This window comes from Erythranthe guttata, chromosome 8, assembly GCF_056151865.1.
Source record: "Erythranthe guttata isolate IM_541 chromosome 8, IM_541, whole genome shotgun sequence".
NCBI classification, from domain to species: domain Eukaryota; kingdom Viridiplantae; phylum Streptophyta; class Magnoliopsida; order Lamiales; family Phrymaceae; genus Erythranthe; species Erythranthe guttata.
Window position 1 is genome coordinate 19,005,429 of NC_142540.1, and position 139,988 is coordinate 19,145,416.

General features: G+C 35.6%; 19 protein-coding genes, 2 long non-coding RNA genes and 4 other non-coding genes across 29 annotated transcripts; 12 read left to right on the plus strand and 13 right to left on the minus strand.

Moving 5' to 3' along the window:
- The first annotated feature begins 1,124 nt into the window (after positions 1-1,124).
- Positions 1,125-4,033, plus strand: LOC105961943 (Acid phosphatase/vanadium-dependent haloperoxidase-related protein). The gene is made up of 5 exons (XM_012986203.2): positions 1,125-1,513; positions 2,542-2,698; positions 3,165-3,215; positions 3,472-3,564; positions 3,748-4,033. Exons 1-5 carry the CDS (start codon positions 1,395-1,397, stop codon positions 3,805-3,807), a joined length of 480 nt encoding a protein of 159 aa, XP_012841657.2. The 5' UTR covers positions 1,125-1,394; the 3' UTR covers positions 3,808-4,033.
- Positions 4,034-8,196: 4,163 nt separating this feature from the next.
- LOC105961865 (uncharacterized) lies at positions 8,197-9,105 on the plus strand. Its single transcript, XM_012986128.2, has one exon. The coding sequence runs from the start codon at positions 8,289-8,291 to the stop codon at positions 8,835-8,837; it is 549 nt and encodes a 182-aa protein (XP_012841582.1). The 5' UTR covers positions 8,197-8,288; the 3' UTR covers positions 8,838-9,105.
- Positions 9,106-12,102: 2,997 nt separating this feature from the next.
- LOC105962043 (uncharacterized) lies at positions 12,103-16,952 on the minus strand. The gene is made up of 9 exons (XM_012986313.2): positions 16,306-16,952; positions 15,373-15,444; positions 14,605-14,694; positions 13,641-13,683; positions 13,418-13,524; positions 13,225-13,320; positions 12,839-13,029; positions 12,679-12,748; positions 12,103-12,427 (listed from the first exon to the last, which is right to left on the minus strand). The coding sequence occupies exons 1-9, from the start codon at positions 16,474-16,476 to the stop codon at positions 12,326-12,328; spliced, it is 942 nt and encodes a 313-aa protein (XP_012841767.1). The 5' UTR covers positions 16,477-16,952; the 3' UTR covers positions 12,103-12,325.
- A 655-nt stretch (positions 16,953-17,607) lies between these two features.
- On the plus strand, positions 17,608-17,679 carry TRNAT-UGU (transfer RNA threonine (anticodon UGU)). Its single transcript has one exon. It is a non-coding gene; the product is annotated as a tRNA-Thr (tRNA).
- A 319-nt stretch (positions 17,680-17,998) lies between these two features.
- Positions 17,999-26,276, minus strand: EMB2729 (Alpha amylase family protein). Its single transcript, XM_012986312.2, has 22 exons — positions 25,809-26,276; positions 25,559-25,630; positions 25,140-25,204; positions 24,065-24,745; positions 23,210-23,382; positions 22,988-23,077; positions 22,360-22,435; positions 21,992-22,099; positions 21,488-21,578; positions 21,237-21,338; positions 20,729-20,831; positions 20,169-20,306; positions 19,985-20,056; positions 19,797-19,886; positions 19,497-19,574; positions 19,306-19,413; positions 19,122-19,211; positions 18,927-19,031; positions 18,741-18,826; positions 18,612-18,666; positions 18,370-18,415; positions 17,999-18,268 (listed from the first exon to the last, which is right to left on the minus strand). Exons 1-21 carry the CDS (start codon positions 26,123-26,125, stop codon positions 18,383-18,385), a joined length of 2,733 nt encoding a protein of 910 aa, XP_012841766.2. The 5' UTR covers positions 26,126-26,276; the 3' UTR covers positions 17,999-18,268; positions 18,370-18,382.
- Positions 26,277-27,483: 1,207 nt separating this feature from the next.
- LOC105961941 (cytochrome b561 and DOMON domain-containing protein At4g12980) lies at positions 27,484-30,005 on the minus strand. Its single transcript, XM_012986201.2, has 3 exons — positions 29,270-30,005; positions 27,937-28,191; positions 27,484-27,839 (listed from the first exon to the last, which is right to left on the minus strand). Exons 1-3 carry the CDS (start codon positions 29,981-29,983, stop codon positions 27,585-27,587), a joined length of 1,224 nt encoding a protein of 407 aa, XP_012841655.2. The 5' UTR covers positions 29,984-30,005; the 3' UTR covers positions 27,484-27,584.
- Positions 30,006-36,785: 6,780 nt separating this feature from the next.
- LOC105962041 (SWAP (Suppressor-of-White-APricot)/surp domain-containing protein) lies at positions 36,786-41,850 on the plus strand. 2 transcript variants are annotated; one of them, XM_012986309.2, is made up of 4 exons: positions 36,786-37,208; positions 37,953-38,128; positions 38,707-39,495; positions 40,159-41,850. In XM_012986309.2, the coding sequence occupies exons 1-4, from the start codon at positions 36,947-36,949 to the stop codon at positions 41,632-41,634; spliced, it is 2,703 nt and encodes a 900-aa protein (XP_012841763.2). In that variant the 5' UTR covers positions 36,786-36,946; the 3' UTR covers positions 41,635-41,850. The 2 variants fall into 2 exon arrangements, with proteins under 2 accessions (XP_012841763.2, XP_012841764.2); XM_012986310.2 differs by lacking the exon at positions 36,786-37,208 and adding an exon at positions 37,675-37,817.
- Positions 41,851-43,582: 1,732 nt separating this feature from the next.
- On the minus strand, positions 43,583-49,530 carry LOC105962040 (uncharacterized). Its single transcript, XR_001173155.2, has 3 exons — positions 45,858-49,530; positions 45,118-45,677; positions 43,583-44,355 (listed from the first exon to the last, which is right to left on the minus strand). It is a non-coding gene; the product is annotated as an uncharacterized LOC105962040 (long non-coding RNA).
- Positions 49,531-50,443: 913 nt separating this feature from the next.
- On the minus strand, positions 50,444-52,124 carry LOC148768722 (uncharacterized). Its single transcript, XR_016033239.1, has 3 exons — positions 51,986-52,124; positions 50,992-51,903; positions 50,444-50,840 (listed from the first exon to the last, which is right to left on the minus strand). It is a non-coding gene; the product is annotated as an uncharacterized LOC148768722 (long non-coding RNA).
- A 9,521-nt stretch (positions 52,125-61,645) lies between these two features.
- On the plus strand, positions 61,646-62,977 carry LOC105961864 (mitogen-activated protein kinase kinase kinase 18). The gene has a single exon (XM_012986127.2). It carries the CDS (start codon positions 61,715-61,717, stop codon positions 62,975-62,977), a length of 1,263 nt encoding a protein of 420 aa, XP_012841581.2. The 5' UTR covers positions 61,646-61,714.
- A 3,887-nt stretch (positions 62,978-66,864) lies between these two features.
- On the minus strand, positions 66,865-72,435 carry LOC105962039 (Rab3 GTPase-activating protein catalytic subunit). Of its 2 annotated transcripts, none has more exons than XM_012986307.2 (14): positions 72,085-72,435; positions 71,843-71,907; positions 71,164-71,361; positions 70,950-71,047; positions 70,627-70,820; positions 70,266-70,444; positions 69,339-69,683; positions 69,192-69,256; positions 68,618-68,666; positions 68,282-68,438; positions 67,954-68,038; positions 67,801-67,870; positions 67,548-67,688; positions 66,865-67,432 (listed from the first exon to the last, which is right to left on the minus strand). In XM_012986307.2, the coding sequence occupies exons 1-14, from the start codon at positions 72,191-72,193 to the stop codon at positions 67,136-67,138; spliced, it is 2,052 nt and encodes a 683-aa protein (XP_012841761.2). In that variant the 5' UTR covers positions 72,194-72,435; the 3' UTR covers positions 66,865-67,135. The 2 variants fall into 2 exon arrangements, with proteins under 2 accessions (XP_012841761.2, XP_088678343.1); XM_088822217.1 differs by having other exon boundaries at positions 72,061-72,342.
- Positions 72,436-73,223: 788 nt separating this feature from the next.
- Positions 73,224-73,296, plus strand: TRNAF-GAA (transfer RNA phenylalanine (anticodon GAA)). Its single transcript has one exon. It is a non-coding gene; the product is annotated as a tRNA-Phe (tRNA).
- Positions 73,297-73,371: 75 nt separating this feature from the next.
- TRNAF-GAA (transfer RNA phenylalanine (anticodon GAA)) lies at positions 73,372-73,444 on the plus strand. The gene has a single exon. It is a non-coding gene; the product is annotated as a tRNA-Phe (tRNA).
- Positions 73,445-74,639: 1,195 nt separating this feature from the next.
- Positions 74,640-77,219, minus strand: LPXK (tetraacyldisaccharide 4'-kinase family protein). Its single transcript, XM_012986199.2, has 8 exons — positions 77,000-77,219; positions 76,773-76,896; positions 76,186-76,413; positions 75,766-75,915; positions 75,479-75,688; positions 75,335-75,394; positions 75,101-75,181; positions 74,640-74,920 (listed from the first exon to the last, which is right to left on the minus strand). The coding sequence occupies exons 1-8, from the start codon at positions 77,179-77,181 to the stop codon at positions 74,771-74,773; spliced, it is 1,185 nt and encodes a 394-aa protein (XP_012841653.2). The 5' UTR covers positions 77,182-77,219; the 3' UTR covers positions 74,640-74,770.
- A 6,615-nt stretch (positions 77,220-83,834) lies between these two features.
- On the plus strand, positions 83,835-88,482 carry LOC105962038 (DNA-binding bromodomain-containing protein). Its single transcript, XM_012986306.2, has 9 exons — positions 83,835-84,411; positions 85,015-85,060; positions 85,230-85,311; positions 85,417-85,462; positions 85,551-85,649; positions 85,773-85,841; positions 85,928-86,264; positions 86,382-86,530; positions 86,629-88,482. The coding sequence occupies exons 1-9, from the start codon at positions 83,986-83,988 to the stop codon at positions 88,099-88,101; spliced, it is 2,727 nt and encodes a 908-aa protein (XP_012841760.2). The 5' UTR covers positions 83,835-83,985; the 3' UTR covers positions 88,102-88,482.
- A 566-nt stretch (positions 88,483-89,048) lies between these two features.
- On the plus strand, positions 89,049-91,882 carry LOC105962037 (uncharacterized). The gene is made up of 3 exons (XM_012986305.2): positions 89,049-89,737; positions 89,941-91,477; positions 91,587-91,882. Exons 1-3 carry the CDS (start codon positions 89,387-89,389, stop codon positions 91,739-91,741), a joined length of 2,043 nt encoding a protein of 680 aa, XP_012841759.2. The 5' UTR covers positions 89,049-89,386; the 3' UTR covers positions 91,742-91,882.
- An 854-nt stretch (positions 91,883-92,736) lies between these two features.
- Positions 92,737-94,631, minus strand: LOC105962034 (autophagy-related protein 8C-like). 2 transcript variants are annotated; one of them, XM_012986304.2, is made up of 6 exons: positions 94,467-94,631; positions 94,269-94,337; positions 93,666-93,721; positions 93,502-93,554; positions 93,119-93,237; positions 92,737-93,026 (listed from the first exon to the last, which is right to left on the minus strand). In XM_012986304.2, the coding sequence occupies exons 2-6, from the start codon at positions 94,303-94,305 to the stop codon at positions 92,932-92,934; spliced, it is 360 nt and encodes a 119-aa protein (XP_012841758.1). In that variant the 5' UTR covers positions 94,306-94,337; positions 94,467-94,631; the 3' UTR covers positions 92,737-92,931. The 2 variants fall into 2 exon arrangements, with proteins under 2 accessions (XP_012841758.1, XP_088678346.1); XM_088822220.1 differs by lacking the exon at positions 94,467-94,631 and having other exon boundaries at positions 94,269-94,433.
- A 2,864-nt stretch (positions 94,632-97,495) lies between these two features.
- LOC148768725 (F-box/LRR-repeat protein At3g26922-like) lies at positions 97,496-100,422 on the minus strand. Its single transcript, XM_088821330.1, has 3 exons — positions 100,336-100,422; positions 99,055-99,945; positions 97,496-97,803 (listed from the first exon to the last, which is right to left on the minus strand). Exons 1-3 carry the CDS (start codon positions 100,381-100,383, stop codon positions 97,510-97,512), a joined length of 1,233 nt encoding a protein of 410 aa, XP_088677456.1. The 5' UTR covers positions 100,384-100,422; the 3' UTR covers positions 97,496-97,509.
- Positions 100,423-101,144: 722 nt separating this feature from the next.
- Positions 101,145-101,225, plus strand: LOC148768726 (small nucleolar RNA snoR118). The gene has a single exon (XR_016033358.1). It is a non-coding gene; the product is annotated as a small nucleolar RNA snoR118 (small nucleolar RNA).
- Positions 101,226-103,491: 2,266 nt separating this feature from the next.
- On the minus strand, positions 103,492-104,719 carry LOC105961939 (CASP-like protein 2D1). Its single transcript, XM_012986198.2, has 3 exons — positions 104,385-104,719; positions 104,191-104,302; positions 103,492-103,846 (listed from the first exon to the last, which is right to left on the minus strand). Exons 1-3 carry the CDS (start codon positions 104,555-104,557, stop codon positions 103,583-103,585), a joined length of 549 nt encoding a protein of 182 aa, XP_012841652.2. The 5' UTR covers positions 104,558-104,719; the 3' UTR covers positions 103,492-103,582.
- Positions 104,720-106,538: 1,819 nt separating this feature from the next.
- Positions 106,539-107,039, minus strand: LOC105961938 (protein S40-6). Its single transcript, XM_012986197.2, has one exon. The coding sequence runs from the start codon at positions 107,037-107,039 to the stop codon at positions 106,539-106,541; it is 501 nt and encodes a 166-aa protein (XP_012841651.2).
- A 3,774-nt stretch (positions 107,040-110,813) lies between these two features.
- LOC105962033 (ATP synthase gamma chain, chloroplastic) lies at positions 110,814-112,365 on the minus strand. Its single transcript, XM_012986303.2, has one exon. The coding sequence runs from the start codon at positions 112,060-112,062 to the stop codon at positions 110,941-110,943; it is 1,122 nt and encodes a 373-aa protein (XP_012841757.2). The 5' UTR covers positions 112,063-112,365; the 3' UTR covers positions 110,814-110,940.
- A 13,139-nt stretch (positions 112,366-125,504) lies between these two features.
- On the plus strand, positions 125,505-128,575 carry LOC105961935 (NADH:ubiquinone oxidoreductase, 17.2kDa subunit). Of its 2 annotated transcripts, XM_088822218.1 has the most exons (10): positions 125,505-125,812; positions 125,911-126,057; positions 126,505-126,561; positions 126,801-126,853; positions 127,446-127,497; positions 127,680-127,736; positions 127,842-127,901; positions 128,002-128,044; positions 128,138-128,176; positions 128,292-128,575. In XM_088822218.1, the coding sequence occupies exons 2-10, from the start codon at positions 125,946-125,948 to the stop codon at positions 128,353-128,355; spliced, it is 537 nt and encodes a 178-aa protein (XP_088678344.1). In that variant the 5' UTR covers positions 125,505-125,812; positions 125,911-125,945; the 3' UTR covers positions 128,356-128,575. The 2 variants fall into 2 exon arrangements, with proteins under 2 accessions (XP_088678344.1, XP_012841650.2); XM_012986196.2 differs by lacking the exon at positions 125,505-125,812 and having other exon boundaries at positions 125,848-126,057.
- A 2,794-nt stretch (positions 128,576-131,369) lies between these two features.
- On the plus strand, positions 131,370-132,784 carry LOC105962032 (protein translation factor SUI1 homolog 1). The gene is made up of 2 exons (XM_012986302.2): positions 131,370-131,467; positions 132,207-132,784. The coding sequence occupies exon 2, from the start codon at positions 132,242-132,244 to the stop codon at positions 132,578-132,580; it is 339 nt and encodes a 112-aa protein (XP_012841756.1). The 5' UTR covers positions 131,370-131,467; positions 132,207-132,241; the 3' UTR covers positions 132,581-132,784.
- A 2,107-nt stretch (positions 132,785-134,891) lies between these two features.
- Positions 134,892-137,075, minus strand: LOC105961934 (NEP1-interacting protein 1). Its single transcript, XM_012986195.2, has 5 exons — positions 136,788-137,075; positions 136,468-136,619; positions 135,555-135,602; positions 135,294-135,458; positions 134,892-135,207 (listed from the first exon to the last, which is right to left on the minus strand). Exons 1-5 carry the CDS (start codon positions 136,903-136,905, stop codon positions 135,085-135,087), a joined length of 606 nt encoding a protein of 201 aa, XP_012841649.2. The 5' UTR covers positions 136,906-137,075; the 3' UTR covers positions 134,892-135,084.
- Positions 137,076-139,988: the final 2,913 nt, after the last annotated feature.

A 139,988-nucleotide genomic window follows, 5' to 3' on the forward strand; every position in this document is an offset into this window, starting at 1 on the left:
CGATATATTGGGACACGGATTATGTGGCAGCGCGAGTTGAAGCTTCTGCTATCATGCGTTGAAGCGCATCCTCGGTTATTTGAACCATTCGAGGAGCAGGGAGTGGTGGATCGGCGAGTGGTGGGTCCTGAAGGGGGATCACCTGAACCTCGCGAAGTGAATCTGCAGCACGTGGAGGAGCTGGCTCCGCGGCACGTGGAGGAAGTGGCTCCACGGCACGTGGAGGAGGTGGCTCTGCGGCACGTGGAGGAGGTGGCATGCCAGATCCTCCACGGACTGGGAGGTTATTAGCTGTGTCATTTTCTCTCCGAGCTGACGCCTCAGGAGGATTTTGATTAGCTGTGTCATTTTCTCTCCGAGCTGACGCCTCGAGAGGATCTTGATTAGCTGTGTTATTTTTTCTCCGAGCTGACGTCTCAGGAGGATCTTGATTAGCTGTGTCATTTTCTCTCCGAGCTGACGCCTCAGGAGGATCTTAATTAGCTGTGTTATTTTTTATCCGAGCTGACGCCTCAGGAGGATCTTGTTGGCTACGTGATCTAGTTTGCATCGTTCCCACAGACGGCGCCAAAATGATGATGCTAATTATTTAGATCACCTGGGGTAGTGTAGAAAATGAACTGGGAGAGCAAAGCGGATCAGTAGCTTGACAACTTGATGATCCCGAGGTACCTGCGATCATAGAACACACGAACTAAGCCGGGGGTTGATCCGGCGGAAACCCCTCCGACGCTCAAGTCAGACGTGCAGATCATAGGAATAGTCCAGAGAATACAGTTGATAGTATTGCTCAGTTAATCGGACGTACCTTATGGAATGAGTTCAAATGTGTATTTATAGCTTAGTTGAGATTGTCGGGCCCAAACCTTGCTTGAAGGTGATTGGGCCTCGGTGATAGTGGTCTTCGATATTGGGCTCGTGGCCCAGTAGGTAAATAATTTATAGGCCCATTGGGTTGGGCCAATTAGCCATATCATATATGTTTACAGATTACAAGATGTTAGACCTTAATTTAATAATATTTGGATAAATAAATAAACTCGTGCAACTTTTAAAAAACGTTTTTAGCAAAATTAAATAAAAGAAATTGTTTTATTTATTTTTAAAACATACTAAAAGTAACCGTTGACTGGTCAATTTGCTCAACCGCCGATAGATAATGTAGTAATTATTACTCCACGTCAAGCAAGTAGCACTAATCCAACTGGCTGCCCGCGTCCGCGTGTGACTCACCTTCCCCCAAATTCTCCCCCCAATCAAAAAATTTACCGATTCCCGATCGACCGCCGCCGCCGCCGCTGCCGTTGCCGTCTGTGAAAAAATCACGCCGTGCATAATCGTTTCCGTTTTCCTCAATTTGCGGATACGTAGAATTCCAATCCAGGAGCGTGGTGATGACGGACGCTGATGCTGCGGCGAGTCTCCGTTCTTCAATTGCGCCGGCGAACCTGCCTCTCATCTCCGCCTTGCTCGCTTGCGCTATCGCGCAGTTCCTCAAGCCTTTCACCACTTGGTACTTTCTTTCTCTCTCGCTTGTTTTGTTGCTGTTTTAAATTATGTGTGTATTAGTATTCTCGATTAGGTTAAATAATTCTACCCGCTCTCACATTGATTCAATTATCTGTGTGTTCACTTAATCATAGCCTCTTATTCCTTTTTTTGTTGAAATTGCAATGATTTTGGGGGCGGACAATTTTTAATTAAATTGCTACAAAAGTTTAGATTTTGTTGAAAACATTATGAATGTCGGTGTTACAATACAATAATGTTATAACTCAGAAATGATTTTATATCAATATTACATTAGCATTTAAACTATGAAATTGCTTACAGACAAATTATAACTCAGAAATGATTTTATATCAATCTTACATTAGCATTTAAACTATGAAATTGCTTACAGACACGGGGCAATGTTTTTCCGATTTTTATTTTTCTCACTGATAAATTCTCTGAATCTTAAATTTGAACTTGTTTATCGTTTTGCCGGGAACAATTGCTTGTCATAAATTAGCATCCTTGGTAATGGTCAGTATACATTGTTAAGCATAATGGAGTTATTTGTGACATAATGTACAATTGTACATCCATGTGACTTTCAAGAAGAATGTCTTGGAAAATCCACCCGTTCTTCTTTGTTTTTCGTTGTCATATAGTGAAGGTTCTTTTTACCTATTAGGGAAAAATCCAGTTATATTGTCACACTTCAATATTTTTCGCAACTCACTCATATACTTTCTTATGTCTAATGCAAATTGCTTGAAAATCTACGCCAATATTGTATTTTTTTACCTTCTTAAGTCTGGTGGTTCTTGAAAAGCTACTCCAATATTGACCATTCTGGCACATACTTTTTCTTGTAATTTATGATTTTTATGATGGGTTTCGTTGCTCGGTCACGATTTTTATGATGGGTTTCGTTGCTCGGTCACTTTGTAATGTCAATCAGTTAATCGTTCCGACCTGTGTTGTGGACAATTTATTGTCTTGTGTCAAGCTATTTCTTGCTTGATTTTTCAATATGTCCCTTTAGACATGCAGGTTGAAGGATAAAAAATGGGATTCTAGAAGAATGCTCAGTTCAGGTGGAATGCCGTCATCACATTCAGCAACTGTAACGGCTCTCGCAACTGCAATTGGCTTGCAAGAGGGAGTGGGTGCAGCATCATTTGCTATCGCAGTTGTCTTGGCTTGCGTTGTACGTACTTTCTAAACCAGGTTTTCTCCATCCTCTTAGGATTGGTTGCATGCCTATGCAGTATTTCATGCTTCATATCGAGAAAAAGGGGAAACAACATAAAGAAGAATATCGTATCTCGTTAATTTTTAACTATGTTATTCTAGTTTTTCAATGCTATTATGACTTGGATAATCGAACAATCATAGTCTGGTTTGTAACTGCAGTTGCTTTCTTGGACTTGTGATTGCCACTTTCTTATAAAACTATTTTCAATTGCTGGAAGTTTGTTTCTCTGATGTCTAAGTAGAAGATTTTAATGCATTACATGTGCTCAACTGTATTATGATCTCGACTCCTATTACGGCCCCTATTAGTCATTTAATATTACTTCAAGCAGGCAATATTATTACATCTTGGGTAAAAAAAAAAATGTTTAATATTCTTACTAATTTGTGTCATTGCTAATAAATTTAATTTATCACAGGTAATGTACGATGCTACTGGCATCAGACTTCATGCTGGTCGACAAGCTGAGGTGAGAACTTTTTATTCTGGTAACGAACATTTTTTCTAATTGATTCATTTTAGGTATTGTTCATTTAGATCAATTAGTTTTAGTACTTTGATTCGTGACGTCAGGGAGATGAGATATATCATATACGAGAAATACCACTTTATGATGTTGCCTTACGGCTGCATATACCACTTCATGTTAATATATTCACTTTTTCAGTGCTGAAACTTATTTACTTTTTCCTGCAACGTTATACATCATTTCAATTTTATTGCAGTTGTTAAATCAAATTGTGTGCGAATTGCCTCCCGAGCATCCCGTTGCCAATGTCAGACCTCTTCGAGATTCACTTGGTCACACCCCACTTCAGGTACGATCATTCTTGTGAATTAATTAGATAATGTGGTTTAATATTAGATTTTATCTTGAATTCTCAACTTTAAACCTCAAATACGGCAAGATAATTGAAAAGAAGAAAAAAAAGTATATGTACAGTATTATAGTCGCCTTTTGTGCCGAAAAGTGATGGTTTGCTCCACTGTTTTAACTCCAGGTTACTGCTGGAGCTTTGTTCGGATGTGTGGTGGCGTTTCTCTTGAGAAGTTCCACTTGAAGAATTTCTCACTTTCCGATGGATGCAGCGGAATAGCCTACACTCTTCCGAGAAAAAGGAATTAGGAAAAAAAAAGAAAAAAATTAAAGCATGAAGAATCACCAATGAAGGTTTGATTTTGTTTATAGCTGCTTTCGATTACAACTGATATTGTTGGGATTTTAAGTTAATTCATTTGAAATCGATTGTACTCGGTCGGAAAAAACATTTTTGTTTTTTTCTCCAATATTCTGCGCCTTAATTAATTTTGTTTTGGGCAATCAACATTCTAATATATCGAACCGTACAGCTAACTCGTCACAGTTGGACCGATAAAAGACCAACTTGCGCCGTGCACCCCAAGATACGACTAATACAATATATTCCCAATTTCATAGTTTCCCCCTCTGTAATATCTAATTGCCAAAAAAGCCCTTGTGTTAAAAAATGAACAAGAATCCGTACGAAAGTAAGTCAAAGTCAATAAGTCAGCGCGTGAGCCTAAGGTGTCCTAAATTATTATATGAACAATATTTATATATATATTTATTACACTATCAATTAATTGCTTAGCAATGAAATATAAAGTAACCAATCTTTTGAATTAATCCTAACTTTTCTTCTTTTTGATAGTTTTATTAATCCTAATTAGTTAACTAAAATAGCCATTGACTAATTTGTCTCTCCATTTTCTTTTAAGAAGACATACTATATAGTCTATATTATAGATGCTATATAGTACACTAGAGTAGTCAATCTCCAATAAAAGATTCAACCAAACATTATGGATAAACTAAGCTATCACACATTCAACATGGCATAGATAGATTATCACCTTTATTACAAGTTTAAACTTTTTAAAATTGCATAATTTATAGGCTTTCATTTTTGTTCTTAATTTTTTTTAGTTATTCCAAATTTTTTTTACTAATTCAGGATCATATATCTGACATGTACCTTCCAAGACAGATCTACAATTCAAATTTTCAATTTTTGTCTTAACTAATTTTACAGCTTTCAATCTGCTTATCACAGAAGAAACTGCACAGAACTGTACGCAAAGAACTGAAATAAATTGGAGCTTTAGACCTATGATTAGAACTAACACAACACCTATGTTTTAACTTTTTTGAACTAATCTTTTTGTAGGATTAAATAATTGTAATTTACTAATAATAATCCAAATTTGCCTACCATGTCGGGCTATTTGTGGGAAAAAAGTTAAGCCCATATATTATCGGGCCCATTAATAGGGCCCTATCTAATAAGCCCGAAAGGATTAGTACGAACATAAAAGCATAATTCCGTAAAATCGGTAAAGACGAATAATGCGCTTTTTGTTGACCGACCTTATCTTTTCATCCGCCAATTGAAATTCAAATATATTTCTCAAAAAAAAAAAAAAAAAAAAAAAAAAAAGAAATTCAAATATATCTTTCCCTCTTTTAGCATGTTTACTGGTTATGTGGGTCAACTCTTAAATATCTACAAGATTTATTTTTGATTTAGGGTTTGGTATTTGGGATCGGGATTCGGGGATGTGTCCGATTCTGATTGGTTTTTTTTTTTGTAATTTGGAACGAGAAATTGTAAATTATTTAAACACGATTGAACGATAATATAACCTAAGACGCGGTTCGAATTTGTTTCATGTCATGACGAATGACGGTTTTATCAGAAGTATACAATTGAAAAAAATGAAAAATGATCGATTTTGAAAAAAAAAGAAAAAAATCCCAGAAACAATGACTTAGTAATTGTGTCCAATCCATAGAAGAAACTCATATACACTAGAATCTTGATAAATTAATAATTTTGTTAAAATAATAGGTTTTTCTTGGTCCGGATTCAGTGACAACGTGCTAAACTATTAATTCGGTAATCTAATATTCAGCTAAATTAATAAATTTTTGGTAGTATCAATTGTATTAGTTTATGGAGGCTTAACCGTATATTAATTATAATTATAATTATATTATCAACCAATACTAAGTTATGGAATAAATATTTACGCATTTAACCACCAACTTAGCACACATACACGTAGTTGTGTGTGTGATTACGTGCTGATCAATGGTCAATAATCACCCGATCTGTTACACTGGGTTCAGCATCAAATAAACCCGACATCTATATCAAAATTCAAGTCATTAAACTCTAAAAAATTGTACAATATTAAATAAAATATATTTTATTTTTAATTTAAAATTCTAAAAATGATTAAATATGTGGATGATGATAATTCCCCAACACTCTCATTTGTGAGAGTAGTTTAGTTAGGGTGGAAATCTGGCAAGAACTAAATTATATTTGTGCCACAAATTTTAATTGGTAGAAACTGAAATCTGAATTTTGAAGCTTTTATATTTTATTTTAATTATTATAAATTAATAATAATAACTATCATGTGGTGATGGTATAACCTTAAAAAAACAAAAGTCCTTTAATTTTCAGATTAAAATACACCTATCTAATTATTCTTGCCGTATTGGTATCTTACATAGATTGAACTGAATCGCAACAGCATTTTCTTTTTTCTAAAAAATAAGGGTAAATTACAACCACCCCTGAGGTATGATCAAATTACAAAAAACCCCTCCTGTTTGGGTAATTACAATTATTCTTCAACTATAAATCTTCTTAGACGTCGTCCACCCTTGTAGTTTCAAATTTAGCGGAATATTCGAGATTATATGAAATATTATCACTTTTGTACCCATTTTAGCTCATTCGAACTCCATATTTTGAAGCAGGATGATCATAACATGTATTTTTTAGCTTGTATATATATCAGATTGTGGTGCATCAGAAACTGTATTTCTACACAAAATGAGTACATACTAGAGCATATTCCACGAAACTAGATGATTACGTTGAATTTGACACCATAAGGGTGAATGTGTAAAAAAAAATCATAGTTGAGGGGGTAGATGTAATTATACAAACAAGAGAAGTTTTTTTCGCAAATTGACCATATCTCAGAGGTTGTTGTAAGTTATCCCAAAAATAAAATTTTTAAAAATAAATAAATCAAATTATGTTACATTAAGTTAATAGAAGGTTGAAATAAATGAAACTGTAATTCTTATTCTAGTAAATAAATACCATAACCATATGGAAAATATTTTATTTTTAATGCTAAATGTATTCACAAATGCATGCCGAGAGGTATAGGCTTTTAGTCGCGCTTTGCACCTTTAAATATAGTGTTTTGGCATTTCACGCCCTTGAAAAAATTAGTAGCATTTTGCACCCTATCGAAACACAATAAGTCATTGACAATGTGTACTCTAAATTGAATTTTTAAAACTTAAGAAGGGTAGTTTCAATTTTTATTGATTTTTTATTTTATTTTATTCGAGTGTACATAACTCAAATTGCAAAAAACAAAATATTTAAAAAATATCAGGGTCCTAAAAATACCACTAAAAATATTAAATTACCTTCATAAACTTTAAAAATTCATCCGTGGTGCATTATACATGATTTACTATTTTTTTAGAATGCTAAGTGCAATTAATTTTTTTTAAAGATGTAAAATGTCAAAAACCTATATTTCAAGGGTGCAAATTGAGATTAAACCAAAAGGTATATAATATTTTTGTTAACCTTCAAATCATATATATATGTAGTGACTGTGTAATAACTGAAAAGCTTATTGTTCAAAAAAGTAAAATAATGGAAAGGGCTTAGCTATAAAAGGATAACACTTGATATTTAATCTAATTTGCTAATTTGCACCTTTAAAAGTAATTAAGGAAGTTTTTATAATTTAAAAAAATTACTTTTTAAAGTAATTATACATTTATACTTAACTCCCCCATGCCCCATTACCACCCCACACCCACCCCCAAAAAAAGGGGAAAAAGAAAAACTCCAACCGGATTTTTTTGTATCTGCATCTTTTGATCTTGAAATTAATGGTTTTCGAATAATATTTTGAGTGTTTTTTTTTTTAATTTATTTTTTATTTAGTAATTATTGGAATCGGAATATTATGAAACTATGTTCTAGTTTTTAGAAATAATACTGAAAAACCAAAACAAAATCCATGAAATACATTTAAATTATTATTATTATTATTATTATTATTATTATTATTATTATTATTATTATTATTATTACTAAACGTGAATAAAAAATAGAATTTCCAAATTCTGTTAAAAAATTTCTAATTTCAAATATGGAAACAAGTTTTAATCACCATTCGAATTCCAAAATTCCGACCTCCAATTCTTATTTCTAAAGAAAATATCCATAACTAAACCAACAACTCATTTTATTACCCGGAAAAAAAAAAAAAAAAGAAAAAAACTTTTATTTTCCGAGAGTGCTAATTACGATCTGATCCTCGAACACCCCCATAACCACAACTCACTCCCATTCATTATATAAGTGCATATATATATCCCCTCTCCCCTCAAACAAATCTCTCTCTAGAAAAAAAAAACCCATCCTCCACAATTAGCTTATAGCTTATAGCTTAACAACAACACCAACTTATGGAAAAGCTGCAAAAATCAGAGCATATGAAGCTTTTGAAGCTTATCACAATAGCTTCTCTACTAATAGTAGCGCCACTCTTATCAACATCAATAAGGTTTAAATATCTCTACTTCATCTTCAATTTTCTCGTTATCCTCGTCGGAGCTGAATCCGGCCTTCTCTCCTTCTTCCTCCATTCCCACACCAAAAACCAAGATTCCGTCACCCATAAGGAATATTCCGTTAGCAGCAACGTTAACGCCGCCAGTTATCACAGTTCTGCTGAATATTATAACAAACCGGCTCTGAAGTGTTCGCCGGAGAAGATTGTCGCCGGAGCAGCGGCGGTGGAGATGAAGAAATCTCCGTCAACTCCGAGCATATTCTTCATCGGAGAAGATATTCCGGCGGAAGAAGAAGTTGACGGGGGGGAATTGATGAGCGGGCAGGAATTGTTTCAGAAAGCAGAGAATTTTATAGGGGATTTTTATAAGCAGTTGAAGATGCAGAGAGAGGAGTCCTGGAAGAAACTCCATGGTCGTCTCTCTCATCAAGCTTTTAATTAACCATGCAGATCGATGCAGACGCAGTGCAGATATTATTATATTATATTAATTAATTAATTAATCAGCCTTAATTTTATTATTAAATATTATCTTTTTTTTTTTTAATTTTTATTTTATTTTATGGTAAATAATTAATTATGAGCCTAGTTTATGAGGCACTAGATATATATAGGATTAATTATAGGGTAGCTGTAATAAGTTTTATATATTATAAGGTTGTCTCGTGTAATTAAATTAAATTAATTTAAGTTTCATATTGTGCTTATAAGATATGAGCTAATTGCACATAACCCCCTGTGTAATTTCAAATTGTCAAAAAAGTCCTCGTGTTAAAAATATTAGCAAGGACCCCCTTATGTTGTGTTTTACGAAGCACACCGCACCTTGCTTCAAAATTGATGGTTGACTTGTATGCAATGACTAAAGTACCCCTAATAAGTTTTTAGTAATTTTCGGTTTAAACAAAACAAAATGAACAAAAAGAATATCACAAAAAACAGAGCAAATCAACTTCTCTCCCCTTCATTGCACGGCTAGGAAAAGGAGAATGGTTGATGACAATGGTGGGTGGGGATTATTTTTTTGTTTTTTTTTTTAAGATCGAAAGAAAAAAATGCTGCAACGGCAATTTTATGTGGACGGAAATTGTTGATTCAAAAGCTATAGTAGCGGTGGTGGCATTCAAAGGCAGGGGCTGGCGTGGTGGAATCGGAGAGTCGGCTTTGAGTTTCGCGGAGTAACTGTGAAAATGATTCTTCGAGTTTGACATTCTTCTTCTTCCTCGGGATAGAATTGGGTTTCACAAATTGAAAGAAAATTGGAAGAAAGTGCTATGAAGGGTTTTCGTATTTTTTTTTTTGTTTGGGCAGGGATGTGCTGAAATATTTGAGGCGTTTTCTTCCCTTTTGTTTTCTTGGATTTGGAATAGAAATGAACTTCATGCTCAAATTTGGGTTTGGTTGATGATGGAAAAAACCATGGTGAAAACTGGAGGGATGCTCTTAAAGTTTAAGAAGATAGCTTAATTGTAAATATAAAGGACTTAATTGAAAATTTTAAAAACTTCATTTTGGTACTTATGAAATTTCTGGTTTCATTTTGGTATTTTTGTGTCAAAAAACGAGCTCCCACTCGCATTCATAGCGAGTGAAGTGCACGGTCAGCTCTCAAGGGCCTTATTGCCTTTGACTAATTTTTATAGGGGGGTATTTGTTAATTGTTTTAACACGAAGTCTTTTTTAGCAATTCGAGATTACACAGGAGTGATTTTTGCAAAAAACCCTATAAGATATATATATGTCAATTAACCAATACAAAGAGAATTGATACATAGTCGTTATCATTATGGAGTTAAATGATACATTGGGTTATTTATATTATGTATATTTTGATCGTAAATTTGATTAAGTAACTATGTACCCATTAAACACACATATATATGGGTGTGTGATTATGTGTATATCTACAATTCAAATACAGCCAATGTAAATAACCAAGTGTAGCATCTAATTTTCCGCAATGTAATCGAGTCCCCATACTTTCCCTATTTGTAATTGAATTTAAAATTTTAAGGAAAAAGAATAGAAGAAAAAACTAAAAAGAGATATATTGTTCTATGTGTATTACTATGTGTAAATCTACGATTTCGTAATCCCACAGCACATGCATTCATGTCGTGTGTTTATAGATTTGGGAATTACTCCATTCGATTATATATCACTTTAGAATTTCAATTCTAAATTATGAAATTAATTATTCCTTTTTTAGTTATGCCCTTATAACTCTAATATTTTTTCATGAATTCTCCCAAACATTTTAGTAATTATTTTTGTTTTATATTTTCACTACTATTATTATATATATATATATATATATATATATATATTAACTTTCTTACTACGTGTATCGAAAGTTTAAACGGCACTTAAAATTTAGAAACGGAGGAAGTAAATTTGTAACCTGTCACAATATCATTCTTAAAAATAATTAATATGGATTAGGATAATAGTTGGTAGCTAAAATAAATATCCAGCAGTGGGACAAAAACAATAATCAAAATTAATTAGCAGTTAAAAAGGAACTTAGTCTGTGGGGTTACTAGTGACAACAAAAGACAGAAAAATAAAACAAAAAGAATGATGAATAAATATAAATAGGGTAAATTACAAACACCCCCTGAGGTATGGTCAAATTACAAAAAACCCCTCTTGTTTGGATAATTACATATACCCCCCTCAACTATGATTTTTTTCTTACACCTCCACCCTTATTGTGCCAAATTCAATATAATCATCTAGATTCCGTGTAATGTGCTCTAGTTTGTATTCGTTTTGTGTAAAAATGCAGTTTCCGATGCACTACAAACTGATATACACAAGCTAAAAATCACATATTATGATCATCTTACTTCATAATGTAGAGTTTGAATGGTATAAAATGGGTACAAAAGTGATAATATTTCATATAATCTCGAAGATTCCACTAAATTTGAAAAGCTTAGGGGGTGGTTGTAATTATCCAAACAAGAGGGGTGTTTTTGTAATTTGACCATACCTCAGGGGGTGTTTGTAATTTACCCATATAAATAAGATCTTTTTATTTATTTATTTATTTTGTTCACCTTCATCCTAAAGTTGATACATGCCCAATCAAATAGAACTATATTCCCTCTAAAAAGTGCAATTTGATACCAATATTTATAGTTATATACAGCTCATTTTCGAATTTTTATTTGACCCACCACTATATATAAAGTTCATCCTTTAAAACATTAAAAAAAAAAACCAGTTGGAAAATATATATTCTATGATAATGACGTGGATTTTCGATATACATGTCTCACTCTCTTTGATCGACTCAATCTTCATATAGACTTTAAGTAGAAGCGATTGTCTTTTATTTTTTATATACGTTTTCAATATTTCGTATAAAGATCAATACATTCACTAAGGTGGCATTTGCAAAAGTTTTTACAAATAGATTATAAGTTTTTCGAATCAATACTTACAGGTAAAGAAGTGATCTTTCACAGGAATACGTAGCTCAAAAGGGGTTTATTGCATTCAACACCCCTGTTTTTTCTCTAATTGCTAAACACCCCTTGTTATTTTATTAGCGAATTCTCCCCACCCTATGATTCAATTTTTTTTTAGCAAACGACCCCCTAAAAACCAACTCTTTAGGGGTTGTGCGCTAAAAAAATGCGTTACATAAAGGGGTTTTCGCTAATATTTATAACACGACGAAGTTTTACTAGCAATTCGGATAAATGCAGGAAGACAAATTGCAATTAATTTTTTGTTTTTCTAGTACAAACTTAGGTTTTTGAAGCTACTAAAAAGTCATCTACAATAGTACAACAGCAGCAGCAAAACAGGACTCAGTTGCCAAAATAAAACTTTAGGTGTGATGCTATAAATACATCTACAATAGTACAACACAAGAGAGATGGAACAAGCAAAAAGCCTATTATGCCCTTGACAGTTTAATCAGAGCATCATATGATCGAATCCAACTCCTTGCATTGCGACACGAGCCCCTTGCACGTTGTGAAGCAACTGCTGCAACCACCTCCTCGCCGTCGGATCTTCCTGAAAGGAACAAAAAATAGCAATCCGTAAAAAAATGTGCCGAGTCAACTCAGGATGTAGACATTACTTTTCGGGTGAATTACGAGTTACAAACATCCCGTAGGTATGCATGACTTGCGATTTCACCTATTGTTGTTTAATTTATTATTATGAAATTAGACGGAGATACAAATATAGACTACTACCACTCGAGGTGGTAGTCGTAATTTACCCTTATTTTTTATTATGATAGTATATTGATTAGAACTTACACGAAGGCAGCTAATAAAAGTTGCATCACGGAATGTATCAGGCAGAGCATTTCTCAGGGCATCGGCAGCTCTGTAACGGGGAAGAAAAAAAAAACGAAGTGATTTGGTTAATTGTCTAATATAACTGCATAAATCGGAATTTTGGACAAAGCTCACGAACCTAGGATTATCAGACAATCGAAGGTAGCATCTGATAATGTGCTTTAACAGCCGTGAAGAAGGCTGTTCAGCAAGTGCAGCAACCATAGTTCCTAGAACTCTGCCCACAGCAAAGAATCGCTCCGCTGTGTTGCACACGTATTCTAAGCCCACGTCATCCAGCAAAATCTTCTGAACAATGAATGTTGCCACCTGTCAATAGAAGACATTATCGACTCCACTAGTAAATAAAACCCGCAATAATTTAGCCAATATAAATAAACATTCCTTAATCATAAAGGGCTGTCACAACCGAAAAAAGAACCAACTACCAACGAGATAGATATTCATTTATGCTAATATAATTAAAATGATTTTTTTTTTAAAAGGCTTAGAAGAAAACTCAACTGTTTTGGACAATTCGCTTCCCATCTCCATTGTGCGCAAGCACAGCGGAATGATCTCAGTAGACAGAAGGAAATTGATAACTTCAGTATCATCAACCTGCAAATCGAATGAATGCACAAGTCTGCGTAATTTTTTGTGTAATCTAAGGATGTAATGAAGACAAATGAAATAAAATTGGGCAGACAAGGAATACCTTGACCAAAGCACCTATGACGCCTAAACTCGTAAGCCTCAAATACTCAAAGGGTCTTGATTTGCTGGTTGTGTTAAGGAAAGGATACAGGTACAGCGGAATGTGGGCTGTAATAAGGAAACATCATATGTAAAAGTCGTATTTAGGTTACCAGCAGCAATTTTAAAGAAGGGGACGGATTTTATTGACGTTTGATACTACACATGATAAGATAATTAATTACCTTTGAGGAACAACCCTCTCGTTTCCGAATGTGAGGCCACACACTGCAAGAAAATGAAAACCATGTTAGTACAAGACAGAGAGAAACATAATTTAATAATTTAGATAAGGTCGTATGAAAAAGGAATCACTTATTACTGTCACCGAATCGTTGCAGAGTATCATTATAGAATGTACTCAACCAGTCTTTGGTATACAATGACAAATGTACATTTGGCTCGATAAGGTAACAATATACAAATCCCAGGAAGGGATTTCTTTCCCAATCGTCAAGAACGTGCATTCATATGATTTCGTGAAGAAAAAAAAATCTGTAAAACAGAAAACAAATCTCCACATAACACCATCGAGTTCTTAGTTTCTTAATACTCGAGTGATTCTTCTTTCCATATAAAACATCACAGAATAATATTAAGTCCAGGCCGACAACTCCATACTAACTAGTAACTCCTCTATGGTTCATAAAGCACAGAGGTTTGGTTTGTCACTCACCAATTTGACTTAACCTCTTGGCAAAATCGATCTGGCTCTATTAGTAAAGTAATACACTGATAAGATATTTATTACACTTACTTTTTGTGTAGTTCTGGAAGTTGCTAATTTTTCCAAATAAGATTTCTAGGAAATGCAGACAATGATGTAGATTGAGTGAAGGGTTGGATACACGAGAAGACATACACCTTAGAGACTGTAGACACACTAGAGTCGAGGACAACGAGGATATGACGAACATTCGTGTTGTGGGAAAATATTCTTCTTAATGACAAAAATATTATACATATGTCAGGACATGTTAACAAATCATGTCAAGAAAAAAAATGATCTTCAAATATTCTTGCGTTTTGGGCAACAACTTCCTAACGCAGTAACTAAAATACCTATACTAAACCCAAGAATTACCAAACCACCACCAGATACATGACAAAGAAATTCTGAGGAAATTTAAAAAAACATAATGATAGTACCTGAAGTAGAGCAAGTGCATTGCAAACTCGGTTTGACTGTGGAGAGGTGAGGTTTGGTGGTGATAAAACTGGGTAAACAGAGACTATTTCCTGCAGGAGTTCAGAAGAAAACAAATGCAGTATCAGTCAAAAACACAAACTCCTGACAGGAAGAAGAAGCCAAAGATCAAGAAATAGTAAACCTGAGGAGAAAAACAGCTTATTTACCAACCCACCCTGTCCTATATAATTTAATTCGCGGAAAAGAAAATCACAGAAAATATTATTTCCTGCAATCTACCTATCCGTAAACTGAGAAATGTTAGCTGTGGATTTCTGCATGAATTTTTCATCTCAGATATCAAATTAAGTTGCAATGTATCCCCCAGTCGCAATATAGAAATATGTATATACGTTAGTGATTGTTAGAGATATTGGACATCATAAACTACAAATCCACAACGAAGTCTCACACCAAGTACTTTCAGCAACGCCCACGATAATTTTCCAGGTTCACTAATGCATAAGAAAACATGAACCATATATATGGCAAAGTAGAGGTGATGCAATTAGCATTGTTATCAAAACCTTTTCTCGATTCTGGGATGAAACTACCAAATATTTAAAGCATCATCTAGAAAATAAGATAAAAAACATAGTTCGGGCCCAGAATTTTCAAAATTGACAAGCGATCAAGAACATTATAAACTGAAGTCATCATGAATTCAACGCATAGGCCACAAAGAGAAGTTGGAAGATCGTTTACAGGCTAAATGTTATAAGACAAACCTGGAGAAGAGCAGCAACTATACCAAAGGAATTCCACATCCATGGAGCCAAATCTTGAAACATTTCTCTCTTCTATTAGAATGTAAAACAAGAAAGTCGATAAGATATACAAGAATTAACAGTTGAATAAAAAGATTATCTAAGCAAGAATCAGCTTCGCCAAACAAACGGAAAAAGAACAAGACTTAAAAGCCAATTGGACGACACAACTTTGTTACTAAAGAACCATATTAGAGGAAAGACAGGGAATTTGAAAGCAAAACATGAAAGTTGCACACGCAGTTCAGATAATATATAAGCCTTTTTTTGGTTGGTTGTTGTGTGAGCGCTCACACGGACTTATCTATGCTACAATCGGTGTAGTATATCTTCATCGTAGATCTGCACACAATCACACACACATACATGTGGATGTGCGTAAAACGTGTAGTTACATTAATACATGTGTATGACAATATATATACCCGGTGAACTTGTCCATATATAGCATAGAACAAACAGCGCTCACACACGCTCGGGAAATGCTCAAGTGATTTTCGCACTAAGTTTCAGTTCAGTGAAAGATGATCAAGCAAAATCCATTGGAATCACCAAAAACTACAACCACATATAAACCTGAGGCCATAAAAATCAATTACATGAAGAGAATAATTAATTGATGAGTTAATAATTTAGTTACTTATAGAGTGCAATTTTAATTAAAATAATATCATATCTATTATAAACTCAAATACATAAAAAAATCCACTGTTCTTACCAATCGAATCGGTTGAAAATCAATTAATTCGAGTATATTAATAGAACTCAATAAACATATAAAATTTACTGAAAAATCATTCCCCAAAGGTAAGGTTTCTGCACGAAAAATCCTATTAAAAAAAAAAATCAACCAAAATAAATAAAAATTAATTTAACGGAAAAATAACACAAAACCTTTGAGAGCTCCAGCAGTGCGCTTTCGCGCAGATCTGGATTGTAGAGATCGAGAAGAAGCTGCTCAGCCGGTTGCATTCTCCAGTCCTTGTTGGCCGCGGCAGCGGCGGAGCTGCTGCTCGCCTCAAAGGGGGCGGCTTTCAAGTTCAGCGGCGGAGGTAGGTTTGCCATTTTTTTTTTTTTTTGTTTCTCTCACTAAATAATTCAATCGGTGGTTTTGCTTTGCTTTCCTTTTTTTTTTCTCTGAAATTTAAGTCTCAAGTTTGAGGTCTGCTGACGGTAGAATTGAGGAGGTGTTGGAAGGTTGGGCAACACGTGCCGCCCATGCGCGTTTGGCCGTGCGACACTTGTAGAGAGATTCTCGTTGGCTCGGTGATCCTCACGCGCTGCCGCTGCGAATACGGGGCCGATCGAGGTATTAGATGAAAAATGAGAGCTTCGTTGAGAAAATGAAAGCTTTGCAAGCCCTTTTTTTTTTTTTTTTTTTTTTTTGTTGGTTTTATTTATTGCGACTCTATCCTAATAAGCTGACTGGATCAAAAACTCACCCCTTCTAAAAGCCCTAGAGTTTTTCTTTTTTTTTCGTTTTCTTTTAGTAACCCTACATAATCTTATGCATATATAAAAAAAAAAAAAAAAAAAAAAAAAAACCCTAATGGGATATTTGTAAAAATGAATTAATTTATATGTATATATAATTTTTTATCTCCTAATTTGCAGCCTTTTTTTTTTCTAATTAGTAATTACTTTAACATCAAAATCTCAACCAGCACAATCATGATCCACCACATTATTATTATTATTATTATTATTATTATTATTATTATTATTATTATTATTATTATTATTATTATTATTATTATTATATCTCTTATTTTCCATCATATTTTCTCTAAAAGAAATTTACTTCATTTATTTAATGATCAATTTCATATTATAGAAATTAATTTTTTATGGTTTTTTAACGAGTTTATATTATTAAAATTGTATAAATGTTGATGTTGTTACCGATATCACTACTAAATTTTACTATAAATGTTATTATCATGTGTTAAACTAATCATCATTGTCATTTAAAATGCTATCTCGTGCATCGCACGGGGAAAAATGTTGATTAATTGATTATAATAATAAACCTTTTTTCGTGATATTTCATGGTAAAATATATTTTATATCATATTCATTTTGTATTTTATTTTTATTTAAGAAACTTATATTGTGCTATCTTTATCTTTACAACCTCGATATCAATTGATCCAATAATTTAATATATAATTAAGGATATAACCATCGACGTGAATTGCCCTTATAGCTCAGTGGTAGAGCGTCAGTCTTGTAAACTGAAGGTCCGCAGTTCGATCCTGCGTGAGGGCATTTGTAAACAATTTTTATTTTTTCCTATCAAAAAATAATATCACCAATTTCAATATTGATTTTTTGTTATGTAAATGATATTTTTATTAATTTATTTTGAAATTTCAGGCCCATAATTAAATTAATCATTTTTATAACATAATATCTTTCTAACATTTTCAAGAGATTATTAATCTCCATTTTTTTTTCTCGAACTTGGACTGGCTTACGCATCGGAGGGTTACACAAAAAACACCTCTTTTCTCCCAATTGAATGATTGTTTTGATTCTCGAATATTCATTGCAGATTCGAGAATTATCTTGAGGTGATTCGAGTCAATTTATTGTTGACGGCATCAGCTAACCATGTATACATTCAAGATCCATCATTAAAATACAACAAGACCCAAATGCAAAACTTGGATTTGGATACTAGTTAGATGGAACTCTTCTATATTATGACTATACTTACTACTCATCATAATTCCATGTGTATATAAATAAACACAGGCCCTACGCATTTTTAGCTCAACTCTGGAAATAGTAAAACTCCATATTTACAGTAGAGTTCTTGATGTAGTGGCTAGTGTGAATGACCGCAGATTTTATACTGTCAAAGAAAACAGACAGAATGTACGGATAAACGGGATAATTAAGAAGCTGTATTTAATCTGATGATAATCGGATGAGTTTGCAGGGACTATTTATTACCTTCTTGTTTGAGTTATGCTCTACGAATCCGAGTTAACTTGTAGACCTGTACAAGAAAGAAAAAAAATGTTCGGAAAAGGGGTATTTTGGTGAAGAATTTGAAAAGTAATGTGTTCGTTTGTATTTCAATGTGATTTTTTTTTATCGTAACAGTCGAATCATACAGAAAAAACAAACAAATATTCCGACCCTTTACAATGCTAAGAAGTTGAAACGAGTAATAATATTTCATAAGAACTAACCTGAGCCGTTCTACTTGGGAGTGGTACTTCCAGGCAAACTCTCATACCATCGGTTCTTCAAAAAAGAAAAAAAATTAATTAAATTAAATTAAGTATACGTTTTAAGCTATAGAACACTACGAAACTCACCTTCTGCTAATGGTTCTCTGAGTATATTGGTCCTGAGAAATTAATCCTTGACCACCGTAAATTTCTTCATCGGTATTCAGCACAATCTATTGCAATTATGTCCGAATTATTTTTAATGCTTATTTCCAAAAGGTATATATATAAAACGATGAGTAAATACACAACTAGCAGTCTAACATCACTTACTTGGTACTCTCCAGCTTCTTCAACACCTAGACTGTATCTTTCATACGAATTGGTGGGATGGAAGTTGAAGACAAATACAAAAGGACCTCGTAAATAAGATATCACCTGGTCCATAAGAAGTTACAGATAATAATACAATATAAAAAATAATTAAAATTGATATAATGGATAATGGATAAATATAATTTATTATACCATTTCTTTATCTTTAACATGGTGAACATTGGGAATGCCTCCTGAACCTCTTTGCATTATTTTTCCATCTATATCCAGTTTCATCATATCCTGAAAATTAAATATTTTGGAATTAAAATTTGATTGAAGGCAAATTAGAATCATGAATTAATCGATACTATAAATTACTAAGTTTTCAACTCACATTGTCGAAAGTGAACAATTTCTTGTGAAAACTGTCCTCCAAAAGATCCCATTTGCGATTAGCAAGTGAATAGGAAAATTTGTTGCTTGACATTGGGAACTCCACTTTCTGGGACAAAGAAGAAAAACCATTAAAATATTCTGAAATGCGAATTAATTAATTAAATTCCCCAGTTTAAAACGGAGTTTCACCTTTGGGTGCCCAAATTCATTCCCCATGAAATTGAGGTATGCTGGACCACCAATTGTAAATGTGATTAATCTGATCATCTGTAAAATGGGCAAATTAGGCTTGAAAATTTGTCCATGTGGCACAAAATGGATTTGTTGCAAAGCATAGACCAAAACTTATAGCTCATGCCAAAAAAAAGTACGAAAGTACACGTGCAGTATTAAAAACTCTTTGAAATTATTAATTGTTGTTTTTAACCTTATGTAACAATTTGAAGGTAGAGATTATATGATAAATGGCTAGAAATCAGATCAATTTACCTTATGCAATGAACAACCTCTAAGCAAAGCCTCGTCGGTTTTAGCCGAACCAAAGAGTATTTCCGCAAATGACCGCCCCCCTGAAATGGACTAGTGAACAAGAAATATACTTTACAGTTTAAACCATCAATTATAAACAAATAAAGGTTTTTTTTTTTAAATTATAAAGAGAGATGGTATTAAATCACCTGGTTGTGATTTTCAGCATACAGAAGCATCTTAGCAGCACTGTATTTGTTTCCAACCAATGTGCTCACAAGCTAAAAATTAATCAAGAATTAATTAAAAAATATTTCATGCGAGCTAACATACGGATGGATATGTTCAAATGTGGACAAAGGAAATAAAAAAATTATGATGTATTAAACAGACCTTACTCATGCTCCACTCATGTTCCGGAACATTCTCAAGGAACGACAACCACAACTCTGATGCAGAGATATTAGCATAGTAATCAAATCCCAATCCACCTTGAGAAGTTGGTTCGCAAAGTCCTGGATAAAGTGTGGCCTAAAAGAGATTATAGGATATAAATACTTGAATCCATCTAATGAAGACAAAATATATAATACATATACATATATACACACATACGAAAACATATATAGAGGTTTTTCAAAAGATTGTGAGAGCAAGTGCAATTGCATGTTTTCAATAATGATACTTTTATAGACATACTATATTTCAATTTATGCTATTTCAATTAAAGTTTATAAATAATTACATTAATTGTTTTGTTTTCTGTGAGTTCCTCCAAATTAAATTTCGTAAAATTTCAGTTCTAGTCACTGGCTGCGTTCTAGTCAAGAGAAAAAAACATGTCTCCGTACTAAAAAACATGTAATCAAATGCATGCCCAGCCTACCTAAAATAAATATTATAATTTATATATCCAGAGTTAAATAGGAAAGGAACTGGAAATAATTTCTTACATCTTCAGCGATTGTGATTATATTAGGATGAAGAAAATGCAACATCTCATTTGCGAATATGAGATACAGCATAGCATCCCTGTCGACATATTGATTACAGTACCTGAAATGGACAAAGTTTTAATGACATGAAAAAAGTTCCTAAGAGACAGTAAAATGCACTTCAAGACAATCACCATCAGCTGGGGGTGGAATTGGAATGGAATTTTTAAATTCCGATGATTCTGTTTCGAATATTTCCAATTTTGGAATAATATTTTTCATTCTGAATTCCGAAAGTTCCGGTTTCCGATTTTTTTTTTTAACGGGGTTGGAATATACATATTAGTTTCCGTAATTCCAATTTTGGTTGGGAACAGAATAGGAATTAGTTTTTTCATTTCAGAAAAAAAAATGGATTTTTTCTGAAAGTGTTAATTTCGATCAAATCCGTCCGATTTCCACCCCTACCATCAGCAAATGAAAAATACACTCCAAAAGGCATTTTGTAAATACTCAGAAGTCTTACTCCTCTACATCACCGGTAAAAGTAGCAAATCCGTTGTGTGTATACATCATTGATGGAAGAGAATGAAAATAGAAGCCATCAACCTGGTACTCCGTTATCCACCTGGAAAATGTGAAATTAGGAAGAAAAAAAAAATGATGATTACGAGATTTAGCGTTGAACATTAGATAACATAACATAAATTTAAGGAATATGAAACCCGTAAGAAGCAACTAAACGTTAAAAGAAGGATAAAGTTGCTAGACAAATACCAATTCAAATTTGAAAGAAGGAAATGCAACACTTCATGATCCTCATATTTGAACATTCGCGTGCCCCAAAATTTGTGTTGGCCTCTTTTACCTGAAAATCATGCATAATTGGAAAATATTACAAACGGAATCAGTTAACAGGCATTATAGTAAATTGATAAAGCCTACTGAATCATTTTATTCTGGTTTCTTTACTTGCAACTAACTACTGTTGATATCAGGAAAAAGAACATAGCAAAAGATGTTCTATTTTCTTTGTTATAACTTTTTGGGACAGACACAAAATCAATCCACCTTCTCTGCGGATGCAGTTACATCAAATAAATTCTGAAGTCAATCTCTACGTTAATTATATTAGAATCAATAACAATCATATAATCGATTAGAACTTCTCACGCCATAATACCTTCTAGGCAGTTGCATTTTTTTCTTGTTATAAAGAAAAAAAATTAATGAATTAATGCCTGAACTAACCAAAAAGGAACAATGTACTCAAAAAGTTACCAGAATGGAAGTAGCAATCATTCAATCCATCAAAAGATGATAAGCCAACCATTTCGTCAGGTGCAGCATAAGAATGTACAATATCTAAGAAGACAAGCAACCCAAGTCCTGCACATGATACATAGAATTTTAAGAAAAAATACCTTAATATAATCCGTCTCAAAAGTTGTGAGAGAACCTTATAGCCATCCTTAACTAGTTTCAAAAATAGCAATTATTTTACAAAATCAGTTTAAGCTCCAAAATAATCTTAGTTAAAGCTCATCAACTTCATATCATAGTTCATAGATGTTAGTTTTTAGATAATATATTAGCTCCATAAGTATAAATGGTTGAAATTGCTACTATTTGATGAAATTAAAAATAACCATGTGCTTCATCCACCAATCGCTTGAAGTCTTCAGGTGTACCGAAACGGCTGCTAACAGCAAAGAAATTCGTCACCTGCAGAAGATGCTTGTTTAGTGAAGGCACAATTCAAAAAAAACATATATAAAGGAAAAAAATTAACATAGTGCGGAAACATAATTCAAATCGTAAAAGATGATAGTAAAGGTAAACAATGTTATTTGGGAGAGGTGACGAATTTCAAACACAAAGTGGTTGTCAATATATGTAAATAAACCTTAATAAAGAAGCAACTGAAATGATCTCAAATCTTTGATTACTGCACTAATTTAGCATACTTGCAGGGAAAAAGAAGATGCTCCACTGATTTTTAATATAATTGAAGAATTTAACCAATAGTGTAGCAGCATTCTTTGGTGTAGTGCATTTCAAATATTTAACATAGTTCTCAGTTTATTCTCTGCTAACTCCAGTTTGCCCTCTCTTCAATTTTGTTTATCAGAGAAGTCGAGTAGCAAAAGAAATAATAGCATAAAGAAATCTGAATTAAAGATCCCATAGTAGAAATTACATCAATCATCAGGTAAATAAACCTATTGGATTTAGCAATGTTTGTAGACTTCAGAAACCCTTTAAAATTTCACTTACTCTATAACCAGCAGTGAAATAGTCCCTGTGCTCAACAACTCCAAACAATTGGATTGCATTGTATCCTGCTTTCTTTACATGTGCTAGGACCTAAATCGGCAGGGAAAGATAAGGAAAATCACATACTAATCAATGATAGATGATATAATACACACACACACACACACACACACACACACACACACACACACACACGCACACACACATAAACCAGTAGATTACATTGTCAGTGAACTCGTTGAAAGTAGCAATTCTAGGATCCATTCCACTTATCCCAACATGACATTCGTATATTCGCAGAGATTTCGGCTTTGGTGGATGCTTATGTCTCCATTTGTGGGCAATTTCAGGAGTTGGTTCCCAGTGAACAGCAAATGATTGATTGCCATCGGCTTCTGAATAACGGAGACCAAAGTTCAGCCAGTGAAATAGTACAGAATCATAGCAGAAATCAAATCTGTACATAGGAGTCGAAATTGGAACAGAACGCATGCCGCCGATTCCGATTCAAATATTTCCAATTTTGGAACAAAAATATTCATTCTGAATTTTGAAAGTTCTAATTTCCTATTTTTCCTTTTTTTCTGAACGAAATTCGCATATATTTTAGATTACAATTTTAATTTTCAAAAATATTTCTGAATATTCCAATTTTTTTCCGAAAATTACACTTATAATATATTAATATCAATATTATTATGTATTTTATATTATGTCACAGAAAAAAAAATGAAAAATTCCGAATTCCGCCGATTCCGCCGATTCCGATCCGAAAATTTCTGATTTTGGAATAATTTTTTTTCATTCCAATTTCCAAAATTTCGATTTCCGATTTTTTTTGGAATGGAAGCCCGAAAATAAAATAGGTTTTTTTAAAAAAAACGGCTAATTCCAATATGATCCGTCCGATTTCCACCCATATCCGTACATAAACTTGAGAAAAGAAAGTTGATCAACGAATTTTTACAGCTGCTACCATTGGTGGGGATAAAGAGTATTATTATAGCATTCTCCAAGAGAACATCTATTATCCTGAGCTTGCATATAAAAATGGTTAATAATACAACTTTTTCTGACCTGGAATTACGTAAGTAGCCCAAGCAGGAACTCGCTCTAAAGGCCCCATCGGAGTATTGAAGTAAACCCTGTACTTACTTCCATGCGGGATTCCAGGTAAATACTTTTCCAGCCACGCTTTCCTTCCTTTACGAGTCTCCAACCAATAAGCAATAGGCGCCTGCTTCGCCTTGAATTTAGCCTTCCAAGCAGGATCAGTCACAACATCGAATTCCTCATCTTCCGTTCCATCATCAATAATCACATCACAAGGCGGTAAATTGCTCGGCGGATCATCTTTGTGCTTCTCTCTCCACTCATTGTATCTCGTCTGTGGATCTAATATCTCTTCCATTTCCTCTTCCGTCTGGGGCCCGTTTGGCCCGAATATCTGCTCGTACAATTTGGATGCCAGCTCGTAGGGCGATTTGGTAAATCGGTCTTCGCCTGGCTCCCAGTACTCGTCGTTCGCTTTCTTGAAAATTTCCTCGACTGTGACACCGCTGTCGCCTTTGTCGTATTCGTCTACGTAATTGTACTGTTGGAAGTACACTTGATCTGGCTCTTCTCCTTCCCTTAGTTTATCTTCCAGAATTATAAACCAGTATCCGTAATCATCGTGCCCTAAATTACCCTCCCTTGCAGAATTTTCGGTAGGTGACCAGCGATTAAAATCCCCCACCAGAGCACAATATCGAGCACCTGCCTCCAGAAGTAATTTCTTCGGTTAATCATTTACTATTCTAATAAACCATTAAATGAGTTCATTCTCAAACATCATGTTATCTGTCATGCATGCAGAGAGAATAAATCGAGCATTATTTTTGATATAGTTTAAGCTTTCTTCGCTTGTAAAAAGCAAGCAATAGATCTGACATGCATATGCAGAAGCAATCGAGCAATATTATTAAATTCTTTTAAGCTGTCTTCGCTTGTAAAGAGCAAGCAATAAATTTTAACAGTCAACAGGATACTAGCTAATAGGTGTGACGAGCAAAAGTTTAAGATTTCTTCCATTGCAAAAGCAAGAAATAAATTCTAATAGTCAATATTATTATACTAGCTAATATTCTCTGACAAGCAAAAGTTCACTAACCTGGAGCCCAGTCCATGAAATCCACACGGTGCTGCACATTCCGATGCATACCCAGTATTTCGTACCTAAAAGGCAATAAGAACATCAGAATAAAAACGCATACCAAATATGACTCATAACCGGTAGTGTATGTTCATATCTCAAACATTCATTTTCTTGTTATTTTTTAAATAAACCTTCGAAAAATAAACCTCGATCGTACCACCATACATGCCAGATGCCTTGAGGCTATTTGAATTCTGAGCCATTTATGGATGCAACTTTTTTTATCATAATGAGAAATTTCGAAAACTTAAACATGATTTTGTTATCTTAATAGCAATTCAATTAAGTGAAAGCATGCAACATCTAATATATTAAACCAAACCAAGGAAACTGACAACAGAGTGTTGAAGTTAAAACAAACACAGACTACTAACCCAGAAGCCAGGTCCTGAACTTCATAGTGGCGATTCGAAAGTTCTTCCTTCAAATCCTTCAATGCTTTATACCTGCCAACAAAAATTGCATCCAACACAATTAAAATAATAAAATAATAAAATTATAAAATTATAAATTACCAACCAGCTTGCATCAAAATTCAGTACATTCACATACTCCAATCACTCAGTCTACAAAACTAACTTACTGTATCAAAAATCAGTACACTCACAAAATTCAATGGATTACCTCTCACGAAGAAAATGGTTGAAGGCTTTATTGTTGATTTCGTGTTTGGTGAGGAACCCCACGGGGTCGACGGCAATTTTTTTTTTATCAATTTCCGGTGTCTTCTTACGCGGCCGCCTGGATTTCTGTTGGGAAACTTCCGGCTGCGATTGCGGCTGCTCGGCGGCGAAGCATTTGCCTTTGTATCTACACTTGTTGCCGTTGGTGCGGCGGAGGAAAACTCGGCCGCCGCTGCGGTGGGCGGCGCAATTTGTATTTGAAATTGGGGATTTTATCGGGAAACTGGAAATTTGAAGCGAGTGCGTGAGAGAAATCATGCTACGACGTCGTTTTTAACTGCGAGCTCCGAGTTTTGGGGATAAGAGGGAAACCAGAGAAGAAGGTGAAATCAAGCTTGGGGTTTAGTTAAACCCTCTTTCAAACATTTATCTGTATTAAACGAAATATATATATAAAGTTTATTTATTTATTGAGGGGTAGAGTTTCTATTTATTGATATAAGGATAAATTATACTTTCATCCCCTGAAATTGGGTATAATTACAGTTAGACCTCCGTAATTGTAAAAATTATGAATATAGAGAAATAGAAAATTACGAAAACCCCCCTAAACTTAGGTTAAATAATGAAAAACACCCCTATCTATCCGTAATTACCAAAAAAACCTGAGGTTTGTTTATGTCTTACACCAACCCATTTCAGTGCAACTTTTCACGGATTTTTTTTTATTTCAAGGAATAAAATTTACACAATTTCAGATATTTTATTTTATTTATCACCTATTTAACATAAGGCATAATAAATTGTACACATTTTCTGTTAAAAAATTCGATCAACAATTAATCAGAGGAGGATTTTGATTATTACGGATAGGTGGGGATATTATTCGTTATTTAACCTAAGTTCAGGGGGGGTTTTGTAATTAACGTAACATTTTATTAAATACATTTTTATAATTTTATTTTTATGATTGACCAAATATTGAGTAAATAGTACTCCATCTGTTCCACAATAACTGTCTCTTTTTAAAAATATTTTTGTTTCATATTATCTGTCACTTTATATTTCCAATACTGCATTAAATACATTTTTCCTGTTTTAACCTTATTAATGAAACTCTATTCATTAATTTTCTCTTATAAATCATTAAATATTAAAGGTTGTTTTAGTTATTTTTATATGATTTACTAAAATCAAGATATATTTATTGAGTTTCTTAATCTTTGTGAAAAGTGAAAAGTGACACTTATTTAGGAACGGAGGGAGTACTTCTCTTTTTAAGTTAAACTAAAACAACAAATTTAAACTTGTTCAATAAATATTCATTTTAAAAAAAAAATTATAAAAACCACATTTAGAATACTAATAGTGGATAATTTATAAACTAGCACTCCTATATATATATATATTTATTTTCCTAAATTCAGATATTTAACGTATGATTAAAGTCATCTATCGTGAACGGAAAAACGGGATTGTTCTTACACGAATCACGTGAATGTAGTAGGGGTGAGGGCTCAATTCAGTTTGTTTGTTGTCCAAAATCGAACTATGAACCAATTGCATCAACTTTTATAGGCAATTTGCTACTCGTCGCAAATCGAAAAAACTCAGATTTTCAAATTTACTAATTTTCACACAACAATGAATACTTCTACTGAACACACTCACAACAAACTGTTAACACTCTCTTACTCAACTCACACATTTTATTTCAAAATAAATAAAACAACAAAATTCCAAAAAAAAAAAAAAAGGACAAAGATTCTATCCATAATTATAAGCCTGGATTTCTCAACAGAACAAATTTAATCCAGGTAAGAACTTCAAAAGCAAGAGCAACAGCCCCCAAACATCCAAGAATACCAATATAAGCCCATTTCCAAGCATGGCCCGCCCCGATAATACTAATCCCGACAAATATATTAACCGATATCAAAGCCAACAATGCATATCCCAGGAAATGATGATACATATTCCAGTAACTCCGATACTCGTCCCCCGATTTCGGCTTCAATCTCAACGCCACCATCTGATCAAGTAATTACAGTAAATTTTTTTTTTATTTTTTTTACAATTTACAAAAATAAAAAAAATAAAAAATAAAAAATAAAAAATTAAAAGATTACCTGTATAGTGGTGAAAGTGAAAATAATAATGCCAAGGCTTCTATGGCAGGTAAAAGAATAATACTTGGAAGTATTGCCAAGCCAGATTCCAAGGGCCCACCCCGATAAACCAAGTATGTAACCAATAGTTTGGCAGCTGACGTGGAATGTAAACCACCATTTCCATTCTTTAGGGAATCTTCTAAAGTATCTCGCGATTATTACACCCACTGGTAGTAGGGTTCCCCACCCCACAATATTTAATATTCCATGAATCTATTTCCATTAAAACAATTATTATTATTATTATTATTATTATTATTATTAGAGTAAATTACAATCGCCACCCTGAGGTATGATCTATTTACGAAAATACCCCTCATTTTTACATAATTACATCCACCCCTCTGTAATTTGTGGATTTCTTACATTAACACCATTTTGTAGGGGTTGATGTAAGAAATGTACAAACTACAGGGGTTGGATGTAGTTTATCCGAAATGAGAGGTGTTTTCGTAAATAGACTTTACCTTATGAAGGTGGTTGTAATTTACCATATTATTATTGTTAGGGTAAATTACAACCACCCCCATGAGGTGATGTTAAATTACGAAAAATCCCTTCATGTTTGGGTAATTACAACTGCCCTCAACTGTGAATCTTATTACACGTCCACACCTATGACGTCAAATTCAACATACAATCTTTTAGATTCCGTGGAATGTTCTTTAGTTTTGTACTCATCTATACAAGCCAAAAAAATACATCTTTATGATCATCTTGCTTCAAAATGCGGAGCTCGAACGAGATATAACGGGTACAAACTTGAGAATATTGCATATAATTTAGAAGATTCTCCTAAATTTGACACCGCAATGGTGCATGCATGTGTAATAAGATTTATAGTTCAGGGGTGGTTGTAATTACCCAAACATGAGGGGGTTTTTCGTAATTTGACCATATTTATGAGTGGTTGTAATTTACCCAATTATTAATACGTCAAATTGCACGTCACCCCCTATAAAATTCATTTTTTGCACTTTACCCACTCAAAATTTTCAAAAGTAATTTTTTCCCTTCAAAATGTTATTTTTATTGCACGTTGCCTCTTAAAAACATTATTTTATGCACGTTGCCCTATTAAAATGTTATTTTTATTGCACGATGCCCACCGAAAATTGATTGTTGGGGCAAAGTGCAACCAAAACAATATTTCAAAGGGCGATTATCCCCTTTTTGAATTTTGAGGAGGTGAAGTGCGAAAATGGAAAATTTAAAGGGGTGAAGTATATTTTGTCCTTATTATTATTATTAAAAAATTTAAAATTTCGTTAATGGCGGGAAAAAAACTTACTATTCTGAGTTGTCGGTGGAAATGCGCGGTGTAACTGACAATCCTATCGGAAACCAAATCCACAGTCTCCGCACAGTCGAAATTCGCCAGCGTCTTCGGGTGCATCAGCGGCTGTTTTCCGGCGGCCGCCGCCCCGATCTGCCAGACAACGTTGATCCTCGAGGTGTTATACACGTGCGGCAGAAACCCCACGCTCGCCACAATCACGTGGTACCCAATCTCCTCCCAGTACACAAATCTACACTCGCTCACATTGAAGAAAAACCCTAATTCATCACCCCCGCCGCCGCCGCCGCCCTCCTCCTCCTCCGCCGACCACGGCAGGAGCGGGCACCCGATCCTAGCCCCGACGCCGACGTCGTAGTTGTGGCACTCGACGGAGCCGTTCGCCTGCTTGATCCCGATCATCGCTCGAGTCCCGACCATGTGGGGACCGTCCGGGTTCAAACCCCAGGCTATCCACCCCGCCGAGTCGCCGTCGCCGAGCCTCGCGCCGAAAGCGATCTCGAGTTTTCTCGATTTGTTGTCGAAATTCCATGCGAATTCGGCGCCTAAGTCGACCTTCTTACGGCAGTGCTGCGTGATTTTGATTTTGCTGGTCTCCGATTTGAATCCGTCGCTGCAGCTGTGCGCGTTTGTCGTCGGTGGAGGAGATAGAAATCCGAGAGCGAAGAACAATGAGCAGTAGAGTAGTTTAATATTAGGGGAAGACATGTTTTATTTAATTCCCTATGTGTTATTTAATTCGATGATATATATATATATATATATATATATATATATATATATATATATATATATATATATATATATATATATATATATATATATATATATATATATATATATATATATATATAGTACAGATAAGAACTTTATTCTGCAAAGGGATTATAGTTTAAGAAGTTGAGCACAAGTTATGTATATGTTCTTGTTTCTTTAATGTGGCTTTTTCAGCACATGATCAGGTACGATTATGTGCAGATCAGCGGTTAATAATCATTCAGTGTAATTCATCGGGTGTAGCATAAAAAAAAACACTATCTTAACTAATTTTTCGATCGAACAACATCGTATAATTTGAATTAGTTGTGATGATATTAATTAAAAAGAATACAATATAATATAATCTACTTTATATTGGTTCAATTGTATGATTGTCTTTAGTATGACAAAGGAACAAATCTACAAATCAAGCAATGAATATATCTCCTTTTTGCAGCAGGAAGATTGGAAGTTATATTTCAATATTTTTATTGCATGGCATGAAACACGAGTGTACTATTTAATTATTTGAATACAGTAAACGTGTGTATACAGCGAACGTGTAACTTTATATTTTATGTAATGACACTTTGGTCCTTTCTTTTAGAGGTTATTAAGTTACAGTTTTATTTAATGGGTACATTACAACCACCTCTGAGGTATGGTCAATTTACGAAAATCCCTCTTCTGTTTGGATAATTACATCAACACTCTCAACTATGAATCTTCTTACACATCCACCATTATTGTGTCAAATTCAACATAATCATCTAGATTACGTGGAATGTGCTCTAATTTGTATTCGTTTTGTGTAAAAATACAATTTATGATACACCACAATCTGATATATAAAAGCCAAAAAAACACGTTTTATGATCACATTGCTTCAAAATGTAGAGCTCGAATGTGATAAAACGGTTACAAAAGTGATAATATTCCATATAACCAAGAAGATTCCACTAAATTTGAAACCGCAAGGGTGGAAATTTAAGAAGATTTATAATTGAAGGGTGATTGTAATTACCCAAACATGAGGGGATTTTTGTAATTTGACCATACCTCAGGGGTGGTTGTAACTTAACCTTATTTAATTAATATTTTTTTTGGTTGGGTACAATATAACAATTCATTAGCTACCTATGTAGCACGGACAGTTGGACACGGAAAACAACAATAAGGGAAAGCGGGGAAACAGCATATCCCTGAAATGAGGATACGGAAGTTTGGAGGAAATATGTAAGTATTCAAAATATATGGGCATATTCATAAATATGCTATATAAATATATATATAAGTTTTATTTATATATAAATTCTTTTTTATATACTTTCATACAAATATATTTAAAATAAATTTTTCTATCAGCTATCAGTTTGCAATTAATCATTAAACCATGTAAATAATTTGAAAAATAACACAAATATTTGAAAATTTGGTATTCAAACACGTTCCTAAACTTCTTAGAAATTGCAAAATTATTCATAAAGTGTCCGACAAGTGTCCTCGACTGTCGGACACAAAACGTGTCCGAAACGCAGAAACGATATAAAGTTTAACGTTATTGTAAAATAAGAGAAAGATGAAAATATTCGGCTTACCGAGTTGTATTTCATTCATATGGTTTTATACAGAAGAGTTACAATTTGAATAGAGTTTGACACACGTGAAACTCTCACATTTACACAGAGAAATAGGAGGAACGTTATAACTGAATAAGCTAAACTCCTAAAGACGGGGACAAGATTTAGATACGCTTAACACCCCCCCCCCCCCCCCCCCCCCCCCCCGCAAATTGATGGGGGAAGCGTAACCAGCAATTTGGAACGCAAATAATTAAAACGCACGCTAGTCTGTCCTTTGGTGAAAACGTCAGCCACTTGGTCGTGAGTAGAAATATACTTGACTTGTATGTCTTTGTTCACCACTTTTTCTCTGATAAAATGATAGTCGATCTCCACATGTTTAGTGCGAGCATGGAACACAGGATTTGAAGCAAGAGCAATGGCACCAATGTTATCACACCAGATGATCGGCGGAGAAGAAAGTGAAACATCCAACTCGCGCAATAACATTCGAATCCAATATAATTCAGCAGTAGCCAATGCCATATACCTATACTCGGCTTTTGTGCTTGATCTAGAGACAACACGTTGTTTCTTGGCGCTCCACGATATAAGGTTTTGTCCAAGAAACACACCAAAACCGCTGGTCGATCTTCTATCGTCTGGACATCCTGCCCAATCAGAATCACAAAAGGAAGACAAAGAAATAGATGAAGAAGTATAGGACAATCCATAATCAATGCTTCCTTTTAAATATCTAAGTACTCTCTTCACTGCACACCAATGGGGCTCCCGAGGTTTATGCATAAACTGACACAATTGATTTACAGCATAACTTATATCAGGACGTGAGATGGTGCAATATTGAAGAGCGCCCACAACTTGTCGATATTCAGTAGCATCTTCCAAGAGTTCGCCTTCTTCAACGGAGAGTTTGGAACCCGATGTGGTTGGCGAAGAAAGAGGTTTGGCTCCAATCATTTTTGTTCGATGCAATAAGTCAGATATATATGCAGACTGACGTAAATGAAGTCCTAAATTATCCCGTGATGCTTGTATACCCAAAAAGTAGCTAATGGGCCCAAGATCCTTGACTTGAAATCCAGATTGTAATTGTTGAATAATATTAGTAATAGCCAAAGTATTTGAGCCAGTTACTAATATGTCATCAACGTAGACAAGGACAAATATTTTGTAGCCATTCATGTGCAAAGTAAAGAGAGAATAGTCAACTTTAGACTCAGAAAACCCAAGTTCAATGAGCTGTTGAGAAAGCCGTCGAAACCACGCCCGTGGAGCTTGTTTGAGGCCATACAACGACTTGTGTAGTCTGCAAACAAAACTTGGTTTGGATTCGTCAATAAACCCCTGTGGTTGCTCCATGTATACTTCTTCGTCTAGAATGCCATGAAGGAAAGCGTTTGAGACGTCCAACTGCCGAATAGGCCAATTAAATGTAACTGCCAGTGATAAAACCAATCGTCTAGTAGTCGGTTTTATTACCGGTGAAAACATATCATGATAGTCTACTCCACTTCGTTGATCGAATCCTTTCGCCACAAGTCTTGCTTTGAATCTCTCCACACTGCCATCTTGTTTTCTCTTAACTTTGTAGACCCATTTATTACGAACCATAAGCTTATTACGAGGTCGAGGACACAAAGTCCATGTACCATTTTCCATTAAAGCATCAAATTCATGTCCCATAGCCGCCCTCCACGTGGGATTCGACACTGCTTGTGTAAAGCAAGTTGGTTCTTGTTCATTAAAAACACTGGACAACACATGCAAAGGGTGTCTAGTCGAATAATAAGCCTTATAATTGGGAAAGTGTTTGGGTTTATTGCGGCCTGTTTTGGATCGAGTCACAATTGAAGATTTAACGGGTTGATTTATAGGTTCGGGATGATCGTGACTCGGTGCGGGGGGCAAGACGGATATTATTGGATCAGTGGTAATTGGGTGTGTTTGGGACGAACTTGCTGGCTGAGAGGGAGCAGAATGCGTTTGTAACTCAATATTGGAATTATGAGAGATCGAATCTAAAGTTTGAGTTACTGGACAATTTTGTAAAGTATTACTAGTAGTATTGGTAGTGTTAAGAGCATGCTCAATATTTATGGTATTTAATGCAGGTGAAACTAGGTGATCGTGTGTGGGTAAGTGAGAAACGAAATCATCAGATAACAAGATATTTGGCAAAACTGGAAAAGAACTTACCGGCAAAGGAGAGTTGAGCAACGCATTCTTTGAGGAGGTTGAATTTTTAGTCACATGCTTAGCTGGAAAATGATCTTCATAAAAAATGACGTGTCTAGAAATATATACTCGACCGGTGTCTAAATCTAAGCAACGATAGCCTTTCTGATTACTAGAGTATCCTATGAAAACACATTTTTTGCTGCGAAAAGTAAGCTTATGTGTCTGATATGGTCTTAAGAGTGGAAACGAAGAACAACCAAAGACACGTAACTCTGAATAATTTGGTGCTTTGTTAAATAACACATGAAACGGAGACATTTGTCCTAAGACCTTCGTTGGTAATCTATTGATTAAATAAACTGCGGATTGGAAGGCATCAACCCAATATCGTGTCTCTAATCCTGATTGGGCCAATAATGTTATGCTTGTTTCTTGTATGTGACGATGTTTCCTTTCGGCAATTCCATTTTGTTGAGAAGTGTGAGGACATGTAAGCCTATGAAAAATGCCATGTTTTGATAAAAAATCTTTGAATTGATTGGATAAATATTCTCCACCATTGTCAGATTGTAATTGTTTAATGGAACAAGAAAAATAATTCTCAACAAGAGATTTAAATTTTATGAATGTAGCAAAAACATCTGATTTATTATAAAGAGGATATATCCAACTGAATCGTGAAAAATCGTCAACAAAGAGAACATAATAACGACAGCCACTAACAGATGAAATTGGTGAAGTCCACATATCTGTGTGAACTAAGGACAAAGGTGCAACAGATTGACGAGATGACTCATGAAAAGGTAATTGTTTTGCCTTTCTCAATTGACACGAAGAACAAAATCCTAACTTACGAGAAGAACTAGATAAAGATAAAGAGTTTGAACGAATTAAAGAATCTAAAATAAATTTAGATGGGTGGCCTAGCCTAGAGTGCCAATGATCCATCGAGGTAGAAACTCCTATGGTAGTCGTTAGACACTGCAATTTATTCTGAAGACACATATTTCCAGCAATAGGATATAAACCATTTTCAACCTGCCCGTGGAGTAGCGTTTGCCCGGTCTGATTCTCCTTCACAGTGAAGTCAACACCAGTTAGTACAAAATAACAATTGTTATCCAAGCAAAATTTATTTATGGATAATAAATTGGTTGAAGCATGAGGACAATGGAGAATATTTTTGAGGTTGAATTTGGTTTGTCCAATTTGTAAAGATGTTGAACTAATGCTTTTAATTAATAAACCAGAACCATTACCTACAGTCACAGTGTCTTGTCCGGTGAAAGGTTGCTGATCGGAGAGATTGTCCGTTTCGGATGTTATATGAGCATTTGCACCGCTGTCAGCAAACCATACTTGGTGCTCATATGCAGCATTTGATTCAGCCACCATTGCTGCAAGTTCTGCCGGAGGATGTCGACCTTGGTATGAAAAATCAAACCTGTGGTAGCAATCAAGAGCTGAATGGCCAACCTTGGAACATATTTGACAAGTTGGCCGATTACCAAAGGCAGATTGACCCTGATTCGTCTTTGGTGCTTGTGTGGTCTCAACATGATTGAAGGTACTGGCACTCCGTGAATTTGAAGGAGGTCGAGTTGGCTGAATGGAAGGTTTCTTCCTATGCGTGAAGTTCGGCCTTGGTTTAGTGGCTGTAAGAGCAAAGCGATTAGAGTTTGAAGCCAAATGCACACGCTGAGAATCAATCAATCCTTCATAACTAAGGAGCTCAGAGTTGAATTCTTCAATAGTGAGATCTTTATCTCGCGACGCAAAATTATACGAGGTAATGAATGGATTGAACTCTGGTTGCAAACCACCAATAATATAAGAGATCAAATCTTGATCGTCTACCGATTTACCCGCTGCGGCTAATTGATCGGCAAGAGCCTTAGCGGATTGAAGATAGTCATGTATGTTTCGACTACCTTGTGAAATTGTCTGTAGTTGACGCTTTATATGAGTGATTCTAGAGCGTGATTGACTGGAAAATCGAGTGAGCAAAGCATTCCACACTTTATAGGAACTGTCCAAGCCATACACGCTAGAGACCAATGTTTCGGAAATAGAGGAAAGAATACAACCAAGAAGAGCTTGGTCTTTCTTGAACCAAATTCCGTAGGCTGGATTTGGAGTATTATCAGCTAAATTCTTATCAGGAGCGGGTTTCGAACCATCCACAAATTCCATCAAAGAATTGCTTCTTAAAAATGACAAAAATAGAGATTGCCATCCTAGGTAATTGGGTCCTTCAAGTTTGAAGGAGACAGGGGAAGGGAAATGAGGGTTTGACATATTTTGAGTGAGGGAAGCCATATGCGGAAGCGTTGAACCAGGAGAAGAAGCGTGAGCTTATTTCCCAACTGATACCATGTAAAATAAGAGAAAGATGAAAATATTCGGCTTACCGAGTTGTATTTCATTCATATGGTTTTATACAGAAGAGTTACAATTTGAATAGAGTTTGACACACGTGAAACTCTCACATTTACACAGAGAAATAGGAGGAACGTTATAACTGAATAAGCTAAACTCCTAAAGACGGGGACAAGATTTAGATACGCTTAACAGTTATAACGTTATAAGTTTTCATGCTACATTATTAGCTAGTAGTTTATTTTAGGTATGGCCCAAGTAAATGGGCCCAAGGTCACCAATCGGTCTAATTGGTCAAATTTGCAAAAGCCCAATTGCAGTTAGACTTTCGAAAATTAAAAAAATTAAAATTAATGAAAATATAATCTAGATATCTTCAAAATTTTCTTGAAAAATTACAAAAAAAAAATTATAGAAACAAAAATAAATAATAATAATATTTTTTTAAATATGTTTTTTGTTTTTTTTTATAAGAATCTTAATTTTAATTTTAATTAATAGTAATATTTTAATTTGTTTTTTGATAAATATAAATAATAGTAATATTGATATTTTTTTTGATCGATATAGTAATATTGATATTATGACAAAGCTATAGAAGAGAAATGATCCAGTAATACCCAGGAGCACCATAGGGTCCATACACCGTCACTTTGCCAATTGCCGCATTACGAAAATTGCCTCCAAAATTCCCAATTTTTCTAGGGTTCTCTACTATTGGATTATTCCCACGGATTCGATTCACTATTGCCGAAACCAGAAAGCGGTGATGGATCTGGGGATCGTCGGACGCCACGCGCTGTTCTTCGACGACGATGCCTCCGCCGCGTTCGTCAACTCCGGTAACGCTCTTGTCGAGTGGCACTCCCTCCTAATCGATCGTTACGACGTTCGCCACCTCCTCTCCGCTCCCCCACCGCCTCGCCGCCGCAATCGAAACTCCGAGCGGCTATTCTCCGATGACCCCTCACTCGAAGCTTTGCTCGATCAAGAGCGATATATTGATCTCTCTCTGGATTCCGATCAACCAGGTATAACATCGATTTATCTTTCTGCCTTTATTTTTGTCCAGTTGATTTGATTTTTTTCGTTTTACCGGGTTTGGGGTTAAAAATTTGCTTCATTTCATTTGGTTCAAGGAGATAGGTAATGTTATGATATTGAAATTTATTCGGAGAGGAAAAACCTAAGTGCAGAGGTGAGATGTTGGGATATTGAATCGAGACTAAAGTGCATGGAATTTGTCAATGGGGCAGAAAAGATACAATTTTTTTAAATACATCAACATCTTAACTTTCTTAAAATGATTGGATAAGTGTGGTGAGTGTTTTGTTGAAATTTGTTTTGAAACGAATGCCTTGAGCAACTAGTAGAAGAGCAACTTTTCAGTGACGTGTTTCCATGTATGGGATCCCAAGTAGATTAAACAAAGTCAATAAGGTGTTCCGTAATAGTGAACGGCTCTAAGCTCTACGTCTGTTGTCAAACTACTGTTTCTGTTGGAATCTCTTAAAAAAAAAACAGGTTAGAACAAAAGAAAGGTGTCGTAGCTATCTAGTTTGTGCGGGTAGCATACTTCTTTGCTGTATGCTTCGATATTTGCAGGAAGGATTAAACTGTGTGACTTCATCCAGTTACAAGTAAGGCTTCTCTAAATTCCAGAAACTTCTTTCTCGTAGTACTTCATGTTTATGTTTAATTAAACAGCAGGTGTTAGTATTATTTCTTGTAGCTAGCGTGGTATCTAAATACCTATCATATTGTCTTGTGACCAGATGTAGAAGAGGAAGAAAAACCAACGGGTGCTGGCAGTTATAGTTCCGTTGCCTTCTCATATGGAAGCACTGGTGATTCCACTGATCAGAAGAACACGGATACTGGGTCCACTGGGATGGAATCCTCTGGATTTCTCCCCCCCTTTCCCGTTCCTGGATATCTTCTCCAAAGCTTGGTAAGCCTGTTTTCTTGAATCTGAAGATTCTGTGGATCATATGACACGTTTGATTCTGTTAACTGCGCTGACTTGGTTTTCCCAGTATTGATCATAACTCTCTAGGTTGCATATATTATCTGAGCCTCACCATGCCAGGTTTGTAGATGCTTGGAGCAGGAATGGGCTACTTGTGATCCAAGGTTGCCGTTCGCTGGCACCTTGTTTCCCTTTGATGTCATGAAAAGGGGCAGTGCAGGTGGGGTTAGGAAAATATAAATCATCTTTATGAGGACTATCAGTTTGCTACTTCAAACGGCAAATGTTGTGTGATACATTCCGTAGTGGTCTTCTTTATCGTAGTTTTTGGTTGTTATAGTGTGATTACAAATGCGTCTCTCAATTTTGAGTTTTATGGCTTTGACTTGCTGTTTGGAGGTTTCCGAATTTCTTGTTTGCTTTACTAAATTCACTTTTAAAATTTTCAACACTCAATTTAAGCTCTAAACTATGGCCTTGACTTACTATTTGGAGGTCGTAGAACTGCTCAATTCTAATATATTTTTCCTCCTTTTGTTATTTCTGTTGCTTTTTTGTAGCCTCCAACAGAAAAGCTACATCAGATAATTGCAAGGACTGCTATATTTGTCAGCAAAAATGGTGGCCAGTCGGAGATTATTCTGCGGGTGAAACAGGGGGATAATCCAACATTTGGGTTTTTGATGCCTGATCATCATCTTCACCCGTACTTCAGATATCTAATTGAGCACCCAGAACTTTTGCATTCTGAAATTGATGGAAATTCTCAGCATGAGAAAAAAAGGGCTGGTAGCGAGGATATCACGAATGGTGTTGGGGGAGCTTTATCCTTGCTTGGTTCTGTATATGACTCTGAGGAGGAAGAGGAGAGCAACGATACTGCAAAAATTGAAAAAAATACTGCTGAGGATGGTATTAATGCTGTCAATACTATTGCAGCTCGTGGTTCAAAAGAGTCCATGGAAAGCTCTTCTAAGGACGAGTCAGTACCTAGAAACCCCATCTTATCCGGTAAAGAGAAGGTTCCTGCAGTTAAGAAAACCTCTTTGATAACGGTATCCAAACCTAAAAGCATGAAAGGCGTCAAGAAGGAAGATAATTCCGGTTTATTTTCCACTGCAGCAGAGAAGTCAATTGGAACGACTTCGAAAATTGAACCACTAATTATAGAGCCTCCACCTGAATTAATGAGATTGATTGACAAAGTTATTGAATTTATTACGAGAAATGGGAAGCAGTTTGAGGCGACACTTATTGAGCAAGATACCGAGCATACGAGATTTCCGTTCCTTCGTCCGTCCAACCTGTATCATCCCTACTACTTAAATGTCCTTCAGAAAGCTCAGGAGGTACGTATTCTTCTTTAATCCCCTATAGCACATGAACTAACAGAGTCTAACTTATATGAGTAGCTTCATACTTTCCATCAATTGTGCAATATAGGCATTATTTTGATATGGGTTTCATATTAAAATAAGACTTTATGTGTGCAATATTATACTCACTACAAATGATAAGACCATTTTAATTGTTTCTTACTTGTCGGGTGCTTCATCAGTCATTTTGTTGCCTTTTAAGCTAAGATCTGAGATGGTTCAAGATCCAATTGGTACTATGACCAAACATCAGAAATTTCAAGCTTGTCTTGTTTGTGTTCAGCGAGAATTTTGAATGGAGTTCTGGAGAGCTGATTATTAGAGCTCGAGTCCGTAGCCTTATTTATATACTGCAGGGTTACTTAAACTAGACCATGCAAGATTACGCATGCCTAATACTTTAGACAGTTAAATATGGGTTACTTACTCTTTCATTAATTTAAATGAGTCCGTTCTTAGCTCTTCCCTTAATGGCTTGGACTGCATACATATATGCTAATTTCAGAGATCCTTCTTGGGATTATGACTCAAGTATGAGTGGTGTGTTGATAATCTTGTAATCTTTGGTTTACATGTATGATTCAATAGACATTTCCTTCCTCATCACTGTGCTAATTTCATGTATTTATTTTGCAGTCAAAAGCAAACGGCGAGAGTTTCAACCCTCGAAAGGATGAGCTAGTAGGACGTGGAACAAACAAAAAAGCTTCTGCAGTCAAGAAAAACGATTTTGATCTGTCTGACCTTCCAGTAGAATCTGACAGGAAAGAGAAGTTCAAGATGGTAATAGGCAAATCGAAGAAGGAAGCGCACGAGACAGAACCCAGTGGAGCACAGGAAAGTGAAGTCACGGTGGATGCTGCAGCTGCAGCTGCTATCCTTCACAATGCCACAAGAGGCATTAAGAATTCTGATATCCAAACCATTTCAAGAACTCATCTAAATGCTCACAGTCAACCAGATAAAGCTGCCGAAATGCCCGATCAGAATGGAAATCGCAATTTGGCAAGTGATACCGATCCTTCTGTTGCAAATCTGACCGAAGAGCAGAAGCTCAAAGCGGAGAGGTTAAAAAGGGCTAAAATGTTTGTGGCCATGTTGAAAAGCGGAGCAGTTCCATCGAAAACTGGAGTATCGCGTGGCCCATCAGTAGAGCCTCTAGAAACTGGAGCTTTAAGGAATTCCTCCGGTGAGGTTAATCTCACTAGCCAAGAAAAAGAATACGGCTTAGATGCTGAAATTCTAGACAAGCCAAGTGAACGACTGTCGAAAAGAAAGTATCGTTCAAGACCTGGAGGAAGTGAGGATGACGATGAAGATAAAGATAAAGATAAAGACGAGAGTCACTCGAGAAAGAAGTACAAATCAATCTCCAGGAGCAGGAGACACAAAGAGTATGAAAAAATTGAAAATGCAGTAAAAAAGAAGCATAAGCACTATGAGAGAAGACACGGCTCTCATTCTCCTCTTGAAGAGAGAGAAAGTAGTGAAGAGGAGAGGGACCATAAGCACTATAAGCACTATAAACGGTCTACGAAGAAGCATCGTTCTCACCATTCTCATTCTTCTTCCGAGGAAAACGAGAATCGAGGAGAAAGCAGTGAAGATGAAGATAGGGACCATAGGCACTATAAACTGAAGCACCGGTCCCACCATTATTCAGAAAACGAGGATGATATTGTGCATGAAGATAACAAACGGCACAGCAGAAAACGCAGTTCTCACCATTCTTCACATGAAAGTTCGAAAAGGAGGGATTCATCCAAGCCGAGGAAAAAACATAGTTCCCATTCCCATCGGTCTTCGAAACATCATCACAGTAGGGACAAGTACCGGCACAAAAATGTGGAATCCCCTAAAGGGAAGGAATCTTCAGAAGAAGAGATTCACCATCGTAGCCAACATAAAAAGGACTCGAGTGATGAAAGAGGCGTACAGGAAGAGGGAGAAATCAGCTCTAGAGTTGCAGTCGAATCTAAAGGAATAATGACGAGTAGTGATAATATAGGGAGTTCTTCCCAACAGAGGGCCTCATCTCAACCATTGGAAAGTGATGTACCCGATGATCTACGGCTCAAAATTCGTGCAATGTTGCTGGCCACCCGCATGTAGCAATGGAGAGTACTAAACTCGTGAAAACTGAGAAATTAGATGCAAAGAGTAGCAATGGTCCGGTAGATGGATAAAAGGATCATTGTTCCTTTGTTCGCATTTTTGTGTTCTTGACTCGTGCAACTCTTTTATTATATACTTGTAGTTGATTGTATCAGTTCTGAAGTCTGTATTTGAGCATGACATTTGAAATAAATAATACGTCACGATTGGGTACTCTTGGCTTTTATTTTATTTTTTCCTTCCAAAAAACAAATCATGTATAAAATCTTGCAGAAATTTTATTACTAATGCAATTAAATTTTAATTTTAAAAAAATTACAAAAGATGTTATTTATTTTTCTGGACGGTAATATTTTACAGTTACATATTCTCGGCCTCCTCCTTTACCCGGGCTTGGGACCGGCTGTGCTGGGCAAATTTGCAGCACATGAGGAGTTGCATTATAACACCGATATACAACCAGTACAGGTAGAAAAAGAAAACATAATAATATAATTCAATAAGAAATATCACATTTATGCTTCTCTCTAAGGTGACATTACAAAAAGAAAAGAATATTCACAACTCTGTGAGCAAATTTTTTTATTTATCAAATCTTGCACTTACATTTGGGCAGAAACAAATCTTAATCCAATAAATTCATCAAGACTCGAAAATTTTATGTATTAGAAACTTCCCACGGACCCCAGAACTGACCAGTAACAGTCCAGGATCGTACTCCAAAGCACAAACACTCATGGCAGCACCACACCGTATGATAATAACGATCACAAGATGCAAGCAGAATCCAAAGGCCGAAATCATCGAGAGCCCACAAGATGCAAGCAGAATCCAAAGGCCGAAATCACAAGATCAACAAAACCTAAATATACCCAGTTCTTCAAAGTATACACGAAATCATCGAGAGCCCACAATAAAGCATACTACTCACTTGATCTGCAGTAGAAATGCACGCGTTATCTGACCAACTACAAGCTCAAAAGAAATCAAGTGAAAAATAATTGGAAAAAACATTTCAAAAAACATCCCAAGTGTTTTGCTACTCCTTTCGTAAACTTAGGTACTAATCAACACTCTGTGCAGGAACCTTTTGATAAGAAACCCAAACATTAAGGTACTAAAACTGTTCCCGCAATCCTGGTATCGAGAAGTTCACGATAGGGATAATTGATGGCCAAACCAAAAATACAGTAAATAAAAAGTTTGGGAAAATAAGCAACCGAAGATAGAAACCAACAAGCAAAACAACAGCAAAGAAAGAGTTAAGAGGAACGCAATTCGCCAAGATTATTTGGCTTCCAGTTTATCAATGTCAATGTCAACTACTGTTTCTATTCTTATCGTATTGCACTTTCACCAGATAACTTCGAAGAGTGAATTTGCAATACTTCAAAACCATTTTTATTAATATTTGACTGTTCCATTTTCTCGACCCTCCTCCTTTACCCGGGCTTGGGACCGGCTGTGCTGAGCAAATATTGCCGCACAGGCGGAGTTACAAGAATTAACCTATATACAACTAAACACACACATAATTCACATAATCACAGACAGATTGAAGCAAGAAACCTGTACGTACCATTCCAGACAACAAATATTAAGGCTGAGAAATAGTTTGATAATATTAAGGCTGAGAAATAGTTCAAGGCTGAAAAATAGTTTGATGCACATAGAGTCTTCATACTGGCAAACAAGTAGGTCAATCTTTTAAGTAAATTAACAAATAGGGCATCCCACTAATCTCTTAGTAGCTAAAATCACGCAGTATAGTAGATGGGATAAAAGCATATAACAATTTTACTAGTAAAAACCCTCCTACTTGTTCCAATCATTCATTTTCCTTTTTTTTCCTTTAAATTATCGTGTGAAAAGAATACTAAAGTCGTACCAGAGTAGAATCCAAGAGGAAATAACTTTTATCAATAAGATATCTGATACTTGCACATTTATGTAAAAAAAAATCTTAAATCAAATAAATTCATTGAGAATTCACAAATGCATCACTTTAGCATATTACTAGTGTTAGACAAAAACATTAACTTACAATCTGCAGAAGACAATTTCACGCACTAGAAAATTCCCAGAGTACAAATTACGATGAAGAACTGACCAAGAACTGTGCAGTAGTATACCCCATGCAGATTCGATAGATTTTAACATCCTCAAAAAAACAGTAGTAGCAGCAATAACATCAACAAATCCTACATGTGTGAAATCCAACATGGCGCAACTGAACAAGGTTTATTATTCTGAGATTGACTGTGCCAACTTAGATTGTGCAGAGAAACCGAAAGGAAAAAAACCAAATCTTCATAGATGCATAACACACATGAACCTTAACTTGCTCATGAATAGAAGACCACTTCAATATTTGAAAAACATGGATCAAAACCGAAGAGATCTCAAGCCACAATAAAGAATACTACTCACTTGATCTGCAGAAGAAGCACGTTCCACACCAGTAGTGCATTAACTGATCAAAACTAAGCACAAACAATTCCGGTGCAGAATACCAGAAAAACTGAAATAACATCCGGACACTCTTAAGACGGCTTTCAAAATCTAAGACAAGAAATAATACTCTGTGCAGGAAGCCCGTGAAGAAACCAAAGAATACCAATCATGAAGTGACAGATGGAGACAGTTTTATTTTATCTTCTCAACTTGCCTCGTGAAAATTACTGTATAATATGAGATCACGATAGGGATAACTGAAGACTGCCAAAGAAAAAATAAGTACATAAATAAATCACAGCTCTAGAGAACCAGACCACCGAAAGATAAAATATCAATAACCAACAAGCAAAGTTAGTCAAAACTATATACGCGTAACAGGCAAAAGATTAGTCATGTTAAAAGCCCTAGAGAACATCAATGTCAACATCTGTTTTAGTAGTCATATCAAACTGCAATTTTACTAGATTACTTAACAAACTGAATTTCAGACAGATATTTAGCCATACCAGTTTAAGTTTATGACTCCCTTCAAAACTAATGGATCGAAACTAGTGGACCTAAGACGGCATGTTAACTAAGATGAATGCCAGAAAAAGACTAAAAATGTCGCACATATTCCAACATTGAAAATATATTTAATATTCGGCAAGTAAATGCAAATATAAAATAAAAATCATATTCAAATCAGTACATGATAGTTTACAATTTATGAATAATATAAACCTAGATCAGATAGGAACCTAAGAGACTAGAGGTAGAACACATAACTTACAGGAAAACGCACTATAAGGAAATTACTTTACACGGGACATGCAGCCTAAGCAGAAATGAGGGAATTTCTGTCATGAGTTCTAGCCAAGATATTATACATTAAAATCTGGTTTAATATATACTATCCATAAATTATAAATTATAATTTAAACTAACATATATGTGTAGAATATAAAATTTTACAAATTAACGATTATGGATTATTCAGTTAGAAAAGAAGTAATGTAGAGCAATATATGTTCTGATGAATACCTTATAATTCCTGCTAAGAAAATTGAGAAACCAGCATAACACCGTGACCTCAGCAATCTGGAGCTCTAGGAGGTACTAGGAAGACGAAGTCGAACGTATGGATTGTCTTGCTGAACAACAAATATACAACCAAAACAAACTAGAGGACATGGAGAGAAGGTTCACGTAGTACAAAACTCAATTCCCTTACCTCTATTACCCAGCCACAAGAAACTTTGATAAAAATACAACTGCAGCCATCAACATTCGAAAACCAGAAAGCATGTTTGATATACTTACAGTTACGACATCTCTACTTGCAAAACCGTAGCCACGTTATTGAAAAACAGATTGGCGGGGGAGAGAGAGAAAAGAGAGAAGGTTGAAAAACAGCAGTGTGCTTGAGTAGGCCATATAGAGTCCTTCAAAATGTTAACCGAAACCACAAAAAATATAGTAACCAAGGTGAGATTTAGTTTAGGATACTACCACACTTAGAATCTGCAGCAAGTGGTCAAGAAACTTCTTAAATCAAAGCCACACAACCTCAGAAAAGAAGACGAGCAAGCCAAGACCATAACCTGAAAGGCCCAACAGTACAACAGAAGCAGAATTTTCACCTTCACAAAATATGCAGGTTAATGAAGAGATGATGAACAGAGAAATCCAGAAGACAAATAATCAATGGCGAGCAAGCCCAAAAACCGGAAGAACATAGAAATCGAACTCATTGGCGAAGAAGGATAACAGACTTGTGGAACCTGAATATGCCAAATCCGAAAGCTATGGAACACAAACCACATTAAGCAAAGATCCTTATCCTTGATCATACAGTCCAACTTCAGACTATTTTACCACTCCCAATGGTTCTGCAAAAACAGCGAGCAAGTTCCATAACCACAAACCATAGTAACCCGAAACACATAAGAAAGGAAGTATAGATTGCCTAAACCTGGATGAGTTTAATTACGCTACAAGCATTCAAATGCAAACGGTAAGCAAACCCACGTTTGTTTCAAGCAGAGAATAGAAATCAATGACAGATCAGAAAGCACTAGACAAAATGGAACATCGAGGTAGGAAGGAGGAAGTAGCACACAAAGGAATAGTAAGTCCTAGGAAATAAATATATCAAAATTTAGTTATCTTCCCCGTTGTGCCTTGATCCCATTAGTGGCTTTAGACAAGACTTTAACCTCAGATCCAACTGCATTTAATAGACAAGATAGAGAAAAAACATCTAAGTGCTGAAGGATATTAGCACGCAAGGTAATAGAAATATACTATGAAATAAGCAAATCACAAAATATATCATCTTCCCCATTATGTAGCTTTATGTTATGACTCTCAACCTCAAATCCAACTGTGTACAAAGACAAAATGAAACAGATGTAAATTACCACAGAAGGTAAAAGAAAGTCCTATGAAGTAAATAAATAATCAACTAGATCTTCCCCATTATTTCCCGACCCAACAGTAACTTCCAATAAGACTCTCAAAAACCTCAGATCGAACTGCAAACGAACAAGTCAGAATAAAAAAATCCAGTCAACATTCACGTAGTATGGGATATTAGAACACATTATGAAAATGGCAGTACTATGGAACAAATAGATCACAGAATATTATCTTCCCCCATTATATCTCGATCCTATCAGCAGCTTTTAAGATAAAACTCTAAACCTGAGGTCCAACTGCATTTACCAGACAAGACAAAATAAAACATGTACGTGGTGAGGGGTATTAGCAGACAAAAAAGGTAACGGAATTACTAGGAAACAAATAATCACAAATTAGATCTTCCCCATCATGTCTCGATCCCAACAATAGCTTTAAGGTAAGACACTAAACTCAGATCCAACTGCAAGCAACGGACACGATAATGAAATATCCGGATCGGGAGGGGGAATTAGCAAACAAACGAAATAAATAAATCACAAATTAGTAATCTTCCCCATTATGTCTTTAGATTATCTTCCTTATTACATATGTACCCCGCCAATAGCTTCAAGATAAGACTTTATATCTCAAATTCAACTGCATGCAATGTCAAGACAGAATGCACATCTAGTTGGGGAGGGAATATTAGCACAGAAAAGGGAATTAAACAAATCACGGACACGATAATGAAATATCCGGATCGGGAGGGGGAATTAGCAAACAAACGAAATAAATAAATCACAAATTAGTAATCTTCCCCATTATGTCTTTAGATTATCTTCCTTATTACATATGTACCCCGCCAATAGCTTCAAGATAAGACTTTATATCTCAAATTCAACTGCATGCAATGTCAAGACAGAATGCACATCTAGTTGGGGAGGGGATATTAGCACAGAAAAGGGAATTAAACAAATCACAAATTAAATTATCTTCCCCGTTAATTTTCGGACCCGTAGCTCTAAGATATGACTCTAAACCTCCAATCCAACTGCATTTAACCCATAAAACAGAATAAAACATCCACGTCCAAAAGGGGTATTAATGCAAAATAAGAGATGACAAATTATATTATCTTCCCCATTATGTCTCAACCCCATCAGCAGCTTTAGTGATAAGACTCTCAACCTCCGATCCAACTGCATTTATCAGACATGACGAAATAAACATCCAGATGCTGACGATTAGCACAGAATAAATAAATCACAAATTAGGTTATCTTCCCCCTTTTTTCTCGATCCCATAGTTTTACGACTCTACACCTCTGCAAATCCAACTGCATTTAACCAATAAAACAGAATAAATCGTCCACGTAGTACTGACAGTCGAATAAAATTAGATGACAAATTATAATTTCTTCCCCATTAAGGATCCATCCCATTAGCAGCTTTTAAAACAAGACTCTAAACCTCATATCCAACTGCATTTACCAGACAAGACGATATAAAACATCAAGACAGTGAGGGGTATTAGCACACAAAAAGGTTGATGGAATTCATATGAAACAAATAAACCACAAATTAGATCATCTTCCCCAATATGTCTCGATCCCAGCAATAGCTTTAAGTTAAGACACTATCAGAACAACTGCAAGCAATGGACAAGACAATGAAATATAAATGTAGGGGGAGGGGGAATAAGCAAACAAGACGGAATAGAAGTCCGATGAAATAAACAAATCACAAATTAGTTATCTTCCCCGTTATCTCTTCGTCTCATTACTGGCTTCAGATTAAACTCTAAACCTAAAATCCAACTGCAGAACATCCAGGTGGAGAGGCATATAAGCACATACTACGGGAATAAAAAAGTTCTATGAATTAAATAAATTATAAATTAGATTATCTTCCCAATTATGTATCGATCTCAACCAGTAGCTTTAAGATAAGACAATAAACCTCACATTCAACTGCATGCAATGGACAAGACAAAATGGAACAATCAGGCAGGGAGGGTATTATTAGAACAGAAAAAAAAGGAAAATAATTCCTATGAAATAAATAATTCATATATGAGATCTTTCTTCCCCATTATGTCCCGGACCCATCAGTATCTTTAGATAAGACCGAACCTCACATTCGACTGCATTTAAAAGACAAGGCAGAACAATATATCTAGGCGGAGAGTCAATTAGCACAGAATAAGTCCAATAAATTAAATAAATCACAAATAAGATAGTCTTCCCCGTTAATTTTCAGTCCCATAGCTTTAAGACACGACTCTAAACCTCCAATCCAAACTGCATTTAACCGATAAAACAGAAGTAAATCATCCATGTCGTAAAGGGGTATCAGCACAAAATAAGGCATTGGCAGCCTTTGAAATAAATAGATGACAAATTATATTATCTTCCCCATTATGTCTCGTTCCCATCAGCAGCTTTTAAGATAAAACTATAAACCTCAGATCCAACAGCATTTACCACTGCATTTACCAGACAAGACGAAGTAAAATATCTACATAATAAGGGGCATTAATACACAAAAGGGTGATAAAATTCCTAGGAAACAACTAAATAAAAAATTATATCATCTTCCCCATTATGTCGCGATGCCAACAATAGCTTTTAAGGTAGGATACTAAACTTGGATCCAACTGCAATCAATTGACAAGACAACGAAACATCCAGGTAGGGAGGGGAAATTAGCAGACAAGTAATAGAACTCCTATGAAATAAGCAAACCAAAAAATTAGTTATCTTCCACGTTATCTCTTTGTCCCATCGGTGGCTTCAGACAGACTCCAAACCATTAACTAACTGCATGTCATAGACAATAGAGAATAGAAAATCCAGGTGGAGAGGGCTATATTAGCTTATAAAATAAATAAACCACAAATTAGATTATCTTCCCCGTTATTTCTTGTTCCCATAGCTTTAAGATACGACTGTAAACCTCCAATCAAACTGCATTTAACCGAAAAGACAGAATAAAACAACCCAGGTATGGAGAGGGTATTAACACAAAATAAGAGATTTAGATCGCAAAATTAGATTTATCTTCCCCATTATCTCACGATCCATAAGCAGCTTTTAAGACAAGACTCTAAACCCCAGGCCCAACTGCATTGATGTTCGATCACGTTACAAACCCCATATCCAACTGCATGCAATGAGCAAAAGAAATGGAATATCCAGTTTATCAGACTCCATTAGGTGATCCTATCCTGTCCCAAGGGTACATAAGCACTGTAAAATTCAAATTTACTAATCCAGTTGCAGAGTCGGTTTTAAAAAATTAAGAAGGAACTTGGCAAAACTTCCTTTTAAACCCCAAAACAGAAGGATCCATCATTTTTGTTGCAAATGTCTGCAAATAGAAAGGAAAAGAAGAACAGAGGATTTGAAGATAGATTTGCAAACAATATGGCTGTATAAAGTAATAATCTGAAAATTGGACTAAGAGGAGGTATGGTTGAGGGGACATAAGAAAATACTATTCTTGAAACACTGGCGACGCATCTCGGAGAAAACTCACTAAGCCAGCACCTGAAGATCAACACATCTTTGCAACCAGATGCAAGAAAATTTCCATGAGATAAATAAATCAGAAATTAAATTATCTTCCCCATTATGTCGTCAGTTAATAAAACTCCAAATCTCAGATCCAACTGCACTAATCCATCTTTTGTTGAAGCAATGGGTGACCCTGTCCAAAGGACCGAGATAACATAAGCTCCAACCCAGATCCATAAGCTCTAGAAATTTATTATTAAGAAAATAAAGAACTGCCAGACCCCCTAAAATACACAAAACAAAAGATACCAAATGGAAGGACATCCACCAAAAATTTTATCGCAACTTTCTGCAAATTGAGAGGAAAAGCAGAGCAGGGATATGATGACAAATTTTAAAGTTCATACAAATCTAGAATATGGGTGATAAGGATAATTACAAAGAGGCACAATGTTAATATAAACCTAGCATCAAAAAGATCAATATCTGTATCTGACAAGTCACATCTCAGCCACCTATTCCATCACCACCTGTTGATCAACACAGTCTAAGCCAAAAGTCGAGAATAGCATATTGCACTTTGTTGTTGTTGTTAATACAGCAGAAAGAAGAGAAGATACTCCAAACGAGAGTACGATTTATCAGGTAGAGACTCTTTTACAGTAAAAAAATGTACCAGGTACTCTGATTTGCCTTAGCTAAACACCTCATGTGGTAACCAAACTTCTTAGAACTTCAAACGAAACTGTCATATAAGCAAAATCACGATAAGGCGAACACACTTGAACTTGAAGCATTTTCTTCTACCATCTGACCCGGACAAGAGAAAACACAATCGGAACCCAAACCACTGGAAAATAGACAACATATTACATATACAAACATCATACCATGCCATCAAACTCACCAAAAGAAAAACAGGGAATCTGAAATAAGACTTGAAAATATGTGGTCAAATAAAGTAGAAATCTGAAAACTGAATTAGCCAGGATGATGATTACATGAGAAAATACAAATTGGCATCAGAAATATCTGGAACTGACAAAGTCACATCTCAGCGTAGACTCTCCTAGCACCCACTGATCAACATATTACATAATCAGAATCAAAAGAAAGATCCATAAGCCAAATAAATCACAAAATATATATAATCTTCCCCATTATCAGATCCAACTGAAATCTCTAGATTAAGACTGGTGATCCTATCCACGGTATGCAAGTTCATAAGCTCCTATCCAATCAGATTCATCGTAACAGATACATCGTCCTAGTTGCACAGTTAGTAGCTTCAGAAAATAAAGACGAAACAAGCACGACCTTCCTAAAACCACAAAACCAGAAAGTACCAAATAGTAGGACGACCACCACAATATTTGATGCAAATTTCTGCAAACAAGAAGGAAAAGCAGTACAGTATCTGAAAAATTAGATATTAAAAAACAAAAGAATTATGATCTAAAAATTAGAGAGGTGAGGAGGACGAGGGAGGGAACAAAAGATTGAACAATTTCCGGAGGAGACGGGGATCTCAGGGCAGACAGTCCTACTTTATTACCGCACCTGCGGATCAACACAGTCGAAAACCAGCGTCGAGAATGCACATATATCAAAAGGAGAATCAAATTTTAATCAGCAGAAGAGGTAGAAGATTCTTCAGACGAGAAAAATAGGTTGTGAACACTCGTATAAGAAGATCAAAAGGAAGATACTTGTACCAGAAACTCTGCTTAGAATCAGCCAAAACACCTTATTCGGAAACCAACCTTGCCAGAAGAACAGAACACCACAATCGTTATATAAGCACAATTACGACAAGGGGGAGAACATACTCAGATCTGAAGCGCTTTCTTCTACAAAGAATCGTATTTTAACCAGGTTCCTCAAAAAAATTCAAATCAGCTGATTGCGAAACCCTAGCAAGAGAAACAAAATCCAAACGCAAACACAAACGCAGGATAATAATCCACGTATTGATGCATAAACCGGACACCATACCTAATTACCTCGCCGGATCAAAATCACCGAAAGAAAAATCAAACCGGAATCACAATCGGACGGTTCCGCAAAGAGGAAAAAACTTTCATCGGAGGATCCAAGAAGATTCGACTGTTAGACCGGCAAAAAAATCCAAACAAAATCGAATAAGATTCACAATCAGGCGGAATCGCGGAAGAGGAAAAAACATACGGCAGATAATCTCCGATGATTGAATTCATATCGACGGCGAATAATAATAATAATCTAAATAATGGAAACGACAAACACAAATAACCGATCAAACCAATGAAGCGAAGAACCCTAATCTGCAGAGAAAACCAAAGGCGAAGAAACCAATAAGCGAGTAATATGAAAATCGTAGGGGGGGGGTGGGTTTATATAGGCGAGTCGGTGATGAATGGACGGATACGATTAATCTGATCGGACGGTTAGAAAGGAGTACTTATCCTTGTCGGTTACGAATATTAGTATTTTATTATTCCTTTTTTAATTATTTGCCATCTATTAAGGCCACCTGCGCTGACCACACGTTTATTGTTTCCACACGTTTCCAGAATTTCACGCGCCCACTTGTTTGGTACTTTTGACTTTTTGACTTTTTCAGAATTATTTTGGGCTCTCTTGGTGGGCTATGTACAATATATATTGAACGTTGGGCTTGGACTATTATTGAGTACAATTAAAGTTTGCTAAAATAAGTTATTAATTAAACAATGTAATTTATTTGATTTTGATTAATTTTAATAAATTTTATGATCGATTTGATGAGAAAAAATTGAGTTAGTTTCTTAATTCTTTGAGTAATTGTGAATTAGACACACAAAAAAATTAACCTACCTCCATTGTATTATTTCGAAAAAATAAATTTGAGCCTCTATAAAACTGACTGAGATCTGCACGCGCTTCCACCTATTTTATTTAAACATAACAAATTAAAATGTGAGGATTTTGGGTCCATGATGAGTTCCGTATGAGTAACCCCAAATCCACTTATGTCCGAAGTGTAGCCCAATTTTACTTATGTTCGAAGTGTAGCCCAACACTAGATTCAACCCAAACTCAAAAAAGTCAGCTCGAATTGATCTTTGCCGCCCATTCTTTTTTACTTATCCTCGCCACATCCAGTCATCTAAAAGGTTTTCTCAACCATAATCTCTCTCACATTTCTTCCGACGCTTCTCTTTTCTCTCTTTCTCTTTCTGTAGTACCTTCATCACCCATTGTCCTGGCGACACTTTACAATCTATGTTGTACAATGGGAGCATTGACTCTCGAGCACATGCAATGCTTCCGACCGTTGCTTTGGTTGTTATATATACTGGGGTTTTAGAGAGGGATAAGAGTCACTAGTAGACAACAGGCCACAAGCGACGAAATTAGGTATTTTGCGATGAAATTAGGACGATTGCGACGATTAACGTTTCGTCGTAATGGGGGTCCAAAATCGACGCCAAAGTACCCGTCGCAAAGGCCGCAGATTTCGTCGCCAGAGGAACAACGAATTTAGATTTCGTCGCCAAAAGTCGATTTTATCTAATAAATTAGATTTTTTGTTTGCGACGTTTATCTACACAATTGTCGCCGTTTTTGGCAACGTTCTTATGTATTTGTCGCAAAATAAAATAATATTATATTAGCGACGAAACTGATATATCGTCACATGATTTGCGACGTATTTCTCAGTTCGTCGCCAATATTGGCGACGCTTTCGTACTATTCGTCGCAAAATCTAATTCTACGAAAACAAGATTTACGACGAAATATAGTACATCGACGTATTTTATTTGCGACGAAAATTATTATATTCGTCGCAAATGTTACTGCACAGTTATATATATATATATATATATATATATATATATATATATATATATATATATATATATATATATATATATATATATATATATATTATTTTTTATAATAAATTACCTATAAATAATTATTAATTTTACTAAAACAAGCAGTTTTAAAATTAAAAGTCTACATAAAATTAAATACCAAGTCAACAGTATATATATGAATCTAAAATTACATAAAAACTTAGAAAATCTTGATCTTGCAACTTTCTACGTGGTTGAGCTTTTAATCTCAAGTACTTTTGTCTTACCCAACACTCTTTCACATGTTATTGAGTCGGCCGTTCTTTGATCTTTTCCATCATTAATACACTCTTCGTATACTCTTTTCAAGTTATCCTGCAAATACAAACAAATAACCATATAAATTAATCAAAAAATTGGGCAGCATAACAGCTATTGTATGGACATACCAAAAAAAATAACAATACGTATAGAAAACACATCAACCAATTCAACATATATACCAAACAATATAATAGATCAAACACACAATACCAAAACAAAACCCACCAACTAATTCAACATACAAAACAATTAAGGATGAACTTACCGCAATAGCACGTTGTTCAGGAGTTCCAATCCCAGTATATGGTTCTGCCCTCTCACCCTCCTACGTGGATGACCCGGATTCCACGAATGGTATCAATGGGTCAATACGCATATAGCCTTCCTTATATTTATCAACCACGGTATGAGCTTTACCAAATTTTTTAAGCTGTAATAAAAATGTATAAAAAAATTTAATATAAAATAAACATGAATATAATCCGAAAAATTTAACAAAAAAACATATAAGACTAGACTTACATGTTCATGAGACCATCCACTAATACTAGTTCGACCCCAATGGTGGTCGCTAGGGATTTTCATTCGGGATTCTCGGCATTTATCAGCCTGATCTGTTTGTTATCCCTTCCAAATGAAATTATAAACCTGCCCATTGTCATTCACATCATGTTTAGAGGTTGCCATTTCATTCTCATACACACATATATATTCAGCACAAACATACACAAAATCAGCACACACATACACACTAAATCAACACATACACACAAAATCAGCACACATACACAAATATACATACACTGTGTCTTTCTTTTATTTGTAATAGGGGAGAAATTAAAGGAAAATTACAGAAATTAAAGGAATTCACTACGAGGGGATAGGTCGGCAATGAAATGATGCAGTATATAAATTTTGTATGTTCAATTTATTCCAAAGCTAAAAAGCACAAAGTAAAATAAATTCACCAAAAACTAATTTTAAAATAAATAAATAAATAAAATTTGTGTGTTTTTTGTGTCATACACTCAAACCTGTTCAAACAAATCTCTTTAGGGCAAAATTAAAGTTTTGATCTTTCAAGTAAAACAATAACCCAAAAAGCCTGGGTTTTTTTTATTTTGGGTATTTATTTTGCTAACAATTCACCGACCGAATAATTGAGAGAAATATAGAAGAAGATAGATAAATATAATTCGTTAATTAACCTTACCGAGATTCGCCCGCCGCTTTAAACAACACAACAACCGGAGGAGATGTTGTAAACTCACCGGAGAAAGTGAGAGAAATAAAGAAGTTGATCTGCAGAGAAAAAAAAATCGAAAGAAAGAGAGAACAACGAGAGAGAGAGAGAGAGAGAGAGAGAGAGAGAGAGAGAGAGAGAGAGAGAGACGAGATAGAGAGGGAGCAGAGGTGGTGGTGATGGTGGAATGGCGCCGGCAGAACGATGACGCCAACGGCGACGGCGATGGCGGAGCTTCAACAGTATAGAGAGAGAGAGAGAGAGAGAGAAGGGGGAGTTAGGCAGTGGGTTGAAACGAATTAGGTCTTTATCCATTCTCTTATGCGACGAAATGAACATAATCGACGCGAAAATTAAATAAAAATAAAATCTTAAATTAATTTTACGTCGTTTTTAAATGAATCGTCGCCAAAAAATAATAGAAAATTAAATCGGTTCCGACGTTTCTGTATTCGTAGCAACCTGGGCTCAAGAATTTGGGAAAGTGAAAACTCTTGCGACGTTTCCGATAAACATTCGTCGCAATATTAATTACAAAAACATTAAAAGGAAAAATAATTTATTCTAAATGCGACATTTTGTGAAATCGCCGCAAATAGAGCAGGGGAAAAAAGTAATTTAAACTCCTTGCGACGATTCCTCTGATTTCGTCGCTATAATGTAATTTAAAAAAAAAAATTTACTTTGTGCGACGTTTGTCGTTTTTTGTCTAAAAAATATGTGAAAATAATTTTGTTTTACCGTTGCGACGTTTCTGGGAACATTCGTCGCCATTTGGCGACGATATTGTAGTTGCGTCGCAAAGGTTTTGAGTCAAAAGCGGGATTTAAACTGTTGCGACTAATGCAGTAGAAATCGTCGCAAATAGGCGACGATTCGTATTTAGTCGCAAATTTAAACGTCGCCAGAACTGTGTTTTGGCCTAGTGAGTAACACCCATCTCTCACATTCAATCTTCTTTTTTATGTGAATCGATTGACCATTTATGAGTGAAGCACTTGGTTTGGTAAGCGATTGAGAGTCTTCTTCGTTGATTGATTGACTGTGCATGTGTTGGTGAGTCAAACTCATGGATTTACGATTTGTTGAGCCTAGATAAATACTTCGTGCCTGAAACCTGTTGGTGATATTTCCATTTGAATATTCTGAACAAATGACTAGACTGTTTTAAGGGGACTCAACCGTTAACTATATTAACAACCCGATGTATTGGAGTTATCTATTTTTGTATCTTCTTACTCTAAACTCATTAGTCTTTTGTAATATACAACCACAATCTTATACATATATAAAGTATAAACAACTTAACAAAATACAATTCAACTATAACAATCAATTTGAAATGTCCTGTAACAAAAAACCAAAGAGGAATAATAGTATGATAAAATTACTTTTTAAAAAGAAGCCCAAAAGGCCCAACAAATATTTTTCCGGCCCCAAAAGATTCACCGCCACCACCACCATTCACCCCACAGTTCCCGGCGAATTGCAGCATCCCTACGGTGGCAGCCACGATTCCGCGGCGAAGGCGGCTAAAATTTTCCGGCAACCAGTCATCGGCGCCGCCGTCTAAGTTAAGATTTCCTAATTACGCACCATTAACAGTATATTTTGCCTCTTAAATCTGAATAACTGATGTTTCCTTACCGCCCTGCATCGTCCTCAACTTAGGAGTCAAAATCATTTCTTACTTAGAGTGGATTTGGATTAGGTTTTGAAATTAGGGTTTCTGCAGCTTACTTTTGTGCATAAGAGGGGAAAGAAGGAACATGCTGCAAGTTGTATATTCAAATTAACAGTATCACACACATAAATTTAGAGTGAGAAGTGAGTTAGTGTTACAATTGATTATAAAACGGGGGGATACGGAGATCGAGAGTTCCGGTTTTCGTTAAGGAACTCTTGGCAGGGTTCGATATACAGTTCCATTTATCGATAACTGGTGCGATTAATAGGATTTTTGTTCTTCGGTTTATCTATGTAGTTTTGGTGCGGTGCCAAACGTGCCTTGTTTGGTGCTCAAGTACAGAGTAATTATTCGGCGAAAGCTGTATTTACGGCTGCAGTCGTTCGACTCGGAACTTTACCATTGATTTATACAGATGCTTCCTATGATGAACTCCGTTCGTGGTTGAGGACCTAAATTGGTCGATTAAGGTGGTGTTTGCAAATGCTTTTAGAAATAGATTATGAGCTTTTTTCTGCACATAATCAGTTTTTAGGTGTTTGGTTTGTAAAACAAGCTTTTGCTTTTGATTCTCTTAAAATAAGCTGCTTTAAGCTATAATTTTTAAAGCACCCATGTATCTGCTTTTTCGAATTCAGTTTATTTTCCAACTAATTTGCAAACACCCCCAACTTTTAGAAATAAGCACTTAATTCCAACTTAACTCACAATCACTAACTTCTGCTTTTAAATAAGCTGTTGCAAACACCACCTAAGTAAATGAACGGATTTATTAAGCATGCGTATTGAAAAGCGTTTGGTGTTTAGTACATAGTTTTATCTTTCCAAAACTGATTTCGTTTGGGCTGATGGTTTTGTGTGTGTGTGTGTGTGTTATCTTTTTGTGAAGATTTACTTGAGCCGACGCTTTCAACAGGATAATTTAGTTGGTAAGCATTTTGATTCCGGTCGTAATTCACGTAGCTGTAGGCCTCGTTTGGTTGATAAGAAGTGCAACGATTACACAATTACACTATCGAGTTCTCATAAGACCCCATAATCTCATCTTAACTAATCCTATCCTGGCAACCAAACGAGACCTAGAAGATTGTGTTATAGTTGCTTCTTCCTTTGGTGGAAAAGGCGGGAATTAGCATTCTTCAAAAAACCGAAAGGGAAAGAAGTGGCGAAGAATCATTCAAAGAATAGTCATCAGGATCACCAGGCTGAAAAGCTTGGCTCTGCTTTTTGCCAAAAGATTGAGATATTTCGTCTCTACTCGATTCCCACAATTATATATCGATTCCCACAATTATATACGAAACTTATGCCCTCTCGAGTATTCTTTTTCGTATCTACTCGGGAATTATGCTTGCATATTTATGTACCTTTATCTTTATTTTTTTTATCTCTTTATATCCCAATCCCAGAAGGGATACTATTGCATGATGAAATTGATGATGTGGGGGGTGAAGAATGCACTTTAGACGATTGGCTTTTGCTTGGGGTCTACACATTCAAAACCTGAATCTTGATTCCTTTATACTTTAAGCAAAAGCCCATCATTCGATTTCTTGAACTTATGCCTCGTTTCGTTCGTAAGAAAAATCATGAGCTTATTTAATAATAATATTTGGTCAGTCCAATAACTTTTCAGATCGACCCGTAAAAATGAGCGTACGTCCCTGGATAGCCCAATTATACAGTTTATTTAGGCCCCGTTTAGTCGGGAAAATTAGCCATGATTAACTAAATAATTGTATTTTTTGTTTGATATTTGGTATCCCTAATAACTTATCGGGTCGACCCGGAAATATTATGTTATCATGCCTTTTAGAGAGTTTTTTTGCTGGACTTTTCGGGATTTAATAGAACAATTGAATTTTCATTAAATTATTTAATCTTATCTTGGCAGTTTAACGAAATCTCGTAAGATTTTACTGTATATACTATTATTATTCTTAGATGAGAAAGGATGGGCGGTTGTGTTTTTTTTTTTTTTTTTTTTTTTAATTATTATTTTCTTTAAAGCTTTTGCAGTTGGGAATCTAATACTTTTATGATATTTATTTATGATGAATTGTTTGTTGGCTTGTTGCAAGATGCAACCACCACTTTTGCTTTGCCTGTTGTTACCTTCACATTCACTCAAGGGTTTATTTTCAACCTGGTGCATGCCACGTTTGTTAATAATGTGTTATTTTATTTATTTTTATTTTATTTTTTGAGAAACTCTACCAATAGTTACTCGAAGAGTTTATAAATATTTATTTTATTTATTAATTATGGTCAAAGAAGTCCATAATAAATCCATAGCCCAACCTTTGGGGGCTATGAGCAAATAGTTGACATTAAGGTGGACTTTGCTTTAATTCAATTTCATATTACATTATATAATATGGTAATTTTATTTTTTTGTGAATATATATATTTAAAAGAATAGCATAGTTGACATTTATTTGCATTCGAAATACAAAACAAAAAGTATCAAATTGAAATAATAAATAGTATAAAAATTACTCCGTCGGCTTGTTTTTTCATTGATGTTTTAGTAAGAAAAGATAATTTCATATTATTTGTTCAATAATTTCAATGAAGAACAAATATGTTTTGGTTCGACTTTACCGTAAAATATGTGTGGTGTCGTCGCTAGAGAATTTTACATGCATATTAAGAAAATAATTAAATATACTTAAATAATATTGCCAAATGAGACGATGGGGACTGTTCGAGAGTTAGAGTAGTAAGGGTAAAATTGAAAAAGAAAATACATTATAGTATTGCAAAACATTGTAAAAAACATAACAGATAAACAGAAGGAAAAAAAAATCTACATTGCCATATAATTTGGAACGAGAATAGTTAAGTAGCTAGTGTTCGCACGAGTATAGCTCAATTGGTTTCAGGTTGCTAAGTTGCTACAAGGTCATAAGATCGAGTACTGATAGTCGTAATATGGGAATTTCAATTTCAATGAAGATTGGTTCCTTGTATGCACGAGACTCAGGTCCGCTGTCCTAATTGACCGTGATTTATATTTTTTCATAAAAAAAAACTTGTCGGACGAGGAGATGGGGCCTGCCTTTTGGTGCAAGTAATTAAGTAGCTACTAGATTTAAAAAAATAAAAATTTGTAAGTAGCAACTAGTGTGTATCACATCCATGCCTTCAAATAATCTTTTAATAATGAAAAAAAAAAAGGAATATAAATAAATATGCTCTTGGGATCTTCCAGCTGCATAATACTAATTCATGACATGAACGTTGTTTTTGCCTTGCCGGCATACAGGGTTACAGCTAAGACACAATTATTAATTATTAATTAATGCTTAATCCTTCTTAATCCCACAACTAAACAAAGTACTTAACCAAAACTCACATAACATGTGGAATCCCATATTCTTGTCCTTTTCTTCACGCTGTAAGCGCGTGAACTCTAGTCGCCAACAAAATAATAATAATAAATTTATTTTTTTCTGGCCAAACAAAAATAAAGCGCCGCAATGTGTGTTAAAAGCGCATCCCATATAAGCCAGCTGGCTGAATTCATTTGGTTGGTTGGTTAAAATTTTGTATTTGTGGCTGGTAATTGCGTGATTAGCGTTTGCTAATTGCAGTTAAGTGGCACGTGCTCACGTGTCGTCATGTGAACGTCTTTATTCAACTTTGATTAGCTAAGCAACACGCCGTCCATAGTCGGCCCAAACCCCGGCTTTTGAGATCCTACACCGGGTGAAATACACCGGGTAGATCTTTACCATTCATATACACACAAACACACACACACCAACATTGGTGTGTGTAGATCAACGGTAAAAAACCACCCGGTGTAACCTTCACCGGGTGTAGGATAGATAAAACCCCAAACCCCCACCCAACCTCTCTCCTCTCGCCACGTGTCTCACTCCCAGCTCAACTATTCTCCTAATCTTAACTTTAACGGTAATATTTAACAAAAGGTAATCCATAATAATATGTTGTACTAATTAAGAATGTTTAATAAATAGCCTTGATTAATTTAGAAAAAACTCTTATTTGACAAAACTACCCTCTTGAATTTTACAATTTCTTTTTATTATATCGTAGATCTTTCATCAGTGCTAGGATAAAATTGGAGGAAAAAAATGACAATTAATAAGAAACGGAGGGAATATTATAATCCTAGTGAAGCACATAAATTTCTATAAATAGAAAGTAAACGCAATGGGTGCTGATGAATGAAGTCGAGCTTCTGTTTAATACTGTTTGACATTTTCTAATCGAATTTTGACTAATTAAATTTGATTCGATAAGCAATCGAACATAGAAGAGCCGAATTCAAGCGAAAATTTATGTCTAAGTTAAGTTTGTTAATTGATTTTTAACTAGCAATCTCAAATTGATTAATTTGAATTTAATAAACGGCCGTCAAGTCGTACAGAAGAGGAATAGCCAAAGAAAGATTCTTTGCATAAAGACAATAAAAACACCAAAAATAAAATAAAATAAAATAAATACGTGGCACAAATGCTAACATACACCGAACTCTATTTTATTTTAGTCAATTTTTTTTTCCTATATAAATAATATCTCCAAGCAAAGCATTTTTTAACTGGAGTTGAAAGCCAAGAAAAAAAAAAATTCACAAATCTTCCGATCAAATTTCTTCCACCATTTTTCTCTCTCTTCAAATGGCGGCAGCGTGGACAAGGGGTCCCACCATCGGCCGCGGCTCCTCCGCGTCGGTGTCACTCGCCACCACCGCCGGCGGCGAAGTATTCGCCGCCGTCAAGTCTACTGATCTCTCTTCCTCTGCTTCGTTGCAAAAGGAGGGAATTTTGATCTCTCAGCTTTCTTCTCCTTATATAGTCAAGTGCTTAGGCTCCGACATCACGTGCGAGGAAAGCGGGCACGTGTACAATCTCTTCCTCGAGTATCTCCCCGGCGGCACGCTTTCCGACCGGATCAAGAAACAGGGCGGGTCACTTGATGAAACCGCGATTGGGAAGCACGCGCATGGAATACTCATGGGTTTGAATTATCTTCATACGAAGGGATTTGTTCACTGCGATATCAAAGGGCAGAATATTCTCCTCGGCGAAAACGGGTCGGTGAAGATCGCGGATTTCGGGTGCGCGAAACGGGTCGGGTCCGGCGGGTCGGGGTTTTCCGGGACGCCGGCGTACATGGCGCCGGAAACCGCGCGCGGCGAGGAGCAGGGTTTCGCGGCGGATGTTTGGGCTCTGGGGTGTACGGTCGTCGAAATGGCGACCGGGTCCCACCCCTGGCCGGAGATGAAGGACCCCGCCGCGGCCCTTTACAGAGTCGGGTTTTCCGGGGATGTACCGGAAACGCCCGCCTGGTTCTCCGGTCAGGCCGCGGATTTTCTAGACAACTGTTTGACGAGAGACCCCAGAAAACGGTGGACGGCGGCCGAGCTTCTGCGGCACCCGTTTATGATCGCCTCCTCCGCGGAGGAGGGCTCCGGGGAGGTGGTCGGAGAGTTTGCGAAGCGGGCTTCTCCGACAAGTGTGATGGATCAAGATTTCTGGGATGCTCTGGAGGTGCCGGAAAACCCGACGGAGATTTCTTCGGATTCGGATTCTCCGGCGGGTAGGATCATGGATTTGATCGGAGATGGGTTGAGTTTCGGAGGTTGGACGGAGGAGGAAGGGTGGTTGACGGTGAGGGGTAATGAAACTGAAGAAGATTTGACGGCGGAAATAGAGTCTGTTAATTTCTCAGTTTTAACGGAATATTCTTTTTCCGATTGTTTTGTTACACACACTGAGTGTGTGAAAGATTTAGATGTACTATTAATAATTACTATTGATTATGAAATAATTATGTTATTAATTGAATTATTTTTTCTTCACCAAGATCAACTTTCCCTACAATTTGTTCAAATTAAAAGAAACACTAATTTATACTTCATTAATTTTGTTCTTAAATGAGCTTAATTTGACAAAGTTTTATAATTATACACGAGTACATAAAACACTATACAAAATCTAACGTTGCAGTAGTTGAATATGACAACACGTTCCACTCGATTTTGTTACTGCGGATATTTAGCATTCTCACTCTCGTTTTAACACGATAGGAATTAATTAATGTTATTTTAATTGATTTCTACAAAATTTAGTTATTTTAATTTTGCTAATGTTTGAATAAAGTATGTTTGTAGGGAGATTGAGAGGGCAAATTAAGAACGAGTAGTTAGTTATTAGTTGAGTTTGGTAGTAGACTTGTAGCTACTAAAAAATGACATTTCGTTAAGTATACGTATTAATAAAACTAATAAATACGAACTGAGTCTTAGAAAAAAAGATATATATAATCTAAATAAAATATTTATTCTCTGCGATTTCCGACCAGCATATTAAGAACATTAATAAATACATACATGAATTTTAGAAAATAAAATAATGACATACATGAATGTATCAATTAAGTAGAATGGAACCAAAACAATAAATAAACTAATTAAATAAATATTTTTTGTTTAAAATAAATATGAAATAGAATAAGTAAAAGTTAAGAAAAGTAAACCATAGCCCCCATTGAGACAAATCAAATACCATTAGGTGTGAACATGGAAGACTTGAAGCAAGCACCTATAAAGGTTGATGAAGAGTCAACTACTAGAAAAAAATCCAACCTTTACAAAGTCAACCATTTTAATAATCAAAATAAATTAAAAAAGTTTAGGTCAATAATGCAAACTTTGAACATTTAAAAGTCAACCAACTAACACAAAAATGACCACCGCCAACAATCTTTGTTATCGTCACCCACCCCATTATATTATTTTTTTTATTTATGACGTGGCCCTTTGAGTATTTGGATTTTAGCAAACTTTTTGATTAGCCAATAAAAAAGCAAGAACGAGACAAATGTACGAATATTCTTTCACCATCTTTATTTATTATTTATTTTTTATTTAAATAAAGTATTGGATATTAGGTTTAGGCTTATCCTAATCCAATAAAGAGAGGGTAGTACAAAGAAGAAATCATAATTATTATTCTCGTATAGGTATAATGGATTCCACCATTATACTTATCCATATAATGGAATTCAAGTACAATAAATTTGGTTATCAACAAAGAATTTAAATTGTTAACTTAATAGAAAAATAATAATTTTAATTTAATTGTGATATGCTGAATTGGACTGATCCAGTAAGCTAATGAGTATTTGGTCTACCTAAAATGTTGGTTCTAGGGATGTAAATCATGGTAACTCAACGGCTCTTTAAGGTAGCAGACTGGGACTTGGTACCCACAATGAACCAACCCTCATTAGAGTTGAAATTCCCACACTGCAGTTGTCAGGATTCGATGCTAGGACATTGTACCAACTTACCACCTCGAAACCAGTTGAGTTACATCCATGCGGGGACCATTAGAATTTACTAATTCTATTTAGAGTTACTCTTTAATTAAAGATACCCTAACTTAACTAAACAACCTTCCAATTCATTTTTACAAGGTACGTTGTGATCGATTTCGTCAATTCTATAGAGTTCTTGGGTTCTACATGTCTCTTGGTCCAGACATCTGATTTAGGCGTTTGAAGGGTTTCCACTGGATCAACCACGACTTAGTTCATCCCTCTTGATTTTACAGATTTGAGACTCAGATGTTCATCTCTACGTGGTAGCATCGTAGCGACTCCTACCCATATCATCATCTACACGAGTTCATCAACCTACTTATTGTACGGATTAAGATTTAGAATTTGCAAAGTATGATAATCTCATAGGAAACTTTACTAAAAGTAACAAAACAAAATATAAATATTTCTCAAAAAAATAAAAATAATATAAATATATGTGTGTGTGTGTGTGTGTGTGTATTAGTGGAAGATTAAATTTCGGCGCTCTTTATTTAGGACCATGCAAATTGTGGGTTTGCGAATCCTATGAAGCACGCTTTTTAATTTCAGTTTTCCACTTGTTATAGTGCGCGCATATATTCAAATCTTTACTCCATATTTTATTTGTCGCGTTTCAATTATTATTATTATTATTATTATTATTATTTTAATGTCTGAATAAGAAGGTAAAAGCGCTATTCTATTCGGCCCACTTTTAGCATATGTTCACCACGCTTTGTCCCCATTTTCATTTTTCTTCCTTTCACTAACCACAAAATCGAACTATGTGTCTTAACCACGCTTTATCACACTAATTACAATTGTTTGTGTAATGTAACCCAGTTTATATCTGAATCATATGCTCGAAAATGTTCGTATCCATGTACCAAAACCGTTATCCTAAAGTGTTATAGTAGTTGTTGTTTATGTTAAAAAATAATTTTTTTTTGTAATTGGATAAAATATAATCTAAATTATATATGTATATATATATATTGCAATTTTATGTTATGCTTTCAACTAGACAATATTGGCAAGTACAATTGACAGTCACTGAGTCAAGGAACTTGTTTCGCTGCCATCAAGTACAGAAAAGACATAAAAGAAAATCATAATCTAAAAATATCTTACTTTGTAATATATGTTATATAATTAGGAGACCATAAAATTTTAATTTCTGTAACTTGTCTAATTTTCATCTCTCTTTTTCCTATCAAAAATCCAACAATAATGGCTTTTTCATTACTGTAAATTATTGTCCCCCCGAAGCCTGATGCCACAGATTTCATTCACTGTCACGAATCAAAACATGTATAATATAAAAAAGAAAATTATTGACATTCCAATTTTCTCATTTTCAGTTTTTCGAATTTTGCCGATACCAATCTGAATATTTTATTTGGAACGATATTTTTCATTCCGAATTCCAAAAATTTCAGATTTTTGTAACGAAATTGGAATACACATTAGATTCAAATAATCTCAATTCTCAAGTACAAATATCACTTTTAAGTTTTAATCATCATAAATTAAACATAAACTTTGATCACTAATGTGTTTTTTAAACTTTCAGTTTAATTTGCAACCATTGATAATTCTTCATCTACTTGATTAGTTTTCTAATTAATTTATTTTGCAAGTTTTCATTTGAAATTATTGCAATAATAACAATACAATTATCAAATAAACCAATATATACTGTAACAATATAATTAAATTAATATATAGATTTTTATTTAGGTACAAAAAGAACAAGAGAGCTTCTTTGTTTAATTAAGGAAATCCACCTCCTATTCCACCACGAGACCCTCCGCCAAATCCACCACCAATCCCACCACCCAATCCACCGCCACCTCCATAACCCCCTCCTCCACCACCACCCCCACCTAAGCCAGACCCACCACCAAAACCACCACCAGATCCTCCTCCAAATCCAGAACCACCACCAATTCCTCCTCCATATCCACCGCCACCACCACCTCCGATCCCTCCACCGCCGCCAATGCCACCCCCAGAACCACCACCAAAGCCGCCACCACCACCGTAACCGCCTCCGCCCCCGCCAAATCCGGGATAGGGAAAGAACGTCTTTTCGTCGTCCAAATATCCCTTTGATCCGGCGGCAAGCTCCCTAGCGGCGATAGCGGCCGTGCAGGCAAGAGCAGAGAGAAGAACAAGTAGATAACATTTTGAAGCCATGTATATTATTTTCGAAATGTGAAATAATTAAGTGAAATATAGGGATTTATATACTAGTGATAATAAATGGATCCTCTCATTTATTATTTAGATTGTTGAGATTGTTTCATTAATGCAACTACTCATTTCTTTTCAAAAGAAAATCTAGCTCCTGCATATATATATATATATATATATATATATATATATATATATATATATATATATATATATATATATATATATATATATATATATATATATATATATATCTCACAACTAATTGAGAATTTTACAATTTACCCTATAAATACTGACCAATTTTCTGAACTATAGATATACAATTGAAATATACCATGAAATCTTGGAATTCAACTCCAATCTTCAGACAAGTAACAATTATCCTATAATACAATATAATATAACTCTATTTTAATCAATTGCATGCTCCATTAATGGATAGAAAACAACTGTTCTTGTGGAAATAATTGGCTGAATAATATTGCACATTTTCTTTCGTCGGCTCTTCAAATCAATAATTTACAATTGCATGCTTATAAAATTGTCCAATCGTTTTCAACCGAACCTGAAGGCTTTTCCGACGGAGAGGCAGCGGGTTTGGGGGGCTTTTTCGAAAATAATGAAAATGTTTGGCGACCGGAGTTCTCCTCAGTATTTGTCGAGTCTTTGGAGGGAGTTTTTGATGAGGATTTATTTTTGCCGCCGAATATTAAGCTAAGTCTCTTGAAGCGGTTTCTCATCTCGCCTGCAGCTGCGGTTTCTTCAGGCTGAATGGTGACATTTATCACTTCGTCTTTATTAAGTAGCATTGTCTCCACTGTTTCATAAACCTGTAATAAAATATACGGAATGTTTTTTTATAAAAACACACGATTACTTCACAGTCGATTTTATTGGTTTAGTAGTTCTGACACAAATTTAAATTTAACCGCGTGTAAGAAAAACCTGGCATATGTCATCGAGTTTCTCGATCCAGGAGTGGCCTTGACAAGTGACAACAACGTAGTTCTTGCACTCGTTGAAAAAACTCGATAGATTCGAGTTCGTGGAGAGGGTGACATCAGCAATTACAAGCCCTGAGCCCAACTGAAATTTCGCAACAGAAATTAGTGGAAATTAAAGAAGAATTATAGTGCTCACATGTTCTAGAAGGCTTTTATTTATTTTTCCAAAAAAAGAAAAAGAAAAGAACACTTACAACAGCAATGAAGAGCTGCTTGAAAAGATCAGAAGGTGGGATTGTGTCCAAATAATCCAGAATACCTTCCCTACACGAAAATGTTGCATTATTGCTTGATTTTACGATGAAGAGTTCAGGTTATTATGAAATTGCTGCTTTAAGTGAGCTTACACAGCCAGGTCTTCGTCATAAAGAGGAGACTGTCTGACAGCTGGTACTGGTTTTGATGTTTCCCACAGTTCACGCCATAAATTTCCTGCCATGGGGAAATCAAGAAACTCGTCACTTATATATATATATATATATATATATATATATATATATATATATATATATATATTCACATAAATGCTGAAATCGCTGAGTGTTGCATTTCATTCATATCATAGAAAGACGAACAGGGAAATGAGCCCCGTAAAATCTTGCAACCAAAAGATTCAACCACAATAAGACAAAATATGTTTAGCTAACATGATTGCGCTCTTAAACTATGTATTACCTTCTTTTTGCATTCGCCTACTAAGTTGGCCTTTCCCGGATGACAAATCGCCAGAGTCAGAGGTATCATCTAACTCACTGGTAGCTTCATTTTCCGACCAGTCAGGAGGAGAGTGCCATCTTACAAAATCTTCTAATATGCAACCCGGATTTGCTGCCTGACAAGAATAACCCGGCAAACTAGGTATTAATTCTCATAACATAAGCCAGATAGGTAGTCATCAAATATATATATATATATATATATATATATATATATATATATATATATATATATATATATATATATATATATATATATATATATATTGCACAGCGTCACACATTGAAACTTCACCTTGAAGGCCTGCATGTCTGAAAGCAGTTGGGAGCACCCTGCTCCGACACTGAACAAATAAAAGCAGGCATCTTATGTCAGCATATTCGTTCAGAAACAGAGGAGAAATAAAAGCTTCAACATAACGCGCTTTACATGTTTAATGGCAATGTCTGACTAAATCCAATTGAATCTAAACTAAGTCCCTGTTGATACATTATAAAAATTCAAGTATCACAGGATGTAGTGACGACTCCTGCAGGTTAAAATATTCACCAACGTAGCACTTATCTTTATTGATCGATATAATTTTCTATCAAGGATTTGGTGGTGATCAGATATAAGTTCTTTAAAAGCGAGAATCTGAGGAAAAGGGATTTAATGTTTCAAGATTATCTCAGAACAATGGCGAAAATCCGATCTAATAAAAGCAACCCACTGAGGCATGAGACAACATATGCTAAATTAAGAAGTTACTAAAGTTCAATAATTATGTTATAGTATTAACTATTAAGGGATCAATTGCAAACAACACAACAAGTTGCCCAAAAAACAACTTAAGTCAAACGATATATTCATATGTAAATTTGCTGACCTTCCGGTTCTTAGTACAAACTCCTCTGTCTCCTTGATAAGGTCTTCAGTTAGCAAAGGCGGTTCCTACAAGTAGAATTGACACTAAGCATGTGTGAGATGTTCTAGACATAATTTCTCTATCTTTTAGGATCTACGTTTGACCGACCTGCAATACGGGCGAATAAACAGGTACACCAGTTTCAAGCATGGTCAAGTTGTCACATTCTCTATCAGCTCCTAAACGAAGCACAACTTCTCCAGACTTAGTTTTAGCATATAGACAAGCATCTGGCAGACGTGTGCTATCAGAAGCTGAAGAACAGGGAACACTCGAACTAGCTTGAACTTCAACAGACTCTAGTGATTTAACAGCAGCACTATGGCGTGTTTTTCTGGAAATGCAACGGTTGATGACCTGTAACTGCTGATATAACAGGCAAGAATTCAGGTCTGGGATATTGTCTGGCGGAATTCCGGGAATATATTGACCTTCGTACCAAAGTCTTCTCAGCTGCAAGGTGAATCATTGAGTAAATACGTCAAAAAATTCAAGAAGCTAGGAGCAAAGGGTAACAAATCAAAAGGATGGCGACTAATTAACATATTAAGGTCAACCTTTTTAACTAGTTCCACACACTAAGCTGGTAGGAGTTTTTAGTTTTCTTTGACTTCTTTGTAACTCATACTTCCTCAACCTCTGTTCTTTTCCCTTGCTGTTTTGGACGGGAATTAAGAAAAAACAAGTTGACTATCGTCATAACCTTTTTGAGTCAATTTTCCGGAAGAGACCTTGTGGCGCTAGTATGCTAAAAGTGGTAGCAGTTATATGACTAATCACCTACTTTTAGGATGCAACTGGAAGCAGTTATTCATAGTTTCTTGACTCCTTCAATTTATATAGACGAACGTTGTATGGAAACGCATAATTCGGTGAGATGGTCCGGCAATCTATAACTACGGTGTATCATACAAGAAAATCAATAGAAACACCTTGCATAACAAGGGACTGCAACTTATCCACTAAAGCAAATAAAGAGTCGGTCAATCATTCCTAAGTCAGCATACATCAAATATAACTCTAAAATCCACTTACTTCTGCAACAACCCTGGACCAAAATGATGCCATTTTCTGCACTGTTTTTAAGCAACCAACTGCTTCGGCGAGCTTAACTACGAAACTTTCAACAGGTGCGCCACGGATATCCTTAAGTAATGATGTGGCATTTATCTGACCTTCCAAACCAGAAACAGTCCTCCCTGTAAAGGGTCCTTCTGCGAGTACCTTGCCGATATTACACCATAAGTGAAAATCAACATAAAATAATGGAATTTTGAAAATGATAAACTAATCATCCCTCCTACAGCACACACCCACCCACACAGAAGCATGCGCGAAAATCAAGAGAGGAAAACAAAGAAGACGATGATTTTTGCAGGGTTACCAAATCATCTACCTGCATTTAGCAATGCATTGATTACAGAGAGAACTTTTTCATCAGCACCAAACTCGCTGGCCAACTTATCTTCTTTTTCACGCAGCACTAGTGACTTCATTGCTGAAAAGCTTAAGCTAGCCCTCTCTCTTATGGGTGACGAGCCTCTCGAAGACGCGCGGAGATCTTTCATGGAATTGTAGTTTAATCCAGCCCTGAGAAGAGGCAAAATATAAAATAAAATAGCAGATTCAGCAGTTACAGCCAATAGATACACGCAGTATATTAGGCAAAAGTTTGCAAGTCGGAAAGGGAGAAATTCCAATGGCTAGTTAGAATCTTACTCGACTGCTACAGCCAACTGTTTCACAATAGATGACGACGGAATGATATCTGCATCATTAGCCTTAGAACCTTCCATCAGTACTCCATCTTCTGAATCCTATATGATCCCAAAGATTTTCATTAATCGAAAAAAAGAGAAATTCAAAACTTCAGCTATCGCATAAGGAACTATAGCTGAAAATAACATAACTAAATGTAAGAAATCAAACTAACCTTTGAATGAGAGAATTCTCTCTCATCCAACATATATAAATTATCATCAAAAAGTGCATATGCCATTGTTGAATTGGATTTCTCAGAATCCTTACTCCCTCTTTTGCCTAATCTTATGTTTCTTAATCTCTCATGCCAATCTTGCTTGGTCTTAATTGGCTTTGGCCTCCCTCTCTTATTCTTTGCTTCGTGGAAATTCTGCAATCCAAGCACAAATGAATTTCATCCCAAATAATTTACCAACTAATTGAGAAACTATATGTTAAAGATATTCCACATCAGGGAAAAAAAAAAAAAAAATCAACCGCATTTACATATACACAAGACATAATCTATCTCCGGCAACATTACAAATGAAAATTTTCACATTAGATATTTCCCGATGCAGTCCCTCGTACATAGACAAGATAAAATAACTCAAATTTTCCCACAAGTGACAGGAAACATAAACTAAAAACAATGAAATGAAACAAAACCGCATCAAAATCTCAATATTCATTCATAACTCAAACATGAAAGTTCATAAAAAAAAAAAAAAAAAAAAAATTGAAATGAAATCAACATCACCTTGTTTTTTTTCTATTTACCCGAATTGAGGCTCAAAACATCATTCAAAATGAAAACAATCGAAACATCGGAATTCAAAAACTGAATCTAATAGAGAAGTGCATTTTCATACCTTCGACTCTTCCGCATCTTTAGGTGACTCCGGAGTTGACGCGCTCGGCGATTGTTGATCCAAATCTTCAAATTTGAACGAAAATCCAGACAACAACAAAATAAACGGGATAAAATTACGGTGAATCCTAAAAATAGTAAACAAAACCAAACAAACGAAATTTAATCACATATATAAAAATAGCAAAAAGCGTCCGAAAAATAAGAGAGAGAAAATACTTTCTCTCTCTTCGTTTGCGTTACCGCGATGTGCGATGGAATCAGATTTTTTGATGTCTGTGAACACTTTCTCAGCTTTAGCGGCGGCGGAATTGATGGCGGTCCTAGCTCTAGATACGAAGGACGCCTCCATTTTTTTTTTGCTCCGGCGGCTCCGATTGAGCAGTGGATACGACGGCGTTTCGCTAGATTGACGACGCCATTTCCGAAGAGTGCGGGAACATCAGATTGGAAGGTGCTGATGACTGAAGTACACCACGGTTCCACACTCAACAAAGGACTTGTTGGAAAACGGAAACAAATTTATGATTATCAAAATATAAATATAGTAATGTAAATTTGACTTTTTTAATATATAAAATGCAGTTATTATTTTTTTTTTCTTTCTATACAATTAAGACATTAAATTGCGCAAATATAATTTCTTTTGTAAACGAAGTGATTTATCAAGCAATATATTTTCTACAAGAAAATTATTTTGATTTATATGCTATAGAGATCGATATTTGTTAGGACAGTAGTCTATTGTAATTATAGTTTATTTTGTAGATACCAATTCTAGCTATTAAAAGTAGAATACATAACACAAAAGAAAAATAACGTGTGGTTTGGACATAAAAGTGACATACATCAACGAGAATCCCTATACAAGATTTTACTAGTTTAGGTTTGTTGTTTGTTGCAATGCCAAATATTTATAGCGAACAACATAACGAAGAATTGTCTTTCATCATCTCTTATGATTTCTCTTATACCTGCAGAATCAGTGTTTCTTATACAAGCACTATCGATGTTAATCTTGAATCAGTTTTGAGGAGATGTGAGCCATTGTATCATGTGTTTTGATGATGCACCACATTGTTGGCACGAGGAGAATGGTAACTCGAAACCTGTATCATATACTCTTAAGTAAAATATCAAAATTGGCACAATAATTACTTTATGATACTGAAAGTAGAAATTATTATTAGAATACAATACAATTCTTTTTTGGGAATGATTTAATTGTAATAGATGTTACTGGTTTTTCACAAATGATGGGAGAACTTGCATATTTCCTTTTCAAGTTCAAGTGACACAATAAATAAATTTATTTAGCAGTAGGCTGAATATCTATTTATTTGTGCATTGAAATAAAATTTGCTATCACGTGTTCACATCAGGCGGGGATAGCTCAGTTGGGAGAGCGTCAGACTGAAGATCTGAAGGTCGCGTGTTCGATCCACGCTCACCGCATTTTGCCTTTTCCAGTTTTGTCCCTCATAATGTTTTCTTACAACTTTTATATTTTAAATAGATACAACAACATCAGCGGGGATAGCTCAGTTGGGAGAGCGTCAGACTGAAGATCTGAAGGTCGCGTGTTCGATCCACGCTCACCGCATAATTATTTTTTACCATATTTTTCTTCCATGAGCTTGAAATCTAAGCTCCAAATATTTATTTTTTGCCATATTTTTCTTCCATAAATCTTGATTATATTTTCTAGGGCTAAATACAGTTTGCACCCTTAAAGTATAGGGGTGGTAACACTTACCCCCTTAAAGTTACAAATGTAACACTTACCCCCCTCATTAATGAATTTAAAGGTAAAACTTTGACTTTGAATGATGTGGCATTTTTTCTTCCCAAATTATCCTTCTAGCCATTATATAAATAATGAATATGTAATAATAAAAAATTCGACAACTTTGCAAAAACTTAATTTTATTATTTCAATATTGTAAATTTACGAATGAAAAAAATTGAATTTTAGTTTCATTTTTGTTTTATCTTGTGTTCATTTGTAGCTAATAAAAAGTTAACAATTATTCGAATTTTAATAATAATTTTATAGTTTATATAGTTATATTAATGCGTATATGACTCTAATATAATCATCCGACTTTTTACTTTGAGAATCACAAAATGTATTCAAAAGTTAATAAGAAATTATAATTTAAACGTCTAAATATTTAAATATTTTTTTATTGAAATTTGTATTTAAGTAACTGAAATAAATTTTCAAATCAATAATTATTATAAAACAAATTGGACGTTTAAGTCTTGAAATTATTTTTTTCTTGCAAATGTTTAACGTATTTTAAATATTTTTTTTAAAATATTGAGATTTTTATTTATATTAGGGTCTATAGTAATTAAAATGTGGGGTTAAACATAAATCAAAATATTTTTTTAATAATTATTACATTTTATAAAATTTAGTTTTTGAAATATTATTGAAAATATATTATTATATATGAATTAATATAATAGCTAGAAGGACAATTTGGGGAGAAAAAATGCCACATCATTCAAAGTCAAAGTTTTATCATTAAATTCATTAATGAGGGGGGCAAGTGTTACATTTATAACTTTAAGGGGGTAAGTGTTACTAGCCCTATACTTTAAGGGTGCAAACTGTATTTAGCCCTATTTTCTATCAAACTTAATTAATGCTGACAACTTCAACGATTAACAGCTACAACTATGCAGTCTAGAAGAGGTTGCCCTTATTGTTCATGTTTTATCAGTCGAAATCCTGCCATTACCGGACAAGAATCGAACTAATCACATCAGATAGATAATAACGTATCGCGTGTGTAAAATTTGTAATATTATAACAACTTCATTGTTAGATATAACAAGTGTTTGTCCTGGAAAACAAATAATAGTCCAATAGCTTCAATAGTCCGATTGTCCGATAGCACGCACAACATCAAAAATCTTATCAGACTAATATGCTCAAACGCTCCCTCACAATCATCTTGAATCTTTCTTCGGTTCTTCCCTTATACACCAAGAATTGCAAACGAGAGCAAAGCACCAAAACTTCGTAATGATTCAAATGTTTGAGTGTCTCTGGAGATCTGTCGTAATCCTGTGAATTAAAAAAAAAAACCAAAAAAATCAGTGTTTGGATAACTTAATAGGAAATTATTCCTTGCATCAGAAAAGTTAACAAGTACTTCTCATGTGATCTAAGTAAAAAAAAATCGAAATTAAATGTACGAGAGAAAAAGGGATGGCAAGGTGTCAAACTATTAAAGAATCTGCTTACCTTCTCAGTTATTACAACAATCGGCTTGGTGTCAAATTCGGATTCGAGCGCTTGAAGTCTTGCTCGAACCATTTCAATTTCCTAGTTTTTTGTACAAAAATATCAAAGTCAATCTGTATAGTCTTTGATACAACACGTACCAACTTAACATTCCGAAAAAAGCAAATCCAGAAAATACAAAACGTTAAATAAGAGAAATTATGGCGGAGAAACCTTAAAAGGAGACATGTGTACCTTAAATTGAAACAAATGGTGGTCACTGAAGTCTATGTGATCCACATATGCTGCTCCCATCTACAAAGGGTCAAAACTTTGAATACTAGAATAATATTATACATAATTACGCTCCAATTAACAACACAAATTTAAGAGGGGTACCCTTTCGATTGTTTGAATGAAGGAATCAGCAAAACCAATTCCCGAAAGGCATAACACAATCATATTTTCTACAGCTCTCAGCGACATTTTACATGAAATATCTCGACATGTGAAGAAGTGAATCGGAGCCATTTTAGTCAAGAAAATAGGAAGATTTCTTTCGGCTTTTTGAATTGTTGATTCTAAGGCTTCGATATCCTTTTCCTGTACCTGTATGACATAGGTGCATCAAGCATTACTATGAAATGCATTATTTTTTTTAAATAAAATACAAAATATTCAAATACCAAGTCTGCGTGATGGATGACTATAATATCAGCTCGGTTGAGTGCAGTAAAAGGTTCTCTTAACGGTCCAAGTGGAAGTAAGTGACGGTTTCCCCATGGCATCAGTGCATTCACCATCACAATCTCGAGATCGCGCAATATACGTAAATGCTGCCTTCCATATATTAAATCAACATTTCAAATACACAACCACAAATCCAAACCCTACTGTAGTTAACTAACTTGCATAAAAAAAATACTATAAATGCCAAGGTTAGAACATATACTGAGATAGCAACATAGTTTCCATAGATATTTTATACGAATCTCGCTAACTAACAAAGAAGGACCTCATTATTCAACAAAATAATTGTATAAAATTCAAAAAAAGAAAAAAAAAATTCTAGATATAAGATTAGTTTGAGAATAATTTAGTACTACCTGCATCCCATCGTCGAGTATAGCAGCCCCAATTTGATCGGAATTGTGTCGAATTTTCGGGTTCTCTTCAGAAAGGGGTTTCTCAGAAATAGCATCAAAATTTACGTAACCATATTGTTTTAGAAATTTAGCGGCAGTAGCTACTCGATTTGCACCTACACCGATTTTTGCAGATGTACATTGAAGTTGTCTCTGAAGCATTTTAGCTTCATCTGCACCGCCATAACCCTGAAAACAAAGAGCGTTATTCTAAAACGACACCTTCGATTAACACAGAATTACTTCGATTATAGTAAGATTTCGTAAAATTTACATAAATCAAAGATGATCCAATCTCTTCACTGCGTAGTACATAAAGTGAAGAGCAGTATTTTCATTTCACACATATTTGAAAATTCTTAATGGATCTGAACAAATTGTTAACATAGAATTTAAACATACATTAACTGGTAATCAAGTTAATTCGTTGTCCACACACACACACACAGAGACCTAATTAATTAGTTGTTCATACACACATAAAACACAAATGGTAACCAAGTTATGCAAACACCAATTGCAATTAATTGAAGGTATAATGAATTTACCCTAGTAAGAATGAGCGGCGAAATTCCATCATCGGCGAACGAGCGCGCCAGAAACTCCACCATCGGAGTTTTCCCATTGCCTCCCCACGTCAAATTCCCGACGCTAATGACCGGCACCGGCAACCTAAAACATTACTAAATCATCAATTCAACCACATAATCCATGAAAAAAAGGATAATCCCGCCGGAAAAAAAAAATCAACAAACACGATCAGTCGCGAAATTACCGGTGTTTATGGAGGATGTTGAATCGGTAGAGCAGGTGGCGGCAGAGGAGAGAGAAGGCGTAGAGAGAGGAAGAGAGAGAAAGGAGTGGGATTAGAGAGAGATGCAGAGGAGAGAGAGTGGAGAGCCATTGAGAGCGTTGGGTGTAGGCTATTTGCTTCACTGCGCTTCTCACTCTCTCCATCGGAGACAACAGATAAATTATTTGATTTATTATTATTATTATTAGTTTTTTTATTTATAATTATTTGATTTATTTATGAAATATAAAATGTTAAATTCATAAATTAAAACATGGCCCGAACTCCGAAGAATGGGCTTAATTAGGCCAAGATAGATGGGTCGGGCCGAAGGCCCAATAAGTACCGAAGATGGAGATTGTCACCGGTGAGCTCATCGGTAGTAAACTCATCGATAGGAAGCTTGTGGGTAAAAAGCTCGTCGAATATGAACTCGCTCTAGTTGAGTCCGTTGTTATATCTCAGTAATACAAGCGTAAACGGATAAAAGCTGAACGAACATCGAGCTTATTGAACGAAGCTCGAAGATGAGATACATAAGATATTTTCAATAAATAGATAGGAAATTTGTAAATCACGCATGATAAATCAGATGTTTAACGAAGAAATAAAAAAAGATGATTGGGGCTACGTTTTTTTTTTAATGCAATACACACTCTTGTTCCGAGTTCTCTATCTTCACTTTCTCTTTTACTCTCCGATCGTTATTGGGCCTAAATTCCGTCTTTTAGATAATTTTTCCTACGATCAAAGAAGACGTGTTTGGAATGAGTCTCTAGTTGTTTTCAAATAAATAGGAATATGGTTGTAATTTATAAACATTTAGACTTTAGAGTAAATTGGCCCATCTTAAATAAGTAGAATATTTTATAAATGGGAATTTTCAAAATCAATTTTATACACATTTAGTCCCCTCCGTCACGTCCTCTGTTCGTACCTAACCGTAAAAACCAGTGTTCTAAAAATTGCCCGAGGCGGAGGCGGTCCAAAATTTTTACGATTTTAGTGTAAATGTTTGAATAATCGGTTTTTTGCCTGTGAGGCGGTTTTAGGCGGTCTGAGTCGGTTTGAGGCGGTCAAACATTTAAGGCGGGTCAAACTCGGTGGCAAAAATCGGTTTTTCTATTTTTTTATTTTCTTTTTATAATTCAAAATAAAAGTTGGATTTTAATAAAAGAAAATATGAGTTTATGCCTTATTTTATTTATGTTAATTGTTATTGTTAAAGAACTAATGATGTATGCCACGATCTTCAAGAATAAATGTAAATTCAAAAAAAATGTTTTTTTATTTATATTTTATAAGTATATTTATGTATTATGATCATATGATTATTAAATTTTTATTATCTTATTAGGATATATACATGATGGAGATATAACTATGTTTAAATAACTTTTTATATATACTAGTACATCACCCGTGCGTTGCACGGATATCAGTTTCAAAATAAGAAAAATAATAATATTTAAACGATTATCTCTTTATAACAACACCAATTCAAATAAAACAAAATGGAAGGGAAAAAAAAATTATCTCTTAATTCAAAGTTGTAACATATGAAATTCAATTAAATATTAGTAAGAAAAATACGCGAATGGCGCAAAGCACAATATGAAGATTAAGTGAAATAATTTAAAACATATGGTATAACTCTATTTCAGGAATGCAATTTACTATATCATGTGAAACCTCTGCAAAATAACTAACTTAACAACAAACAAAGTAGCATAGAGGTAACACAATAGATATTTAAATAACCTGCAAGTTTATCACTAACAACATTCAATTAGTGATGCACATTACTCAAACAACAACAGAACTTATAAATATTGCAAAAGGGCTAGATAAGATGTATACGCCAATATCAATAATAATACCAATGCTGATATCAATATTGATACTAATATTGATACTAATACTGATACTAATACTAATATTAAAACTAATACTAATACTAATACTAATACTAATACTAATACTAATACTAATACTAATACTAATACTAATACTAATACTAATACTAATACTAATACTAATACTAATGCTAATACTAATATCAATATTAGTACTAATACGAATACGAATAATAATACTAATTTTGATAGTAATAATAATAGTAACACTGATATTAATATTGATACTAATACTAATACTGATACTCGTATTAATACGGGTACTCATATTGATACTAATTCTAATCCTAATACTGACCTTAATACTAATACTAATAGTAATACTAATACTAATACTACTAACACTAATACTAAACTAATATTAATACTTACTGATATTGATACTGATACTAATACTGATACGGATAGTGATACCGATACTGACACTGATACTGATACTGGTGTTAATACTGATACTGATGTTGATAGTCATATTGATATTCATAGTAATATTAATATTAATACTAATACTATTACTGATACCCATACTAATACTGATACTAATATTGTTACTCATACTGATACTGATGCTGATAAAAATACTAATACTAATACTAATATTATATAAATAATACTGATACTAATATTAATATTGATACTGATACTGATACAGAAATTCATACTAATATTGATACTCATACTGATTTTGATACTGAAACTGATACCGATACTGACCAATATACTGATACTGATACTGATACTGATACTGATACTGATACTGATACTGATACTAATACCGATACTGATACTGGTACTGATATAGATATTAATATTGATACGAATACTTATACTGATATTAATAAATAATAGGACATATACTAATACTATTACTAATAGTCATATTAATACTAATATTGATACTAATACTATTACTAATACTAATATAAATGCTAAAACTAATTTTAATGCTAATGATCTAATGCTAATGTTACATATACATGTACTGATACTGATACCGATACCGATACCGATACCGATACCGATACTGATACTTATACTGATACCGATACTGATACTGATACCGATACCGATACCGATACCGATACTGATACCGATACCGATACTGATACTTATACTGATACGAATACTGATACTGATACTGATACCGATATTGATACCGATACTAATAATGATACAGATACTGGTACCGATGTTGGTACTGATGCTGATACTGATACTGATACTAATACCGATAATAATATTGATACGGATACTTATACTTATGTTAATTAATACTAATATTTGTACTAATACTAATACTAATACTAATACTAATACTAATACTAATACTAATACTAATACTAATACTAATACTAATACTAATACTAACACTAATACTAATACCAATACTAATACTATTACTAATACTATTACTAATACTAATATTAATACTAATACTATTATTAATACTATTACTAATACTAATATGTTAATATTGTTAATGTTAATGTCAATACTAATTTTGATGCTAATGCTAATCTAGATATGCTTAATTATTGTGCTAATGCTAATTATGATTGTAATTCTAATATTATCCAAATCCTTATCGTATTCCTAATTCTATTCATAACACTAATAATAGTTCTAATCGTAATCCTAATCATAATCCTATTCCTAACACTAATCATAAGCCTAATAATTTTAATACTAATAATGCTAATGCTAATGCTAATGTTAATTCTAATTCTAATCTTAATTATAATTATAATCCCAATCCTAATGCTAATCATAATTCTAATACTAATGCATGTCACTAATTATCGTACTAATCATAATCATGATCTTAATTATAATTCTAATACTAATATTAATCATAATCCTAATAGTATATTAATCATAATTACAATCTGAATCCTATTTCTAGTATTAATAATAATACTAATTCAAAGAATCTTAATTATAATTATAATTCTAATACTAATATTAATCACAAATTCTGATTTTGCAACATTTTTTTTTTTTTTTTTTGCAATGATCTATTATTTAATATAAAAAAAAACAATTATATTCAATCTCGAACCTTTATATCAAATTTCGTATGTGTGGTAGCTGAAGCATAAAAAAAACACATATTAAATATATTAGAAATTAATATTTAATTATATTATCAAACTGACATTAAGATCAATTAAAATATTATAAGGGTATAAGCAAACGTTAAGACGTAAAAGAACAATAGTCATTGTTAATAAGATAAATTATGAAAATCCTCTTGAACTTAGGCTAAATTACACAAAACACCCCCACTTATCGGTGATCATACCAAAATCCCCTTGATGCTTGTTTCTGTCTTACACGACCCCCTTATGGTGTGTTTTTTTTACGGAATCTTTTTTATTCCATGTAATGTCCCAAAAAGTATGGAGTCTACCATTGCAAATGTAACATTTCTTTTATCGTACTTTTTAAACTAAAAAATTACCCTCAGGATGGTCATGGTACTAATAAAAATTTGTGAAAGTGTTATTTAAGAAGAATAAAGATTTCGTTTAAAGTTCACATGAGGGTAATTTTTGTCTTTAAAAAATACCATAAAGAAATGTCGTGTGTGCAGGGTATAATAAGCATTATTGGAATATTCCACGTAATAAAAAAAATCCTTGAAAAATCATACCATAAGGGGGTCGATGTAAGACGGAAACAAACATTAGAGGAATTATTTATATAAACTATTTACGGCAAGAGCACTTTGAGTGGGATTATTAAATGAGCTATCAAAATATTTACCACCATTTTTATACTCCAAAATAGTAATTTTTAACTATAGTAGAGTTATGAAATGAGGTATTTTGATCTTTCATCTTTTAGAATGTAAAAATACATTATGCAATCATGCAGAATAAAATATCAAACATGAGTTATGAATTTAACCACCTCAGTGTCCATTTAGAAAATAACATGTGGCAATTAGATATATTTAATTAACAACTATTTAATACCTATGGTTGGAGCAAATACATTTAGGTAAATATCAAAATAAAATATTAAATAGCACATAAATATTTGCAAACTCATTTTGATACTTTTGGGTTGGAGTCGCTGTAGATATTTACTTAATTATATTTATTAGAGTTATAATGAAATACTTATTACTGGAATAAAATATATAGTATATACGATCATTATACATTTTAAACAAAACAATTGATATTCTTAATGTTAGCCATTAAATAAAGTGGATAAACGAATTTAATTCCAAAGATTTAGAATTATTATATTTTGAAATATATAAAATCAATTCGTAATTTTATGATTTGATTAAACTTAACTTAGGTTATTCAATTTATTAGTATAATCATGATAAAAATTGTATTTTAATTAGTATATAATTTAAAAGGTTAAATCAATCGTAAAATTTATTGTCACTGTATTCAGTGAAAAAAAAATAATTATTTAAATAATAACATGAAACTCATGTAGTATAATTTTCAAAATGGTAAATAATTTGGAGTACAGTACTCTACACATGGCATACCAAATAGTGTCAATTTTCGCAAGATAGTAAATTCAAACATGTATCTTTCTTTTTTACAGATAATATTAATATATAATATTAAATTAGTAAAAAAATACATATTCTCTAGTCATGCTCATGTAAAATGTATCATATCAAATAATTTATTCTGCAATATTTTTTTAAATATAAATTCAATTTTATGAATTAAAATTAAACAATTTCGTAACGCCACCAATCATGCAATTATAATAAGAGAAGATTTTAAATCGAATTTAACTAAATTCAAATTAAATTAATTATAAATGAAATTCAAAAATAAATTTATTTAGGGTTTCCAAGAAAGTTGATATATTTAGAGCATTTTATAAATGGTAGGATATAAATATATTAATTAAATATATTTAATTACCTTTAATTATGGAAAATGATGACATGTTTTTTGATGATTTATTTCCACCAATCAATTCGCCACTTGGGATGAAATTGATGACATGACATCAATTAAATTGCCAAATGTCAATCAATTAGCTATGGAATTCAACTTTTATATATTATATAGATTTGGAGTATTTATAAATAATATTTAGAAATATATTATATTAAATTTTAAAAACCGATTTATTTCCGATTTATGATTAATCACCGCCGCACCGATTAATCGTGAGTCGGTGCATGACCGACTCGAACCCGATTACCGATTTTTACAACCTTGGCAAAAACTATTTTGGAGCTAAAATTGGAATTTAAAATTATTTGGAGGCTGAAAAGCAATTAAATTTTTTTGAAGTACCAATTAAAATTATTTTCTTATTTGCTTTTTCACCAGCAGTACACTCACTAGCTCCAGATTTTGAATACCAAAAGTACAGTTCCAAATGTGAACACCACAAAGAAACAGACAATAGTTTGACAAATCAATGCTGTGGTCCCCACGCAATGGAGAAAAAAAAGGAAATTAGTAAATGCGAGTACTGTGCCCACGCGCACTTGCAGCCAGTCAAACACTACACGCGCTGACCAAAATCTGCGGAGATATAGGGGTGAGATAAATTAAAGTCAGAGATTAAAGCAGTAATACATGCAATAATTGGCTCTTTAGATCCTACAACTATACTTAGATACGACATAATAAAATATATAATTTTAATTTTAAATATGTATAAAAATAAATTTGTTTGTAAAATTGAATTAATCAACAGTGTACGTGAAATTAATAATTATAGACGAATTGGGAAATCGAATAGGTGAAATCCATCAGTAAATTCGAATGAATTAGATGCTGCCCGTTCGGGCAGCGGGCAGCAGCAGAGGCCGTCATTCTCAGCCACTCAAGCTGTTTCTCTCTCTACAAACATTTGCATTTTTATTTATCCGGGCCACTTTGCTTCGGAGCCAGGCTCGGACCACGAAAATTGAAATACAAAGGACCAAACAAACACCGCTTCCCCAAATAATGATAATAAAGGAGGAGAGAGAAAGAGAGTGGAGGTCGTTGATTATTTTTTTCTAGAGAGAGAAAGACTTCGTAGAGAGAGAAACCAGAGCTTGAGTTGAAGATGGGGCAGATCGTGAAGCGGAAGAAGAAAGGGAGGCCGGCCGCGGCAGATCCCGGCGCTCGCGAGCTGACGAAGCCCGAGCGAGACGTACGGCGGAGCCTCCGCCGCCGGAATGTGAAGTACGTCTTCGACCTCGACGATTACTTCGACGAGGACGAGGTCTTCGCGGACGACGACGACGGCGACGGCGACGACCACGGCCGGCGGGAGAAGAAGCTCGAGCTACTGCTTAAGCTCCAGACCGGCGGCGAGCGCGAGTCAACTAACATCCCACAGGCCAGCAGGACAAGGCGCGTGGAGCACGCGCCGGCGACATCGGCGTCCTCCGACGAAGACAAACCGCCGAAGAAGCGGAGAATCGACGACGAGGATATGGATACGGACATTGAGGAACGTAATTATAACGATGACGACGAAGAAGATGAGGTGATTTACCATTAATTAATTATTCCGATCTTCAATTGGAAATGGAAATCGACGAAATTGGGGGATTGAATGAAGCTGTAATATTGGAGTAAAGTGCATTAATTTAACAGCACGAGTTTATTTATCTACACTAGTACAAAAAGATACGAGAGTGAAAAGAGGTTTATCCTAATTGGTCCAGCCCCAATTTATATATAGATATATAGATAGTGTATGTATAGGTCAGTGATAGATTTTGAAGTGTGTCTGTGTTGATGTATGTGTATATGTAACGGTTTGGGTCAACTGTCAAATAACTAACCCCCAGAATCTGATCACGCTCCCTTCCTTTCTCTCTCTACCCCCCCCCCCCCCCCTTCTCTCTCTCTCTCTCTAGAACAGAGTGTCACAGACAGACAACGTTGTATTGTACGCATACTCACGTTCCCCACTCATTCACGCATGTTGTCTGTCTGTCTGTTCTTTGTTTTTCTGTCTCTATCTGCCAACTTTTGTTCTCCTTAGCTGCATGGGAGTGCATTAACTTGCTTATCATTTACTTATTCATTGATGATGAATGTTTTTTGTGTATGTTGTTTAATGATTGTGCTGATTTTTTTGCAGGTAAGAGAAACAAAGCCAGAAAGCAGAGGTGAAGACTCACTTCCAGGTGTGTGTTGTGTGTGTGTGTGTGTGTGTGTGTGTGTGTGTGTGTGTGTGTGTGTGTGTGTGTGTGTGTGTGTGTGTGTGTGTGTGTTTTCTATCTTGTCATAACTTCGGATTTCGTGAGCTTACTTAAAATTTCAGGATTTTCTTGATATTTTTTATATGATATATAGGGACACCGACAGAGGGACCGTCGTCTGGGCTGCCGATGCCCGAAAAGAGGGATTTGGAGTTGATTTTGGACAAACTTCAAAAGTACGTTGTCTACTTCTGTATGAAACTGTTTACATGTGTCCGATTTGTTTGCATGAAAAAAAAGGGCTCTTTGTAATGGTGAAGTGTTCCTTCTTTTTTGATCAGGAAAGATATTTATGGTGTTTATGCAGAGCCAGTTGATCCGGAAGAGGTAAGTTCTTTGAGGAATGTTTTTGAGTTGTATCGTGTTTCTTCGGACAGGATTTTCTAAATTAGTCGATTTATTGTTGTTTTTGTAGCTCCCGGATTACCATGATGTAATAAAGAATCCAATGGACTTTGCTACGGTGAGGAAAAAGCTCGGCAATGGATCATATGCAACCTTCGAACAATTCGAGGTATGTGTCGGTTCAATTGTGAATCGGTTATCCTAGTTTTCGTGTCCTGTGGAATGCTTTGAGTTACGTTTGAACAAAAAAAAAACCGAGATCAAAGTTTGTCTTATGTTAATGTTAATGCAGAGCGACGTTTTTCTCATTTGCTCCAACGCAATGCTATACAATGCACCAGATACCGTATATCACAAACAGGTAATTACACGCACGTTTTATTTCTCTTTCTTATGTTCGATCTCTATTAAGGTATTGTCGGATTAATTTTTATTCGTTTGCAATAGGCGCGCACCATCCAAGAGCTGGCTACGAGGAAATTCCATAAAATAAGATTAAACGTCGAACGAATTGAGAAAGAGGTAAAGCCCGAGCAGAAGACGAGATCCGCCTCTATCTTGAAGAAGCAAATTAAAAGATCGTTGAGCCGTACATTACAAGAACCCGTCGGATCTGATTTCTCGTCTGGAGCCACTCTTGCAACACCCGGAGAAATCCAGAATGTTCCGTACGCACTTCATCAGTCTGTGTCTGAGAAACCCAGTAGCTGTAATGATGGGCTAGTTGAGTCAAATTCTTTCTTGAACGATAGTAATATAGACAAGGCAGAAGAATCAACCCCAGGTATCTATCTAATTTAAATCTCGTAACTGGATACTGTCGGCATCTTTCTTTAAACATGTTTTGTTCCGACTTTGTAATTTGTCAGCACAAGTAATCTGGGATGTCTTATGTTTGTAGGGAAGGGTCCAACGTCTCGTTTTGTCAGGAAATCATTTGTGTACGATGAGAATCGGCGTGCGACGTATAGCACATCACTATCTCAACCTGTGGACACCACGGAATCTATATTCTCAACATTCGATGCGGAAACCAAGGAGCTGGTTCCTGTAAGATTAATTTTCGGGCTTTATTACATCGAGCATTACTTAAATTTTTTATTTTTTATTTTTTATTTATGATTTTGTTCTTATTTTTCGTCAACCAGGTAGGGCTATATTCTGATCATTCATATGCTAGGAGCATGTCTCGTTTTGCAGCAAATATTGGATCTGTTGCCTGGAAAGTTGCTTCTAACAGGATCGAGCAAGCGCTACCTGAAGGTTTTAAATTCGGACAAGGCTGGGTTGGAGAGTACGAACCACTTCCAACTCCTGTCTTAATGCTGCAAAACTGTACCGTGAAGGAACCACCATATTTAGCGAAAGTACAGCAAAATCCGAGGAAGTTTGAGAAAAAACTTCCAACTACCTTAGTTTCTGCTAATAAGGAAAGCCCATGTAGTAGTGTACCTTTCTTAGAACAAAAGTTGCCGTTTCTTGGTCCTACTGCTATTAGACCACCACCACCACTGCCGCCTTCTTCTCCCGGTATATTCCAGAATATTCCAGAAACGAAGCCATCTTTCTTTTTATCTCCCGCGATTAAACCTAGTACCGGTGCTCATAATGTCAGCTACCACCATCAAAATCTACAATCGAGGCCTTTCGTCGAATCAGATAAAAATGTCCGGAAAGTCGAATCCAACGGTCAACCCTTCCGGAACAAAGTCGAATCCAACGGTCAACCCTTTTTAAACAAAAATGCAGCAGCAGCTAATTCTACTGGCAACAACAGACATATTTCCAAGGTTTCAGAAACGGAAGCTTCTAGACCAATGGAGGTTTCTTCGAAAACCAGAAACTTCTCACCTTCCGGATCGTTCAAACAGCCCGATAGTAATGGAGTCGCTTTTCGAGAATTAACCGATGATAAAAAAGTAGTCGGTAATACAATAGACCGTATGTCCTCTGACGTGGCGAAACCGGGTCAGGGTCTGAGCGACCCGGTCCAAATGATGAGAATGCTGTCTGAAAAGGGTCGTAACAACAACCAACAAATACAGCCGAATCAAATCGTCCCTCAAGTTTTACCAAACGATTCGAACAACGCTGCTATAACAGCTGCTCGTGCATGGATGTCTGTAGGTGCAGGAGGAGGGTTCATTAATAGCAGACCCGTTGCAGAGAATACAAATCTCTTCAACAAGAACCAGATATACGCAGATTCTCCCTATAATAATAATAATAACTCGACTCGTGATACTCAGACACAAGTATCGAGATTCGGGATGCATGTTGTTCACGAGCAAGACAACAACAAGAACAGTGGTTCGCAGCTCCTTCATGCGTTTGTGCCTCGAGGCTCGGTGAATATGATGGTGGGCGGCAATGAAGCGCAGTTCCAAAATCACCAGCGGATGGTTTTGCCACAGATGGCGACTGCTGATTTGTCGAGGTTCCAGCTGCACCATCATTCCCATTGGAGGAATATTAGCCCGCAGATGCATTCGAGGCAGAAACAAGAATCGGTACTTCCCCCGGATTTAAATATTGATTTTCAGTCATCCGGGTCGCCCGGTAGGCCCAACTCCGGCGTCATGGTTGATTCACAGCAGCCCGATTTGGCTCTTCAACTCTAAGACAATGCTGTCTGAAAAATAAAATATATATACTCTTCTTTAAAGTGCACTACGGAAGAAAATGGGTATGTATTTCCGATTTGGGCCAAACGAGGAAGAGAGCGTTTCTCTTGATATATGGGTTGATTTATACGATTTTTATTCGGCGATTCGGTTTGAGTTTTTAGAGCAGGCAGAAGAAGATAAAAAGAAATGAAGGCAGAGGGATGAGTTATGTAATGAGCTTAAATCTGACTAAACGATGATTATTAGCTTAGAACAATTATTATTATTACTATTATTATTATTATTATTATTTTTTATGCTACATGATTTTTCCTCTTTGAACTTTTACTGGAGTTCATGATGTTCAAGAAAAGGAAAATGATTTTGTTGTCTGTATATTCTTAGGTATGGTTTGAGAATATTGATTGGATTTATTACAACACGTATAAATTGATGGAGTCATTTAGAATTTTCACTAAAACCACTTAATTAATTAAAGACCAAAGCATAAATTGGCTTAATTTCACTTTGCATCCCGAAAATGTACAATTTTGGCACTTTGCGCCCCTGGAAATAATTTATGGCACTTTACATCCTTAAAACTCGTTTAAATCGTTCAAATTGCATCCTACTTTATTTTCCGGCCACAATTTCTGTCGTTGATGTATTTTCTGATTGTCAATAGAGTCATTTTTGCTCGAAAATTTATTTGCATTTTGCACTCCGAAGACAAAATCAATTGAATAGCCACAAATGACCATATTGACTATCAGAAAATAAGTCGACGACGGCGGAAAATAGACTATGCTGCACTTCGAATGATTAAACATATTTTGAGTGTGCATAATGTTATAAATTACTTTTGAGAGTGCAAAGTGTCAAAACGATAGTTTTCAATGGTGGAAGGTGAAATTAAGTGAATTATGAATGAATGAATTAAATATTATAAATATTGAAAGCATGGATGAACCCGCCGAAAACTCAGTAGATTTGACCTAAATCTAAACCCCACGTCTTAATCCTTTCTCTTAGAACCCTTCTTCCCTAAAATTCCTTGAATTTTTCACAACCTGGTAATAATCTCAGGGCCAAATTAATCCATCATTTTTTTTTATTTTTTTTTTTAAAAAAAAAAATTATTTATATTAATCCATTTCTCACGAAAACCACATTCCGAAATGTCCATCATCATCGTCATCAACCCAACAAGAAATTGGAATTCCGCCTCAATTTCTTGTTGCGGTTCTCCGATCGGACGACGATCTCCCCCCAATTTCATTTCCTCGCCTCGAAAAACTCGATGGCTGTGGATTCGCACACGCTGACGTCGTCTTGCGGCGGCGGTGCGGAAATTGGGACGGGCCACGGCGGCGGAGATGATCAGCCGGCGGCGGTGGTGTACAGGAAAGGGGCGTGGAGCAAGGAGGAGGACGAGAAGCTGATTAGGGCGGTGGATGAATACGGGCTGAGGAACTGGGTCACCATCGAGAGATTATCGGGCCTGGCCCGGCCCGCGAAGAATTGCAGGCTCCGGTGGCTGAATTACTTGAGGCCCAATCTGAAAAAGTATCCCTTCACGGAGGATGAAGAGAGATTAATCCTTCATTTGCATGCTAAACATGGCAACAGCTGGTCTCGCATTGCCGCCAAGGTAATTAATTACTTACTTAATCTCCCCAATTAATCAATCATATATTAATTATGATTAGCTTAATCCCACTTTGAACCCTGAAATATAGTTATTTGGCACTTTGCACCCTCAAAAACCCATTAATAGCACTTTGCACCCTCAAAACAGAATCAATCATGCATAATGCAACTCCGAATGAATTTGTTTTTTTTTTTTTTTTGTAGCTGCCAGGTAGATCAGACAATGAGATAAAGAATTTCTGGCACAAGAGAGCCAAGAAATGCCAAAAACACCACCTCCCGATCTACCCGAACGAAAACCACACAAGCGGAATCACCGACAAAGATGAATCCGTCGCTAATGACGGTGATCGTTTTTTCTCAAACAGTAGCGGAGATTTCGTCACTCAAAATTCACCTCAAACTCCGATATCAATTTCCATGCCACAGTCGTCGCAGTTCCTCTCCTCACCTAGCAGCCTCGTAACATCTCAGAAACATAGCCCCACAAATGACCAAAATACCCCTACTTCTCAAACTCCTCAAAACTTGCTTATTATATCCCCACACCATACAATCCAATCAACCGAAACCCCACTCGATTTTACCATGCTGAGAAAGCCCCCGATTCTTTCATCTCCGCAGAGCACTCTTAGGCGATTCTCGAGATCACATTCTCTTATTGCGGATTCTTCTTCTCGTGCGGTGTATTCTGTGCAGACAAGTATGGAGACAAAAGATTCTCCGACGGCTTCATTTTCTCCTTTCCAATTGAAATCACCGATGTCAGCTCCACTTTCACCACTTCAATTGCGTTTGTCGATGCCTGCGCCTTCAGAATCTTGTTTCCAGTCTAATTTATCGGTCCCAGATTCAACATTTTCGCCTTGTGTTCAACCAATGACAGTTGATACTGATAATTTCGTCACTAATAATTCACCTCCTCCCGTATTAGAAAACTGCCCTTCGTTCAAATTTTATCAGCAAGGAGTCGATAATAGTGGTGGCGTGCATAAAGTGGAAGAAGGTGACAGTAATTTGGAGGTAATGGAGGAACTGAGAGAAGCTCAAGAGAGGGTACGATTCCTAAAGAAGAAACTTAAGCAGCAAACGACAAAGAACGTTGTTGGTAAAGTGCATGCACATCTTAAAAACTCGACGAAAAAAGAGCCGCTGAAAAGAAAAGGCGACGCGAGCGGTGTTTCACAAGTTAAAACTGCCAGGAGAGATAAAGGAGAGGATTTGGAAAAGGTACAACAGAACGAAAATTCAGAATCTTTGTCGGCAGAAACATTGCAGATAAAAGAAGACACGTTGGGTGAAATATTCAACGAGCAAAGTGATTGGATAGACTTTCTCGATTCAAATTCGTGGGATGATGTACTGTGTCCGATTGTGGGTCCCACAGGTAAATGCTCGAACGAACGCTCCACTATGCAAGACAGTTTTTTTGAGGAAGATTTGTTCGGTCAAAGGTATGAGATTCAAGGCGGTGAAGAATTCGGTTATACCAGCGGACAAGATTATTTCTCCGATTATTGTGACCCGAATTTAATATCACCGAACCAGTACACTGGGCCCGATCCGCTAGATTCCGGCTATTTGCTTACTCAGCCAACAGCCATGGAACAAGAACCTAGTGCAGAACAAAACTTATGGACACAAGCACAAATGGTTTCTCAAGATCAGACATTGCCTACACAAGGGTTCGACTCGTTTGCAAATCCAACGGAATCAAAGAACAACTGGAACTACGAATCAGGCAAGTTTCGTAAAAGGTTTTTTTTTGGGGGAGTTCTTGATATATATATATATATATATATATAAAGGTAAACAAAACCTAAATAAATGACAGAATATGTCTTATTCAGGAAAAGTGGAGCTAAAGGAAGAGCAGGAGCAGGAGAACATGGACACGATAATGCCCGACGACTTATCCAGTTTGCTCGAGTTTTTCCCGACGAACAATCAGACAGTTGAATGGTACAACATTGGAGATGCAATAAGTATTTCAGACTATATCTAAAACCTCAAGACTTTCTAGAGTCTCGTTTGTTGATAGTTGAACAAAGCAACTCATCTGCATGTAAAGTGTTTGGTACTTCAAAAAAATGTGATCAATTGTTAAATATTATCCATCCAACCATATCTTTTTGCTACTCTCAAACAATGTCATTCCTAGTAAAACACCGTTAAATTCACCTATGCGGTAAGGTTAAATTACGAAAATCCCCCTCCTTTTTGGATAGTTACAACTACACCTCAATTATGAATCATCTTAGAAGTCCACTCTTACGATGTCAATTTTAATGGAATTTTCTATCCTCTGTGGAATATTCTCTAATTTGTACCCGTTTTACCTTGCCATCGTGAGACTGAAAGTGCAAGACGATTCATAGTTGAGGGTGTAATTGTAATTACCCAAAAGAGGAGGGGTATTTTCATAATTTGACCTTACCTTAGGGATGGTAATTTACCCTAAATCTATTGATTTTAGGGCAAATTACGACCACCCCTAGGTTATAGTTAAATTACAAATCCCCCCCCCCTTGTTTGGGTAATTACAACCACTGCTCAACTATGTATTATCTTACGAAAAGACCCCTCCAGAAGTAAATTTTTAGGGATGTTAATTCGAGAAAACCATTTTATACCATTTACCGAACTAAATATACAATTTAGCACTAAATAACCGAATTACATAAATTTTATGTAAAAGTATTTAAAAGGAGAGAGTGATTGTAATTACCCAAACTAGAGGGGTTTTTTCTTTCGTAATTTGGTCATACCTCACGGTGGCCATAATTTACCCTTGATTTATAATATTATAAGTTTCAAGATGGTTCAAATCCAAATTATAGTAAGTAGATCCTTTTAGAACAAGCAACATAACCATATATTCCTGCATAAAAAACCAAAACAGATACCATATATATATATATATATATATATATATATATATATATATATATATATATATATATATATATATATATATATATATATATATATACCTGCTACTAAATCGAAGGGAAATTTCAGTATTATACCGAAAGTGTCACCATAGCAATAAAATATTCCAATTCAAAAAAGGTCTTTGATGTCAATTGGAACGAACAATCTTTCGAAAAAGGAAAAAAACGCATAAGAGATAAGCAACGATACTATACATGTTATTGATGTATACACAGATAGTTCAACTCGACTTGTTCAGTTTCAGAGCAATCCAAACGTATTCTCTCCACTGTAAGTCATGTATAGAAAACCATCCTCGTCTTTATTTTCCTCGTAAATTGAAGACATCATTGCAGCTGCAGTAACACACAAGAATCGTACTTCAAAAAACGAAAACTATATATATATATTATATACGAGGATCAATGCTTGTAAATTTTCTCCTTACCTGTAGGAGGGAGAATGTTTTTGACGAAGATAAAGATTGCTTTCTCAGCACTGAGCTTAATTCTTTTACGGACAACATAAACAAATTGCCCAACCGTAAGATCAGCCGGAACTAGATATCTGCATTTTTTAATTCAATTATTATAATCAATTACGAAGAAGGCCCAATTCATCATTTGTCACCAAAAAAAAAGTCGTAGCAGCTTAGTTTCCTCCCTCAATATTGGATGCATCCCAAAATTTCATTCTCTTTATTTTTTCGGAATTTGGAAACCGAAAAACTAATGAATGAGAGAAAAGTGTAGAAATTTTATCGAATAAATATTAAACATAAAACGGCATACGATTCGAGTTTGAAGCTATGAATTGAAAGAGTAAACTAACTTTTTCTTGTCAATGTCTGGGATGTCACTTCTTTCAGCCTTCTCGACAATAACCTACATTTACATAAGATACGTATGCAGTTGAGTATTGGTAAAAAGAGGTTGAAAAATCAAGAACCCGAAAAGTATAAGGCGGGTATTAACAAGAATTGATGTTTTTCAAACCGGAATTCTATCTGGGTACTTCTCCCTAATACGAGCAGCTTCCGCCTGTCGCCTCTCTGCAGCAATTTAAAATGAAAAAAATAGCGTAGTTGTTAACACTTAAAATACAAAAGAAAGAAGAAACGTTCAAGCTCTGTCTCCTCCAATAATTATTCGGATTTGCAGACTTTAAATCAAGCATTGTAATAATAGTAATAATCGCAATTCGACCAAAACAATTCGACCAAAACGATATCTTCCATACGAAAACAGGAACGAGCACTTCGATAATCAAGAGTAAACATTGAAACTTTTTGCAGCTTGATTTCCAACATATTACCTTCTAATAACAACTAATGCATGCATTATCAATAAATTAATCATGAAATTAAAAATAAAAAAAAAAATTAAAATTATTTCTTTTAACAACAGATTATCACAAGAAACAAAGCGAATAAAAAAAAATAAGAGAGGAGCCAATTTCTCATAAATTAGACATAAAATCCAAATACAGATACAGACCATACAAACAAACACAATTCAACGAAATCAAAACTCGAAAAAATAAAAATAAAAATAAAGTAATTACGATTAAATCGAAGGATCGGGTTACGAATTTCATACCAAGAGGATGTTCCGACTTGAAATAGCTTTTAGACATGGTGTCCGGCAAAAGCAACCCGATTCCACAAACTGCGAATCCCCAAAAAAATAAAATAAATCTTAGGGTTCAATTTCTAGGGTTATTGAATTGAATTTTTCACAATTCAACTGAAACAAAAAATAAAAATACAATTGCGGAGAAGGAGAAGAAAACCCTACGAGAGAGAGAGAGAGAATTGAGTGTTGAACTGTAATTTTGTGCGTCTCTGTTTTCTGATTTTATCCCTTTAACAAATCGACCCCGATATATATATATATAAATACTTTGATTGCGTCTTGAGCTACGCTACCTTAATTAATTGGTTATTTACATTTTGACCCCTTCTAAATACTGTAATTATACTACGCAACTAATATTAACATGGGGCTATATGTCAAACACCCTTTATTGGGATTTTAATTCTTGATAAATCCTTTATTTATAAATGACATTTGAGATAAGTCCAATAGGCCTGAAAAACCATATATGCCCCCACTAATTATTAATGAGTATAATTATTTAATTTAAAACCAATTATACTCATAATTTACACCCAAATCTTCTCCAAAAATTATTCTCCTCATCACGCCAATTCAGTTTTTTTCCTTTTCTTTTTTATTTTTTTTAATGGTTTTTTTATTTCGATTTAAAAGAAAATTTTGTAATTATTTTTTTTTCGGTTTTTTATTTTAAATTATTTTTTACTTATATATATTTTTCATGTTTTTTATTTTAATTTAAAAAATGTTTTTATTTTTATTTTCATTTTTTCTTGGTTTTTCTTTTTTCTTAATTTCGATTTTTTTTAAATGGTTTTTTTTTTCTTTCCATTTTTTTAAATAAAAACCACTTTATATAAATATGAAAACCACTCTATATAAACAATTATATAAACATGAAAACCACTATGTATAACAACTATATAACATGAAAACCACTATGTATAACAACTATATAAACTTGAAAACCACTATGTATATAGAGTTGTATAAAAATATGTACAAAACTTATTGAAACCACTATAAAAATATGTACATAATTATTGAAAACCACTATAAAATTCTATAAATAATTATTAAAAACTACTCCACATTTCCGGCCACTAGTTTCTGCTATGAGGCTAACGCATATTAAAACCTCGTATTGCTCAATCGATCCAACACAACCCTTTGGGAAAACTTTCGTAATCCCACGGACACAATTGTGATTGGCCAGATAAGCCAATTGCTTCACAAACCCCAACACTGCATAGTCCAAATTCAGCCCCACCACACTGCATCCCCAAAATTCAAATCAATTCAAAACCCGAACCCCACAGAATAATAATGTAAATCATCAATAAAATGAAATGAAGAAATTAAAGAGTGAAAATTAACCTTGCGGGTGAAAACTGATGGACCAACACACAAAAGTCATCCATCCCAAAACATTGTAAATCACCTTCAGATTAACTGAATTCCACGACGCCATTCTAGTTTATTTTTTCTTTTTTCCTCCGCCGGATCCGGATGCGGCCACGGTCGAATCAGAATCTCGTGCCTCCCGACCACCACTCTGCTACCATCCCAGCGGCGGAGACATTCCTCTCCGGAGGCGGCGCGGCGGCGGTGGAAGAAGGTAGAGTTGCTCGGAGCGTGGTGTATATGGTGGTGGTGGTGGTGGTGGTGGAAGGGGACGGGGAGGTTGCTCAAAACATACACAATAACAACAAGTGCATTTTCAGACAATATATAGTACCCCCAACCCAAAAAAACATCATCAAACCAGTAAGAATGTCTCATCTGTGGGTGTGTAAGTAATACCGCCGATGATTCTTCAAAGCATGTTTGGGAGAACCAAAAATTAAACAGTAGGTTTTTTTTTCAGATAACAGAGCCCAAACCAAAAAACTGAAAATCAGAACAAATTTGTGGTAAATACCAAAAAAACAGAACGAGGAAAAAAGTTGTAAGAAAAAAAACCTCCGTGGTGGTGGTGGCGGTGTGGTGGTGGCTACCATTTGTTCTTCCTGTGATTTTTATTTTTTTATTTTTGAGTAAGAGGGGGTAATTATTGTACGCAATAAAATTAGGGTTGAATAAATAATTAAAGGGTATAATGGTGAAACTTAACTTTTTTTAATTAATAAAAGATATTTTGGATTTATCTTAAAATTGAGAATTTTTTGTGGACCTAATGTAACTGGACTTGTCTAATGGGGGGCTTCTGTGAAATAAAACATATCAAAATTACAAGAATCTTTTAATAATGAAGTTATTTGAATTGGGCTTTAAATGTGCACTTTACGGGGTTTGTTTGGTGCTACACCCAGTGGAGAGTCAAGGAATTTGTTTCAGGGCGGACTTAAATTTTCGGGGGTTCAGGGCAACGCCCTTGAAATTTTTTGAGGATTTTTTTTGACAAAATCAGAAAATTGGAAAAGAAAAAAAGGAAATATGAAAAAATTTAGAGTTTTTTTTTTTTTTAATTAATCTGAATTTTGGGTGGACTAGTTAATAAAAAGTAGGGTATTTTTCATTAATTTGAATTTTGGGTGGGCTAATTAATAAAAATTGGAGCTTTACTTGCATTAATTTAAATTTTAGGTGGGCTAATTAATAAAAGTGGGTGTGCTAAATTAGATATATAAGTATAATATACGGTAATAAATATAAATTGGGGGGGGGGGGGGGGGGGGTGGTGAGTCCACCATTGCCCAAGGGTGGACTCGCCCTTGGCTACACCCAGTGAATTACACTGGATAATTATTAACTGTTGAGTAATTATTAACTGTTGCTCTGCACGCAATCACACACACCCATGTGTATGTATGCTTAGTGGAAAGTTATAGCATTACATCAACGGTTAATAATTACCCGGTGTAGCATCTAAAAGACCACTTTACAATGTGGGCATTTAATGAATTGACATATGAATAATTTTATTTTGGTGATGAGCTAAAATAAAATTAATACAATATAGCCTATTTGGTTTTGGTTATGATATTTGGTTATACATTAATACGTTCTTTTCTGCACCCTATCGACAAAAAGGTTTCACGGAGATCCATGATCGTTCGACATCAATCCCGAGAAATTATAGTTTACGCTATATACACTTCAAATTCAAATTTATGTATAATATTTTTGATGATTCGTCGATAGCTTTAGTTTCAACTCGAATAAAAAAAAAAAAAAAAAAAAACAATCGAAACACTGCAAAATCGTTACATGGTTGTTTAAGTTAAAGAATAACCAATTCGATGTGTTGAGGTACTTGTGGTGCAAGCTTTTGTTTCGCATTCTTTCTTGCAGTTTCTTCCACTTCTTCGATTTCTGAATCGCTGTTGCCCAATGTAAAGCAGTGATCGATTATTATTTTCTCAAGAACGACACAATTCTCCAACACATATCTGATTAATCCCGCGTCATTGCTGCAACCATAGTAGCCACGAAACTCGAAAACTTTCAGATGTCGGTGCGGAATCTTAATTATAGCATATTCATTCCGTTGTTGTCTATCTTCCCTTGGGTATAGATACCATTAATGCTGCACACGGCAATAAAGAAAACGCGTAAGAATCGATTTCGATACTAAAAATTAAGGTTGTAAAAATCGGTAATCGGGTCCGAGTCGGTCAGGCACCGACTCACGATTAATCGGTGCGGCGGTGATTAATCGGTGATAAATCAGAAATAAATCGGTTTTTAAAATTTAATATAATATATTTGTAGATATTATTTATAAATACTCAAAACATAGATAAAAAATATTTAAACATAGTTATATCTCGATCATGTATATATTCTAATAACATAATAAAATCTCATGTAAATTACGGCCACCCCCCTCAGGTATGATCAAATTACGAAAAAACCCCTCTTGTTTGGGTAATTACAGCCACCCCCTCCTTTTAAATATTTTTACGTAAAATTTATGTAATTCGGTTATTTATCGAACCAAATCGTATATTTAGTTCGGTAAACGGTATGAAATGTTGGCGTACCGAAATTTTGGTTCGGTTTTACCGAATTAACATCCCTAAATTTACTTCTTGAGGGGTCTTTTCGTAAGATAAATATATAGTTGAGGGGGGTGGCTGTAATTACCCAAACATGAGGGGGGTTTTCGTAATTTCACCATAGCTCAAGGGGGTGGCCGTAATTTTCCCAAAGTTTAATAATAATAAGATCATAATACATAAATATCCTTATAAAATATAAATAAAAAGGCAATTTTTTTTGAATTTACATACAGTCTTGGCATACATCATTAGTTCTTTAACAATAATAATTAACATAAACAAAATAAAGCATAAACTCATTTTTTTTTTATTAAAATCCCAACTTTTATTTTGATTTATTAAAAAAAAAAAAAAAAAAAAAAAACCGATTTTTGACCGATTTTTTGCCACCGAAGTTTGACCCGCCTAAAAGGTTTGACCGCCTCGAACTGCCTCAAACCGCCTCGGACCGCCTCAAACCGCCTCACAGACAAAAAACCGATTTTTCAAACTTTTACACTAAAATCGTAAAGGTTTTGGACCGCCTCCGCCTCGGCGACCGATTAATCGGCCGCCTCGGCCGATTTTTAGAACACTGCTAAAAATTAATAAAAAGCTCTATATAGTAGCAGGCAGGCGGCTTACGTGTAAAACAAAATCGACGAAGTAAGGAGACGCCTGTATGAAAGGGGCGAGCCGAACGAGACTTTTATCGCCTCTTACACAATATTCAATGACCAACTTCTTGAGTCTAGGCATTTGAGGAAGTTCCCAAAGCTCGTCTAATTCCGCACTGGAAACCCTATGTTGCTCAAAGACAAGTGTAGCGTTTGCAATTGAGAGATGCAGCGAGACAACAGTCGATGAAACAAACGATATAGTGAAGTGTTGTCGTCGACAACGTGAACCGATAAATCAACGAGCATCGGAACATTCTCGAGTGACAATCCATTTAAACTCGTGACGCTGAGTGACGTAAGACTCGGCACGGAAACTTTAAGCGATTCCAAACCTAAGCAAAACTTGATCTCCAAGTGTTTTAATACGAGGGACGGACCGTAGATTTCTAGCCTCGACATCTGCTTCGAGAAACGGACAATCAGGCGCTCGAGCAGCGGGCAGGTGTTTAAAAAGAACTCGATCGTTCCGTCGCTAACGTCGACGTTATTAAGAGACATGAGTTCTTTGAGGGAACCGAAGTCGACGAGCGTACGGGGGTTAAGTAACTTGTTAAGGAAGCAACATTTTTTGGACGACGAACCGTAAAGGTCTTCGACGTCCAACTCCAAGCGCCGAACACGTCTGGAGAGTGCGAATCTAAGCCAACGGGCGATTGATTTCGCGTTTCTGGTCGATCGGTTTATAGGAAAACGGATTTTGAATTCTTTCAAGGTGGGGGATTCGTGCGACCGGCAAACGGAGTCAACCCACCTCATATACTTGCGCCTCTCGCCCTTGCGTAAATCGGGTTGGTTGTAGAGCTTGTCTATTGAAGCTTGAGCATCGTCGAAGTCGAGGGATGGGGTGTGTTTCCACAAGTTGATCCAACGAGACGAAAGGACGCTGGTGCGTGCGGATTCCTTGAGCGACAAGAGAGACAGTATGCCGACGAGAATGTCGTCGGGCAACCGACTTATCCGGTCAGCATCGCCCACGGAAATTGTGTCGCCACCACACTGACAACATCAATCAAACAAGATAAATTAGTACATTAGAAGCTAAACTCAACAATGCAATAAGAGGAAAGCTAGCAACTTTTTTCAATGCTGTACAATTACGGCCAATCCTTCAGGTAATGTCAAATTACGAAAAGGTCCCTCTTTTTTGGGTAAATACAACCGCCGCTTAAAACCCTCGTGTTTGGGAATTCATAGAACAGCTAATTTTAACTAAAAAAAGCGTTGATCTTTGGTATTTATGTAATTGCAGAAGCTATGGGTTTTGTTACTGGGGATCTTAAGCAGCAAACTAAACAACATACAACATGATATTTTAAAATAAAATTTTATTAAATATTTGATCTTTAATGTTTAAAAAAAGGACAGAAATTTTGTTGGTAAGCACACCTTCTCGGATTGAAAATCGGCATCAATTTGGAATCGGCTACCACCCATAAAGCTTCAATCTTCTTCGGATAGAAAATCTATGATTCTTTCGACGGCGAATTTTGATTTGTTTATATATATATAAACAAATTGGAAAAGGAAAAGGATTTGTATCGCAAAAGGATTAGAGAGAAGAAAACGACGTCGTTTTACACGCGTGGAGAAAAAAGAGAGGGATAATTAAAATACAAAACACCCCTCATTAGCCCCCTCTAATTACATTAAGTCCAATTTTTTTTCTTATTTTTGAGTTAAATCCAAAACAATTAAAATTAATAAAAGTTAATATAGTTTGACAATTATAACCTTTTCTCTTATCACGTTTATTTATATTTTATATTTTATATTTTATATTTTATATTTTATACTCAGTTATTCAATATTTTTCTGTTACGTCCCACACCCAAACCCTAGATATGTCGTTCATCCTTTTCTACACAGACCACACCTATGCTGCCCTGCCCCGCCACCACCAACACCACCTCTGTCCAACGGAAAAGTTCGCTGCGGCGGCAGACAGTGGGGGAGCAAGGCGGAGAGGATCGAGCCCAGAGTTGTGTCCTGCAGTTTCTGCAGCAGATGCATACAGGACACCGGATCCAAATTTACTCCGGCGACTATCTCCGGCAGTAACTCGGTGATGGCGGCGGGAAGGAATATTGAATACCCCTTTAACATTTTTAAAACTAATATTTAAATATTGTTTTTCTCTTCTATTTATTTTTATTTTCACGATTTGTTTTATTTGGTTGATTGAGAATTGTTTGCTTTGAAATGATGATCGCACTGGGCTCTGAGCAGTTTATCTGCCAATTGATGGATAATGCAGCCTAGAAAGCTATGTCTGATCTTTGTTTAATTTCGTCATATTTAATTAACTAATTTGAAAAAAAATATATATTCTTAATCTGATCAATTTACACTTGTTGGCTTTTTGTAGGAGTGTCGGAATTGGATGTTGGTTGCTCAAATTCACCGTCGAACTGCACTATTGTCTACTTTTTTTTCTTTTTTTTTTGCTGGTGTGAAAATGCACTAATATTACGGCGCCGGTGATTTTGGTCGGAGGAATAGAGAAGAAAAGATTGAGAGAAACAAACAGTTATATATATATATATATATATATATATATATATATATATATATATATATATATATATATATATATATATTCGATTACTTTAATTCGTTGTGAATTACGTAGATTTCGATAAGTTTGTAGTGGTTTTAGTGAATTTTTGTAATGAAATTTGTTAATTACATAGTGGTTTTCACTAATTACACAGTGGTTTTCACTAATTACATAGTGGTTTTTCACTAATTACATAGTGGATAATGTTAATATTAATGTGGATTATGCTTATTTTATAGTATTTTTATTTTAATTTCATAGTGGTTTTCGATAAATTTAGTGGTTTTCGATGTGTATGTAGTGGATTTTAATTTTTTTTAAATATGAACCATTTAAAAAAGTAAAATAAAAAAAACTTATGTTTTAAATTAATATAAAAAAACTATTTTAAAAAAAAAAAGACTGCATGTTATACGATTATATTTTCTACCGTGATTTGGGGGAAGAGGGGCGAATTATAGGGCAATGTGATTTTGGGATTGATTTGGAATTGATTTATTTTTGGGAGATATTTGGTATTAATTTACCTTAATATTTAATTTAATAATTATACTAATAAGTAGGGGCATATATGGGTTTTTAAGTCCAATGGATTTATCTTAAATACCATTAATTAATTAAGGATTTATCAAGAATAAAAAACCCAATGGAGGGTGTTTGACATATTCCCCCTATATATATTCCGGCAAAGGAGACCCACCTAAGAACTTTCGGGTTGAATGGGCCGAAAAGTATATATAATTTTTGTTTTAATTTATTATTTATAATAATTATTTCAAATATACAAAACTAAAAATCGATATAATAATAATGTATAATTTTAGTATTTGAAAAATTTAGGAAGTTCTAAAATTACAATGAAAATTACTTGTGACGGTAAAATTTAACCTGCAAATATGAAAAATAAGAGGATGTCGTGAACATCTCGTGATTTTAATTGTGGGATTAATCACACTTTGCATCCTTAGAATATGTAATTAATTTAATTTAAGATTTCATAAGCAACATATTAAATGTGCATTGTACGGTGTGTGCCTTTAATGTATTGAACATTTGAGTAATTTTATTTTGGTGATGAGCTAAAATAATATTAATACAATATGGCCTATTTGGTATTGGTTATGGTCTTATGTTATACGTTAATACGTTTTTTTCTGCATTCTATCGATAAAAAGGTTTCAGAAAGATCCATGATCGTTCGACATCAATCCCGATAAATTATAGCTTAAGGTATGCTTCCTATTCAAATTTACGTATAATAGTTTTGATGATTCATCATGTCCGTCTATAGGTAGCTAGGAACTTGTCACCGAATTGTAGATATTTTTAAGATCACCCAATAAACCTCTATATACTTCTTTCCGAAATGTAACTAGAATATAAATGTAGTCGCTTCTAATCGTGTGATTAAATCAGTCACACCATTAATTAATTAGGTGAAAGTACTATATATAAGAGTTAATTTCATTTACAAACCAACCAAATAAATTTATACATACATTAAATTATGTATGTTCGATCCATCAAAACAAAAAAACTGTTACATATGTCCATCTTTGATTAACCATCTATGAAAACAATCTAATAACAAATAGTTATATTTTTATTATATTCTACTATAAAATTATAATAATAAAGATGATCTATCTATGCAAATCTTGTACTCGCTTAGAGGCATCTATAAGCTCCAAACTTTGCAATCATGTTGGTCTATCAAAATTTGTTTAAAGGTAACAAAATTTGGGGAAGGAAAGTGGGTGGTTAAGGGGTCCGTTGATGTAGACATTGGGTCAAACCCTTCCGTCGAAAACAATGAAGCTGGTGATGAACAGGCTGAATTTTCGACAAGAAGCAATTTGCTATCTATATCAAATTCGCTAATTAAAGATGGCTTCTAAAATTAAAACTTAAAACACCTTTGTTTAATATGCAGCAACAATGACACCGAAAAACATAATGTAAGCCCAAAAAGACTCAGTAGCCCGTTTCCAAAAGCTTTGACAAACATATCGTAAAATAAAATGTAATATTTGAAGTCCGATTTTAGTACACAAACACAAAATCCTCAAAAAAGTTCTAAGTCCTCGCATGTTCAGCCTCTTCGGAAGGAACAAACGGAGGTCCAAATCTCCTAAAGACTCGGTAAGCAGAAATCACGGACAACGCTAAGAAACAACAAACGGCAATTATATGAAGCACCAAAGCTATTCTCAATCTACTACAGAACTTTCCATAAGTGTCACAAGCTTGGCTCCATGAAACGACTTTGTCACCATTATAGGCTAAGTATAGAAACTCCGACGTCGCTGCAAGTGACGTCACCATTAGGTATGCTAATACCTGATTAATTATTTAAAAAAAAAAAAAAAAAAACTTATCAGTGACGTTACCATTAAAAAATAATATGGAAAAGATAAACACATAGTATTTACGTTTTATTATTTAAATTTTTAAACATATATAATGATATAATATAAAGTTAAGTAAAGAATAAATAATCCATGTTTTGTTTGGAAGATAGATAAAGACCCCCCAACAACATACATTCAAAAGATTTAAATATTTAATATTTCGAGTGTTCGACGAATTAAAGAACTTAAAAAATTGATTGCCTAATTCTAAATTTGTTTCTTTTTCATTATATATTATTTTATTATTTTAATGTTTATAAGATTAATTGAAACCTGATCAGTGAGAAAGAAAAGCCATGCTTTAGTGAGTAAGCATTTGAGGTATGAAGAAACAGCAGCAAACAAAGCATATCCTGCAGATATTGCACTGATGCAAACCATGTACCTGCCCAAATCACAAATAATTTAAATTAAATAAATAAATAATTAAATAAATAATAATATATATTATATATAAAATTTCTTACTTGAGGCCTATGAAATTATTGAACTCTAAATTGCCATAAACAGTATTATCCTGATGGTTGGTAACAGTAATCCATATCGAAGCGACGTTGAAAGGAATAACGAACAATCTCAGCGACAAATCCAACGCTTTGAGGCCGTTAGATACATCGAGAAAAATAGACCCCATTTTCATAGATATATATATTTAAAATAAAAATAAATAAATTAGCTCCAAGTATGTCTTGATTAAAAAATAAAGATTAAACTAAAGAGGAGGAGAATAAGAAGAAGGACGAGATCAATGGCAGAATATATAATAGTGGGGGGGAAATGATTTTATGGGGTTATGAATTATGAATTATGATAGTGGAGTTCTTCCCACTTATTATTATTCTTCTTTTAGAAAATAAATAATTAAATAAATGAAGGGCCCTAATTAAGGGGTTGGTAGATAGGTCATTGATATATCATATATATGTCACATAATGTAACTTAGTGAAATTGAATAATTATGGATGAGGGGTTGGTGTAAAATATTTGGATTTTTATTTTTTTATTTTTAATATAGTAAAAATCCATTTAGATGTTGGACTCATTCAAATATGTGAGTTTTTAACGATCGATGTACAGTAAAATCTCGATAGATTAATAATCTCGCTTAAATAATAAATTTTCTGGTTCTGGTACAGTGACAATAAGAAGAAAGTACTAAATCATTAGTTCGATAAAATCATATTTCGCTAAGTTAATTGAATTTTGTTAGTCACGATTTTATTAATTTACAGACATTTATTAAAACTTTTAAGTGATTATTAAACACAACACTTACCTTGCCTAGGCCCAATACCACAAGTGTTGGGCTATTATTATTGGGTAGGCCCACGACTTAGGCTACACAAACGACTTATTTTAATTACAATTAAATTTTAAGATGGGGTTAAGACCCGCAATTGAGCCGGGTTTAACTGAAGTCCGATGACTCAATCTAATTATATTTGAGTCGAGTCTATTCTTTAGAGAGTCGGACTGAATTTGAGCTATTTTACTATACACGATTTATTCATGAGCCGAGTTTGAGCCTACTATCACTCAACTTGAATAAGACACCGACGATTAATTTAATAATAAATATATAATATATTTATTATTTTAATGGCTCAACATGCAAGTTACAAATGTACAAGATTATATTATTTTGCACAAAAAAAAAATCAAAAAAAAAAAAAGAATTAAGTGGCGGTTGTGGTTGTGGTTGTGGCAATAGGTAATATACGAATCAAATGCAGCATAACCACCTAAAACCAATTGCTGAAATTTATCACCGAACTTTGAGAATATAAAATATTTCCAATAATAAGCGATCCAAATTTTTGTTTTTCTTCTTTCAGTCTTGTGTCTAAAAAAATGTAATGATTTGCAAAGATCGTTAAGGGTTTTTTGGATTGGCATGTATGGAGGTACGTAAATCTTGTTTATCACTTGTTTTTCATTAAAAAAGATTACACAAACATTTCTATGGTAACGAGGTTGATATAAACTCAAAACCCGAAAAAATACATGACTCGAGTTTGAGCCCATACTAATGAGGTCCGATGACATGTGAAGTTGAGCCTATAGTAACAAAGTCCGATGGTATATGACATTGAGTCAACCCAAACTCGACTCACATAACTCGATCTCGCCAAAAGAATTTGGGTTTGTTTGTTAACAACTTCTAAATGAGATGATTATTTAATATAAATTTAATTAGTAATTTGGCATCTAAAAAACTGAATAAAAGAAGTGGATTTCAAGTACTTACTGTACATGGTACATTATAAACTAAAACTTAAAAAAAAATCATTATTAAATAAAAAAACTTTATAGATTTAAAAGTTACATGTTAAACTATACAACTTCATATGCATTTATCAATCCAAATCATATGTTATACTTTACTTTATAATTTATTTATTTACTTCGTATGAAAATATTACAAAAATATTAAATTCCTAAGCCACGCTATACAAGCAGAAATGGGAATCAAAACAATCTTACAAAAACACCATTATTGCATGAAGAGCATCATAACTACATAATATACAAAAAAAACAACCACACTAATATTAATGTACATATATATTACATTAATTACTACTAAAATTAAAACAAAAAAAAAAATAATTAAAAGCTAATTAATATTGGCTATTGGATTTTGATTCAAGAAAACCTGTCTTGGTCAAGACAGCATTTCTCACCCTGCTCAAATCTCTCCCTTTAAGTGTTCTTCCAGCACCTTCACAAACCGAAGCCGACGATATCCGATTCCTCGCGAGTTTCCTCGCAAGCCACTCGTGCGGCGGGACCGCATTACCACTATTAATCCCTTCTTCGTCATCGTCATCGTCGTCGCTTAACTCCGACGAATAATAGTTCGTCTTTTGCGTCGAAAATGTACCGTATACTTTCGACCAATCGGGCCGCGCTTCCACGGGGGCCGACGACGAACTATGTGGATTAATAACTCCGGAATGATTGTATTGCTTTCTTGTCTTGGATTTCGGCATCTTCGTCGTTTTGGCCCGGGATTGATTCACGGAATATTCCTTAATTTCTCCGAAATTGCTATTTGCCCCCCAGAGAACATCTTCTTCTTGGAGTTCTTCATCATTCCAAATATTGTTGTTGCTCCCCATTTAATTTGCTATATTTGTGGGATTGGATTCTCTGCAAATTAATGAGGTAATTTATATATATATATAAAAGGTTAGGGGTGGGATATAGGATATATAGTGACAAAATATTATTGCACCAATAATTGGTCTCATTTTACATTTGTCTCTATTTAAATATTGATGGTATGAATGGTCAAATTGGATTACATTTAATATAGGGTAAATTACACTTATACCCCTGAGGTATGCTAAAATAACTTTAAGGTCCATGTAGTATCAGTAATTACAATCACCTCCCTGAAACATTGTTAGAAATCCTAACGGAATAATGCATTGGATAAGTTATTTTATTTAGGGTTCTAACGGACTACTAGTTTCAAACGTAGAGCTAGAGGGTGACATGATTCTCCTAACGTTTCTTAAATCCTTATTAATTTATATAAGATTTATAAATTTTCGTCTATATATGGTAGCATTAGCGGCCCCGTGGGAAACAAATATAGTGCATATCGGTTCCCATGACATGAAATCATGGCTCCGGTAATTGTTTCAGGGGTGTGACTGTAATTATCAATATCACAAGGACCTTAAAGTTATTTCAACATACCTCAAGGGTGTAGGTGTAATTTACCCTTTAATTTATTTATGTGATATTTTATCAACTTATAATTTAAATATTCCTAAAAGATTCCTCAACGGACATGAATTAAAGTATTTTTTTGAAGTAATTCTATTGGCCTGCGTTTAGGACAAAACATTAGGGATGAGGTCACTTGCCCAAAATAAATAAATAAATAAAAATAGGGAGGAGGTCCTACATATTGCAAATATATTATTTTGTTAATAAGGATGCTCTATTTTGGATTTGTAATAATTATATTTAATTAATGTAATTACGATATCTATAAAACGAGTGGCCAGTGACGGAGCCTGCGTAGAGCACGGGGGAGCGGGGGCCCGCGGCCCTCCCAATATCATATTATCATTCTTTTATTTTTTCCCAATTTTATACATCTTATATCTTAATGTAAAAATTATGATGCTCTCATGGTGGGACAAGTGGCATGCATATTTTTTTTTTAATAATTTGGAACATCATTATTTTTGTGTTTTTTTCTGTTCCTTTTTCTTTAGAATGGAATAAATAATTAAAACTAAAGTTCATGTAATTTAGACATTTGTTTTGCTTCACCAATTATGTGGTCTTAAATCATTAGTTGCATGTATTATTATTACTACATGACCAATGAATTAATTTTCATTCAATTTCATCCCCACCCCTATGTTCATGCATCATTATCTCTTATCTAATATCTAATTAGCATATATTAATAGTGGCGGGCCCACTCTTATAAGCGGGAACATTTCTCAAATCTTTATTATTTTTTGTATAAATATAATTTTTTTATAAAAGCATTAACGGCCCTCTTTATAAAAAGTTTAATGTATTTGACCCCTGAATTTAAAATCCTGACTCGATCATCGTATATCAAGTTATTTATTAATGAGGGCATACTATTTCATTATATGTATATATGAGAGTAAATTTAATTTGGACACACTCAAAATGTGTAATGAAGAGAAATTAGGTGTGATATATTCTATACCCATGTGTACTTTTTCAATTGTAAAAAAATATATTTTTAATAAAAGAATATGATAAAGGAAAAAAAAGAGAGAGATCTAAAATGGACTTATTGTATCTTAAAATAGAAAAAATAAATAATTAAAATATGTGAAATAATAATGGATCAAGTGAAATATATTGAGTTGTCACTTACACACAAAAATATCATTAATATCTTTCTCAAAATATAAATAAATAAATAAATATATCATATAATTAACATATGGACCACACTTTCTTGAACTTTCTGCAGACAGTGAAAGAAGCGTCACCAAATTATTCAGTTGAGCAGATTAATTATGAGGATAATTAAATCAAATCATGGTGGCCACGTTCTTAGGGATATGCTGTTGACGTCACTAATCTTATTTTAATCTCCTTAATTAATTTTGACAAATTTTATTTTTTGATAAGTCGACATAATTAATATTTTATTGAAATATAGAGGTCCTCCCTACAATTCAACTAATTCAATCTGTTGAATGGATTATGCATTTATGCTTATAAACAATAAACATTTTGCTAAATATAGCCTGATGGGGTCAAATTGGCAGGCTTGGGCCGCACACTCGAAACTAAGTTTATTGGGCCAAAAGTCAAATGAATGACAAGAATCGAGGTTAACCAGACGCTCGACGATAAAGATTTTAACATATAGAGCTCGCATGAATAAATTTCATCGCTGCATCTATTTACATAAAAGAGTAGTAAAAAGTGGTAGGTGGCGAGCTGAACGAGAGCCGTTAAAAGCAGAAGACTTGGAGAAACTCTTCATGAATAGATAAATAAAACATGTAAATTAAGATGAGTAATTGAACAATCAACGTAATCAATCTGAATAAATAGATTCTAAATCAAGAAATTTCTAATTAGAAAACATCTATATAAATTAATGTAGAGACCCCTTTTTCTTTTTTTTTTTATTGAGGAGGAATGTAAGGACCCTATTAGGATAAGAATTTAACACATAATCTCTTCCGAACTCTCTCTCTCTCTCTAAATTTATATTTGACGTTCATCGAGTTTATCTTCTCCGGCGAGCGACTGATGCTCTGGACGGTCAAGAGAGTTTGGTTTAAAAGGAGGTTAAAATATGCCCTTATATTTTTTTAATTAGCTTAAAAATCAAAAAAAAAAATTAGCGGATGTAATTCTTTTGACAATTGCAGTTTTACAAGTCCGTGATGAATAAGATAGGTTTTGTATTATCCCTGCAAATATATCACGCTTTGTCCCAATATAAATCCAAAAAACACACACACACACATTGTTCCAAAATAATAAATTCCATTAAAGCTAAAAAGCCAGAATTTTTTGGTTTTTTCTGATGATAAATTGACCAGATTCATTGACTCGTTTCTATTCACTCATCCACAAATTAATATTTGGACCGTTGTTTTTTTTTTTTTTTTTCATTTTCCAGCATATTTGGACGAATAATGTAACCATATTTTGTCATCTTACGAGGTCGTCTTCGTTACATTGGGCAATAATTCACCGTAAATTTGCACACAATCACGCACATATACATGCGGGTGTGTGCAGAACGGATAATTCACTGTAGATTTTGCAATATTAATCGTTTGGGAGGTGTTAAATGTCGTTTCAATTTTATTGGTAACCGTTTCGGCTTCAAATGGTGATTTTGACTAATTTTTTTCAACCGAGGGTAGGCATAATTCAAAAACACCGCATTTACAGTACTTTGAGTTGACTTTCAAGTTCAATTTGAACCAGCCAGATCGAATGTGTCAAATCGAAAGATATGTATGAATGAATGAAGAGTGAGTTTGGAGTTTTCACATAATCAGACTGTAATTCATAAATGCATATCTCTCTCCACCGACATGCAATCTAGTTGATCCAAGTTGGATTAGAAAGCAAATTCAACGGACCATAAATTTGGTGTTCCAAGTCTAGCCAAATTCGAACTACGAAAAGGTCAAAATCACATATCAAGTACGAACCGTACGGGTAAAATTAAAACGACGTTTAGCATTTCATAATCGTCTCAACAAAAGTACGACGGGCAAGTATGCACTAGCCCTGGAATTAGTATAAAGAACACAACAACACTACTCACAGTAAAATCTCCATAAATTAATAACCTTGTTTAAATAATATTTTTTCTGTATCTAATTAGCCATCAATCACAACAATTTCTCTTATTAAACAAAAGACCCAACTTTTCAGTTTCAAAATTACTCGATACAAGTTATCGGGTGCTACCGCTTCAACAAACAATTCAAATTTTTGAAACCGGAATATAGATCGAATTAGGAAACGAAAATCCAATTACAAAACCCTAAGAGACTCAGCTCCAGCAACAATCTCTAGTATCTCACCTGTGATCTTCGCCTGCCTTTCCCGATTATAAGCGGTCGAAAGATTCCGTTGCAACTCCACAGCATTATCCGTTGCACTACTCATCGAATTCATTCTAGATGCCAGCTCACTCGCGTACGATTCCTGCAGAGCCCTCAAAATCTGGCTATTCAAATAAAGCGGCATCAAAGCATCAAGAATCTGCGCGGGGTCCTGCTCGAACTCGTAATTAGGCAACATTTTTGGCGTCTTATTTATCGAACCCCTCTCGACGCTCAATTTCCCTTCTTTAGTAGTTAACCTAAAGAACTCGTCGTTGCTTGCATCGACACTATTCCCATTCACATCGCAAACTCCTCCCTTTGCGGACAAAGGAAGCAAAGTGTGGATCACGGGGTTCGATTTAATTAAAGAAACGAACTTTGTGTACAAAAGCTCGACTTTATCGACCTCCTCACATAGAAAAAGCGAAAAAACATCGTCCGCAATTACTTGCGCTTCTTTCGATGTGGGAAAGCTATCGCCTTCCACGAATTTATCCACCTTTATTTCGGGCCTTCTTCGAAAATACCCGTTACCCTTTTTCCCGACGCTGATTAGAGTGTAATCCAATCCGAGATTCTTCAATTCGGCGATTCGGGACTCGGCTTTTTTCAGTATTGCGTTGTTGAAGCCGCCGCAGAGTCCTCTGTCAGCTGTGATCACTATCAGGGCGACTCTCTTGACGGGCCTAACGGCTGTTAACGGAGTTTCTACGTCGTCCAATCGACACTGTTCGTTTATGTCGAAGAGAACTTCGACTAGGGTTTCGGCGAACGGCCTGCCGTTAATTACTGCTTCTTGGGCTCTGCGCACCTTAGCTGCTGCCACTAGCTTCATCGCCTCCGTAACCTTTTGCGTCTTCTTTACTGATTCAATTCTTTCACGGAGTTCACGGATTCCGTTACGGATCGGACGGAGCTCGCGGATTCCGTTTCGGGTCGAAGGTTCGAGAATTGGGGGAAATTGGTTCAGCTGAGAAATGAACGAGATTGAGTTAGGGTTGGATACAGATTTTGGGGTGATCGCCGTTAACAAATTGAAGGACGACATTGAATTTTGCCGCTTTTCTTCGATTGCAAGTGAATTAAATCAATAGGGTTTTCAAATCAAAATTAGGGTTTTGGTTCCGCGGGTTTAAGCTGGGTTTTGATGTGCAAAGGGAAGCAAAACCCATTGAAGAAGAAGAAGAAGAACAAGGCAGAAATATATTTGTCTTCGTTGATTACGAGGATTTTTCTCCGGCGGCAGTATTTCAATTGTGTTAGAAAATTGGGGGAAACTTTGTCGGAGTGAGTTAGTGGTGGTGAACCGGATCTTCAGCAACTCATCAAATAATCGGTTCAAGTTGGCTATTTTTCAGTGTATTACTGAAAGTTGTAAATTCATTTTTAGTTTATTTTAATATTTTCAGCAATTGTCTAAGGTTGAAAATATATTAATTAATAATTATTATCATGTATATAAATGAAATATATATATATTTAGATAATTTGTATATTTACGATATTTAAAAAAAAAATCGGAATATTCAAAATTAATTTTGAAATTTATGTTTAATTTATGGATTATTAGAAATGATTGGATGTTGGTTAAGCAATTTCAAAAACTATCACTCTAATTAAAAGTTAGTTCAAATAAATTTTAATTACCGATTGGGGAAGAAGAGATCGTAGTAAAACTACTCGAGCTTTATATTTATGCAAAATATTCGATCAACAAAAAAAAATAAACATTATTTCATCCTAATTTCTAACAAATTCTAATTAGGATTTTGGTATGGGAGCCGGAGATTGGTTGCGTAGCAACGTCATCACGATCATTGATGAGAAAAAGACTCTCGAAGTAGAACAACGAGGTAACATCCTATAACAACAATCTAATAATCAAACATATTCATGTGAATTGCAGTTTTGTTTAATTCTATTTGCTAGGCAGTGAACACGTCATCACGATCATTGATGAGAAAAAAACTCTCGAAGTAGAACAACGAGGTAACATCCTATAACAACAATCTAATAATCAAACATATTCATGTGAATTGCAGTTTGGTTTAATTCTATTTGCTAGGCAGTGAACCGAGATGGATACATAAAACTAAAATTTGAAGAACGAATAGCAGCACATCAGATGGAATCTGATTGTGATTGACATTTTTCCAATAAACCTATAGCAAATTGCGTCTAAATTTATTGTTGATGTATCTGCTAAATTTAATATATAAGTTAGTACAAGTACCTGTATTTATACTAAGTAACAGTATCAGCGGCTAATATTAATGTAAGAACGTAATTTTAATCTAACAATTATTATTCATTTATTAAAACTATCCTCCTAAGTATCCATATATTTGAAAATATCTAGAATACTTTTTTTTTTAGGGAAAAAGAATTAGAATTAGTTTCTAGAAATTGGGTTTATTGGATCCAAATTGATATGCTTAATTCGGTCAATCGAATGAGCCTATAATTTATTTATATAATGGACTATGAGCCCAATATTGAAGATTACTGCCACCGACGTTCAATCGACTTCAATTAAGGTTTGGGCTCGACAATCTCAACTAATGTATAAATAAATGTTTGAATTTATTCTGTAAGGTACGTCTTATTATGTGAGCAATATTACAACATGTATTCTCTGGAACATGTATTTTCTTGAGCGTCAGAGGAGTTTCTGTCGGATCAATCCGGCTTAGCTTACGTATTCTATGATCGCATGTATCTCAAAGTCATTAAATTCGTAAGCCAACGATCAACTTTGCTCTTCCATTTCATCCTACTTCAACTCAACAAAAGTGATCTAACTTTAGCATCACCACAAATTTTAGATCTTGGATTTGGACTTTTAACTTTAATAAAATTCATAATTATTTATCCGGCTTAAATAATTTTGAATTAATTCATTTTTTTCTCAACAAAAGATCCTTCCTAATGATATACCTAATTGGGCCGACCCAATGGACCCCAATTTATTTAATAATTAGGCCCAATACACGAGAATATTCGGGCCCATTACACGAAAGCCCAAGCACCTTCAAAGTAAGGCTTGGGCCCAACAAAATAAGCCCAACTTAATCAACGACATATAAATAGAAGTTTTATTCATTTGAAAAGGTACGTGCTCATTTTATTAATAATCAACCACAAGTTTATTCTCTCCACTTTTCTCTACGATCCGTACATCTGACTTGAGCGTCGGAGGGGTTTCCGCCGGATCAACCCCCGGCTTAGTTCACGTGCGCTCATTTTGTAGGGACCTCAGGAACATCGAGTTGACTAGCTACAGATCAGCTTTGCTCTCCCAGCTCGTTTTATATACTATCCTAGGTGAGCTATACTCTAGCATCATCATTTTGGCGCCGTCTGTGGGAACGATGCAAACCAGATCACGTAGCCAACAAGATCCTCCTGAGGCATCAGCTCGGAGAGAAAACGACACAGCTAATAACCTCCCCGCCCGTGGAGGATCTGGCATCCCACCTCCTCCACGCGCCGCGGAGCAACTTCCTCCACGTGCCGCGGAGCCAGCTCCCCCACGTACTGCAGATCCACCTCGCGAGGTTCAGGTGATCCCCCCTCGGGACCCACCACTCGCCGATCCACCACTCCCTGCTCCTCGAACGGTTCAGATAACCGAGGACGCACTCCAACGTATGATAGCGGAAGCTTCTACTCGCGCCGCCACGGAGGCCGTAACTCAATATATCGCCACGATGGGAGCAAACGCTCCCAATGCGATACCAGCACAAGCTCCACCTATAGCACCACCAGTGGTCCCACCGCCGATCCAGAATCAAATAAGCGTCTCTTCCTCTACGTCGGACCCACGGTCCCGAGTGCAGCTATCTACTAATCACAGAGGAGCACAACCTAGACAACAACGTCGGCGCTCACCCCTACGGGGGAATGCATCGCCACCAAGAATCCCTCTCTTTAATGAGGGAGAAGGCGAGGTAAACAGCCGAGTGTCTCGCCAAAACCTTTTCTCCCAACCAAATAATCAAATGGGTGAGAGGATGCCTCTCCCAGCAAGACGCAGTCCCTTCACCATAGAGATCCTCAACGAGGTATTACCTCAAGGGGTAAAGATCTCGGGGTTACCTCAATTTGAAGGGACCACCGACCCACAGGAACATATTGAGAAATTCAGTGCCATGGCGGATTTATACGGCCCGACGGATGCGGCGATGTGCAAGATGTTCCGCACCACTCTCTCCAAGAGGGCAATGAATTGGTTCAACTCCCTGCCCATAGGGTCCATTGACACCTTCGCTCGGTTGTCGACCCGATTCACCAACCAATTCGCCATCAACAAACAATACGCCAAGACCCCAGCTCATCTTTTCTCTGTAGTGCAGAGAGACAACGAAACACTCCGCAACTACATCAAACGTTTCGTAGAAGCCGTCCATGAAGTCCCCAGTGTGGGGCAAGACATGCTCTCAGGGATTATGCAACAGAACTTGAAACCGGGTAGATTCAAGGAATCTATTGCCGGAAGACCACCAGGCAACCTAGAGGAGTTGTTAAACCGAGCCGAAAAGTACGTCAGGATAGAGGAAGCTTCCACCCACGCTCCCCCTAAAAGGAAAAGGGAAGATGACCGTCAGGACAATAGGAGGCGTGATGACCGACGTCCACCACTTCCACCTCCAAGCCAACCCTCCTCTTCCTACAATAGGTTCACTCCGTTAAACGCTCGCCTCACTGAAATCCTTCACGTGATAGAACAGAGAGGTTTAGCGGAGCCTCCACGTCCTATGCAGCCTAACGCAAAGCGAGAAAAATCGGATCGCTATTGTCGATTCCATAAAGACAAAGGGCATACTACGGAGGAATGTGCACAACTTAAAATGGCGATTGAGAGGCTGATCAAACAAGGCCATTTAGGCGAATACGTCGACAAGCCACGAAATAAACGCCGTGATGATCCTCCACGCCGAGATAACAATCGAGATCAACAACAAAGACGAGAAGATGGGGGTCACCGACGTGACCTAGATAACAACGATAACCAGCCTACCCGGGGAATCATCTCCTTCATCTCCGGAGGACCGGCGGGGGGCGATTCACAGAATGCAAGACGCACACTCGCTCGATCAGCGCGCATGAATCAAGAACGCGCTTCTCCATCCGAACGCATATATCAAATACGAAGACCTGATCACAGCATAGTCTTCAACTCCTCCGACCTCGAAGGTCCAGATGAAGACCATGTCGATGCATTGGTCGTAACAACAACGGTGGCCAACTTCTTGGTCAAGAAGATATTAGTGGACGGCGGAAGTTCGGCTGACATCATGTACCTTCACGCTTTTAAGCAGCTGGGTATAGATAACGCCCGATTTAGTCCCGTCTCCACACCCCTGAAAGGATTCACAGGAGAAGGCATCTTATCCATGGGAGAAGTGGAGCTGCCTGTCTCTTTAGGGGAAGACCCCTGTCGAATCACGAAACTAATCAAGTTCCTCGTCGTCGACAGGCCATCACCCTACAACATCATTCTAGGGAGGCCAGCCATCCACACATTCAAGTCAGTACCTTCCTCCTACCATCAGAAGTGGAAGTTCCCTACTCCCTATGGAATGGGAGAAGTGCTTGGAGATAGACGTCTCGCTCGAGAATGCTATGCAAGGGCCCTACGAGAACCCTCAAAGAAGCCTAAACCGCCCGGAAAGGGAGACGATACCCAAAAATCCGACAAGCGGAAGTGGGTCAATGCAATCATTGAGGACAATAAAGAAATCCTCATCAGTGTACCAAACGATAGCATCAAGCTAGCGGCTGTCGAAGAGCTTAAGTTCATAGAGCTCACACCTGGAGATGATTCCAAACTCCTGCGCATCGGATCTGATTTAGATCCTGAGACGGAACAGCAGCTAATCAACTTCCTGCGACACAATGGAGATGTGTTCGCATGGAAAGCCCAAGATTTGTCGGGCATTCCCCCTCAGGTAGCCCTACATCGGCTTAACGTCGACAAGAGGATGAAGCCAGTCAAACAGAGGAAACGAACGTTTGGACCCGAACGCAACAAGCATATCAAGGCAGAAGTGGCTAAACTTCTAGATGCGGGTCATATACGACCAGTTCAGTATCCTGAATGGTTGTCGAACGTGGTACTCGTTCCCAAACCTGGGGGAAAGTGGAGGTTATGCGTGGATTTCACTGACCTCAACAAAGCTTGTCCCAAGGACCCATTTCCTCTACCCAGAATCGATCAACTCATCGATTCGACCTCGGGGTGTGAGCTCCTCAGCTTCCTCGATGCATACCAAGGATATAACCAGATCTTACTCGCGCCAGAGGATCAAGAGAGGGCTAGTTTCATCACTGACCAAGGCATCTACTGCTATCAAGTCATGCCCTTTGGATTAAAAAACGCAGGAGCCACATACCAACGTCTAGTGAACACAATGTTCGCAGATCAAATCGGTAAAAATATGGAGGTGTACATCGACGACATGCTCGTCAAAAGTGTCAAAACCTCAGATCACCTAACCGATCTGGATCAGTGCTTCGCTACCTTGCGAAAATACAAAATGAAACTCAACCCCCTCAAATGCTCGTTCGGAGTTCGAGGTGGTAAATTTTTGGGATACATGATTTCACAGCGAGGAATCGAAGCTAATCCCGCAAAAATCGAAGCAATTACCTCCATGCCTCCACCAACATCCATCAAAAAAGTCCAACAGCTTAACGGTTGTTTGGCATCTTTGAATAGATTCATTTCTCGATCAGCGGACAAGGCCCTACCCTTCTTCAAAATCTTAAGGGGAGGAAAGAAATTTGAGTGGGATGAGGCATGTCAAAAGGCATTCACAGAGCTAAAGTCATACCTAGCATCCCCACCCCTACTCACAAAACCTCACCCAGGAGACACCCTCCTACTGTACTTAGCTACCTCAGCTAATGCCATCAGCGCAGTCCTCATCCGAGATGGAGGAAAAGGCCACCAACCCATATACTACATAAGTCGCGCCCTCCAAGGAGCCGAACAACGCTACACCAACATGGAGAAACTCGCTCTCGCCCTCATCAACGCAGCTCGGAAGCTTCGACCTTACTTCCAGTCGCATCAAGTGGTGGTTCTCACCAATTATCCTCTGAAGCAAATACTAAGAAGTCCTGAGACATCCGGGCGATTAGCAAAATGGGCGATAGAGCTAAGCGAATACGGGGTCGAATTCAAACCCCGCCCGGCTATCAAAGCGCAAGTATTGGCAGATTTTCTAGTTGAAATGACCTCCGTAGAAGAAAGTACCTCTCTTCCAACTTGGTCCGTCAGCGTCGATGGATCGTCCACTGCAACAGGAGGGGGAGCGGGTATCGTCCTAACGAACCCTGATGGAGATGAGTTCGAATATGCTCAACGATTCGAATTCACAGCCTCAAACAACGTCGCTGAGTACGAGGCCCTGATAGCGGGAATCCGCCTCGCCCTAGCAGCTGGAGCGCGCAAGCTCCTAATCCAAAGCGACTCTCAACTCGTCGTTAACCAAGTACTCGGAGTTTACGAGGCCAAAGAAGACACCATGGCGAAATATTTAGCTCTCGCACACACTCTCCTATCCAAATTCGAGAGCTACGAGATAATACAAGTACCCCGCTCCAACAATATCCACGCTGACAAGTTAGCTAGACTAGGAAGCTCCATGGCTAGCATCGGAAGTCGGAAGGTGACGCTCCTCACATCCCCTCAACCGGAAATAACTTCACCCAATGAAGTACAATACACCGAGGAGGATGAACCATGCTGGTTCACTCCAATCCTGAAGTATCTCAAAAAAGGAGAACTTCCAACGGATCCCACCGAAGCACGAAAGTTAAAAACGAGAGCTGCACGATTCGTCATAGTGGGAGAAGAACTGTACAAACGAGGGTTCTCATTCCCCTACCTCAAATGCCTCGACCCGACCACAGCGGATTATGTACTTAGAGAAGTACACGAAGGCATCTGCGGCAATCACTTGAGCGGGAGAACCTTAGCTCTAAAGCTACTGAGGCAAGGCTACTATTGGCCAACGATGCATGAAGATGCGAAAAGATTAGTTCGGAGGTGTAAGCCCTGCCAAGAACATGCTAATATCAATCACATGCCAGCGGCGTTAATGCAACCAATTGACAGCCCCATCCCTTTCGCCCAATGGGGGATGGATTTAGTTGGACCATTCCCGCCCGCCACAGGAGGACGTAAATACCTCATCGTAGCAGTGGACTACTTCACCAAATGGGTGGAGGCTGAACCCCTAGCACGCATCCGAGAAGAAGAAGTCATCCAATTCCTATGGAAGAACATCGTCTGTCGCTTTGGGATCCCGCGCTCCATTATCTCAGATAACGGAACCCAATTTTGTGGTGACAAAGTAAAGAATTGGTGCCTCGGCTTAGACATCAAACAGTTCTTTACATCCGTAGCCAATCCACAAGCTAACGGCCAGACAGAGGTCACGAATCGCACCATACTCCAACACCTCAAGACAAGGCTTGGAAGTGCCAAAGGGAAGTGGGTGGACGAATTGCCTAACGCACTATGGGCTTACCGCACAACCCCAAGAGCAGCAACTGGAGAGTCTCCCTTCAATCTAGCTTTCGGAACAGAGGCAATCGCACCCGTCGAGATCGGAGAACCATCTTGGCGAGTCGCCAACTATAACCCAACAGCTAATGAAGAGGCTATGCGGGGAATCCTAGACCTCGTAGATGAGTTACGTGAGATCGCATACATCCGACAACAGATGTATAAATCGCGCATGGCCAAGGCATATAACTCAAAGGTCCGCCCTCGCTCTTTCCAAGTCGGAGATTTAGTTCTCCGGAAAGCTGAAGCATCTCACCCAATTGGCAAGCTCGACCCTAAGTGGGAAGGACCATATAAAATCACGAAAGTGGTCAACACGGGAGCATACCGCCTCGAGAACACTGACGGACACCCTATACCCAGAACATGGAATATAGGGAACCTCAAACGGTTCTACGCCTGAGGTATACACCTACCTTACTTCAGTTAAGTTGAAGACATCACCCATATTTCTTCTATATGAAAGTTACTTACGAATTGCCACCCATGCAGGCTCCACGACCTTCCACGTCACTTGTTTTGTAAAGCTGCTTTTACACGGTGGGAAATTTGACACCACATAACGAGGTACGTGAACGTCCCACCTAAACTGGGGGGCTAGTAATTTTTACGTACATCAGCGACTCATAATTACATCCCATCATCCTCTCACAGGTTGAGAATCTATTACGGGAGGATGCACTTTACTCAATCAATGCCCCAAAGAGCGAAGATACTCTATACCACATCGTCAAGGGTAATAATTATACATCCACTAGAATTTAACATACGGATGATCTTATTTACTTTTACTAACATGAAAAAGTAATTCCACTAGCAGGCGTGATCGCATAGCAACCCGCGGCAATTCACGAGTTCATTTCATATCTCGGAGGGCGAGAAAGAAAAATCAACTCCCGTTGTAGGGTACGTGAAAGAGCAATACACATCACCATAGCTTCAATTACTAAATCATCAATACAAGGGATTGAATAAATTCTCTTTTTTCTCAATTCTACTCGACAGGCATAAAGACGTCAAAAGAAGTCAATCTACCATCAGCACAGTAAAACGAACGAGTATAAGGAAGACGTGGAAGAAGAACAAGTGTAGCACAATCACTCAGAAGCATTTTTATTTTTTAGACAATTTATTGCTTTAGCGGTAGTTAGTTACCCCCGCCTCATGTAGGCCCATCGCATTAGCGATTTATTTAAATTCGCCTCATATCGGCTTGTAACAACTCTCCTTTGCTATCATCGAATATATCACAATTTTCGTTTTACTATCTATGCCTTTACATCGATATAAACTACTTCTCATCAGGAGTCTAATTCAATACCACCCTATAAACACTTAGAGAGATTTAGATGATCCATATAGCCTGGCCAGCTGGATTATCTAAGTCCCTTTACTTGTTTCACGAGGTGTTAATTTTAAAACGTGGCCACGGACAAATATAATTAAGACCCAAGCGGTCCAAACAAAGGGCACGACCCCTAACAAAAACCTTGGGAGATTGATCCCCTCCTCAAGTACATCGCGTATAATGCTAATGTAAACACATAGAAGCAACGCATTAATTCTTGACAATGTCAAGATAAATAAATCGAAATATAAAACTTCAAAGTCAAACGAGGAAGAAATTCAAATAACATAGTAGTGGACATACCCAACTACATCAGCGATAAAAACAAACTAAGAAATCCATAGCAAAAATAAAAAAAAAAAGGGGGGGGAAAGTTAACTACTCTAGCAAATAAATCTAAACTCCCCTACCGCGAGCGGAAGACGTGCCCACAGTGGAGTCATCCGCAACCATGTCATCCACGAGCTCTGTGCCCGTCACATCGACATCTACCTCATCCTCCTCTTCATCGGATATACCAGCCTCCATCCCACGAATCACTTCCTCGCTGATCCCACCCGCATCACGCAGATATTTGCGACAAGAACGCACTAATGGCTTATAAACCACGGCCAATGCATGCTCCTCAACCATAGCAGCACACTCATCGCTACCTCGGAAATTAACCTTGGTCTCCTCCACAATGGACTCTTTGTAAGCGGCACCACCCGGTGTCGTGAGGAACCTTTTCCCCGTCGTCTTCTCGACATCGTATTTCTCCTTGAGCTGGTCGTAGCATTCGTTCAACTTGTGAACATCATCCTTATACGCCTGCACATCACCTCGGATGACCTCGAGCTCCTCTGTCTTCTCGGCAAGCTCCGCTGTCCTCCGAGCCAACTCTTCCGACCGTTGAGCAAGATCGAACCGCGCTATCTCCAATTGGCTTACAAGCTCATCCTCACGCGCTTGACCTCGAGCCCTCTCCTCTTCCTTCATAGCTTCCACATTCCTACCATGCTCCATGAGATATCTCCAAGTCGCTACCAACTATAAAAAAAAATATAATAATAATAACAATATTATTCGCAAGCCAAGAGAGAATTTAACATAAAATCTTTTTTTACATAGGCAAGTACTCACCCGACATATGTCGCCACCAGCTAACTCTAACATATGAGAAGGACCCTTACCAGACATCCGAGCACGATCATACTCTCGAACGAAACCCTCGGTACTCAACATCGGCAAATCATAGTCCGACACATCCCAGTACGACTCCTTACCATCGCGGTTTACTCCATAAGTAAACAGCTGTTTACCTCCTCCGCCATGGAAAGCATAAGTCTCCTCTGGATCTACCCGTGGACGCTTAGGCACAGCCACATACTCGGTATCCACCCTCTTCCCCTTGGCACGGTCCCTCGTCGGTGGACGCCCCTCCACTTCACCAGCACTGCTACGATCATCTGCGACTACTCGAGGAGCTTCTACATGGACCTCCCCACGAGGCAAACCATTTGAAGAACCTCCCAAGGTAGAGGGTACCTTCTTCGATGCCTTCTTCGATGCCTTCTTCGACGTCCCATTCGCCTTAGCTTGAAGCGCCGCAAAGGTGACACCCCCATCTACAAAAGATAACAAACACATAAGAGACATGAGGTATATACTACCACGGAATTACAAAAAAAAAAAAAAAAAAAAAAAAAAAAAAAAAAAAAAACACAAGTCAAGGCAACAAAAGGATATACAGCGCTGACCCTTCGGCTTTGGTATTAAAACCCTCGGGTCAAATTCCACGTCACACAATCCCGACTCTTCAATCCTTTTCGCCATATTCGCAGTTATCGTGAAACTCTCGCACGAAGGATTCCAAACAACAGGAACTTCAAAAGTGGGAGCCCTCACATAAAAAAAATGGGTCTTCCATTTCCCCAAAGATAACTTCACACTCTTCACGAATCGATAAGGAACGCGAGGATGAAAACAAAAGAAAGGCGTCATATTGGGACGATGTAACGTAAATAACGCCTTGAACAAACTCACGGACACAGGCAGACTTACTCGAACCACCCTAAAATGAAAGGCCTGGAACATCAGAACAGCAGTGGGCGTTAGCTGACTGTACCCAATCTTGAATTCCTCGCAAACCTTCAACAAGGTAGGATGCGGTGTAATCTGAGATGTGCACGTCAAGTACCCCAAAAATACCGTATGAAACCCATCGGGTGGCGAATACAAGCGATCGCCCTTCTGAGGCAACAACAACTCAACATTACTTGGCGCTCCAGATAAACGACGAATAGAGTGCAGATGCTCTTCCGTCAACACACTATCAAAATCAACTAAGTCCAAATTAATTAACTTCTTTTTCTTTTGCTTCCTCTTATCAATCTCAATATCACCTGACGGAATATCATCTTCCTCCTCCTCTTCATCCGTCACCTCAACTTCACTACTTAACACCGCTTCATCACTCGCCAAAGGAGCTTGATTCGAATCATCACTATCGCTCCCAAAATCCACGACTCGACGCCCATAGCGACGTCCACTGGAATTCGCTTCATCAACAGTAGGGCAAATATTAATATTGTTACGCACTTCTACATCGTCACTCCACGATTCAATAATTTCTCGCCGACCAACACTTCCCCCATTGAAACAATCACGCGAATCAGCACCCTCGGAAATTTGCCCGTTAATTTCGCCCGAACCGGGCTCAAAACCGGCATCACACGCGCCCTCACGCGCGCGCGTGGCCCCAAAAGGGGCGGATCCACGCGCGCACACACCAACTGCCTGCCCAGAGCCACGTGGCGCCTCCCCAATCGCCGGACCCCGCGCGTCAGCATCAATCCCCACTACCGACGCGCGCGCGCGTCGCTTAGAGGCTGAATCGCGCGCGCGCGCGCGTCATCAACCTCTCCCCGCCCACGTGGCGCCTCCCCAACCGCCGGATCCCGCGCGTCCGCATCTATCCGCCTATCCGACGCGCGCGCGCGTCGCTGGGGATGCGCGCCCACCTGCTGAACATCAATTACCGCGCGCGCGCGTCTCTCAACTCCAGCGCCCGACGCGCGCGCGTGCCTCTACCTCGGTATCCGCCGTGCGCACGTGGCTTCCCCTTATTGGACCACGTGCGCTGGTCCCCTCCTTCTCAGCCGCAGACCTATCTCCCATCTGCACGGAATTTCGCACACCTCCGGATGTAGATCCGTTTTTCGCACTCGACACCACAAGATTCCCGCGGTCCAAGCCCACCGTACCAAAAGTTTTCTTGCCCCCTTCAACCGGATCTCGAAGTTTAATTCGCAAAGATTTTGAATTACCCGAGTTCGACATGTGAAGATTTTCTCCCCGAAGAAATAATCAAGAAACAAAAAATTTCTACTCTACCGATATAAAATAAAATAAGCGAAAGCAGAAGAAGACCTAAGGTTAAAGATACATACCCATATCTATCACGCAAGAGTTGAAGTTTAATTCTTTCCACCACAAAAGGAGTATATTTATTTGGCCCCTGGTATATTATTTAAAACCCTTAAATATATACCTCGCTGCCAAATAAATACAATTATTCCTTATTTAAATTAAGGAATTAATTCACCACCAACGGAAACAATTCACTCCACGACGCAATTAACTCTCGACACGACCCGGGTCCCTATACACAAGCCCCGTCTCGAATCGAGAGTTGGGGGGCTTAATGATATACCTAATTGGGCCGACCCAATGGACCCCAATTTATTTAATAATTAGGCCCAATACACGAGAATATTCGGGCCCATTACACGAAAGCCCAAGCACCTTCAAAGTAAGGCTTGGGCCCAACAAAATAAGCCCAACTTAATCAACGACATATAAATAGAAGTTTTATTCATTTGAAAAGGTACGTGCTCATTTTATTAATAATCAACCACAAGTTTATTCTCTCCACTTTTCTCTACGATCCGTACATCTGACTTGAGCGTCGGAGGGGTTTCCGCCGGATCAACCCCCGGCTTAGTTCACGTGCGCTCATTTTGTAGGGACCTCAGGAACATCGAGTTGACTAGCTACAGATCAGCTTTGCTCTCCCAGCTCGTTTTATATACTATCCTAGGTGAGCTATACTCTAGCATCATCACTTCCATTTTTTGAACTTTGAAGCATTAAAAAAGATCCTTCCATTTTATTATGTTTTGGCCTTTGGAAGTTAAAATAATATAAAATAAAATTGAATATAAAGTATATACATAAAACAAGAATAAAGTTTATAATTCGGTGAGACTCGATAAACTAGTTATTATTATTATTATTATTATTATTATTATTATTATTATTATTATTATTATTATTATTATTATTATTATTATTATTATTATTATTATTATTATTATTATTATTATTATTATTATTATTATTATTATTATTATTATTATTATTATTATTATTATTATTATTATTATTATTATTATTATTATTATTATTATAAACAAATTACGATTTTCTTAAATCTTATTCTAAAAGCAAAAAAAAAAAAAAAAAAAAACCAATTTCATTCTGAAATATATCGCAAAAGTAAGAGATAGAAATTTCTGAAATCGAAATTAAGAACTCATTTCCAAAATTGAAAAATTTTCTATCAAATTCAGTATAGATAAAAAAAAAAAAAAATCCCATTTTCTTCTTCAACTATAATATAAAAAATACACAATAATATTTAAGGTATAAGTGTAATTACCGAAAAATAATATTAGAATTTTCAAATATATTTTCGAAATTTAAAAATTCCGACCAATCGTACTTACTGCCCTAGCAGATTCCATTTCCGTCCATCGTTGAATGCTAAAACACCGATCAGTTCAAACTCCGGCGAATAATTGAAGCGGATGCTATCGCCGATTTCGTTAGGTATTCTTCTTCATCCAATCATCTCACATGGTTATTTTTTTTAATTTATTTTTTTAATTATTTAATTGTTCTCTCATCAATCAATCCACTGTAAGAAGAATCATTGAATTGAACTGAAGAAAAAGGCGCGATAATGTCGAGGCTATGGGCGAGGTTCGCGGGGCTTTTCAGTAATAAAACTCTGATCGGAATGGACAAATCCGGCAATCGTTACTTCGCCAAGAGTGAACCCATCGACGGCATCGGTGAGTTTTCCCCTCTTTTTTTTTTTTCTACAAAACCCTATTTTGTTTTCCCAATTATCAATTTTGCCTTTTGCTTTATTTATATTTTCTAATCTTATTTTTATCGAATTATTAGACGATTGCTTCCCTTATTTACCAATTACGGAAGAAATTGGAGTTTTTGTGTGTGTGTGTGTGTGTGTGTGACTGTGTGTATATGTGTGTGTCTGTGTGTGTGTGTGAATTGGGTAGCTCAGATAGTATTCTGATCTATGTTAGAAGCAATTTCTGTTGTAACTCATATTTTTTGAGGTTTAACTGAGTTCGATTTTTTGGTTGTTTTCTTGCTTTGCATTTTTGCAATTGATTCACTTATACTTGTTCGAAAGCTATGTAATCACAAAACAATGGTGTTCGATCTTATTACTATTTTTTTTAAACGTACATTTTCGCTCGTTTATTGATCAGTGAAGGAGAAAAGGTGGGTTCTATTTAAAGGAGAGCAAGATCCCACTTCCGTTCCTGGTATGTTCTTGTTCTCTCTAGTCGAGCTATTTCAGTAAACGGACTTTGATATTGTTCAAAGGCATTATGGTTTCAAATTGTAGAAAAATTGTGTTTAGTATGGGTTTAAATGAAAGGAACGACATTCGATGCGGCGTGGGTTTGTTTTGATATACAATTCTTTTGGTGTTTTCCCATTTTCATATGTATTCGTTTATTTGTAATCGATAATTGTTTATGTTTCAATAGTTTTGTTATAGTTGAATGGATATGTTGGCTGAATGGACAGCGCAAAAAAGCTCCAACAACAGAGGTAATAATCAATATATACAGTCTCCGGTTATTTCTTCTATAAACTATGGTCCTTTTGCGGGGGGTAATAGTGTAATATTCAGTCAGAGTTCCTTATTTTGTACAGATATCCATCCGTCTTTATCAATTTCTATGTATTTTCTTAATTCAATCCCGTTAAAAAAAATCTCCGTTTCTGGTGTAGCATATGATAGCAGTTTAAAGGCATAAAGAAAGCTAAAATTTCAGTGTTTCTCTTAATATTTTCTGCATCCAATATACCATGTTGTGTGGTTCTATCAAGTGTACTATTACATTCTTGTCTGTCGGCATTAATATTTTCTTTCAGACATGAATATAGTACACACTCGATAAATTTTGTTCTTTTAAATTCTCTTCTCGGCTTTTATTTGTGAATTAAACGTCAATAAACCATGTTCCATGACACACATATAGAGAAAGAAGCAGAATTCTAGCTATAAAGTGTGACGGTTATAGGGTTTTCTCATACCTATAACATGAACGAGTTATGAATTTCCGTTGTCGCTTTAAGTCATTATCGAAATCTTTAATCTATAATTTAGAAATCGCAAAACTCATTGGTTTCCTTTCAGGAAATGGTTGAGCTGGAGGCAAGGAGAGAACGTGTTAAACTAAATGTTGCTCGTGAGTAACTAGTATTCATATATTTATAACTTCGAATATTATTTTTCAATCCGATGCTCCGCTCCCCACTTGCATTGTTAATATTAGTCATTGTCTTTTTACTTATTTGCCATTTACCATTCGGTTCTTGAAAAGAAGCACTCGATTGCTATTTTTTTTTTTCATTTTTTTTATCGTATCAGTTCTCAAAAAGGAAGAAGAAGAAAGAAAAGCCAAAGAAGGCAAATCCAAGAGCATCGGTTAGTTATTCTCCTGCTTCTAGAAGATCGATATAAACTGCCTCCCCTAATTATATAATGATGTAAGCACGCTTACTCGTTTTATTGTGATATTCACGAATACAGGTAAAGCTACAGGCCCTGATTTGAAAAGCTTTATTCAACAGTTTCCTACTGATGCACAAGGTACAAAATAATGTCTTATAACCGTACAATATTACTTACAAAACAACGATCTTACCGTTTCTTGTTAGTTTAATGGGCATTTTTTTATTTGTTCGAAAAGGGAATATAATTGAAGCAGCATCCGCCTCAAATGACGTCACGAGGTTAGTATATATGGTGTACCCAAGAATCGCAATGATGCTAATTATACTGAACTTTGTTTATTCTCTTGCTAATGAAACATTATAAAAATGTAGTGATAAACAAGTCCCAGAATCCATCACAAAACAGCCAGAGTAAGTTTTTTTTTTTCATTGAATTAAGATACATAATTTACTCAAATCGTAATTTTTGTTTTTAATTTACTTAAATTGTATTGTTTATTTTTAATTTTGTAACTCCGTTTTTCAGGTCTTCGGAGCCAAGTGGTTCTGGTTCATCCTACAGACCAGGGACATGGCAACCACCAACTTGACTCACAATCACGATTTCTAGATCCTTTTAAATTTGATGATTAATCGTTCGTTCGTTTTTTTTTTTTTTCCGGATTAAATCAGGACCAGATTTAGCGGTTCGGTTTAATGATCTGAATTTTCTTTGCGAAACACCAAATATGTAATTGACATTGCAAGTTGTATTTTTGTACTTCACAAAATTTGGCCTACAAAAGGAATTCATGTTTCGGAAATCAAAAATGTTTCAGGTTGTTTCTGCAAAGTTTTGGGGATGTTTCTGGTAATAAAAAAATCCTTTGGGGATGTTTCTGGTAATAAAAAAATCGTTTCCACCTTAAAGAAATCCATAATCTATTTTAAATAAAGAATTGAAACTGCCTACGGGTTGAAAAAGTATTAAATATTTATCCTTTTCATTTTTAGTTGTGTTTTAATGTTTCCTTGTATATATCTTGTATTTAATTTGTGGAATGATCATACATATTAGATGTACTATTATATTTTTAATATTTACATATTTTCTCACGTTTCCGTATTAAGATAAAAAATTAGGACAAATTACGGCCACCCTTTTGAGATATGGTCAAATTACGGAAAAAATCATTCTTGTTCGGTAATTACAGCTATACCCTTTCTTTTAAATATTTTTACATAAAATTTATATAATCCGGTTTTTACCAAACAAAATCGTATACTTAGTTCGGTAAACGGTATGAAATTTCGGTTCGGTTTTACCGAATTGACATCCCTAAATTTACCTCTGCATAAATTTTTTTCTTAAGATAATACATAGTTGAGGGGTAACTGTAAATACTCAAATATGAAGGGGATTTTCGTAATTTGACATAGCTCAAGAGTGACCGTAATTTGCCCGAAAAATTAAGATACTTGTTATATGTGACTCATATCCACGTGTACATGCCAAGTGGATACTTTATCTGGTGCATCAGTTAAAGTAAAGTCAAAGGATGAGCTGGAAAGTGTAAGGAGCTGTTACACTAGAAGACAGAACCCGTGAGGACCACTCTGACAGTGGTGGACACCTGTCGAGCTCACAGTGATTTGCTTGGGGACCAAGTTGCTTTTTGCTAGGGTTTACTGCATATATAAAGCACTTGGTGGAGAGGCTTGGAGGCTAAGTGCAAATCAAGGGGATAAGGCTTGAGGGGCTGGAAAGAGAGGAAACTCTCAAGAACAAAAGAAGAAGCTAGAGGGAAAGCAAGAAGAAAATCTTCACAGGGTTTGTGAGATTTGGGGTTGGGAAACAAGAGAGAAAAAGTGAGGTATACACAGGGGAGTGTCAATACAGCTTAGGTGAAATAGCTGTTGAGAGCTTGAGTGTTATCACTATCTTGTAATCTGTAACCTTCTTGATCTAGTGGATTTTGTTCTCTCTGCACAGTGGATGTAGGCCTGTGGTAATACAGGTCGAACCACTTTAAATATTGTGTTCTTTATTTGTTCTATTGCTTTCAGTTTTAGATCTGTGGTACTGTAGTTGTGTTATCTGCAACGGTGTTTTACAGTCGGTTGAGTCAACACAGTGGTATCTGTGTGTTCTTTCTTGGTTTGATTTTCATATTTGTGTGACTTGTTATTGCTTGTGGGCCTGAATCCACAACAATACTTAAAACCAGTCTTAGGCCTTGTTTGATTGCTCTTAATGAGCCTCTTAATCACTAATTTGCTGAATCGGTAAGCAATTGGAATATTAAGTGCGTTTGATATTAATGACTGAATGGTTCCAAAATGCTCTTAACTATTCAGTCCAAAAGTTTGTGCTGACCGAACAAGTGCTACATCTGAAGCAAATTTGCTCATAATTATCCTTTAATAAACTCATATATTTCCACATTAACCTCATGTCATAGCCCAACACACTACCACTTTTCTTCTTTAACAAAATTACCATTGCACAACTTCCAACTTTTTTACTCCATAAATAAGTTCTATCCTTTTTTCTTTCATTTATCTTAATAAAGTCAAATTATGTATTAAAATAAAAGGTAATTAGAATATATTTTATTCTTGTCAATTTTAGTGAATTTAGTATATTTTCATGTTTTAAGTTAATAAGTATTACTATTACCGCCTTTAGTTGCTTAGAGATTACTTTTTAAATTTGTTTGGCTTCTATATTTCGTATTTATATTATAATAATGTTAAATACTTGATATTTTAATACATATAGAGATGTTTGCCGAAATTTCATAATTTGTTGATTAAGTTAATCATGCTAAAGGAATTATATTTATACATATATGTTACTCATTAACAAATACTACAGTATTTGACCAAGGATATAACAGTAAAATAATATTATTCAGACGACATAACTTCAGCCATCAAATGAGCTTAATGATTCAGCATTCAGTATCCAGGCATAACTCTTAGTCATTCAGATGTGTATTCAGCATTCAGCATTCATTGCTTAATGTTATCAAACAGAGCCTTAATCTATGATAAGTTTGAGTAGATTCCAGATCGAACCAATCTTGTCAACTGATGTTGGGATAAACAGTCTCAAGTGCTTATATTTCCTTTGACTTAATTCTTGTACATAGGAAATGAGATTGAATTCTTTTAACAGCAAATTTATAAGCCGTTTTATTTCACTCATATAACTATCTGGTTTAATTCATCAATTCCAACGATGAATAAAAAAAGTTTGTGACTCATGGTTCCACGTCACTCCAAGAAGGCGTGAGCATCTACCTATTATGACATCCAAATCTTGGACCGCCACAACTATATTTTAATTTTATTTTTAATTTTCATTTATATATAAATAATATTTTTTCTTCTTTTTTCTTTTCTTTTTTAGGAAGTAAAGTAAAAGATGCCCTGATCGTCTAGAATCTAGATGCTTCTCAACACCAGGAAAGTGGGACCCACTCTGCATTACAGTCGTCCAGGTGCGTCGAATCTACGCGTTCTTTAACGATCGGATCGAATCGAATCTTTGTCACTTTCAATCCAGACCGTCCATCTCTCCAGCTTAAAATTAGGAAATGTCCAAATTACCCCTGACAAGTCGGTAATCGCATTCTCTGGTTTTTCGGCTATAAATTCGAACCCCCAAACGGCACCTTCTCACAAAATTAAATTCTTCCGAAGCAATCATCTTGCTAGGTATGTCTTTCTCTCTCCTCCTCCCTCTGTCTCTCTCTAGAATTTTGCTTTCTTCAATTTGTGATCGTTACTAGTTTTCGTTCATATTCGATCGAGTTCTGATTCTAGGGTTTGCGTTGTCTCGATTTCTGATTTCTTCATCGCCGCCGTGGCGATCGTGGTGTTGAAATATACGATCGTTGCCGGAATAAAAAAATACGAACTTGTTTTGTAGTCTGCTATTTATTTTAGGGTTTCGTGTTGTGATCCTGTATATATCAATTCTCTGTTCTGTATGTGATTTTGCTGATTGAATGATTCGTGTAATTCGGAATCGATGTTACTTAATTTCGATTATACTTGCGTATATATATATATATATATTTTTGTGTTTGATTTCAGTTGAAACACATTAGAACAGAAACTTGCAGCTGAGGTATAATTGAAACCAGATTATTGTTTTTTTGCAAATTGTGTGAGCTTTCAATTTGAACCATCGGAAAATTGTTTCGGTATTGCTTGTAATTCGAGTTTCAAGTTCCGATTTTTTCGCCTCAGGAACATATCAAAATATGGTTTAGGTATCTCTCGTAATTCGAGTTTCAAGTTATAACTTTTTCGCCTCCACATATCAGCCTAGATTATTTTTCGCAATTTGTGTGTGATTTCAATTGGATCAGATTCAAATATGGTTTAGGTATTACTCGTATTTCTCGAGTTTCTCGAGCCTGACGATTCTTTACCCTATTTGGCGATGCAGATTTCAGAGTTTTCGAGTGCACTAAAGAAATTTTCATGGTTGAACTAGACATTCAAATTCCATCTGCTTTCGATCCATTTGCCGACGCCGAAGACTTGGGTGCCATCGGAGCAAAGGAGTATGTACACATACGCATACAGCAGAGGAATGGAAAAAAGAGCTTAACTACCGTGCAGGGTTTGAAAAAGGAATTCAATTACGAAAAGATCCTTAAAAACCTCAAGAAAGAGTTCTGCTGCAACGGCAACGTCGTTCAGGACAAAGAGCTCGGCAAGGTTGTTCAGCTTCAAGGCGACCAGCGAAAGAATGTTTCCCAGTTTCTGATCGGTGCTGGTATTGTCAAGAAGGATCAAATCAAGATCCATGGTTTTTAGATTAAGGAAGAAGAAAAATCGAGTTTTTATAATTAAGTGTGGTTTTGTGTGGAGTGTTTTCGAGTTTCTTGCCTTTGTTTCTGTTTCGTTTTTGTTTCGGTTTGAATCTTGATTTCGCCCCGGGGTATGTGCCATGGGGTGTTTGGTGAACTATGTATGTGTTTGGTTTTCTAATAACATTGATGATTTATGTTTAGCTAGCAACTTTTTTATCCATCTCTCTTTTTTGGGGCAGTATACTATGTATCAAACTCTTTTAACTTCAATTAACAAGAGAGCTACGAAACTCTCAAACACACGAAATACTTGACATTCCAACTTCGGAAAGACGAGCCATAATTTATGGATTTAGTAAAGACCGATTTTCGGTTCCGTTTGCGATTTAACAACTCAAGATTAGAAGCATATATTAAGAATTCTTTATCAAATGTTTACTCTATCGTAGTAATACTCTGCGAGGTTCAAACGAAGAAGATTGCGTCCATTAATCGAAAAAATACCAACTAGACTATTTTCATGAATGTTAATTCAGATAAGGGACAAAAGCATCTCCCCTTTCTCAGATAAGGGACAAAAGCATCTCCCCTTTCTCAAGTGGATCGAAAAAATACCAACTAGACTATTTCCATGAATGCTATTTTCATATGTGTCTTGTTCTTGCTGAAAAAAACAAACTCAAAACTGCAAGTGTATTGCACTGAGTGGGACCCTTTTTTTTCTTTTTTCCTTTTTTTGAATGCGAAACTCGTACCGCGTATATTGCGCGCGCTCTACATGCATGAATCTTGAGCCAAGTGTTGCTACAAGTGTTGTATGAATACGTATATTTAATCGACGAAATTCATTTTATCTAATAGTGTCGCCGTCAAGGAGATATATATATCGAGTGCCAATTATATGCATGTCCATTGTCAACACAGATGACAATTACATAGTTCTTAGTATCTAGCATGCTACTTACTTGAGCTACATGCATATGCACATATATAACACACGCACACACATATACATATACATATATGTATATATATAAATATCAATTGGATGCCATTGATGGCCACTAGTCCAACAACAAAGCCACTTGAAACCAGTCCCCGTGATTTGCCCTTCGATTATTGATCTAACTCGTCGTAGCTCGATCGACTTACAGAAATTATATATATATATATATATATATATATATATATATATATATAAGCATAAGAAAGATAGAAGAAGAAATGATTTTTACTGCACCACAAAGATTTATCATCTTATCCAAAATCTAAACCCATGTTGCGATCAATTGAAACGCATATTTATTCGACTATACGTATAAACCCCACAAGAACTTTATGAACTTTGAATAAAAACGGAGCTGCGAAAAAGCTAATAAAAACACAAAATATAAAACCCAATACGACGTAGTATATTACATTCTATTTTTTCAACCATATCATATCCAAAACAGTAGATTCAATAAAAACTTATGATCAAATTGATGTGAACTTTACAGAAGATAGGTCCCCTTTCATTTTGGACATACATACATACACTTGCTATATTGTAACCATGGAAAAGGATATATATATATATATATATATATATATATATATATATATATATATATATATATATATATATATATATATATATATATATATTTATATGTATACTAAAAGAAAAGGTTGCATTAGCGACACACCACAATTGTGACAATTGCAAAAGACATCACTTAATGCACACATTAAGTGACAATATCTTTTTTGTTCACTAATAGCTCTTTTTATTGTCACTTACTGCTTATTTATTATCAAGAAGGATCAGATCAAGAGTTTTATAATCAAGTGGGAAAGACGATATATAAGTTATACAAATAATTATCTTTGTGACCTTCCCATAAAAATTATCTTCCCAAATAAATCCATAGTCAATACTAGTGCAACTTGAGAAGCAACCCTCCCTCTTGCTTATTAAGATGATGTTACAAGAATACCCGTGTATTTCATAAGTCGAACGAACACGAACCAACTAGCTAGACTATTTTCAAGAATGCTTATTCCAAGCATCCTCCCTTTTTCAAGTGGGGAGAAAGTGACAACACGCGCGAGTCTTGTCTTCTTGCTAATAATAAACTCGAAACAGGCACATCGCAGCAAGTGCATTTATATATATATATATATATATATATATATATATATATATATATATATTTATATATATATAGTATCAATTGGACACCATTGATGGCAACTGGTCCAAAAACGAAGCTACTTGAGAAACCAGTCGAATAAAAAAGCCCTAAGAACACAAAATACAAAATAATAGATTCAACAAAAAAACTTAGGATTATATTGATGTAAACTTTACAAAAGATACAAAGAAACCAGTCCCCTTTGATTTTGAACATACATACAATTCCTATAAATATTTTAACCATGAAAAAGGATATATACATATTTAATTATAAATCCAACTTAGCATCTTTGTATTCTTAAATTTGTTCAGTTTTCTCTTCATCTTCATCAAACACGTTTTCTGCATATAGGGCAGTTCCCTTGTCGGCTAAGCCATTCGTCTATGCAACAAAGGTGGTAAAGATGTTTACAGTTCGGCAGAAATCTCACCGCTTCTCCATCCTTCAAATCCTATTGTAATAAAAAGGATTAAAAATTTGTTGACGAAATCGGATATGTACGTATATTTATCAACTCTCGATTTCTTTTTTTTTTACCTGTAAGCAAATGGGACAACTAGTTTCGGAAAACAATGTGGTGGTCTCGTCATTTATGAATTCATCAACTGGCAACTGTTCGATTTCATCTTGAGATAATCCCCATGTAAAATTGATGTCAAAAGTATCGGAGATTTCGCTCGAATTCATTTCTGTAGTACTAACCTGCAAGAATTATTTACGTTCAGTACATTAATAATTTTAATCGGTGAAAAGAATAATTACACGCCGTTGACAAGCTTTTAGCACTGCAGGACTCACCCATTCTGTAAATATCTTCCCGTTTACAAGACTACGTAATAGTGCAACCTGAAAATAAACAATCCTCTTGTTTATTAGATCATCGTGTTTGATTAATAGTGTATACTTAAGCTGTCTTTAATCCACACAACCATTTAATTATTAATACTGCTAATTTCAAGAATGTTAATCCAGTTAAGATAAAGCATTTCGTTTTCTTCAAGTGGCGAAAGTGACAACCCTCTTGCTAAAAGTAACTCAAAATTGGCACATCATTACGAAAAAAAAATCGATCTCATGCATGAATCTTGAGTCAAGTGCTATTGTTATTTTATTTTGCTAAACTGGAAAAATAAAAAAAAATTATGCAAGATTCATGCACGCGTACAGACAGAGTAGAGTGGGATATTATGAATTCAACCGTGAAGTCCATCACCCACGCTCCTATTCATTCATTGAACGTCTAAATTCTAAAATGTCGAATAATAAAGATTTTTTTAATCAGTTCATCTATTGATATATATATTTGATATAATGGGCAGATTTCCATTTGTGGAGCCCCTAGCTAATTAAGTTCTTCGATTCGGGAAAGATATCCCAGTTTCCAAGGAGATAACTAAAAATGAAATCAGGCTACATTTATGTCCGACAGAACTGCAGAATACCAGTCGTGTTTCGACCCTGACAAAGAACATATAGTATTAAATACATCATGCTATCTACAGTGAAACCTCTATAAATTAATATAGTCGGGACCAACAAAATTCTATTAATTTAACGAAATATTAAATTATCGAACTACTAATTTAATACGTATTTACCAAGTGAGGACCGAGAGAAATTATTATTAAAACGAGGTTATTAATTTATCGAGGTTATTTTGTACTTCAACTTCATGTACACACACACGTATAGATATATATTCATCGATCACCTTGGAAAATGGCTCTCCATTAGCTATGAGCTCCATCAATTGGACGGCAGTAATGGCCCCTGCAACTGCACCGACACCGAACCCGCGTGAGAGGCCGGTTTCCGTTGTCTGGCCTTTGATTGCTCCGATTATTGCTCCGATTATAGCTCCACCTATATATAGAAAATATATCCCAATTAAGAAAAAGAAAAATAAAAGAAAAAAAAGGTTACAACTACTGACATAGTTAAAAGACTAATCTTGATTGCATCGTTAAAGCGACAATTCATCGAACACGTGGTGTGCATACTGATCAAATATGTAGAAGAAACAACACACACCTAAAGCGAACATGCAAGTTACAATAGCCACGGCAAATTTCTTCACAATCCTGACAGCGAGAAACCAAGACGAACTGTCGGAGAACCATCTCTTTATTACTGAATAACACAGCAACATTTTGTGCGAAAAAAGAAATTTGTATTAGGAATTAAAATGGGCCCTCTTATTAATTTGCTGGAAATTAAATATCTGCAGAAGAAAGTTTGCAGAGAAATATGTGAGGGAATTGTTCAAGTGCAGCGAGCATTTATAGGAGAGAGAGAGAGAGAGAAGAAGGATGAGAGAGAAGCATTCAAGATGGTTTAATTGGAGGTGAGAGCAAGTGCGGCGCACGTGCCGCTGCATGCATGTGTGCGTGTGTGAAACAGCCATTTTTATGAATTGAGATTCCAGTTTTTATTTAAATATCTGCAATTGTATTTATATATATATATATATATATATATATATATATAATTACGCAGGAAATAGAAAAAAAAAATCAATTGATTAATGTGTAATTTGATCGTCACTTTGAAGAAAAAGAAAGAAGACACTAGAACAAATTGACAATTAAGTGATGTGACAATTAAATAGTAAAATTCATTATTACATTTCTTCCTTGTACACTTCAATTATAACATTTCAATGCATTTGAGTTTTCTTTTTTTTTTTTTTTTTTTTGTGTCTAGATTTTTCCTAAATTTTGTCGGTTTCTAATAAGGGTAAAAGTTGGAACGAAATTTTCAATTTCAGCCGGTTCTGATAAAAAAAGTTCCGATTTTGAAATAATTTTTATCATTCTGATTTGCAATGTTTTCGGGGGTTTTTTTATTTGTATTGTAATTATATGAAAAATATTTCATTTCGAGGTTTTTATTATTTCGTGTTATTTGAAAATAGGTGTCTAGTTCAATATGAACCATTATAGTTATTTTTAAAATATTAGAGTTTATCATATTAGTAGTGTTAAATTTTATGAAAGTGAGCGTTCTTATTTTTGAAATTTTACGAGGTTTTCGAAACTTTTTAAAACTATTAAAACTTATGTGATTTGCAAAATTTCCGAAATTCCAAAATTTCCATAGCTTTTGGAATTGGAACGAATTTCTAGATTCCGAAAAGTTTCTCAATTAGAACTAAAATTAGTTTTGTACTTCCGAGAAAAAATGATTTTTTTTTCTCGAAAAGGTCAATTTCAATATGTTTCATCCGACTTTCTGCTAGCAGCAAAGACAACTAAATATTTATTTTGTAATTATGAAAAATAATTTTTAGACAATAGTATTCCGAAACTCTCCCATTGGTCCATCAATTAATGTCAACATGGATCCAATAGGATTTTGTTTGCCGTGTAGGGACACCTTATTTTATTATTTTAATTATTTATTTAATATTTTCTTGCACCTTCGAAATTTATTTAAGATGATTAAGTTTCGATCTGGGATTATGATGTTTTGCGAGTGGGTTCATATAGAAACATCTTGATGATTATTTTATTTATTTGTAGTTGTTAAGTATAATAAATATAATCTCTCTTGAAATTATTGGATAAAAAATTTCCAAAAAAAAAATTTATTGGATAAAAACTAGAACCAAAGCCATTCATTGGTTATTGCTAGTAAAAGATGGGGCAATGTTTGGAACTATTTCTATTTTGTTTTCATTGTTTTCCAAAACAAAATGAGATTTATTACACTTTTCTAATTATTTTCTCAAAATAATTTTAAAAGTTTTTCTCTCCTTTAGATATGATGTGACTGCTACGGGAAAATGATTTGACTGGTACAGTAAAAAATCTCTTCACAAACATCACTTCATCTTTCAATTTTTTTCTTCAAAAATACCTTTTTCTAAATTCTAACACCTTTAAACATGATTTGACTGCTACAGTGTATTTTGTCTCCTTCCAAAATACAAACAAACATTATTTTCATTCTCAAATTATTCCCCCACACATATTTCCTCAAAATGAAATCAAAATAAGATACAAAACGCTTCCAAACATTGCCTAGAACCTTCGATATCAAATTCCAAACAGCAGCCCTATATAAATCATTCTACTCACTGAGTCGACTCACAAGCACTTAACAAAGAATCAACTCACTCAAGAGTCGAGACACTCACGGAGTTCCTTTTTTTTTTGTTCTAACTAAATTTCCACAAAGGAAAAACATATTGGATCACAAACACTAACAATCATAGTATATTATAAAGGCTCAAAGTAAATAGCAATTGTAATTACTTACATGTAGAAGTGGAAACTCGAACGAATTCTTTTAATTCCATCGATGTCGATTTCAATATTTCCAATTTTGGAAAAAATATATTACTTTCTTAATTTCAAAATTTTTGATGCCTATTTATTTGAATATTAGATTTCAAACCCCGGTCCGATTTTATTTTCCAGAAACATATCTAATAATTACAGATTAAGGTGGTGTTTGCAAATGATAATTTAAAAGCAGAAGTTAGTGATTGTGAATTAAGTCAGTTTTAAATGTTTATCTCTAAAAGTTGGGGGTGTTTGCAAATATTCCGGAAAATGAACTTAAATAGAAAAAGTAGGGTTATGGGTGCTTTTAAAAAAATAGCTTAAAGCAGATTATTTTAAGAAAAACAAAAGCAAAAGTTGATTTTGCAAACACCTGAAAACAAATTATGAGCAAAAAAAAGCTCATAATCACTTTCAAAAAGCATTTACAAACACCACCTAAATATCAATATTACTATCCATTTTATATTATATATCATATATGACTAGAAACATAAAAAAATCTGAATTTCGCCGATTCCAAATTGAAAAAGGCTGCGGCTATATGCAATACTCATTCCACTTGTGCAAGACCAAATTAAAGAAAGATTCCAAAAGATTCTATTTTATTAAGATGGAATGACAAGTATGCCCATAAATTAAATTGGCTTTTCTTTCTCATGTAAGACCAAATACAAATAATGAGGAAAAAACAAAAATCGACACCAAGGTGTCGAAAAACTATGCTACAAATCGACACTTAAGCGTCGAATTTCATAGGTAAAAATCGACATTGACATGTCGAATTTATAGCACAAATTCAAATGTCGAATTTTATACCTGAAAATCGACATCTAAATGTCGAATTTTATACCTCAAAATCGACATCTAAATGTCGATTTTTACCTGTAAAATTCGACATGTACATGTCGAATTCGTTTGCGCGGGATTTTTTTTTGGAAAATCG

Bases quoted from the DNA above. Each gene is read 5' to 3' on its own strand.
- LOC105961943 (XM_012986203.2), top strand. From the start codon at position 1,395: ATGACGGACGCTGATGCTGCGGCGAGTCTCCGTTCTTCAATTGCGCCG. The intron at 1,514-2,541 runs GTACTTTCTTTC...TTAGACATGCAG, and splicing joins CTCAAGCCTTTCACCACTTG to GTTGAAGGATAAAAAATGGG. The intron at 2,699-3,164 runs GTACGTACTTTC...AATTTATCACAG, and splicing joins CAGTTGTCTTGGCTTGCGTT to GTAATGTACGATGCTACTGG.
- LOC105961865 (XM_012986128.2), top strand. From the start codon at position 8,289: ATGGAAAAGCTGCAAAAATCAGAGCATATGAAGCTTTTGAAGCTTATC.
- LOC105962043 (XM_012986313.2), bottom strand. From the start codon at position 16,476: ATGGCAAACCTACCTCCGCCGCTGAACTTGAAAGCCGCCCCCTTTGAG. The intron at 13,525-13,640 runs GTAATTAATTAT...TCCTTATTACAG, and splicing joins GAGAGGGTTGTTCCTCAAAG to CCCACATTCCGCTGTACCTG. The intron at 13,321-13,417 runs GTATTCCTTGTC...TTCGATTTGCAG, and splicing joins TCATAGGTGCTTTGGTCAAG to GTTGATGATACTGAAGTTAT.
- EMB2729 (XM_012986312.2), bottom strand. From the start codon at position 26,125: ATGATTTCTCTCACGCACTCGCTTCAAATTTCCAGTTTCCCGATAAAA. The intron at 19,887-19,984 runs GTGATTTAATAC...CTTGTTCACTAG, and splicing joins ATGCTGAAAATCACAACCAG to TCCATTTCAGGGGGGCGGTC. The intron at 19,032-19,121 runs GTATAATAAATT...CTTATGGACCAG, and splicing joins ATGTTAAAGATAAAGAAATG to GTGATATCTTATTTACGAGG.
- LOC105961941 (XM_012986201.2), bottom strand. From the start codon at position 29,983: ATGTCTTCCCCTAATATTAAACTACTCTACTGCTCATTGTTCTTCGCT. The intron at 28,192-29,269 runs GTAAGTTTTTTT...TAATGGAAATAG, and splicing joins TCCACCGACAACTCAGAATA to ATTCATGGAATATTAAATAT. The intron at 27,840-27,936 runs GTAATCTTTTAA...TTACTTGATCAG, and splicing joins TCACTTTCACCACTATACAG to ATGGTGGCGTTGAGATTGAA.
- LOC105962041 (XM_012986309.2), top strand. From the start codon at position 36,947: ATGGATCTGGGGATCGTCGGACGCCACGCGCTGTTCTTCGACGACGAT. The intron at 38,129-38,706 runs GTAAGCCTGTTT...GCTTTTTTGTAG, and splicing joins GATATCTTCTCCAAAGCTTG to CCTCCAACAGAAAAGCTACA. The intron at 39,496-40,158 runs GTACGTATTCTT...TTTATTTTGCAG, and splicing joins TCCTTCAGAAAGCTCAGGAG to TCAAAAGCAAACGGCGAGAG.
- LOC105961864 (XM_012986127.2), top strand. From the start codon at position 61,715: ATGGCGGCAGCGTGGACAAGGGGTCCCACCATCGGCCGCGGCTCCTCC.
- LOC105962039 (XM_088822217.1), bottom strand. From the start codon at position 72,193: ATGGAGGCGTCCTTCGTATCTAGAGCTAGGACCGCCATCAATTCCGCC. The intron at 71,908-72,060 runs GTATTTTCTCTC...TCAAATTTGAAG, and splicing joins CGCAAACGAAGAGAGAGAAA to ATTTGGATCAACAATCGCCG. The intron at 68,439-68,617 runs GTGAAGTTTCAA...TATTCTTGTCAG, and splicing joins CAGACATGCAGGCCTTCAAG to GCAGCAAATCCGGGTTGCAT.
- LPXK (XM_012986199.2), bottom strand. From the start codon at position 77,181: ATGGAGAGAGTGAGAAGCGCAGTGAAGCAAATAGCCTACACCCAACGC. The intron at 75,916-76,185 runs GTAGTACTAAAT...TATGGAAGGCAG, and splicing joins TACTCGACGATGGGATGCAG to CATTTACGTATATTGCGCGA. The intron at 75,182-75,334 runs GTACACATGTCT...ACAAAAAACTAG, and splicing joins ACCATTTGTTTCAATTTAAG to GAAATTGAAATGGTTCGAGC.
- LOC105962038 (XM_012986306.2), top strand. From the start codon at position 83,986: ATGGGGCAGATCGTGAAGCGGAAGAAGAAAGGGAGGCCGGCCGCGGCA. The intron at 84,412-85,014 runs GTGATTTACCAT...ATTTTTTTGCAG, and splicing joins ATGACGACGAAGAAGATGAG to GTAAGAGAAACAAAGCCAGA. The intron at 85,061-85,229 runs GTGTGTGTTGTG...TATGATATATAG, and splicing joins AGGTGAAGACTCACTTCCAG to GGACACCGACAGAGGGACCG.
- LOC105962037 (XM_012986305.2), top strand. From the start codon at position 89,387: ATGGCTGTGGATTCGCACACGCTGACGTCGTCTTGCGGCGGCGGTGCG. The intron at 89,738-89,940 runs GTAATTAATTAC...TTTTTTTTGTAG, and splicing joins GGTCTCGCATTGCCGCCAAG to CTGCCAGGTAGATCAGACAA. The intron at 91,478-91,586 runs GCAAGTTTCGTA...TGTCTTATTCAG, and splicing joins CAACTGGAACTACGAATCAG to GAAAAGTGGAGCTAAAGGAA.
- LOC105962034 (XM_012986304.2), bottom strand. From the start codon at position 94,305: ATGTCTAAAAGCTATTTCAAGTCGGAACATCCTCTTG. The intron at 93,238-93,501 runs GTTAGTTTACTC...TAAAAAATGCAG, and splicing joins CCAGACATTGACAAGAAAAA to ATATCTAGTTCCGGCTGATC. The intron at 93,027-93,118 runs GTAAGGAGAAAA...GTGTTACTGCAG, and splicing joins AAACATTCTCCCTCCTACAG to CTGCAATGATGTCTTCAATT.
- LOC148768725 (XM_088821330.1), bottom strand. From the start codon at position 100,383: ATGGGTGGTAGCCGATTCCAAATTGATGCCGATTTTCAATCCGAGAAG. The intron at 99,946-100,335 runs GTGTGCTTACCA...TGATGTTGTCAG, and splicing joins CCGATTTTCAATCCGAGAAG to TGTGGTGGCGACACAATTTC. The intron at 97,804-99,054 runs TAGACGAGCTTT...CATTAATGGTAT, and splicing joins TAGGGTTTCCAGTGCGGAAT to CTATACCCAAGGGAAGATAG.
- LOC105961939 (XM_012986198.2), bottom strand. From the start codon at position 104,557: ATGAAAATGGGGTCTATTTTTCTCGATGTATCTAACGGCCTCAAAGCG. The intron at 104,303-104,384 runs GTAAGAAATTTT...TGATTTGGGCAG, and splicing joins AATAATTTCATAGGCCTCAA to GTACATGGTTTGCATCAGTG. The intron at 103,847-104,190 runs GTTTCAATTAAT...ATAATTAATCAG, and splicing joins TTTTCTTTCTCACTGATCAG to GTATTAGCATACCTAATGGT.
- LOC105961938 (XM_012986197.2), bottom strand. From the start codon at position 107,039: ATGGGGAGCAACAACAATATTTGGAATGATGAAGAACTCCAAGAAGAA.
- LOC105962033 (XM_012986303.2), bottom strand. From the start codon at position 112,062: ATGTCGTCCTTCAATTTGTTAACGGCGATCACCCCAAAATCTGTATCC.
- LOC105961935 (XM_088822218.1), top strand. From the start codon at position 125,946: ATGTCGAGGCTATGGGCGAGGTTCGCGGGGCTTTTCAGTAATAAAACT. The intron at 126,562-126,800 runs GTATGTTCTTGT...GTTTTGTTATAG, and splicing joins AGATCCCACTTCCGTTCCTG to TTGAATGGATATGTTGGCTG. The intron at 127,902-128,001 runs GTACAAAATAAT...TTGTTCGAAAAG, and splicing joins GTTTCCTACTGATGCACAAG to GGAATATAATTGAAGCAGCA.
- LOC105962032 (XM_012986302.2), top strand. From the start codon at position 132,242: ATGGTTGAACTAGACATTCAAATTCCATCTGCTTTCGATCCATTTGCC.
- LOC105961934 (XM_012986195.2), bottom strand. From the start codon at position 136,905: ATGTTGCTGTGTTATTCAGTAATAAAGAGATGGTTCTCCGACAGTTCG. The intron at 135,603-136,467 runs GTGATCGATGAA...GTTTATTTTCAG, and splicing joins ATGGAGAGCCATTTTCCAAG to GTTGCACTATTACGTAGTCT. The intron at 135,208-135,293 runs GTAAAAAAAAAA...TTATTACAATAG, and splicing joins GTTGTCCCATTTGCTTACAG to GATTTGAAGGATGGAGAAGC.